This window comes from Trichomycterus rosablanca, chromosome 25 (assembly GCF_030014385.1).
Source record: "Trichomycterus rosablanca isolate fTriRos1 chromosome 25, fTriRos1.hap1, whole genome shotgun sequence".
Taxonomy (NCBI): Eukaryota; Metazoa; Chordata; class Actinopteri; order Siluriformes; family Trichomycteridae; genus Trichomycterus; species Trichomycterus rosablanca.
In genome coordinates this window covers 5,550,867-5,658,977 of record NC_086012.1, presented here as the reverse complement: position 1 = coordinate 5,658,977, position 108,111 = coordinate 5,550,867, and the positions used below count along the sequence as shown (strand labels likewise).

The window sequence follows — 108,111 nt, the reverse complement described above, 5'->3', positions numbered from 1 at the left end:
ACACTACTGTAACTACCTAGGGTGGCCACGTCTATGACCCCAAAAGAAGGACATGACAGTGGGTCACAAGACAGCACACAGCGAAATTAAAGCGTCGATTGATATAACTGTGATGCAACCGAATGAACTAGATAATTGTCATATTAATGGGCGTTCTCACCACATTTAGTCTACTTTCAATAATTTAGTACAAAAAGCATGAAATTCATTTTTCCTACTCTTCGAGATGAAAGGGTGGTTAGCTGAATTGGAGCTGTACGTTGCTTTCCATTTTGGCATGTTGACAGCATTAACATTTATTAAATATTAGTAATCAATTAGTACTTTAAGACAACATACATCATGGAAAGTGGTGGCTTTAAACCAGTGAAACACAAGTAATTTCTCTTGACCTGATCGTAAGCAAATGAATTATGATACAACAGTCCCGCATTGCCCCAGACTGTGGAAAGGCAGACGAAAAACGGTCCGTCCACTCTAAAACTGGACGTATGGACAACCTATCACTACCATGTATACACTGTTAGTTCTGGGAATAGGATATGGGTGAAAATTCTTACATATTTATTCATAGGCCATAGGTGGTGGCACATACAAATGACATGCACCAAAGTGTGCTGCTCTCCTTGTAGCTATTGAATCTGCCTTTTGGTGATTTATCTGAATTTCTGTGGGCAGGGTGTGCATTTTTAATGAATAGCAATCATTATCCAGGATAAATACGCAACAATGGTCAGGCAGTGTCCGTGGTCTAAATACACAAGAGAGCAAACTTACCAGATAGAGCAAACCTAAAACCAGCAAATAATTGCAGTGAAAGGTTTGTAAACCAATTGAAATCTCATGTACTTTTGCAATAATCACTACATCTATAAAATGACGTTTAATCTTTAATTAAGACATAACCCACAAACTCTTTATTCTGTAATTTTTTTACTTTCAGATTTACCTGTGATTTCCCTAATGTTTGGGCTGAGTAAAAGCCACCCCTCTAGACCCTGAACCACTCCACACTTCGTTGTTTAAGGTTATTTACATTTGAATTAGATTTTCTTTCTGTTACGAATGCTTTGGCAATATTTTACTCTATGCAGCCTGGCTAATAAAGCTTGCTGGTTAAGAGCACCAACTTTTCTTCGACAATTCCACATGCCATGATGTCAAAAGCCCAAGAAAAACAAACACCACAATTATTAACAATCACTTTTATTTCCACTAGCTGTCATGTCAACTCAAAGCTGACAACAGAACATCATATAAACCGGCTTGATGGTAACTGGTTGATCAGCGCTTCATCTTTACAGATGCACTCTGGAGAGAAAAAAAGAGAATTGTGTTATGACTGCAGCAAATGATAGAAAATGTATTTGCTACTAACTGTATATATTTCATATGCATCCTAATTCTATTTTAAATTGTAAATGTCAGCAAAGAGTAACCAGTACAAACTCTTAATATGGATTAAACAAACAAATAGCAAAAAAAAAAAAAAAAAAAAAAAAAAAAAAAAAAAAAAAGACAGGGACAAAAACGGGAGCTAATTGCAAATATTTTTTCCTTCAAACCCACACAAAATTGTTGGTGTAATTTAATATTTAACAGTCAACAAGCATAAAAATCTGTGTCTGCTTTAGAAGTGTTTGCTTACCTATCGAAGCCTCCTAGCTTCTCTTTCAGACTCCAGAAGTGTCAAAACATCACCCTCTCGCACTGGACCCTTCACATTTCTGATGATGGATCGGTTGCTGTCATCCATAAATTCAACACGGACCTGAAAAACAAGTGAGTTTGAGAGATCAACAGCAGAAACCATTTTTAAAGAAAAAGAGGCAGGTTTCTCAAAAGAACAAACGACCAGATTTTCAGACCAGGCTAAATAAGAGATGTACAGTCAAGAATGAATATCATGTCAAACAAACCATGAATATATAGTTCACCCTAATGTAAAACATTCATGGGCTAATTTTTTTTTTTTATAATTAAAACCTTAGTTTATTATAATGCTAATGTGACATTTTAAAAATGTAAACCCTCGGTGGTGTCAGAAATGTTGCACCTTCTCAGAATTATTATAAATCAGCACATATTACATGACTGGTATTCAATATTAGTTTGATATTTTAATAGTCAATCTATATTTATAAAACAACTCGAGTTAACAGAAGTTTTAAAGAGGTCATTACAATAATTATAACAAGAAGAGTTAAGGAATAATACTTAAAAAAGAAACACTTGTCAAGGGGGTGTGCAGACCCCAAGCATTTTGGAAGGATGAGTTAACTTAAGCTCTAAATATGTAATAACTGTGTAAATAACCCTTTAAATATTATTATTATTATTAATATAAAAATTTAAGGTACTGGACTGGAAGATTGCCAGTTCAAGTCCCATCACTTCCAGGTTGCCACTGTTGGGCCCCTGAGCAAGGCCCTTAACCCTCAATTGCTCAAAAATTGTCTTCACTCATTTTGAATAAAGGCGCCTATTAAAGCTGAAAATGTAAATGTAAAAGATGGCACAACTATGTATTCATTGTGACAGCAATTCATATGAACTTGTCACTGTATTGTATGTTAACCACAAATGCACATAAAGTACAGTAGACCCTTGACTGACAAACCGTTTACCATACTAACATTTTGGGTTACGAGCGATTTTCTTCAACTTACCGTACGAACAAATTTCGGATTACGAACCGAAAATCGGACGCAAGCGAAACGTGTGACATCACGAACAAGTTGACAGACGTTTTTTTTTTATTATTTATATTTTGTAAAATTCAATAACAAAATGACCCCAACGAAGGTGCAGAGAAAGCATAGTGGTGAGAAAATGAAAAAATCTATTACTGTTATTAGTACAGTATGAAAGTTATTGTTGTTTCTGGTAAATGCATTTTATATTTAAAAAAAAAAAAGGGAAAAAAAAGAAAAAAAAAGGACATTTATTATGGTGTGTGGTACAGCACACGTACGGTCCTGAAATGTGATGTGTGTTTTTATGTACAGTTCTACTGTGTATTGTTTATTACATGAATGTCTATTCTATAATTTAAGGAAAAATATTCTTGTATTTATAACAAAAAAAATGTTAGAAGGGTTAGGTAAGGGGGGGGTTTGGGAGGTCTGGCACGGATTAATTCTATTTACATTATTTCTTATGGGGAACTTGACTTAAGAACAGCCCTTCAGAACCAATTAAAGTCGTAAGTCAAGTGTCTACTGTATACTGTAGAGTTCTGCAGCTGTCTTGGACAACTTATGATGTAAATATGTTAAGCAGAAATACTATTTATTTAACTTGAACATTGAATGTTTTGCTGTGTATACCTCGGGCATTCAATTATTATTAGTAATTAAACAAACCTACATGGTTTATTCAGTCAAGATGGGCCAGAAGCTGTAAATATCATGATTTTATTTTCTCCATTGAGTTTTACTATTATTCCAATGACTTATCAAACATCAGTACATACAATTTGGTCTGATCTTGTTATTCTCTGGCTTGGAGATTAATGTAAGAAACGTATTTACATTTAAAACTATAAGATCACAAACTTACCTGGGTACACTGTCCCTGGGAGCCGGTTCTACCGAGCACTTTGGTTACCTAGAATAACAAAATCAAATATAAATATGTATTTAATGACATATTACTGTTTACACTAAATGTGAGGTGCTTAATAAAAGCTAAAGCACGACCACCAGTAATGTAATAAAGGGCTTCCAGTAAGCAAACCCAGCTCCACGCAGAGCTACCACGTTTTATAGCCAAAATCTACCCTTATACAGACATTTACCGAAATAAATAAGAAAGTAATAACTAATAAGACCTCGAATTTTTAATAATTCAAAATAATGTAGCTAAAGTTAGCAGCTAACTAACGTCTGAACAACATTAGCCACACACGCAGCCATGTTCTGCATGTCACCGCGCACTTAAAACATCGATGAAAAAAGCATTAAGTCTCATTAATTCTCAACAAACCCAAACATTAACGTTTCTAATACAAACCAGCCGCATTAAAATGTACATTTTGTTTAGTAATAATAAATATTTTAACATTTCTCACTCTTGCGAGCTTGATGGGTTGCACGCGGCTGGCGTCCATGATCACAGCGCAAAAGGAAAAGGAAGTCACGTGGTGTGCGCCGGATTTAAATACTACGTTTTTTTTTTTTGTTCGTTTGTTTTATATATTACATACGTGTATTGTGGTTTCTTAAATTATTTAAAATATTTGTACAATTATACAAAAATACTGCATAATGTGTAAATAATTTTACAGTGAATTCCTGATTTGTCTCCGGATCCGGTGTTATAAAAAAAAATCGACACTCATATATTACGCCTTTAGAGTGAATTCGCATGCGCAGAGACTTGATTCTGCAGCGACTCAAATAGCTAGGTGCAGCCTGGCGATGTTGGATGTGTTTTAAATCGCCTACTACTTACTACTCGCGTACTGATGGGGACCCAAATAAATATGCAGTATACACTGATCAGCCATAACATTAAAATCACCTCCTTGTTTCTACACTCCCTGTCCATTGTACCAGCTCCACTTACCATATAGAAGCACTTTGTAGTTCTACAATTACTGACTGTAGTCCATCTATTTCTTTACATACCTTTTTAGCCTGTTTTCACCCTGTTCTTCAATGGTCAGGACCCCCACAGGACCACTACAGAGCAGGTATTATTTAGGTGGTGGATCATTCCCAGCACTGCAATGACACTGACATGGTGGTGGTGTGTTAGTGTGTGTTGTGCTGGTATGAGTGGATCAGACACAGCAGCGCTGCTGGAGTTTTTAAATACCGTGTCCGCTCACTGTGCACTCCTACCTAGTTAGTCCACCTTGTAGATGTAAAGTCAGAGACGATCGCTCATCTATTGCTGCTGTTTGAGTTGGTCATCTTCTAGACCTTTATCAGTGGTCACAGGACGCTGCCCACGGGGCGCTGTTGGCTGGATATTTTTGGTTGGTGGACTATTCTCAGTCCTCTGTGTCTGATCCTCTGTGTCAGGCTTCTGTGTCTGATCCACTCATACCAGCACAACACACACTAACACACCACCACCATGTCAGTGTCACTGCAGTGCTGAGAATGATCCACCACCCAATTAATACCTGCTCTGTGGTGGTCCTGTGGGGGTCCTGACCATTGAAGAACAGAGTGAAAGCAGGCTAAAAAGTATGTAGAGAAACAGATGGACTACAGTAATTGTAGAACTACAAAGTGATTCTATATGGTAAGTAGAGCTGATAAAATGGACAGTGAGTGTAGAAACAAGGAGGTGGTCATGACAGCCCTAATGCACTAACCGAGACCCAGAGAACACAACATCCATTATTTAAAAAAAACTTTGCTTTGACTAGTAAATCATACCACAACATGTGTGTAAGTCAGATTCAGATGAGCTTGAGCACAAGGACATAGACTGTGTTTCTGGATGTTGTTGATTTATGGCTTTCACTTAACACAGAAAAGTCTTAATTGCATTTGTAAATGCAGCGCCCAGCCGTGCTTACTGATAAGGGTTTTATGAAGTATTCCCAAGCCTTTGTGGGTATTTATTACAGAAGCGTCACTTTTTTAATGCAGTGCTGTATGAGAAATCAAAGGTCAAGGGCATTCGAGATTGATTTTCTATTATTACTGCTATAGATGGGTTAAGACACTGACTAGTAAATTATGGCTCACTGAAAACTTCCAGTTCCTGCCTGGCTAATAAACATTCATGATTTTTATGTTTAATGTAATATAGTGACAGTAACGACACACTGAAAGTATCAGTGTCACATGCCCTCCTAACTCTTGAAGGCACTCGGGTGGCACTGTGGTCTATACACTAATGGTCTTTCTGCTCGCCCTCCACCTGGTTCGTATTTACATTTAAATTTTAGGCATTTAGCAGATGCTTTTATCCAAATAGTGTTACAGTCTAAGCAATTGAGGGTTAGGGGCCTTGCTCAAGGGCCCAAAAGTGGCAACCTGGAAGTGGTCCGGTTTGAACCAACGACCTTCTGCTTACTAGTCCAGTGCCTTAACCGCTTGGCTACAACTGCCCTATTTGAGTCCTAACTGGTGTACGAAGCAGTGTGATGCACTGGTGCCCAGTCCAGGGTATTCCTGCCTTGCACTCAATGTTTTAAAGCAGTTGATAAAAATTAAAATGCCAGGGTGTCCTCAGGGGTACAATATGAACTATCTAATCTAAGGTATCTCTACACCTGACCTTGAGCTTGTTTGGAAATCACATTTCAAAACCAAGGGCATTTATATAGAGTTGCCCCTCCTCTTTTTTTGCAGCTATAACAGCCTACAGCCTACATTCTGGGATTTCTACATAAATTTGGATCAAGCCTCCATTCAATCAAACTACTTTCGATATTAATATAATGGTGTTCAATATGAATGAGGTCAGTACTGTATTCAGGTCAATGAAGTTCCTTTATATAACTTTATAAAGCTTGCTTTGTTTACAGGAGCATAGTAATGCTGGAACAGGAAAGTGCCTTCACCTTACTATTCCTGCAAAACGTTAAAACCATATAATGATATGGTTATACACAACCCCAAATCAGAAAAAGTTGGGACAGTATGGAAAATGCAAATAAAATAAAATAAATGCAGTGTTCCTTACATTCGACTTCTCGGGGCTCGGAGGCATCTAGGATGGACCATCACACAGTGGAAACGTGTATTGTGAGGTATCAGGTGAATCAGCATTTCAGGACGGAAAAGGACCATCCAGACTGTTATCAGGAACAAGTTCAAAGGCCAGGGTCTGTCATGGTATGGGGCTGTGTCAGTGCCTTTGTCAAAGTTCATTTACACATCTGTTCATTTACACATTTTTCAACAAGACGATGCAAAACCACATGCTGCACATATTACAAAGGCATGGCTGCGTAAGAACAGGGTATGGGTACTGGACCGGCCTGCCTGCAGTCCTGACCTGTCCCCAATAGAGAATGTGTAGAGAATTTTGAAACCAAAAATGCGACAAAGACGACGCCGTACTGTTGCACATCTTAAGACGTGTTTGCAGGAAGAATGGGACAAAATAAAAGCTGAAACACTAAATCACTTGGTATCCTCGGTGCCAAAACGTCTTTTAAGTGTGGTGAAAAGGAATAGCAACATTACAAAGTGGTAAATGCTTTACCGTCCCAACTTTTTTTGGAATGTGTTGCAGGTCTGAAATGCAGGAATGGATGTTTATTAATAAATGAAATGAAAGTTGAGCAGATAAAACATGAAATATCTCAGGTTCATCCTGTCTGCAATCAAATAAAAGTCAAAGTAAACATTAGAAACTTGTACTTTTGGGGTTGTACTATTGCTTTTAAAATCCTCTTATCACTGGGTGTGGCTGAAATACCTGAAAAACTAGGCTGGATGTAGGCTGGACCACATCATTTCGGTCATATCACTTACCTTACTATGAAGCATGTTCAAAAAGAATGAGCGTTATTTATTTGCCTGTAAACCGATTTCTCTCAAATGTATTGTCCGACTCCCCCACCCCCAGTGAGTTTGCTCTGGGTGTGGTAAGGTATGCAACCCGGCGCACATGCGTTTGCTGTGAGCGTCACATTCACGTTTCAAAAATAGAGCCCTCTTTTTTGTTCCCCTCAAAAAGCCCCATTGCTCAACAATGTCCTCTTTGAAATCTGTCATTAGCGAAGTCACAATGCACTTTGGAATCACATTGAAGCACCTTTCACGTGTCCTCTTCAAAGAATCCGACTTATGACTTTCTGAGTCTGTTTATTTAAAGGTCAAATTTAGATTTTTATGTTTGATCTTGAAATGTGAAATGTATGTGATGTTTAATGCATTGTACACAAGTGTAACCTTGGAATTACGATGATTTACAGAGGGGGTATATAATGTTGTGTGTCCTACACAACATTCCAGTTAGATACAACACACACACACACACACACACAGCACATTTAGTCACGTCAGTATGACATAAATCCAATGGTGTCGTTATCATAAATTTTAATGATACTGCAAAGCTAATGACTCATTCTTCCTGTGGGTAATTGTCCTTTAAAACAAATGATGTTTTACACATGTTTTATATATAATGTACATACAGTATATGTACATTTTGTTTGTGAAATAATTTTTCGGTTTTTAAACCAGAAAATCCAGCACGTAGTTGTTTATGCCACAGTGATGTAAGAGATGGTCACTTGGAAATCTATTGACTCCAAGCAGAAGGGCTGTGAAAAGCAGGGTGTGGTAAGCGACTATATAAACGAGTGCCTGGAGTTTCATCAACCCTTAGAACGACAGGGCCAAAAAAAAAAAGAATTGGTCATGCATAGCTCAGTTGCTCACTGCTGTCTCATCTTTACCTGGATTCTTATCTTCAGCTCCGGTATGCACAAGTCCAAAGCTCTTCAGGATTACACAGGAGCTAACCTCACTCTACAGCTCGAGGCTCTTAAATCCGGAATGCTGGAGTATCTAGGGATGGACAGACCGCCAGACTTGAGAGGAAAGGCTTCCTACCGAGAACTGGTCGAAATGTCTCATGAGTATAGGACCAAGAGGTGGCAGACACAGTCCTTCTCAAGTTTGTTCCTTCATACGACAGGTAAATAACTCAAAGGCAGATTTACAAATCACGTCTACAACTGAAATTCATTCTAAATACATTTTCTGTGAGAAGACCCAGAGTTCGAAATAGTTTTATGCCTTAAAATAGCTGTTTAAGAATGAATAAATCGTAATGCTGTTTTAAAACTTGTTGTTCAGAACTAAACCAGGTATTAATGTGAATACCTGGTTCCTTTATAACCACTGAAAGGCATGTGTTTTCCTGCCAAACTGCCAGCAATTTTAGACTCATATCAATGACGCCTATACATAGCTCAGGTCTTGTGACTTACTATTGAAAGATCTCAAAAACAGGTCTTCTATTAATTAGATCCTGCTGTAACATGGCCAGGCATCAGTAAACAAGAGAACAAAAAGCCTCAGGTAGTTTCAGGTTAGTTTCTTTTGACGTGTGCAAAGAATAAGCAGAGGCCTTCTTTCTAGCACGAAAGCTTTTAAATCCATGGCGATGTGATAATAATAATATAATAATAATATTGTATTTATACAGCAGTATGAGGACTAAAACGGAAAGAATTAAATAATAAGAAATGCTTGATTAAAATTAAATGAATGAATAAAAGAATACACTATAAATCAGCAAGACATCCCCGGGATTTTAAGCTTATCATGCTGTTTGGGGAAATGTCTCCGTGTTTACTTTAAAATGTTCTGTTTCCTGTACTGCCAGATGTCAGTGAGACCCATTATTCTCACGGACGACCTGTATTTAAGTTATAATGGGGGATTTTGGGATTCCCATTCCAAAAACACCTCCGCAAGACCCTATATTCCATATTAATATTATTTTAGCATCTTTATGATCTGACACTTTGAGGTGACTCTTTATATTTTTCAAACCTTAACAAAAGACCACTGTTCCATGTACCTGGGTGCAGACAAATGTTTTCTATTTATACGGACACAAAAAAGTCTCAAGATATCGGGCTACCATTTTTTATATCATGAAATTATGAATCCAGGTTGCTGTATTTATATTTTTGACACAGCTTACTTGTTAAGAAAACCCACTATTAACTCAAATTATGAAAAGACTGTAAAAAACTGAAACCGTGTTACTATAAACCTACACACGTCAAAAATCAGGTGCTTGTTTAAGGATTTGACTAATTGTAAATATTTGTAAACAATTTTTTACAAAATTTTACAAAATGAACCCACTGCTCTATATTGTATATCCACACCCACACGACAGCTAAACTGTATTTAAATATGTATGTTTTTTTTGTTACTGCATTCTGTGTTGTAGCCAATGTAAGAGTGTTAAGCACTGGTTTACTCAGATTACTCAGCCAGGTAATAAAAGAACATCTAAGATACAACAGGTCTTGTTTACCTGAAATATAGTCAGTGTCTATAGTTAGGAAAAACGTTGGTATAAAAAAACAGATCCATGGCAAATCTGCAACGCAAAAACCAATTGGGACATACAGACTTATTTCACATTTATAATAATAATAATAATAATAATAATAATAATAATAATAATAATAATAATAATAATAATAATAATAATAATAATAATAATAAAAAGTACTACTACTACTACTAATAATAATAACTGGGACATAAAGGCTTATTTCACATTTATAATAATAATAATAATAATAATAATAATAATAAAAAGTACTACTACTACTACTAATAATAATAATAATAATAACTGGGACATAAAGGCTTATTTCACATTTATAATAATAATAATAATAATAATAATAATAATAATAATAATAATAAAAAGTACTACTACTAATAATAATAATAACTGGGACATAAAGGCTTATTTCACATTTATAATAATAATAATAATAATAAAAAGTACTACTACTACTACTAATAATAATAATAACTGGGACATAAAGGCTTATTTCACATTTATAATAATAATAATAATAATAATAATAATAATAATAATAATAATAATAATAATAAAAAGTACTACTACTAATAATAATAATAATAACTGGGACATAAAGGCTTATTTCACATTTATAATAATAATAATAATTATTATAATAATAATAATAATAATAAAAAGTACTACTACTACTACTACTACTACTAATAATAATAATAATAATAACTGGGACATAAAGGCTTATTTCACATTTATAATAATAATAATAATTATTATAATAATAATAATAATAATAAAAAGTACTACTACTACTACTACTACTAATAATAATAATAATAACTGGGACATAAAGGCTTATTTTATATTTATAATAATAATAATAATAATAATAATAACAACAACAACAACAACAATAATAATAATAATAATAATAATAATAATAATAACTGGGACATACATCACCATTTATTATTTATTTATGCTGCCACATTTTTGAGAGTTTAGTTCCTTTATGCATTACAGACACATGTAAGTGATCTTATTACTTTTGACTTTATTTAAAAATCATTTTGTTGTAAATAATTTATGTGCTTTTAAAAGCTCTCTCTCTATATAAGCACTACATATATGTATATTATACTGTATATACACTATAGCAAATGAACAAACATCATGACTGAAACAGTCATTAAAACCATTTGTCTGCATCTGATGTATCTGGCTAATTACACTTAATAAATATTGTAGTAATAGCAATTCTGATTTCTTCTCTTTCAGTACAGTCACTGGATTCTCAGCAGGGTCAGGAAGGCAATACAGAATCAACGACTCAGTGGTTTCGGGCTGTGTTCCAAAAAGAGTCTCTTCTTACAGAGGAGATCATCTTGGCTGAAGCACAACTTCACCTTCAGAGACAGCTTAAGGACAACTCTGACCACTCAGAACATTGTCAGAAGGTTTATGTTAAAATACAGGAAACATCAGGGTCTGACATTAATACGCTTTTTGATACAAACATTTTTACCATTGAAGGCCACAACGTTACGCTGGATGTGACGTTTGCAGTCGACAAATGGCTTATAAAAGACAGCCATACTTTACTCATTGTTGACATTGGGTTTATCAAAGGGAAGGATGAAGGACCTGAGCTCATACCCCAGCTCTGTTTGGAACTTAAACTGCCGGTTAATAAAGCGAGACAAACACGTTCCACCTACGGACAAGGTCTCGAGGACGACGGTCACTGCGGTCGCAGATCTCTGACTGTTTCCTTTGAAGAGATCGGCTGGTCAGACTGGATTGTTGCTCCTGCCGGCTACACAATGTATTTCTGTGACGGTACCTGCCCACACAATTACAAACCAGCCGGTCTGCACACTCAGGTAAAGTTTCGCCTACATCGCTTGACCAAGGGAGCGACGCCTCGCCCATGTTGCGTGCCAGCCGCCTATGATCCCATGATTCTCATGCATTACGACAGTCGGGGAAAGTTGAAGTTAACATCCTTCGATGATATGATAGTTACCGACTGCTACTGTGCTTAACATTATTAGCCTGGAGGACAGTGGGGTTATAATAAGAGATCTCTTTGGAGAACTATTACCTTGCATTCAGAAATAATATTGTGTAACAATGTTGTACATTGATTTGGTTATATTTCTGACATTTTAAAGGGTTTTTTTCTTCCTCAAGGGAGGAAGTACCACCTTTTTCATCAGCACTCAGTATTAAGAAGTAAAAGCTTTAGTTTATTTATTGTAATTTATTACTGACGTACATTTTATTGGTCGTTTGTGTTAAAATCAATGTTTTATTTTAATTAACAATACATATAACATTCATACCAGTGTCTCAAGGCAGTTTGATCTATTCATTTAGATACTGAAAAAACTGAATTGAGTGACATTCCAGGACTTCCTGGGAAAGGATTTAACCAGAAGAAAACACAGATATTTCAACTGGACACTCTTGGCACTCAAAGCCAGGAGATTTCAATAGTCATGTGTCTCTGGTCTCACTTATGGTTCTAAGAGCTGGATTTCACACAGCAGATTTATACATTTGCCGCAACAGCTGGGGTCAAACAGGGTCCCAAACGAGACACTTGATACAAACCGATCGGACAGCAGCCTCTCAGTGAGGTCACCCAACAGCGACAGATGCAATTCATTGTCCATAGTCTACGAAGAGACCCATCGGACCTCATCAATAAATGCACCCTGTATACTCTAAAACATGTAGGCAAAGACTTATAAACAACAACGTACCAACAACCGAGAACGAGATCAGAGACCTGCTTGCAAACCGTGAGATCAATGGGTCAAGACTGTTGACGCTTGCAGTTTCCCACATTTTGCACCCAACTGATGATGATGAACTGGACAACGACCCTAAACATGGACACCCTGGACGGGACGCCAGTCCATCACAGGGCAGACACACACACACACACCCATTCATCTATAGGGCAATTCAGTGTCTCCAATGAACTTAACTGCATGTTTTTGGACTGTCGGAGGAAACCCACGCAGACACGGGGAGAAGCACAGAAAGGACCCGTACCGCCTCGCCTGGAGATCAAACCCAGGACCTTCTTGCTGTGAGGTGACTGTGCTATTCACTGAGCCACCGTGCCACCCCTAAACATACAGCTAAAATTAATAAGTACTAAAAAAGAAGCTGAAGGTATTAAATGGCCTAAGATTGAAGCTTTTTAAATTGCCAGTCTGTCATCATAAACTGTGAAAATTAAAGAAATTTTTTTAATCAAAAGGAATGAAAGAATGGGCCGATACTTTTAAAGACAATAAAGAGAAATTTTTTTTTACTGTAGACTAGTATAAAAGCTATAATTTTCAACAACAGATTTGATGTGTTCATGTATTGTTTCTGCCTTTTTTAAATATAAACATAGGTGCTTTTTATTACATTTTCAAGTAAAATATGAAGGGTTTTTACAATAGTTAAATACTCATTTCCCCTCACTGTATGTGTTCATTTTGATTTACAATTTCCTGTAATTCATGGTGACTTTTTAACTCATATTAAGCACTTCTACATAAACACATCAAGGTGATTTTACAGTAAGCCATTCTTTACAATAACATTTCATTGTCAGGGCGTGTCAGACACGATGATAGGACAGAGATTTTTACAGTTTGATAACCTTGAACACATGTGTACCCTACATGACCTTGACTTACAAGTGAATGACCTGAAAAGTAAACAGAGAAATGAAGTCTGGTGTATATATATTGTTGTTATATATAAGCACAGTCTAAAGGTTCGGGTGAGTAACTGGACACATATAAGATCAAACTCTACAGATTTTATGTCTGTTTTGATAGATTATTTTGTTAACTGCTCATATTATACAGTTCTCTGCAGGATTATTGGCATATGTGTAAAAAAAAATCTGTGATTAATGAGCTTAATATAATAAGAACTGTTAATATTTTATTAAAATATTGTTTTTACAAGTATTAGAAATTTGTAGAAATAAAATAGATATTTTTATATATGTGCATTCATGGTTTCTGTTTTATTAGAGTTTTAAATACGAGGTGTCGAAAAGCCTAAATTCTCATTTATTCTCATGTATTCAGGAATTTGCATAAGATTAGAAAATATAATAATAAAATACAAGTGTGTATTAAATAGGTTTAGATCGTGGGTTGTGCTGGAGTCTATCCCAGCTATTCAATGGGCACAAGGCACACAGTAACACCCTGGACGGGGCGCCAGTCCATTGCAGGGCAGACACACATCCATTCCCCTAAAGGGCAATTCAGTGTCTCCAATTAACCTGTTCTCCCCGTGTCTTCGTGGGTTTACTCCGGGAGCTCCGGTTTCCTTCCACAGTCCAAAAACATGCAGTCAGATTAATTGGAGATTCTGAATCTCCTATAGGTGAATGTGTGTGTATGTGTGTGTGTGTGTGTGTGTGTGTCTGCCCGTGTCTGCCCTGCGATGGACTGGCGCCCCATTCAGGGTGTTACTGTGTGCCTTGCGCCCATTGAAAAGCTGGGATAAGCTCCAGCACCCCCCCCCGACCCTAATTGGATAAGCGGTTAAGATAGAGAGTGAGTGAGTGAGTGAGTGAGTGAGAACAATTAATCTGACTGCATGTTTTTGGACTGTGGGAGGGAAACCGGAGCTCCCAGAGGAAACCCACGCAGACACGGGGAGAACATGCAAACTCCACACAGAAAGGACCCGGACCTTCTTGCTGTGAGGCAACAGTGCTACCCACCGAGTCACCGTGCTGCTTTAGAACAATTGAATGAAAAATTATTATTATTACTATTATTATTATTATTTATTATTATTATTATTATTACTACTATTATTATTATTAGTAGTAGTAGTAATTTATTATTATTATTATTATTATTATTATTATTATTATATTCATTATTATTATTATTTTCATTATTATTATTATTACGATTATAATAATTATTATTCTTATTATTTTTATTATTAGTAGTAGTAGTGTTTTTATTATTGTTATTATTACTATTATTATTATTACTATTATTATTATTTGTATTATTATTGTTATTTTTATTTTATTATTATTACTATTATTATTATCATTATTATTTTTATTATTATTATAATTACTATTATTATTTTTTTATTATTATTATTATTATTACTATTATTATTATTACTATTATTATTATAATTACAGTTTGTTGCATATGAGGCAGGACCAACACAAGATTAGAAAGGTGGTCATAATGTTAATTAAAGAAATTTTTTAATCAAAAGGAATTAAAGAATGGGAATTAAAGAATTAAATCAGTGTAGATTTAATTTTGAGAGTCACACCCAGGCATGATTACTGCCAGTGGATATGGTCAGTTTTCTTAGATAGAAGCGCATTACAGTAGTCTTGTAGTAGTAATGTGTGTATAAGTTTTTACACCTACTAGGCTGAGGGATGACCGAGGACGAGCATCATTACGTACACGTAATGCTATACATACCGATGATGCCACCGTTTGAGAACAAAACCTCAATGCACAAGCTATTCAAAAACCTTTACAATGCTATTAAAAGCACTTAAAAGAGAAGGTCCTATTCACTCACCCCTGCCAGGGAAGCTGTAAATACTCAAAAGATAAATGCAAATACGCCAAGCCACAGAATATGTGAATCACTTTCATGAACAGAAACAGTAATTTGTCATTTGGCTTTAAAATACGTCATGAGACAAACTGACAAGAATTGACTGAGCAAATACTGTGGTACTGATCAAAATACCACAGTTTACAGGTAGCTGGCACTTGGAGGACCACACTATTAGTAAGAGAAACACTTTTAAAGGATTTCTTTACTAATATATACATTTTCAGCATTTGGCAGACGCTTTTATCCCAAATGACTTACAGTACTGTGACAGTATACAGTCTGAGCAATTAAGGGTTAAGGGCCTTGCTCAAGGGCCCAACAGTGGCAACCTGGCAGTGGAGGGGCTTTAACCAGCAATTTGATTACTAGTCCAGTACCTTAGTCCTAGTCCACTAGGCTACAACTGCCCTCAGAAAGATTCAGTGTCAAACACAAAATAAATACATTTATTGTTAATGATGCTGAATAGAATACAATACAATTTCTATTCTGTTCTATTCAGCATCGTAAACAACAAAGAAAGCAGCTCTAGTATTATTGTCAGAGTGTGCGTCAAAGGAGAGCTTTCAGAGGAATTCATTATGATGCTCGAGTATTTTACCACTGAGATAAAATGTTCACTTACACACACATACTGAATGTACTGTATACATACTATTCTGAATATAGATCATATTTAAAGATTCAATAATACCTTAGTCAAGGTTGTATCAGTGAAAAATGTGTTTATTTATCTACAAAAATGTTTAAAGTACAAAGTTTGACAATTACTTGTTAGTCAGCATTTCCTGATAGACACAAGAGAAAAGTATTTTTTATCCAGGTATTAACATGTTTTCTTCATTTGTCTCCCAAAACAGTGCTTACTATCACATTAAAAACAAAACTTAGCAATATTTAAATAGTAAAATCAAAATCATGACTGCAGTAAACAATTAAATAAATATGTAGATTTTTTTCTATTAAGTAATTAAGTGTTTGCTTATATAAGTAGTGGGCATCTTAAAACAGTATATCCGGCTCCCACCCTGTATGAACAACAAGCCAATCGTTTTCGAGTTTCAAACCGACGAGTTTTACATGTCAGCTCTGGTGCGCTAGCGTGTTTTACCGCTGCGCCACCTTAGCGGCCCACTTTTGTGGTACTATTACCGTATTGCTAGCCTAAGAAATCGTTCAACCAGTCATCTTTGCTACTCATACTTTCATTTGTCTGTGTTGGAGACACGGTAAAGTCCTCAAACAACAAAGTGTCTCCTTTTATCTCAACGTCTCCTATTTGAGTCTCCAACTTAGAGAAGTCGTTGAATATGTCTGAGGTATTTCTTGATGGTTCTAATGTCAGTGTGTCTGAGTCTGGTTTGCTTGGTTCTAATGTCAGTGTGTTGGGTTTGCTTGGCTCACACAGAGCAGAAGACGAATCTTCAAGCAAACTCAGAGAGTCTGTAACTTCAGACTGGACAAACTGTTTGTTTTCTGAGGCAGCTTTGCTTGTATCAACCACGTCTAGCACATGTGTTGATGACCCAGATTCAGAACTAAATATGTCAAAAAATTCATTATGAACAAGTTGGCTGTTTTCTTGTTTTGAATTGTTTTGATCAAAAACGTCTAGGTGTTCTGATATCTCATTATCTGAGCTAAATAGGTTGAAATGGTCGTGTCCTCCAGCTACAGGACTTTGGTTGTAATCTGCATTAAATAAGTCAGTGATGTCATTCTTTGTATATCCATCATCAGAGCTTGGAAGTCTTGGAGTGTTGTTGTTTTCTGTCAGCTCACCATCACTGAAGATGTCATATGTGGCTTTTGGTTTTACATTTGCGTCTTCTTGAATGATGGCTGATTGAGAATCTGCTGTTTCACCCTCACCACAAAATGCCAATTGGCTGTTTTCTTGTTTTGAATTGTTTTGGCTAAACACGTCTAGTGGTTCTGATATCTTGAAATGGCTGAACTGGTCATTCTGAGATGCAACAGAACTTGGGTTGTAATTGGCGTCAATTAAGTCTGAGATGTCGTTTTGATTGGATTTTTGGTCAGACGTCATAATTGTGACCTCACTCTCCAAAATAAAATTGGTGCCTTCAATAGATGCACTCTCTGTGTCAAAAACGTCATTAAAAGCATTTGTGGAGATATTACTGTTTACATCAACTCCAACTTCTGCAGCTGCTTCTGTTTCTAATCCTGAAGGACCACGAACATCAGCATGGTGGCTGAACTGGTCATTCTGAGGAGCAACAGGACTTTGGATATTATTGGTGTTAATTAAATCTGAGATGTCATTTTGATTGGATTTTTGGTCCTCACTCTCCAAGGTAAACTTGGTGCCTTCAATAGATGCACTCTCAATGTCAAAAATGTCATTAAACACATTTGTGGAGATATTACTGTTTACATCAACTCCAACTTCTGCAGCTGCTTCTGTTTCTAATCCTGAAGGATCAAGAATATCAGCATGGTGGCTGAACTGGTCATTCTGAGGAGCAACAGAACTGTGGTTGTAATTGGCGTCAATTAAATTTGAGATGTCGTTTTGATTGGATTTTTGGTCAGACGTCATAATTGTGACCTCACTCTCCAAGGTAAACTTGGTGCCTTCAAAAGATGCACTCTCCATGTCAAAAATGTCATTTATCGCATTTGTGGAGACATTACTGTTTACATCAACTCCAACTTCTGCAGCTGCTTCTGTTTCTAATCCTGAAGGACCAAAAATATCAGCATGGTGGGTGAAATGATCATTCTGAGGAGCAACAGGACTTGGGTTGTAATTGGCGTCAATTAAGTCAGAGATGTCGTTATGAGTGGATCTTTGGTCAGACGTCATAATTGTGACATCACTCTCCAAGGTAAATTTGGTGCCTTCAAAAGATGCACTCTCCATGTCAAAAACGTCATTAAACACATTTGTGGAGATATTACTGTTTACATCAACTCCAACTTCTGCAGCTACTTCTGTTTCTAATCCTGAAGGACCAAAAATATCAGCATGATGGGTGAAATGATCATTCTGAGGAGCAACAGGACTTGGGTTGTAATTGGCATCAATTAAATCTGACGTCATAATTGTGATCTCACTCTCTGTGTCAAAAATGTCATTAAGATCATTTGTGGAGACATTACTGTTCACATCAACTCCAACTTCTGCAGCTGCTTCTGTCTCTAATCCTGAAGGACCAAAAATATCAGCACGGTGGCTGAACTGGTCATTCTGAGAAGCAACAGGACTTGGGTTGTAATTGGTGTTAATTAAGTCTGAGATGTCATTTTGATTGGATTTTGGGTCAGACGTCATAATTGTGACCTCACTCTCCAAGGTAAACTTGGTGCCTTCAAAATATGCACTCTCCATGTCAAAAATTTCATTAAAAGCATTTGTGGAGATATTACTGTTCACATCAACTCCAACTTCTGCAGCTGCTTCTGTTTCTAATCCTGAAGGACCAAAAATATCAGCATGATGGCTGAACTGGTCATTCTGAGGAGCAACAGGACTTTGGTTATAATTGGCGTCAATTAAGTCAGAGATGTCGTTTTGATTGGATTTTTGGTCCTCACTCTCCAAGGTAAACTTGGTGCCTTCAATAGATGCACTCTCCATGTCAAAAATGTCATTAATCGCATTTGTGGAGACATTACTGTTAACATCAACTCCAACTTCTGCAGCTGCTTCTGTTTCTAATCCTGAAGGACCAAAAATATCAGCATGATGGGTGAAATGATCATTCTGAGGAGCAACAGGACTTGGGTTGTAATTGGCATCAATTAAATCTGACGTCATAATTGTGATCTCACTCTCTGTATCAAAAATGTCATTAAACACATTTGTGGAGACATTACTGTTCACATCAACTCCAACTTCTGCAGCTGCTTCTGTTTCTAATCCTGAAGGATCAAGAATATCAGCACGGTGGCTGAAATGGTCATTATGAGAAGCAACAGGACTTTGGATATCATTGGCGTCAATTAAGTCAGAGATGTCGTTTTGATTGGATTTTTGATCAGACGTCATAATTGTGACCTCACTCTCTGTATCAAAAACGTCATTAAACACATTTGTGGAGACATTACTGTTCACATCAACTCCGACTTCTGTAGCTGCTTCTGGTTCTAATCCTGAAGGACCAAAAATATCAGCATGGTGGCTGAACTGGTCATTCTGAGGAGCAACAGGACTTTGGATATCATGGGCGTCAATTAAGTCAGAGATGTCGTTTTGATTGGATATTTGATCAGACGTCATAATTGTGACCTCACTCTCTGTATCAAAAACGTCATTAAACACATTTGTGGAGATATTACTGTTCACATCAACTCCAACCTCTACAGCTGCTTCCGTTTCTAATCCTGAAGGAACAAGAATATCAGCACGGTGGCTGGTTTGAGCTCTGAATATTTCCTCTTGCACCGCGCCACCGTTTGAGCCATGCTCTGTAATTGACGCTGTTGGTTCTTCAATGGTTTTCTTGCCCGATGTCAAATTAAGATTCTTGTCAGGGGTTTGATCCAGTGTCCCAGGATCACCTTGGGGAGATGCTGCCACATCAGACATGTCAGGGTTTGAGAATGTAATAATATTCTCAGCTTGAATGGTGTTGCTGATACTCCCAATGACATTTGTAGAATCTTCTACACGCCCTTCTTTATCTTCTACGGTCCTGTTTCCTCTCTTTTCTTCAGTAGGTATTTCGTTTGGGGTTTCTTTTTTCGTGAAGGAGAGAAGACGTTTGGTCAGTCCATGCTCCGGCTTGTTTACCCTCTTTGGCACATTCTTAGTGCCTTGCTTGGCGTTCCTATTTTCATTTGGACCAGAAGTAAACAGCTTGCTGATTGGGTTTATCCCTTTAAACATGGTTTTATTAACTGCTTTTCTTGTGTTTTTTTCACCAGTGCTGGACGATTTATCCGGACGTGAAGAATCAGGACGTTCTTTGCTGCTGCTATTCTTAAGACTTGTGCTATCATGTGACGATAACATTTCCACACGTCTTTCTTGCGTCTCTGGGAAATGATCTGACTTGGGAATGGTACTCTTATAACTATATCCATTATCATGATCAGAGCTTGGAATGGTAGGAGTGTTCTTTTCCAGACCTTCACATACTTCATCAACGTTACGTTTGGTTTTAGTCTCCACATCTGTGTTTCCCTGCATGATGGATGATGGAGACGGTGGCATTACCATGAATCTGTCCTTGGATGGCAGAGTATCAACCTTTGGAGGTCCATCATCAGAGCATGGACGTGACACTTTTACTGTCAGCTCACCATCAAAAACATCACATGAGCTATTTATGGAGACCACATTACTCCTGATTTTGGTTTTTATCATGGGTTCATGTTTGCTAACATGGTCAACATTCTCCAGATCAGGATTCATCTTGGATGTCTGGTTATGGTGAAAAGTAGAACCAACTCTTCTACCCTTATCATAAATTGCTAATTTAGGTTCAGATGGTTTTCCAGTGTATTTACTTTTAATGCCATCTGAGGTTTGTTTTATCTTTTCTTTTACAACTGCAGTCTGCTGGACATGATATACCTTATTTTTAGAATTCACACTTTCACAGCAGGAATCTTCATACCTTTGCTTCATATACGGCACCTTTTTAGTCATTTCTAAACTGGATCCTTTCTTCTTTCCCTTGTTTTCTGGTGGCCAGGTGACATTTAGTTTCTTGACATTATCGGGGCGGCCTTTAGTGTTAACGTTTCCATCTCTTTTTGAGAGCCTGGTCTGTAACCCAGGAGAGTCGATACATGTTGATTCACATTTCGGTGCTGAACTAGACTTGGTTTCAGGGGTTGGGTTCGCTTTTTTTGGTAGCCACTGGTCTTTGTGCTGCTGGTATCCGAAACCCTCGTCGTAGTTTCCCTTCCGTTTGAAAAGCTGCTGGTAGTGAGACGTGCAGTAGAAATCTCCGTAAACAGCGGAGTATCTGTGCATGCTGCGAAAAAAAAATGACAATGTAGCTTTTTAAACAATATTGACACATTTTTAGAAGTCGTTTTGTCACGGATTCAGCCCTTTTGCCAACGCCCCCTTCATGATTGGTCTACTGCTAATTATCCACAGCTGCACCTTGTTTTAGGCGTAATGCTCAGTGCATTTAGGGAAGCAGCTGTGGATCCTTCAGAGGAGACTGTTTTGGTTTTTCCCCCCAGCTCATGGTTTTTGGGTAGTTTGCTTGGTTTGGTTTGGCTTGTTAGGATTGTCATGATTTATAGTCTGAGCACTTTTATTGCTCTTGTTTATACTCATGCTCATGTTCACAGTTTAGTGTTAGCATTAGTGTTTTAGTCTTGTTTATGTTTTGTGTTAGCATACACCGATCAGCCATAACATTAAAACCACCTTGTTTCTACACTCACTGTCTACAATTACTGACTGTAGTCCATCTGTTTCTCTGCATGCTTTGTTAGCCCCCTTCCATGCTGTTCTTCAATGGTCAGGACCACCACAGAGCAGGTATTATTTGGGTGGTGGATCATTCTCAGCACTGCAGTGGTGGTGGTGTGTTAGTGTGTGTTGTGCTGGTTTAAGTGCTGTCACTGCTAGACTGAGAATAGTCCAACAACCAAAAACATCCAGCCAACAGTGCCCTGTGGGCAGCGTCCTGTGACCACTGATGAAGGTCTAGAAGATGACTGACTCAAACAGTAGCAATAGATGATTGATCGTCTCTGACTTTACATCTACAAGATGGATCAACTAGGTAGGAGTGTCTAATAGAGTGGACAGTGAGTGGACACGGTATTTAAAAACTCCAGCAGCACTGCTGTGTCTTATTCACTCATACCAGCACAACACACACTAACACACCACCACCATGTCAGTGTCACTGCAGTGCTGAGAATGATCCACCACCTAAATAATACCTGGTCTGTGGTGGTCCTCAGAGAGTCCTGACCATTGAAGAACAGGGTGAAAGGGGGCTAACAAAGCAAGCAGAGAAACAGATGGACTACAGTCAGTAATTGTAGAACTACAAAGTGCTTCTATATGGTAAGTGGAGCTGATAAAATGGACAGTGAGTGTAGAAACAAGGAGGTGGTTTTAATGTTATGGCTGAGCTTAGGATGGGTCTTGTATAGTTTAGTCAACTTTCATGTGTGTTTAGTTTAGCATTAGCAGTTAGCTTAGCATTCAGCATAGGTCATGTGTTTGTGTGCCTTGTCTTGTGCAAACCTGTCTTGCGTCTTTTATCATTAAATGGTTTGTCTGTGTGTTTGTCCACCCCCTCTTGTCACGTTAGCCCATTTGTTACAAGTTTATGTTGCACTTAGCTCTTTAAGGATTGAATTTCATCTTAAATATAGTGAGGGGTTTGTTTTTACCTCAGTTTTGTCTTGCAGTGTTTACAGCAGAAACAGTTCATGTGTAGGATACGCTCGTCAGCCACAACTTTCTCCACGGGATAGACTTCTTTTAAACAGGCAGAGCAGACCTCTTTCACAGAAAGGTACTGTGGTAACAAAAAAAATCACACAGTACATACATGTGTAACGTATCATCTATAGTAACTTCATAATTGTTTTCACTTTATTTATTTGTTTTAATATAATTTATTAAGTAAAAACACCTCTGTTCAAGAAGTCCATGAACACATTTCAAACAAACATGCCTTTTAGTATATACAGTATTTTGCCATGGAGATTGGCAGGAGGGTTCGGTTACAAAATCCTGACCTTCTGTCTTGCCAAATATGGCCAGCAGAGGGGACACAGAGGCGCATATAATTCACCTGTCAGTTCCTCTTAACTGACAGTCACCTGCACCTTGTTGGAAGTGAAACTGCTTTTATTTATCACTTTTCCTCACAGATTTGCCAGCTCCTCTGTTGGGAAACCTGCCCGTCTGGTTTTCTGCTGCCACATTATTCTTGGAACTCAGCGAGCGTTATGGCATCATCCTGAATGAGTAAGGTGCAGGAGCAGGTCCCCCCTTTGGACCCATCTTGGGTGCAGTTGGTATGGTGGGATGCTGCTCATGCATTGCATTCCCTGATTCTCTTTTTCCAAGAACTGGGTTGTCGCAGGCGCTCTGAGCAGCCTTTCTGCGCTATCCCTTTTTATGTCCACTTTCTCCATTTGTTTGTGTTGTATTGGTCACATCTTTTATTTCCTTTACCCTTTTGTTTATGTTTTAGTCATAGAATTGTTCTACCTTGGTTAAGCATCAATTAAATTGGGATTGTTTACATTTCTTGCGGGTGCGGGGCTACACTTGGTGCCTCTGTGGCGATTAAATATCTTTTTTTCTACCTTGCCAATTAAGTAAATTCCAAGTATAAAGTATAAGCAATATTATTAGCATTGCATGTTGATCAGCCAAATGTCTGTGAGCTTTTAGCACATTGATCTGTCCTATAAAATTGTACGGACTACAGATTGTCAGGATTGGTGGTTGTTGTGTAACGTAGGAGATTAATGAAGCCCAGAAAAACATCGGAAATTAGGGCTAAAATAACTAAATTAAAAACACATTGTGTAATACATACATAAGTAGCTACGTAATTGTAATTGTAAATCATAAAATAGTTAGGCAAAACAGGGGACAAATGGCACGGAGGCAGAGATAACTGATAGTGACGGTTCCTAAAACAGCAGTCTCTGCGCCTCATTAGGGCCTAAATATTCCAGCTTGTGGTTGGTTCATTGTCTGTGTTTTCACCTGCACTTCTTTTATGAGGTCGAAATGCCAGGCTCGTCTCTGCCCATCTCTTTTTTGCTGACATTCTTTTGATCTTTTTTATGGAACACAGGTGAAGGCCTTTTATCTTTTGATAATCGGCCACCACAAACAAACTATCCATGACATCCACATTAGGCGGCTGCTTTCCCGTGTTTTTACTGACCTGATTAATTGTATTTAGTAAATATTAACAAATTTGGAAATTGAGTCAGATGTGGACTGCAGACTGTCTTGTTGAAATAGCCACAGACTTTCTGTAACAGGTCCAACTGCCATAAAGATCGGCAGTAGGTTCAGATTACAGAATCATGTCCATCTGCCTTGCACAGAGGTCGCCAACTTTCTGCAGAATCAATCAATACAGACCTCCAAACTTCATGTGGGCTTCAGATTAGCTCAAGAACAGTGCATAGAGAGCTTCATGGAATGGGTTTCAATGACCGAGCAGCTGCATCCAAGCCTTACATCACAGAGCGCAATGCAAAGCGTCGGATGCAGTGGTGTAAAGCACGCCGCCACTGGACTCTAGAGCAGTGGAGACGTGTTCTCTGGAGTGACTCTAGAGCAGTGGAGACGTGTTCTCTGAAGTGACGAATCACGCTTCTCCGTCTGGCAATTTAATGGACGAGTCTGGGTTTGGCGGTTGCCAGGAGAACGGTACTTGTCTGACTGCATTGTGCCAAGTATAAAGTTTGGTGGCAGGGGGATTATGGTGTGGGGTTGTCGGAGTCGGGCTCGGCCCCTTAGTTCCAGTGAAAGGAATTCTTAATGCTTCAGCATACCAAATGATTTTTTCCCAACTTTGTGGGAACAGTTTGGGGATGGCCCCTTCCATAAACACACTCCTAAACCTTGTGAAAAGCCTTCCCAAAAGAGTTAAAGCTGTTATAGCTGCAAAGGGTGGGTCAACATCATATTAAACCCTATGGATTAAGAACGGGACGTCACTCAAGTTCATATGCGTGTGAAGGCAAGAACGGGACGTCACTCAAGTTCATATGCGTGTGAAGGCAGAGCGAATACTTTTGTCAATATAGTGTAAGTGATGCACAGAAATCTTATCCTCATTAAAACATTAATTAATTAGATTCTGTATATTTAAACACACACACACACACACACACACACACACACACACACACACACACATAAATAACACTATAATAAGCACCTGATATCCTTTGTCTTTTCTGACTGAAGCGTTGTCCTTTCTCAGTGATGCTTTGGACTCGAACAAAGCCCGCAAAGCCTCTGTACCTTTTACAACCCTGCTAGACAGCGCATCTGTGGAGAGACTTCTGCTCAGCGGGGGTATATTTAACAACCCTGGGTAGCCCCCTGCCTGGACAGATGCGAATCCTTTCCATGAGTCGTTTCGGCTACTGTTTTGAGTCTTAAATAGCACAGTTGGCTGTGAATACAGACAAAGTCAACACATTACATACTTTTCTTCATGGTCCTGATGGGATTCATCAGTACAGACTAATTTGTGTCAACAACAGCAAAGATTCTCAACCTTGAAACGTATGTATTTATTTATAAATCTTACAGGTAATTACTTATCATTTCATCATACCTTTTTCACCTGGTCTTCTGAATCAATATCCCTGAGGTCTGATAAGCTCTGATACCTGTAAAATGATATATTGTTTAGCATGTATATCATCAAACATACACATATGGTAAGTAGGATATTTACAGCACCAGTATGCAGGATTTAAAGAGACTGTGTCAAAAAGCCTGTGTTAAAGAACCTGTGTCCAAGAGCCTGTGTCAAAGAGCCTGTGTCAAAGAGTCTGTGTCAGAGAGCCTGTGGTAAAAAGCCTGTGTCCAAGAGTTTGTGTCAAAGAGCCTGTGTCAAAGAGCTTGTGTCAAAGACCCTGTGTTAAAGAGTCTGTGTCAAAGAGCCTGTGTCAAAGAGCTTGTGTTAAAGAGTCTGTCAGAGAGCCTGTGGTAAAGAGTCTGTGTCAAAGAGTCTGTGTTAAAGAGCCTGTGTCCAAGAGCCTGTGTCAAAGAGTCTGTGTCAGAGAGCCTGTGGTAAAGAGTCTGTCAAAGAGTCTGTGTCAAAGAGCATATGTTAAAGAGCTTGTGTTAAAGAGCTTGTGTTAAAGAGCTTGTGTTAAAGAGCCTGTGTCAAAGAGCCTATGTTAAAGAGCCTGTGTCAAAGAGCCTGTGTCCAAGAGCCTGTGTCAAAGAGTCTGTGTCAAAGAGCCTGTGTCAAAGAGCTTGTGTTAAAGAGCCTGTGTCAAAGAGCCTGTGGTAAAGAGTCTGTGTCAAAGAGTCTGTCAAAGAGTCTGTTAAAGAGCCTGTGTCAAAGAGTCTGTGTCAGAGAGCCTTTGTCAAAGAGCTTGTGTTAAAGAGCCTGTGTCAAAGAGTCTGTGTCAAAGAGTCTGTGTCAGAAAGCCTGTGTCAAAGAGCCTGTGTCAAAGAGTCTGTGTTAAAAACCCACAGATGTGAATAAGTCTTGTACTTCCAACAGCAAAGGAACTTAAATAAAAGTTTTGTTATTTTATTTTTAGTTTTGGACTATTTTTAATAACATTGTCTTTTATCTTATGTTTATTTTTTTGATATACCAGTGATAGCTCAGTGGCCAAGGTACTGGACTAGTAAACAGAAGGTTGCCGGTTTAAGCCCCGCTACCACCAAGTTGCCACTGTTGGGTCCCTGAGCAAGGCCCTTAACCCTCAATTGCTCATCGTGTTCCGCTCTTTGGATAAAAGCGTCTGCTAAATGCTGAAAATGTAAATGTAAATGATATACGTGTGTTAAAGACCCTGTGTTAAAGAGCATATGTTGCATATCTGTAAAGATTCCAATAATGATATGGGTACATATGCCAAGACAATCCCAAGCCAAAGTCTGCATGCGTTAAAACATCATGACTTCAGAGTAAGACAAGTGCATGTGCTAGTCTAGCCTGTCTGCAGCCCTCATCTCTGTACTATTAAAAATGTGTGGTGCAATATAAAGAGGGAGCAATAAATACAATCGGTATCCTAAGTCAAATGTTTTGGTTAGCAGTACTGATTTACCTCGTAACTCTACCAGGGATGTAACCAAAGCTATAATCACAATACATATCGGCATGTCCCCTCCCATAAACTAATGTAAAACTGATAAATAAACATATTCACTCGCTAGCTTTGCATAATGATAGGATCCGTCATTGTTCCCATCCAGTTATTGAAGGCAGGAATGTTTTAGAATTACGGGTAACCACCAATCCCCCCACACTCAGGTAGGTTTCGTCCCCCCAATGTTCAGTTTATGGCTACTGCTTTTTACCAAGCTGCTTTCCAATGGTCTTTCCAATTATGAACACTGACCTTATGTAGGGTTAGTGAGGCCTGTTGGAAGATTAACCACTGTTTACATTGTCCGCATTTATACCACTTACAGGCTGATATATTCAACAAAATTTTCAAAAACAATAGGACAGACAGAATAGAGGATTATGTTTCTAACATTAATATAAAGCCTGGATTAGGAACTCTGTCCAGTGTGAATCAGTCTATATTTGTCTATAATTGTGGTCTAATACAAGTCAGATAACCCTACTGTGTGACCTGGGGAGGAAATGTAGAGTCAGACACTGATAACTCTATAAGTTCACTGTACTTACTTTTGGACAAGCTGAGACACTGTCTTCCTTTTGTCCACAAGGGGACCACATGGTGTAGCAAATGTTTTCTGAGCCCCAGGGAGGTTCTTTAGGGATTGACTTCTTCTCAAAGTGCTGCTCATTTTTAGAAATAATGGTCACATAACCACTAACCTGGTGTAAACTATACAAAAGAAGTAGAGTGTTACTTATGAAACATGATTTATTCATAATTTGTTTATACTTATGGTTTTTGAGAATATAATTTTGGACAAGTGGACCTATTTGCCACATCCCAAACCGCATAGTACTTATTAAATGTTTTATAACACTTTATGTAGTGAACTAACCTGATCTGGTTTACTACTACATTTACATGAAGATATGCCAATTATGCATCTCTAAAAACATTTAGCAGTATTATTGCTATGACTAACATGTTAATCATACAACAGTTACAGAAAGATTTTTGGTTTTGTATATAAGCAAGTTATTATATTATTAGAAGGAATTAAATAAATATAATACTGTAATATAACTTTACTTTAAATTACTTGACATTGTATTCCAACTGTTGGTGTGATGCCATCATGTAAAAGCTTCAATTAATATAATTACATCTCAAACAAAGATGTGATTAGATTATCTTCAACCTATTAAATAACCAATTATTGTAATGTCTACAACAGTGAAAATAAGTAACAATAATAATTTTATTTAAGTAAATGAAAGAAAAAGTAAAGATTAAAATTACCTTCAGTTCTGTGCAGTGATCCTCATCAGAATAATTGTCTTACAGACTTAAAACATCACCTAGAACAGCTTGATGTTCATAGTGATCAAAGTTCACTAAAAGGATTATAAAAGCTGCTGACAGTCATCTGCTTCTCAAAGGTTAATCCAGATGCTCTGGATCAAGTATTGTGTCGTTTAAATTTACAAGATATACAACCCCAAATAAGAATAAAGTCTTTCACATTTACTTTTATTTCACTTCAGATGGTATAAACCCATAAGCCATAAATTCCATGTTTAGTCTTCATTTCTGTGGTAATATACGCTCATTCCTGCATTTCAGCCTTCAACAAACGTTGTAATGGGGGCAATTTAGAGCTGTCCCAAGTAACGGTGCCAAGTTCGATCATTTATATATATTTTTATATTATATAAGGTTAAATCATATATATCTAATCATATATATATATATATAAACTGTGATATATAAATATGTATGATAAAGGGTTACAAATATTGCCTAGAGACTTGCACATTATATTTCTAAGAAGGAAAGTGTCTAGAGCTCTCATTGGCCAGTGCTGATTGTAAAGCCTGACAGCAAGATGGAGAACTTTGTGACTGAGGGAACTTTCTGTAGCTGTGACCGTCTAATGCAGTGGACGAGAGGTGTTCTCTCTTAAGAAACTTACATTGTAGACAAACTGGAGATCCTCTGCCCAAATTGTGATTATAATCACATGTTGACATATGTTTATTTAGTTTTTCTTTCCTCATTTCCAGCCCTATATTGTCCCTGTCCCAACTTTATGATGTGTGTTAACAAATGAAATGAAGCAGACCAGACAAAACATGAAATATCTTGGGTTCACCCTGTCTGCAACGAAATTATATGAAAGTTATATACAAGAAACACTGTATTTTTTAATGGTCATTTTTCTTCTTGGCATCCATATCTATCTATCTATCTATCTATCTATCTATCTATCTATCTATCTATCCATCTATCCATCCATCCATCCATCCATCCATCCATCCATCCATCCATCCATCCATCCATCCATCCATCCATCCATCCATCCATCCATCCATCCATCCATCTATCTATCTATCTATCTATCTATCTATCTATCTATCTATCTATCTATCTATCTATCTATCTATCTATCTATCTATCTATCTATCTATCTATCTATCTATCTATACTATCCATCCATCCATCCCTCCCTCCCTCCCTCCCTCCCTCTCTCTCTCTCTCTCTCTCTCTCTCTCTCTCTCTCTCTCTCTCTCTCTCTCTCTCTCTCTCTCTCTCTCTCTCTCTCTCTCTCTCTCTCTCTATCTATCTATCTATCTATCTATCTATCTATCTATCTATCTATCTATCTATATATATATACAGTGTATCACAAAAGTGAGTACACCCCTCACATTTTTGCAAATATTTCATTATATCTTTTCATGGGACAACACTATAGACATGAAACTTGGATATGACTTAGAGTAGTCAGTGTACAGCTTGTATAGCGGTGTAGATTTACTGTCTTCTGAAAATAACTCAACACACAGCCATTAATGTCTAAATAGCTGGCAACATAAGTGAGTACACCCCACAGTGAACATGTCCAAATTGTGCCCAAATGTGTCGTTGTCCCTCCCTGGTGTCATGTGTCAAGGTCCCAGGTGTAAATGGGGAGCAGGGCTGTTAAATTTGGTGTTTTGGGTACAATTCTCTCATACTGGCCACTGGATATTCAACATGGCACCTCATGGCAAAGAACTCTCTGAGGATGTGAGAAATAGAATTGTTGCTCTCCACAAAGATGGCCTGGGCTATGAGAAGATTGCTAACACCCTGAAACTGAGCTACAGCATGGTGGCCAAGGTCATACAGCGGTTTTCCAGGACAGGTTCCACTCGGAACAGGCTTCGCCAGGGTCGACCAAAGAAGTCGAGTCCACGTGTTCGGCGTCATATCCAGAGGTTGGCTTTAAAAAATAGACACATGAGTGCTGCCAGCATTGCTGCAGAGGTTGAAGACGTGGGAGGTCAGCCTGTCAGTGCTCAGACCATACGCCGCACACTGCATCAACTCGGTCTGCATGGTCGTCATCCCAGAAGGAAGCTGACGCACAAGAAAGCCCGCAAACAGTTTGCTGAAGACAAGCAGTCCAAGAACATGGATTACTGGAATGCCCTGTGGTCTGACGAGACCAAGATAAACTTGTTTGGCTCAGATGGTGTCCAGCATGTGTGGCGGCGCCCTGGTGAGAAGTACCAAGACAACTGTATCTTGCCTACAGTCAAGCATGGTGGTGGTAGCATCATGGTCTTGGGCTGCATGAGTGTTGCTGGCACTGGGGAGCTGCGGTTCATTGAGGGAAACATGAATTCCAACATGTACTGTGACATTCTGAAACAGAGCATGATCCCCTCCCTTCGAAAACTGGACCTCATGGCAGTTTTCCAACAGGATAACGACCCCAAACACAACCTCCAAGATGACAACTGCCTTGCTGAGGAAGCTGAAGGTAAAGGTGATGGACTAAACCCAATTGAGCACCTGTGGCGCATCCTCAAGTGGAAGGTGGAGGAGTTCAAGGTGTCTAACATCCACCAGCTCCGTGATGTCATCATGGAGGAGTGGAAGAGGATTCCAGTAGCAACCTGTGCAGCTCTGGTGAATTCCATGCCCAGGAGGGTTAAGGCAGTGCTGGATAATAATGGTGGTCACACAAAATATTGACACTTTGGGCACAATTTGGACATGTTCACTGTGGGGTGTACTCACTTATGTTGCCAGCCATTTAGACATTAATGGCTGTGTGTTGAGTTATTTTCAGAAGACAGTAAATCTACACCGCTATACAAGTTGTACACTGACTACTCTAAGTTATATCCAAGTTTCATGTCTATAGTGTTGTCCCATGAAAAGATATAATAAAATATTTGCAGAAATGTGAGGGGTGTACTCACTTTTGTGATACACTGTATATATATATAGGAGTGGGTCAAAATTATGTTAACACTTATTCACAATACTTTATACGTGTAAGATGATTTACAGGACAGTCTCAACCTGATTGTTTGCCATTGTGTTCAACACACAAAAACCAGCAAGCAACAGTTCCATTTAAAGCCTGGACACACATTTTGCAGGGAATAGATTAATTAGTGTTAGTGTCTCTCTTAGTGTTGACTTAGGTTTATAAGCCTGTTATATATTATTGCTATTATGTAGATAGTATGATGATACACTGATATATATAGAATGAAAACAGATATACAGTATATGGAATTAAAACTTTATATATATATATATATATACAGGGGTTGGACAATGAAACTGAAACACCTGGTTTTAGACCACAATAATTTATTAGTATGGTGTAGGGCCTCCTTTTGCGGCCAATACAGCGTCAATTCGTCTTGGTTGGTCAGAGGGATTTTAAGCCATTCTTCTTGCAGGATAGTGGCCAGGTCACTACGTGATGCTGGTGGAGGAAAACGTTTCCTGACTCGCTTCTCCAAAACACCCCAAAGTGGCTCAATAATATTTAGATCTGGTGACTGTGCAGGCCATGGGAGATGTTCAACTTCACTTTCATGTTCATCAAACCAATCTTTCACCAGTCTTGCTGTGTGTATTGGTGCATTGTCATCCTGATACACGGCACCGCCTTCAGGATACAATGTTTGAACCATTGGATGCACATGGTCTTCCAGAATGGTTTGGTAGTCCTTGGCAGTGACGCGCCCATCTAGCACAAGTATTGGGCCAAGGGAATGCCATGATATGGCAGCCCAAACCATCACTGATCCACCCCCATGCTTCACTCTGGGCATGCAACAGTCTGGGTGGTACGCTTCTTTGGGGCTTCTCCACACCGTAACTCTCCCGGATGTGGGGAAAACAGTAAAGGTGGACTCATCAGAGAACAATACATGTTTCACATTGTCCACAACCCAAGATTTGCGCTCCTTGCACCATTGAAACCGACGTTTGGCATTGGCACGAGTGATTAAAGGTTTGGCTATAGCAGCCCGGCCGTGTATATTGACCCTGTGGAGCTCCCGACGGACAGTTCTGGTGGAAACAGGAGAGTTGAGGTGCACATTTAATTCTGCTGTGATTTGGGCAGCCGTGGTTTTATGTTTTTTGGATACAATCCGGGTTAGCACCCGAACATCCCTTTCAGACAGCTTCCTCTTGCGTCCACAGTTAATCCTGTTGGATGTGGTTTGTCCTTCTTGGTGGTATGCTGACATTAACCTGGATACCGTGGCTCTTGATACATCACAAAGACTTGCTGTCTTGGTCACAGATGCGCCAGCAAGACGTGCACCAACAATTTGTCCTCTTTTGAACTCTCCTCTTTTGTCACCCATAATGTTGTGTGCATTGCAATATTTTGAGCAAAACTGTGCTCTTACCCTGCTAATTGAACCTTCACACTCTGCTCTTACTGGTGCAATGTGCAATTAATGAAGATTGGACACCAGACTGGTCCAATTTAGCCATGAAAACTCCCACACTAAAATGACAGGTGTTTCAGTTTCATTGTCCAACCCCTGTATATATATATATATATATATATATATATATATATATATATATATATATATATATATATATATATATATATATACAGTATATATAAATAATGAAACTCGATATATATATGGAATGAATATATATATATATACGTGTGTATATATATATATATATATATATATATATATATATATATATATATATATATATATAGCAGTTTTCATTTATCAGATTTCATGTTAGTTTGCAAGTTTATTTTATATATATCAAGTTTCATTTTATGTACATATCATTTTCATTTTATATACATCGAGTTTCATTATATATATTAGTTTTCATTTTATATACTGTATATCAAGTTTTATTTTATTTATATTAAGTTTCATTTTATATATATCAAGTTTCATTTTATATATATGGAGTTTCATTTTACATATATCGAGTTTCATTATATATATCAGTTTTCATCAAGTTTTATTTTATATATATCAAGTTTCATTTTATATGTACCGAGTTTCATTATATATATCAAGTTTAATGTTATATATATATTAAGTTTAATGTTATATATCGAGTTTCATTATATATATCAAGTTTCATTTTATATATATCGAGTTTCATTATATATATCTATATCAGTTTTCATTCCATATATATCAAGCTTCATTCCATATGTATCAGTGTTTGCTATATATTTCCTGTTTGGCTTGCCATAATATATCTTTTGAACTGGCACTCGGTTTGGGATTTTTAGGAGATTTTACATAAATTCGTTTACTTACAAAACTTTATACAACCTAATTTTACAATGTATGGCTTCAACCGACTGGGAAAACTGGAAAAATACAGAACAGTGATGTTATTCTGGTAAAACTGCGCCATCAAGTACATTTAACTGGTAGTCACATGACAATGAATAGTAGTATACAGAAGGATTATTCTCGCATACTGCGTACTGCGTACTGCATACTACTGCGCGCAGTGATCGCTGTACCGTTTAAACAATATCACGCAGACGCAGTGCGCACTACTTTCGGGCGGAGTGTAGTATACTGTGGGTTAGAATAGCACCGTGGCTGCGGTGCTGTGTAATGGGTGTTTCAGAAGTTGGCGTTTCCGGTTGAAATCACGGCACAGTGTAGGATGGACTGTACCGGCTGAGCGCTGTTGTGAAAGTGCACACGGAGGGCAGGGCCTGGACCTCAATACTGAAACCAGACCAAGCGATTTGATCTCTCTTCATTAATGGACAGCAGGTAGCGGATGAGCCGCTGTCACCTGTGAGCTTCTTTCAGGCTGTTCGAGTCATTATTGTCGGGCTTACAGGCCTGAGCCTAAAGGAAGCTGAATTATTTACAGTCTAACCGACGAACAAACTCCTTATTTCCGTGTAGAATCGTAGAGGAGTCGCGCTTCCGACAACCGGCCGCTACAGCAAGGTAAACATTAGTTCTCTCTCTCTCATGCTGATCTGATTAAACGCAAACTTTGCGTCAAAACACTGGACAGTTTGGGCTGTTTGACATGATTCGAGTTGATGTTTGTATTTATGCGTGTATTTATGCGCCGTTACTGGTCCCCTGCTGTTAACCAGCGTCAATTCTGTATCTCCAACCGAGCAAGTGTGGCAAACTTCATACAACCTAAGCAGGGAAGAGTATCAACAAAATGTGTTCTGTTTCTACCCCCACAAAACAAACCTCCTTTGTTTTAATGTGTTTTTAAATAATTTAAAGTATATATATATTTTCAGTTCACATTAAATAGTTCAGCCTAAATACCTCTGATGATAAAGTATCCATATTAAATATGGTCAGTGATGCTCATCAGAATGTTACTGTACAAAAATACTTAAAGTACTTGATATAAGAGATAAAAATAATAGCAAAAGGAACTAAAACTTACTTAATTATAGGTTAATATAGAGCATCAATTAAACGTGATCATACCAGAAGGAGCTTCGCTTATAAAGAATGTTTCTTTATTTTAAACTATTTGTAGTTCTACAATTACTGACTGTAGTCCATCTGTTTCTCTGCGTGCTTTGTTAGCCCCCTTTCACCCTGTTCTTTAATGGTCAGGAGTCTCCAAGGACCACCACAGATCAGGTATTATTTAGGTGGTGGTGTGTTAGTGTGTGTTGTGCTGGTATGAGTGGATCAGACACAGCAGCGCTGCTGGAGTTTTTAAACACCTCACCGTCACTGCTGGACCGAGAATAGTCCACCAACCAAAAATATCCAGCCAACAGCGCCCCGTGAGCAGCGTCCTGTGACCACTGATGAAGGTCTGGAAGATGACCGAGTCAAACAGCAGCAATAGATGAGCGATCGTCTCTGACTTGATCTGCAAGGTCCCCGTGTCCGCGTGGGTTTCCTCCGGGTGCTCCGGTTTCCCCCCACAGTCCAAAGACGTGCAAGTGAGGTGAATTGGAGACACTAAATTGTCCATGACTGTGTGTGATATAACCTTGTGTAACGAGTAACTACCGTTCCTGTCATTAATGTAACCAAAGTGTAAAACATGACGTTAAAATCCTAATAAACAAACAAACATCAGCAAGGTGGACCAACTAGGAAGGAGTGTCTAATAGAGTGGACAGTGAGTGGACACGGCATTTAAAAAACTCCAGCAGCGCTGCTGTGTCTTATTCACTCATACCAGCACAACACACACTGACACACCACCACCATGTCAGTGTCACCGCAGTGCTGAGAATGATCCACCACCTAAATAATACCTGCTCTGTAGTGGTCCTGTGGGGGTCCTGACCATTGAACTGGACGAAAGGGGGCTAACAAAGCATGTAGAGAAACAGATGGACTACAGTCAGTAATTGTAGAACTACAAAGTGCTTCTATATGGTAAGTGGAGCTGAAATGAAATGGACAGTGTGTGTAGAAACAAGGAGGTGGTTTTAATATTATGGCTGATCGTTCACAGGTTCATCAGTTCACAAGTTTAATATCAAACACAGTGATGGACAATTTTGTATCTCCAATTCACCTCACTTGCACGTCCTTGGACTGTGGGAGGAAACTGGAGCTTCCGTAGGAAACCCACGCAGACAGGGGGAGAACATGCAAACTCCACACATGAAGCTCCCAATTGATTTGTCAATTACCAATAGGAATTGAGCATTGAACAGAACGGTACATGCATTATTTCCACCATCGTGTAACGGTATGCTCTATTTGTAGTTCCTAGTTAATAGTTCCTACTAGATATGGAAGAAAAACACACCGTCAGGGTGAAAAACTTTTAGCAGCTTGTTCTTGTCAGGTTTTCTGTACAGACAGTGATGGACTATGTGATCCCTTCAGCATTTTTCCCCTCCAATTTTGTCCTCTAATCCAGTCTGAACATAGGGTCACTGTGTATAGACTATAACTGCACTCTCAACTGGAATCGAGCATCAGCTGTTGGAAATGGATTTGGAAGACTGTTTTTTACTAACAGCATTAACCAAACAATGACTTTTATGTCTGCTATCAGTTACCTGGTTAATCATTGACGTTCCTGCCATCAACAACAGTAAAGTAATCAACTCTAACCTGAGACAATGAGACTACTAAAATATTTCTCCCAGATAAATGAACACATGTATAGTAGCTGGTTTCTTCCATAACGTGACATTAAATATACTAACATAGAAGCACTTTGTAGTTCTACAATTACTGACTGTTGTCCATCTGTTTCTCTGCATGCTTTGTTAGGACTCTCCCAGGACCACTACAGAGCAGGTATGATTTAGGTGCTGGATCATTCCCAGCGCTGCAGTGACACTGACATGGTGGTGGTGTGTTAGTGTGTGTTGTGCTGGTATGAGTGGAGTTTTTAAATACCGTGTCCACTCACTGTCTACACACTCCTACCTAGTCGGTCCACCTTGTAGATGTAAAGTCAGAGACGATCGCTCATCTGTTGCTGCTGTTTGAGTCGGTCATCTTCTAGACCTTCATCAGTGGTCACAGGACGCTGCCCAAGAAGGTCCTGGGTTCGATCCCCAGGTGGGGCAGTCCGGGTCCTTTCTGTGTGGAGTTTGCATGTTCTCCCCATGTCTGCGTGGGTTTACTCCGGGAGCTCCGGTTTCCTCCCACAGTCCAAAAACATACAAGTGAGGTAAACTGGAGATACTAAATTGTCCATGACATATATATAGATATAACCTTGTGAACTGATGAAACTTGTGTAAAGATAAAACTACCGTTTCCTGTCATGAATGTAACCAAAAGTGTAAAACCTGACGTTAAAATCTTAATAAACAAACAAACAAACACAGGACGCTGCCCACTGGGCACTGTTGGCTGGATATTTTTGGTTGGTGGACTATTCTCAGTCCAGCAGGGACAGTGAGGAGTTTAAAAACTCCATCAGCATTGCTGTGTCTTATTCACTCATACCAGCACAACACACACTAACACACCACCAACCATGTCAGTGTCACTGCAGTGCCGAGAATGATCCACCACCTAAATAATACCTGCTCTGTGGTGGTCCTGTGGGGGTCCTGCCCATTGAAGAACAGCATGAAAGGGGGCTAACAAAGCATGCAGAGAAACAGATGGACTACAGTCAGTAATTGTAGAACTACAAAGTGCATCTATATGGTAAGTGGAGCTGATAAAATGGATAGTGAGTGGATAGTGATGCCCACACGACCATCATCATTCAGCCATCCACTAACACTGTTACACTTTAAATTTAAATGAGCAGAATAAGCGATAAATGATGCAGAACGAGCGAATAACACAATTAGCCATTAACATTCTATTAGAGAAAAGGATTTAACCCAGCTAATCAGAATCCTGGGACTGTACGGCACCAATTCTACCCGCCACCCCTAAAAGGATCTCATATGTCTCGTAATATGGGCTGTAAATCTGTTCGGCAGTAACGATGCTGAGCTATCGAGCCTGAAACGTTGTCATGCATGTTAATGAAGATTAAATCTGTCTTTCTGGTGGGCATTAAAAATGCATTATTTATTTATATTCCATTAGTGGTGAATGTGTATGGATCGTCGTGCATTACTGTGAATAGAGGTTCTCAGCCAGACTCTTTGCTGCTGTTCTTGGCCGGTCTGCATTTTTTGTGCAATTTCCCTTTACAACATAGCAGCGCAGGAAGGCCATGCATGGTAAAATCTTGATTGAGAGGTCAGTTTGGGTTCATGTTTTGTTTCATTGGGTAGATTTTTAGCTTTTAGGTTTATTTAAAGGCTTGTGCATTTATGGAGTTTACAATGCCTAGTATTCTAACAAGCTTAGAGCCTCTAGAGGAAAATCAAACGAAATTAGACAAACGTTTGTTGAGCTCTATAACTGGGGCAAGGGTGTAAATATAACTACACACAATAAAGACGTATAAAACAACTAGAGCTAGAATAATACTGCATTTTTTCCAAAGATAGTAACATTGGGAGCGACCAAATCTACAGGATTGGGTGTAGATGGGTATATACACCGATCAACCATAATATTAAAACCACCTCCTTGTTTCTACACTCACTGTTCATTTTATCAGTTCCACTTACCATATAGAAGCACTTTGTAGTTCTACAATTACTGACTGTAGTCCATCTAATTCTCTGCATGCTTTGTTAGCCCCCTTTCACCCTGTTCTTCAATGGTCAGGACCCCCACAGGACCACCACAGAGCAGGTATTATTTAGGTGGTGGATCATTCTCAGCACTGCAGTGTTGTGCTGGTATGAGTGGATCAGACACAGCAATGCTGCTGGAGTTTTTAAACACCTCACTGTCACTGCTGGACTGAGAATAGTCCACCATCCAAAAACATCCAGCCAACAGCACCCCGTGGGCAGCGTCCTGTGACCACCATCTCAAAGATAGCAAGAGATGAGCGATCGTCTCTGACTTTACATCTACAAGGTGGACCAACTAGGTAGGAGTGTCTAATGGAGTGGACGGTGAGTGGACACTGTATTTAAAAACTCCAGCAGCGCTGCTGTGTCTGATCCACTCGTAATAGCACAACACACACTAACACACCACCACCATGTCAGTGTCACTGCAGTGCTGAGAATGATCCACCACCTAAATAATACCCGCTCTGTAGTGGTCCTGCGGGGGTCCTGACCATTAAATAACAGGGTGAAAGCAGGCTAAAAAGTATGCAGAGGAACAGCTGGACTACAGTCAGTAATTGTAGAACTACAAAGTGCTTCTATATGGTAAAGCTGATAAAATGGACAGTGAGTGTAGAAACAAGGAGGTGGTTTTAATGTTCTGGCTGATAGACTCTTAACAGCAAAGCAGCACAACAGAACCACAATAGACTTTTATGAATAGATGAAATCTTTGAGCACCACATTTCCTGCCATAGAAATAGCCTGTTGGCTAACAGGGTGTCAAAAAATAGAGCAGTCTGAAAGGTCTCAGTCTAAGAATCCAGGACTCTACTTATGTACAATCAGAGCTATCATTTTAAATAAAGGACTCGATGTCTGGATGTTTGCCACAGGAGTACAAATTTGGCTATAAGAAATTAAATTAGGTTAAACAATGGCCAGACTGGATGGTGATGGTAGCCCAAATAACCATCTTCTGTAGCCATGGTGATCAGAAAAGCATCATACTGTGAACCTTTTGGGCAAAAGAGTCTACAACAGATCATCACATTGGCTTCTACTCTTGTCAGATGCAGGTGCTCCTAATAAAGTGGCCAGAGAGTGTCAGAACAAATGTTGCTATTGTAATTACATTTGCATGTATTCCTGTGCGTTCAGAGGTTCACATCCACATGTAAATGTCGCACCACTGAGAGGAACAGTAATTCGTACGAATGGCCGTCGTTATCGGTACCCTTTATTTGTTTGTTAGGGACGGTGGTAGCCTGGTGGGTCGAGCTTCGTGCTGTCAGCCAGAAGATTGTCGGTTCAAATCCAGGCTCTGCTGTGCAGCCACTGTTGGGCTCTTGAGCAAGGCCCTTGACCCTGTCTGTTCCAGGGGCGCCGTACGATGGCTGACCCTGCGCTCTGACCCCAGCTTCCAAACAAGCATCATTTTTTCATGGTCCGGAATCAAGGGAATGGCTGGCCCGAAATGCAGTGATCACTGGACGGGATGACATTCCATTGCATTAACGTCACAGCCCGGTAGCACCACTGGCGCACAGGAGATGCTTTTCTATTTTATTTATGCATTTTCTCCAAATTTCTCCCAATTTAGCGTACTCAATTTGTCTTCTCAAGTTACTGACTTTATTGAATCATAATAACTAATAGAAATAATCTTAAATGCCATTATAGAATGTATTTATGTTAAAGAACATTTAATTATTTTAAAAATAGAACAAATTAATCATACAAATCACTGAATGTATATTTTGTGTAATTTGTGAAAGTAGTTTGTGCACAGACTATAAGAAAGACCAAAGCTAAGTGAAATGAAGAATTCCAGGCGTACTTGTTAAGACCTGTAGAAGAATTCAGCATGGAGAGGGAATTCATGTACAGAGCAGAAAAACGTTGACGTTGAAGGCTAATAAAAGAAGGTTGATGTTTCAAGGCTTGAGTGTCGTGGGTGTTATACGGTTTATTTAGTGCCAAACGTATTAAGCATAAACTATAAAGTATCAGATGCAAATTTAAAGTAGGTGCAAACAACTAAATTTTTAAATAAAAAATAAAATAAAAAATAAAAACAAAATATATATATATAAACATATTTTTTATATATTTTAATTTAATAATAGTATATATATATATATATATATATATATATATATATATATATATATAATTAAATAAAAATATATAAAATATATATATATATATATATATATATATATATATAATATTATTAAAAAATATATATATATATAATATTATTAAATAATATTTACATATTATAATATAAATATTATATTTAAGATTTATATATTATAATTATAATTATATATTATAATATTACTATTATAAAAAAAAAAAAAAAAAAAAAAAAAAATATATATATATATATATATATATATATAAATAATTATATAAAAATATATAAAAATATAAATATATGTACTATTATTAAAAATTTTTTTTTTTATATATATATATATATATATAAATTGAATAATAAATAACTTAATTAAAAATAAACACATGGTGGAAAAAGCTTCCTTGTCTCATTCTAACATTCTTCCTTCAACTCAATTTCAATCCAAATGTAAATATTATATAAAACCTTAAGCATTTAAATGTATGTTGTGCTTAACATGGTTTTAAACACAGTTTATCAGGCTTAAAGAAAAGCCTCAGGCTAAAAAAGCTTGGACGGCTGGTTTGTTGAGGCTTCACGGCTCATTGAGTAGGTCTGGCTAAAGGTCAGATGACTTGTCAGTATTTTCTTGGTGACCAATAGCATTTAACAGCTCATGTTTTGTCCTAAATCCCGCCCATGCAAGAAACCTTTACTGTTTAGCAAATACAATACAGACGCATAAATGCCCAAAACAAAAGCAAACAAATTTTAAAGTACATTAAAAAAATTATTTTGTATGATTTGATTTATTATTTGACCTTTTATTTATTTATTTGATCTTGTTTTTCTAATTACTTTTAGCACTAAACTCTATACGATGCTATCTTTTTATTTTAGAGAAAGGACAAAAATGACCCCCTTGTAAAGCTGTTCCCTCCTTTTTAAATGAATAAAGATACACAGCTCAAGCAAACGCTGTACACAACCTGTGACGCAATCTGTGACGCTTACAATTTTTAGAACAGAGGGCAGACGTGTAGACGGGAAATGTGAAACGTAGTGTCACAGGCAGAAACATGACAGGACTCGATTATTAAGTACATTTTCACTATCACAGCATGACAACCAAGTAAACCAGAGTGAACCAGAACCACAAGTAAACCAGAGCTTGGGTTGAACCAGAGCTGTATTTTGTGGTCCATCCTTGTTCCCCACTATATAACCACCATACCTGATTCATTTCGGAATTTTACCACTTATGTTGGACCTATTGATAATTAATGTGTTCCATAATTTAAAGTTGCAGTTCTGTAGATTCCAGTCACTTATTAATTGCCGCTGCCATATTGCAATATTTAATATTTGACTTTGAATCTGTGTTTGTCTCTGTGTGTGTGTGTGTGTGTACTGTATGTGTGTGTATGTACAGTGTGTGTGCATGTGCAGTATGTGTGTGTACGTACTGTATATGTGTGTATGTACTGTGTGTGTGTATGTACTGTGTGTGTATGTACTGTGTGTGTATGTACAGTATGTGTGTGTATGTACTCTGTGTGTATGTACTCTGTATGTATGTACTGTATGTGTGTATGTATGTACTCTGTATGTATGTACTGTATGTGTGTATGTATGTACTCTGTGTGTATGTACTGTATGTGTGTATGTATGTACTCTATGTGTGTATGTACAGTATGAGTGTGTGTACAGTATGAGTGTGTACAGTATGTGTGTGTATGTACAGTATGGGTGGGTGTACAGTATGTGTGTGTATGTACTGTAAGGGTGGGTGTACAGTATGAGTGTGTGTACAGTATGAGTGTGTATGTACTGTATATGTGTGTATGTACAGTATGGGTGGGTGTACAGTATGTGTGTGTATGTACTGTATGTGTGTATGTATGTACTCTGTGTGTATGTACAGTATGAGTGTGTGTACAGTATGAGTGTGTACAGTATGTGTGTGTATGTACAGTATGGGTGGGTGTACAGTATGTGTGTGTATGTACTGTAAGGGTGGGTGTACAGTATGGGTGGGTGTACAGTATGAGTGTGTATGTACTGTATATGTGTGTATGTACAGTATGGGTGGGTGTACAGTATGTGTGTGTATGTACTGTATGTGTGTGTGTATGTACTGTATATGTGTGTACTGTATATGTGTGTATGTACTGTATATGTGTGTATGTACAGTATGTGTGTGTATGTACAGTATGTGTGTGTATGTACTCTGTGTGTATGTACTGTATGTGTGTATGTACTCTGTGTGTGTGTATGTACTGTGTGTGTATGTACTGTATGTGTGTGTGTATGTACTGTATGTGTGTGTGTATGTACTGTATGTGTGTGTGTATGTACTGTATGTGTGTGTGTATGCACTGTATGTGTGTGTGTATGTACTGTATGTGTGTATGTATGTACTCTGTGTGTATGTACAGTATGAGTGTGTGTACAGTATGAGTGTGTACAGTATGTGTGTGTATGTACAGTATGGGTGGGTGTACAGTATGTGTGTGTATGTACTGTAAGGGTGGGTGTACAGTATGAGTGTGTGTACAGTATGAGTGTGTATGTACTGTATATGTGTGTATGTACAGTATGGGTGGGTGTACAGTATGTGTGTGTATGTACTGTATGTGTGTGTGTATGTACTGTATATGTGTGTACTGTATATGTGTGTATGTACTGTATATGTGTGTATGTACAGTATGTGTGTGTATGTACAGTATGTGTGTGTATGTACTCTGTGTGTATGTACTGTATGTGTGTATGTACTCTGTGTGTGTATGTACTGTATGTGTGTGTGTATGTACTGTATGTGTGTGTGTATGTACTGTATGTGTGTGTGTATGTACTGTATGTGTGTGTGTATGCACTGTATGTGTGTGTGTATGTACTCTATGTGTGTATGTACAGTATGAGTGTGTGTACAGTATGAGTGTGTACAGTATGTGTGTGTATGTACAGTATGGGTGGGTGTACAGTATGTGTGTGTATGTACTGTAAGGGTGGGTGTACAGTATGAGTGTGTATGTACTGTATATGTGTGTATGTACAGTATGGGTGGGTGTACAGTATGTGTGTGTATGTACTGTATGTGTGTGTGTATGTACTGTATATGTGTGTACTGTATATGTGTGTATGTACTGTATATGTGTGTATGTACAGTATGTGTGTGTATGTACAGTATGTGTGTGTATGTACTCTGTGTGTATGTACTGTGTGTGTATGTACTGTATGTGTGTGTGTATGTACTGTATGTGTGTGTGTATGTACTGTATGTGTGTGTGTATGTACTGTATGTGTGTGTGTATGCACTGTATGTGTGTGTGTATGTACTGTATGTGTGTGTATGCACTGTATATGTGTGTATGTACTGTGTGTATGTACTGTATATGGGTGTATGTACTGTATGAGTATGCATGTACAGTATATGTGCATATGTTTGAGTGTGTATGTACAGTGTGTGTGTGCATGTACAGTATGTGTTAAATTGGCTGTTTGCTCACACAATCACACTACCACTGTACATTATATAATAACTACACGCCTGCCGTTATTAATGTCATAAAATCTGGATCTGTTGGTGGTGGTAGTGCTGAATTTGATCTTATATTGTGGTTTTGTATTCTGCAAACCATGCAAATAACTTTTTAAAGAGAAGTAGAGAATAGAATTCACACTGCTGAAGTGTGTTTGTTTACTGTGTAATGAGGACATGACTAAAGATTTACTCACTCACTGTGAAGGTAAAGATTGCTTCTGCTTTTAGTGGTTAGACATAATAACAGCTCATGATGTTTTAATGCCTTGACAGACAAACCATGTATTTCTCAGGGCCTACAGTATTATGTACAGCTTTAGACACTCAAGGTCAACATTTAACATACACTATTTGGGCAAAAGTATCAGGACACCTACATATTACACCAGCGATGTCCAGTCTATGGCCTGCATTACCATCTTTGACACGGCTCGCGAGGTATTTTACAAATCAGATTAAAGTTGGCCCGTAGCATTTACGTAGACTAGTTGGACGAGAGGGCCTGGCTCTCAGTCTATTGATTTCACGGCTCTGTGTGGGCCAGTCAAGTTCTTCCACACCAAACCTGCTATAAGCTCCAGGCCTTTTTTTTATTTTAATTTATTTTTTTATTTTTTTTAAGTGACCCACATTTTGTCCATGATTTTTACCACGACCCAGGCAAAACGAAATATACTTGGTGGTAATCTGGTCCCACTGTGGTTTACAAGTAACGTAAAGTAGGTCAGGGGGTGTTTGTGTACAAGTTAATTTTGTGTTTATGTGCCTGTTAAAATGTGTTTATTTCACAATTATTTTAATATGTTGTAATTAAAATAAATATTATTTCATAATTATTATTTTAATTATTATAAATAAAGTAATAATAATTAAAATAAATATAATTTTATAATATTTTTGTAATAATTATAATTAAAATAATAATTAAAATAAATATTATTTTATAATTATTATTTTAATTATTATAATTAAAATAATAATATATGTGTTGCCATCACAATTTGGCTCTAGTCAAGTGTATTTTAAATATTTGCTTACAGATAGTAAGATCGCAGCACGGCACGTGACTAAGTGGGTAGCACTGTCGCCTCACAGCAAGAAGGTCCTGGGTTCGATCCCCAGGTGGGGCTGTCCGGGTCCTTTCTGTGCGAGTTTGCATGTTCTCCTCGTGTCTGCGTGGGTTTCCTCCTGGTGCTCCGGTTTCCTCCCACAGTCCAAAAACATGCAGCCAGGCTAATTGGAGACACTGAATTGTCCTATAGGCACCTGGCCGCTAGGATGCACAAACCAGTGCATTGTAGTGCCGGTCCCAAGCCCGGATAAATAGGGAGGGTTGTATCAGGAAGGGCATCCGGCGTAAAAACTGTGCCAAATCAATAATGATTAGCCGCGGAAATTGAGAGTCTTTAAAATCCCAAACTGTCAAACTGAAAACCTTTGAATTCAGCTTTTATTTTTATTTAAATGTAACCCCTGCATATTTCTCTTTTTTTTTTCTGTAGATGAAGCATTCCTGCACATCCTTTTCAATTCCAGCTATGAAGCTGCCCTGTGAGTAACCTGTAGATGTAGCAGGTAAGTGCTGAAATACTGTATCTAATTACTGTTCGCATTCTGTTAGGCCTGGTCCAGCCCCTGAAAATCAACATTGTAGCATTCGTACCCTCCTTCACTATACTTTACAGCGTACAGTCGATTCGCCAAATCCAGACTCGTCAATCGTGCTGCCAGATAGAGAAGTATGATTCATGTTTCCTTTGCTCCAGAGTCCAGTGGCATTGTGCTTTAAATTGCTTTGCATTGAGCTTGGCTGCTCAGCCATGCAAAAGGTTCCTAAATGCATCCAGTTTTCCATTAATACCACCTGAATTCAGTGACTAAGAAGTGTGTATCAATAATTTTGTCCACATAATGTAAGTCTAGACTACAGACAGGCCAGTCTAGCACCTGCCCTCTCTCACTTTGAAGCCAGGTCAAGCTAAAACAAGCAGGAACGTCCCTGAAAACTGCACATGCCGCTTTAAAGTGGGTATGTTCCCCTAAGCAGTTGCCTTCAACGATGCCTTCACCTGTTGTTTTCACTTCTTTTTGGGCGGTCCAGGTATTAATCCGTAGGGTCAAACTCTCCCAATCCCATCTGTTATTCAAACCATGCTTGTACTGGAGAACATGTCATCTATTACTAAATATTGTTGGGTTACATTGTGCACTATGTCGTCTTTAGGGTCCCATGGTTTGGTTGCGGTGTGTCTCTTGCTATGCCACCCACCATGATGGATCAGCTGGACGTGTGGGCAGAACCAGGCCTGGACGGGCACGACCAAGTGACTGTCGATTTCTTGTTGCCCACCGGAATCTACATTCAGATGGATGTTTCCCGAGCAAGCACCATCCAACAAATCAAACAGGTGGGTAGATGGTCAGGGTGCTGAACGACCGTACACAGTGATTTGATAATGGCACAACCGAGCCTCGAGAAAGCCCCCAACAAGATCTCGGTGGCTTGGTAAGGAGGGCTTTACTCATTAAAGCAGCAAAAAGGTCAAATGTAACTCTGAAAGAGCTGCAGTGATCCTTGCTGCAGTGAACCATGCCCCAGTCACTCCAAATAAAACTGGGCTGTATGGAAGAGTCAGTGGAGGAGAGGTTAGGAGGCATAAAGTCATAATAGAGGCTTGCCAACATTGGGTTTGCGCCAACATAACTAATATAACGTGTGGTTTCCAGATTCAACACAAACTACCACAGTCTCAGAATTACTCAACCCATTCATGACAATGACTTTAGTACTAGCCAGACACCAGTTTCTGAGGAAATCTGAGCCCATTCCTTCACTAATATTCCTGGGTTTGTGTGCTGCAACCACCTTCTTCAGATCCCACCAAAGATTCTTTATAGGGTTCCAGTCTAGAATGTACCAGGACGTCTTTTAAAACCAAGCCTTGGTGGACTTTGAGGTATGCTCGGGATCACTGTCTTGTTGGAAGATCTGTTGACGCCCAAGCTTCAACTTCCTCACAGAAGGCATGATCCTTGATTCAATCCATCTCGCCCTCCACATGCTGCAGGTTTCCAGTGCCAAAGGAAGCCAAGCAGGTCCAGAGCATCACCACGCCATCACCATGTTACCGTAGGCAGGGTGTTCCTTTCAGCTTGTGCTTCATTCTTCCTCCTCCAGACATATCGCTGATCCATTGGCTTGAAAAGTTCCAGTTTTGGTTCATTGCTCCACAGGACAGACTGGCAAACCTTCACTTCGTGTGACGCAGTTGTGCTTTTAAGTCAGTAAAGGTGTACGTCTTGGGAGTTTGGGCACCATTGAGTTTGGGCTTAATGCAAGCGTTAAGCTGGACCTAACTGTAATGCGTTTTATTTCTTCAGATGCTATGGAAGCAGGCACAGGTGTATCCTCTCTTCTCCTTGCTGGGCGAGATGGACGGTCACATGTTCGAGTGCGTAAACCAGTCTGCGGTTCACGAGGAGCTGGAGGACGAGACCCGACGCCTGTGTGACGTCCGTCCGTTCTTGCCTGTGCTCAAACTCATAACTAGGAACCGTGGGCTGCTCGACTCCAAGATAGGCGTTCTCATCGGAAAAGGTGATGCAAATACCTTCGCTGTATCATATTCAGGATCACGGTGGGTAGGATTCATTGGGCGAAGGGTAGGAACACATACCTAGGGGTAATTTTGTATCTCTAATTAACCTGGCTGCATGTCATTGGACTGTGGAAGGAAGTTCTACATAAAAACACATTCACTTGGCTAAGAACTGTATAGTTGGACGTTCTTTCTTGCTGCTGAGGGAGATAAAGGGGCTTCTTTAATCTGTGTCACATTCCATAACCAATTGAATAGGCCAGTATGAAGGACTGTAACAAAATTAGAACTCAGATTCTATTATATTTATGTTTTTTTTTAAAGAATATCTTAGGCCATTAGTTCTCAACCAGTGGGCAGGTATTATTTAGGTGGTGGATCATTCTCAGCACTGCAGTGACACTGACATGATGGTGATGTGTTAGTGTGTGTTGTGCTGGTATGAGTGGATCAGACACAGCAGTGCTGCTGGAGTTTTTGAATACTGTGTCCACTCACTGTCCACTCTATTAGACACTCCTACCTAGTTGGTCCACCTTGTAGATGTAAAGTCAGAGACGATCGCACATCTGTTGCTGCTGTTTGAGTTGGTCATCTTCTAGACCAGTGTTTCTCAACCTTTTTTCAGTCACGGCACCCTTTAAAAGTATGCAAAATCTCAAGTCACCCCAGTCTAAAATGTATTACAAAACATACACTCTGCATCCCTCGGACTGCTAACACACACGCACACACACCATAAGGTGTCATTGAGGGAGGGAGGGGTAAACGTGACTTTTAATGGGAAACCTGAGCCTGGGATGATGCACACAATTGCCCTATTCTGGCAGGGATGGATGAGAGGCAGACGCGGAGCTCCTGGTCCAGAGCCCTCAGTCGCTCCCTGTACTTGTTCTTGATGTAAGTTAGGCTCGAAAAGCTCAGTTCGCGCCATGAACAAATCAGATTTAACATAATTAAACGAGTTTATAGTTTATTTCTCATTTATTTGTCAGTATACTATCAGCACTACTTCTTTTCTGCATGTTCTCTCTGTAGCTCGGTTACGGCTCTCTCAACTCAAAAGAAGCTTTATTGACATGAAAAATAAGGACATTCGTATTGCCAAAGCAAGTTAGAGAGAAATAATAAAAATAACAATAAGAAAGAACAAATATATACCAAACAGTTACATGTGCAAATATATAAAATAGAAAAAAATATTAATAAAAACAGTGCAAAATAATAACAATAAAATGTATAATATTTACAGTAATGAGGTAGTAATAACGATCAGTTTGTGTGTGTGTATCTCTCTCTCTCTCTCTCTCTCTCTCTCTCTCTCTCTCTCTATATATATATATATATATGTGTATAATTTTTATTGTTATTATTTTGCACTGTTTTTATTAATATTTTATTCTATTTTATATTTTTTGCACATGTAACTGTTTTGTATATATTTGTTTCTTCTTATTTTTATTTTTTCTCTGTTACTTGCTTTGGCAATACAAATGTCCTTATTTGTTATGCCAATAAAGCTTCTTTTGAGTTTGAGTTGAGTGTGTGTGTCTCTCTCTCTCTCTCTCTCAAACTCAAAAGAAGCGCAGTTTATTGACATGACAAATAAGGACATTCGTATTGCCAAAGCAAGTTAGAGAGAAATAAAAAATAACGATAAGAAAGAACAAATATATACCAAAGTTACATGTGCAAAAATATAAAATAGAATAAAATATTAATAAAAACAGTGCAAAATAACAATAAAAATTATAATATTTACAATAATGAGGTAGTAAAACAATCAGTTTGTGTGTGCGTGTGTGTGCGTGCGTGTGTGTGTGTTTGTCTCGCTCGCTCTCCGCTCTCCGTTTTCGCATTTGAATTTCGATAATAAACAGCTCTCATTATGACTGATTAATTCCCTGTACTGATGGAAGCGGAATGGGTGGATTACAGCCGAACTGCGCAGAAATAAACATATATGTAGCGGCTCCCAGAGGCGCGACTCGGTTCCTTTTGTTCATTTTAAAGAGCCGTTCAATAGAATCGGATCGTTCGCGAACGACTCATCACTATCAGAATATTTTTGACGGCACCCCTGACGAAGCCAGACGGCACCCCGGTTGAGAAAGGCTGTTCTAGACCTTCATCAGTGGTCACAGGACGCTGCCCACGGGGCGCTGTTGGCTGGATATTTTTGGTTGGTGGACTGTTCTCAGTCCAGCAGTGACAGTGCAGTGTGTAAAAACTCCAGCAGCGCTGCTGTGTCTTATACACTCATACCACCACCATGTCAGTGTCACTTCAGTGCTGAGAATGATCCTGCTCTGTGGTGGTCCTGACCATTAAAGAACAGGGTGAATGCAGGCTAAAAAGTATGCAGAGAAACAGATGGACTACAGTCAGTAATTGTAAAACTGTAAAACTTTTGTAAAAAAGTGCTTCTATATGGTAAGTGGAGCTGATAAAATGGACAGTCAGTGTAGAAACAAGGAGGTGGTTTTAATGTTATGCCTAATCGGTGTATACATTTTAATTATGGATTCATTCATATTTAGGGGGGTCTAAGAGAAAAAAAGATTGAGAACCCCCTGTCTTGGGTCCTTTCTGAGGACCTAGTGTGCCTTGTCATTTCACCTGTGTAAAACATTAAAACGTCATCTTGACATTCTTCTGCAGGACTCCACGAGCTGGACGCCCTCAAGGACCAGGAGGTGAAGGATTTTCGATCCAAGATGCAGAGAATCAGCGAGGAGAAGATGCAGTCCGTGCAGATGATGTCGTGGAGGGAATGGTTCCAGAGCTGCTTCGCTCCTCAGATAGAAGTGGGACCGGTCGATGGGTTTTGCGACAAGAACGAGGACAGAGTCAAAATCACCATGCACTACAACCAATCACAGGTACAGGCTTATGTGTCCGTGTACTCAAAAGAATGCATAAGTCATCCTGATCATTCATCTCATCCAATCTGTTTTGTTTACAGGACACGGCAAGTTTAATAGTACCGCTGGGCTACACCGTGTCTGAACTTATTGACCACGCCCTCAGAAAATGGCTGACTACTCACGGCTTGACCGAAGAGGAAGATAGCTTCGACTACATTTTGAGAGTCAGTGGAAAGCTGGAGTACTTGTTCGGAGAGCACCCACTAATGCACTACAAAGTAAGACTTGGTTTCAGATTATGGTAACATTTATTTAAGGACCTTTTATTGAAATCATCACTTGCAGGTACAGAGAAGAGCCTTGATGCTTCGTGTCTTCCTCAAGTTCTGGGTGGAGGATCAAGTCGAGCGAGACTAGTGGCTCGGAGGTTGCGTGGTACAGAGCGGGGTTTTATTAGACCTCTGAGGTAACTTGGGGCTGGTCCATTTTTGGCTTTGTAGGCGAGCATCAGTGTTGCCAGTGAAGAGAACGCAGCAGTGGGGTGATGTGGCAGCGTTTAGGTTGGTTGAAAACCAGACGAGCAGCTGCATTTTGAATGAGCTGCAAGGGTTTAATATTGGACATAGGACCACCTACCAGGAGGGAGTTGCAGTAGTCCAGCCGTGACATTACAAGTGACTGGACAAGAATCTGAGTGGCTTCCATGGAGAGAAATGGACGAATCTTCTTGATGTTGTAGAGGAGGAACCGACACGATCTCGTCATGTTGGCTACATGAGGAGAGAAGGTCGGCTGGTTATCCAGGACACCACCAAGGTTTTGTACATTATCAGATGGTCTGATCTGGGAGTCATCAAGACAGATGACTAAGTCTTGGGTTGGAGATAGTAAGGTCCTGTAAAGTCAAGTAAGGTTTAATAAGGTCTTGTAAGGTGTAGTAAGGTCTAATAGGGTCTAGTAAGGTCTAGTAGGGTCTATTATAGTCTAGTAGGGTTTACTAAGGTCTTGTAAGGTCTAGTAAGATCTAAAAGGGTCTAGTAGGGTGTAGTAAGATCTAGTAGGGTCTAGTCTAACCCTTACTAGACCTTACTAGACTTTACTAAACCCTATTAGTCCTTACTAGACCATATTAGACCATACTAGACCCTTTTAGACCTTACTAGACCATACTAGACCCTTTTAGACCTTACTAGACCTTACTACACCCTATTAGACCCTACTAGACATTACTAAACCTTACTAGACCTTACTAGACCCTACTAGACCTTACTAGACCCTACATGACCTTACTAGACATTACTATATCCTACTAGACCTTTCTAGACTTTAAAAGACCCTACTACACCCTTCTAAACTTTACTAGACCCTAATAGACCCTACTAGACCTGGACTGGACCTCCCCCAAATAATTCAAGGGTTTATAACTTAAATATAATTAGAGTTTGCTTAAACTGGGATGTGTTATATTAACACCATCCAGAGATGGTGTTCAAGATGTGTAGCAACCATGGTGAAAACTAAGGAGCAACCAACTGCTTACCTTACTAGCCCTTATAAGGCCTTACTAGACCTTACTAGACGTTACTAAACCTTACTAGACTTTACTAGACCTTACTAGCCCTTATAAGGCCTTACTAGACCTTACTAGACGTTACTAAACCTTACTAGACTTTACTAGACCTTACTAGCCCTTATAAGGCCTTACTAGACCTTACTAGACGTTACTAAACCTTACTAGACTTTACTAGACCTTACTAGACCCTAGTAGACCTTACTAGACCTTATTAGACCTTACTAGATGTCACTAAGCCTTACTAGACCTTACTAGCCCTTACTAGCCCTTATTAGACCTTACTAGATGTTACTAAACCTTACTAGACTTTACCAGACCTTACTAGACCTTATGAGTCCTTACTAGACCTTACTAGACGTCACTAAACCTTACTAGACTTTACTAGACCTTACTAGACCCTAGTAGACCTTACTAGACGTTACTAGACCTTACTAGATGTTACTAGACCCTACTAGACCTTACTAGCCCTTATAAGTCATTACTAGACCTTACTAGACTTTACTGAACCTTAGTAGACCTTACTTGACCTTACTAGACTCAACTAGACCTTACTAGACCTTACTAGACCCTACTAGACATGGACAAACCAAAAACCCCTGGTGGTGGTGGTGGTAGGGCTTGATTTGACAACCTTCTGATTACTAGTCCAGCACCTTAACCGCTTCAGTTCTGTCAGTGGGATCTTGCAAAGTAGTGGAAAAGCAGGAAAGTAATTTATGTTTGTGTGTGTGTGTGTGTGTGTGTGTGTGTGTGTGTGTGTGTGTGTGTGTGTGTGTGTGTGTGTGTGTGTAGTACATTAGATCGTGCTTGCTGTCGCAGGACATCCCACACTTGACCTTAGTGCATGCCAACGTAGTAAAGGACATGTTCGAACACGAGATCAAGACCATTGCAGCTGTGCTGACACGGAAGTCGTCGAATCCCCTGCCCCTTCCCCCGAAAAGGAGAGGACTATCAGTAAGTCAGATTTTACCCTTTGCAGCTTGACTAACTATATATATATATATACACACACCGGCATAACATTATGACCAGTGACAGGTGAAGTGAATAACACTGATTATCTCTTCATCACGGCACCTGTTAGTGGGGGGGATATATTAAGCACCAAGTGAACATTTTATCCTCAAAGTTGATGTATTAGAACCAGGAAAAATGGGCAAAGTCAGAGCATCTCCAAAACTGCAGCTCTTGTGGGGTGTTCCCGTTCTGCAGTGGTCAGTATCTATCAAAAGTGGTCCAAGGAAGGAACAGTGATAAACCGGGCGACAGGGTCATGGGCGGCCAAGGCTCATCGATGCACGTGGGGAGCGAAGGCTGGCCCGTGTGGTCCGATCCAACAGACGAGGATGCGCTATGGAAATAAGGCAAGCCGAAGCAGGCGGTGTGATGCTCTGGGCGACGTTCTCCTGGGAAACCTTGTGTCCTGCCATCCATGTGGATGTTACTTTGACCTGTACCACCTACCTAAGCATTGCTGCAGACCATGTCCACCCTTTCATGGAAACGGTATTCCCTGATGGCTGTGGCCAACGAGTTCGAGGTGTTGACCTGGCCCCCGAATTCGCCAGATCTCAATCCAATCGAGCATCTGTGGGACGTGCTGGACGAACAAGTCCGATCCACGGAGGCCACACGTCACAACCTAGAGGAGTTAAAGGATCTGCTGGTGACATCTTGGTGCCTGATACCACAGCGCACCTTCAGGGGTCTAGTGAAGTCCATGACTCGACGGGTCAGGACTGTTTCGGCAGCAAAAGGGGGACCAACACAATATTAGCCCTTAACACAGTGACCCTGAATTGGATAAATGGGTGATTAAACAGACAATGAATGAATGAATGAATGAATGTACGTGTGTTTTATTTTACCTCTATATCTCTTCACAGCAGGTACACACGTGTGTGTGGGAGGTTCAAAATCTGTTCAAAATCACCCTGATTAAAGGCATTAAGGTAAACACAGAAGAGACGGCAAAGGTAAGAACTAAGAACTTAAAATTTAGGTTTTACTTCAGAATTTAAAATCACTCCACATATCCGTGCACTGCTGTAATCCTCATAAGGCTAAAAGCACTGGTAGTGAGAGTACTAATACACATCTCGGTCACAAAATAGCTCTTGTTCGCCCCTCTTTTTTTTAGGTGCAAGTGCGTGCGGGGCTGTTCCATGGTACAGAGCTCTTGTGCAAGCCAGCTGTGAGCACCGAGAGCAGCGGCCGCTCCGAGCACATCTGGAACCAGACTCTGGAGTTCGACATAATCGTGTGCGACCTCCCGCGCATGGCTCGCCTGTGCTTCACTATTTACGCCGTCATGGACAAAGTGAAGAAGCAGAAGTCGACCAAGAACGCGCAGATGAACAAATGTCAGACCATCCGCAAGGCGGGGAAAGTGGTAAGGGGGGCGCGAAGAGCTCACGCCACATCTGTTGAGTAATCTGACGAAACAGGAAGCGCGGTCGGATGATTTGTGTTTTGTGTATTTTTAGCTTTATCCAATTGCGTGGGTGAACACAATGGTGTTCGATTACAAAGGACAGCTAAGGACCGGTGATATCATCCTACATACGTGGTCCTCCTTTCCTGGTGAGGAAGCATGTGCATAATCATATTGTATTTATCATACACATATACACCGATCAGCCATAACAATAAAACCACCTCTGTGTTTCTACACTCACTGTCCATGTTATCAGCTCCACTTACCATATAGAAGTACTTTGTAGTTCTACAACTACTGACTGTAGTCCATCTGTTTCTCTGTTTCTTCAATGGTCAGGACCCCCACAGGACCACCACAGAGGAGGTATTATTTAGGTGGTGGATCATTCTCAGCAATGCCGTGACACTGACATGCTGGAGGTTTAAAACACTGTGTCCACTCACTGTCCACTCTATTAGACACTCCTACCTAGTTGGTCCACCTTGCAGATATAAAGTCAGACGATCGCTCATCTATTGCTGTTGTTTGAGTTGGTCATCTTCTAGACCTTCATCAGTGGTCACAAGACGCTGCCCGCGGGGCACTGTTGGCTGGATATTTGTTGTTGGTGGACTATTCTTAGTCCAGCAGGGACAGTGAGCGCTGCTGTGTCTGATCCACTCATACCAGCACAACACACACTAACACACCAGCACCATGTCAGTGTCACTGCAGTGCTGCGAATGATCCACCACCTAAATAATACCTGCTCTGTGGGGGTCCTGTGGGGGTCCTGACCATTGAAGAAACAGAGAAACAGATGGACTACAGTCAGTAATTGTAGAACTACAAAGTGCTTCTATATGGTAAGTGGAGCTGATAAAATGGACAGTGAGTGTAGAAACAAGGAGGTGGTTTTAATGTTATGGCTGATCAGTAAATATATATACACAGTGGTACCTTAAAGCTCGACGTCATTTGGTTCTGGGAGATGTTGAGTTTCAAGTTATTTTTTTCCCATAAGGATGTATGAGATACATGTTAATGCGTTCCATGGTCCCGTAGAACTGCATGTATTTTAAACTGATGTAGAATAATAAGGTTGTTTTTTACACTTATACACTACAAATAATACAAATATAATATAAAAACAGTTAAAAGTTTATTGTTTCTTAATCATGAAGATGCTTTATCTTGAAGTAATAATTAAAAGAGGTTTAGTGTTCCTGTGTCATTCTTTTAATACATGAAGTCACATTAAGCACTTTTTTTTTTAACAATAAGTGATTTAGACTTGGAAAAGCTGATTCTTACAATTTCTCAGCACCTTGAGCTGTAACACAAGTTTAAAAGTGAAACAGTGAGGAAAATCCACCTAAACATAGATCACATAGATCAAACTCATCAGTTGGTTCTGGGAGTGGCAGCGATTTTAAAAGGTCTGACACTCAAATTTCCCCCATGGGGATCAATAGGAATCTTATTTTATACCACTGTTTATACAGTACAGTTTGTAGTTTACAGACTGTGTTAACCCTTAAACAAACACAATGGTGTATTAATAATAGTCGGTTTCTTCGGCAGATGAGTTGGAAGAGATGTTGAATCCCATCGGGACAGTCCAGACAAACCCGTACACGGAGAACGCCACAGCGCTGCACGTAAGCTTTTCCGAATACTCGGCACACCCCGTCATCTTTCCCCAGTTTGACAAGGTACGTACACGTAACACGAAGTCAATTCTAAAGCATCCAGTTCAGTTCAGCGATTCAAAGACAGACTTGTTGCTTGTTGTCTCACAGATTCTAGAAAAAGCTGCAGAGATCGCCGGGGCTACCGACTCAATGTCGATGGTGTGTATGTGCACATAAATAAGGTCAAATACTCACAAAATCAATTAACCTGAACAGTAACGAAACCGTGTCTTCATGGGTCTGTTCGAAAACCTAATGAGCTCTGTACATAGACGCGTGTTACGGCATCCTACGCGCACCACAGAAGAAGGCTGCTCGAATTCTTAGATACTTTTAAATGCTGCCTAGTAGGCCGCTCAGGTGGCGTAGCGGTAAAAACACACGATGTATTCGAGATCCCAGCTCTGCCTGCCGGCTGGGCTGGGCAACCGCATGAACAATGATTGGCCTGTTGTTCAGATAGGGGTGGGATTAAGCCGGATAGGGTCTCTCTCATAACTAATGCAATTACGACCTCTGCTGGCTGATTGATGGCGCCTGCACAGAGACGGGAAAAGAGTGCTGTCAGGGTGTGTCTCTCCGTGCACAGTGCTGAGCTGCACTGCACTCGTCAAAGTGTAGGTGACAAAATGCATACTGCTGGTGCCCACGTGTCAGAGGGGGCGTGGGTTAGCTTCGTTCTCCTCAATCAGAGCGGGGATCGGCATTGGTGGAGAGGAAGCATGACGCAATCGGGCAATTGGATGCGCTAAAAAAGGGAGAAAATGCAAACAAAATATATTTAAAAAATGCTGCCTAGTAAGGTACCTTACATTTGAACGCTATTTTGTTCTGAATTCAATTATCCTTTTGTACTGTAGGATACTGTGCAACCAAAAGGGCCCGAAGGTACAAAATATGTTACCCTTGAGGGTACCATCCCAGGAAAATCCAAATTTCTTGCACAACTCTCTTGCTGGTCGAGGAGAGCTGCAAACTAGCACCCACCCTCTCTGACGTGTGTCAGCTTGCAGTGAATTCTTACAGAGAGTCACATCGAAAACTCGAATCGATTCGACTTGAATCGACTCGAAATTCCATCCAACCTTCCATCCCGCAGGCATAGCCAATTGTGTCAGTTGAGCACCCGACCAGGCCTGGAGGTGGTGAGGAACTTTTGGTGAGTTAGCGCATTAGACCACTGTTCCACCTGAGCACTTGTACTTTCGTTTTGCAGATTGTGTGACCCATAACTTGCATAAACAATGGAACCTTTATCGTATTTCCTTATCGTTCTTCCAATTGAAATAAGTTATGTCTGGAAAAATTCAAAGAATGCCCCCAACCCATAAGATCTGCCCCTTGTACAGCTGAATAATGTTCATCCTAATAGTTGTTTTATTGCTAAACTAAAAACGGCATATTTTCTTATCAACTATATTTGCGTGCAGGGACGCGGGGGTAAAAAGTTCTTTATCGAATTAAAAGAGATCATGGAGCGAGACCCACTGTCACAGCTGTGTGAAAACGAGAAAGATCTGATATGGACCCTGCGCTACGATTGCCGAGAGAACTTCCCACAATCCCTCCCCAAACTGCTACTTTCTGTCAAATGGAGTAAACATGAGGACATGGCTCAGGTATTTCATCTACCTTTGTTTCATTCAATTACATAGATAGTTTTTCAGCCCTGACATCTCTCTACTGTTCTGTAGTTACAGGCTCTTTTGCAGATTTGGCCTAAATTAAGTCCTCGAGATGCTTTAGAGCTGCTGGATTTTAACTACCCGGATCAGTATGTCAGAATGTTTGCAGTCGGTTGTCTGCAGGACATGAGGTAAGTGTACGGCTCGTATCTAAGTGGTCATATTTTTATAACCCTTGATAACCTGAAAGTATGAGGCTTGTTATATCTGGATCCTTATCCTTAAACCTTACCATCAAACCTTATCCTTAAACCTTACACTTTAACCTTACCCTTAAACCTTACCCTTAAACCTTACCCTTAAACCTTACCCTCAAACCTTACCATCAAACCTTATCCTTAAACCTTACACTTTAACCTTACCCTTAAACCTTACCCTCAAACCTTACCATCAAACCTTACCATCAAACCTTACCATCAAACCTTACACTTTAACCTTATCCTTAAACCTTACCATCAAACCTTACCCTCAAACCTTACCCTCAAACCTTACCCTCAAACCTTACCCTCAAACCTTACCATCAAACCTTACCATCAAACCTTACCCTCAAACCTTACCCTCAAACCTTACCATCAAACCTTACCCTTAAACCTTACCCTTAAACCTTACCCTCAAACCTTACCATCAAACCTTATCCTTAAACCTTATCCTCAAAACCTTATCCTTAAATCTTACACTTTAACCTTACCCTTAAACCTTACCATCAAACCTTATCCTTAAATCTTACACTTTAACCTTACCCTTAAACCTTACCCTCAAACCTTACCATCAAACCTTACCATCAAACCTTACACTTTAACCTTATCCTTAAACCTTACCCTCAAACCTTACCCTCAAACCTTACCCTCAAACCTTACCCTCAAACCTTACCCTCAAACCTTACCATCAAACCTTACCCTTAAACCTTACCCTTAAACCTTACCCTCAAACCTTACCATCAAACCTTATCCTTAAACCTTATCCTCAAAACTTATCCTTAAATCTTACACTTTAACCTTACCCTTAAACCTTACCCTTAAACCTTACCATCAAACCTTATCCTTAAATCTTACACTTTAACCTTACCCTTAAACCTTACCATCAAACCTTACCCGCCAACCTTATCCTTAAACCTTACACTTTAACCTTACCCTTAAACCTTACCCTTAAACCTTACCATCAAACCTTACCATCAAACTTTATCCTTAAACCTTACACTTTAACCTTACCCTTAAACCTTACCATCAAACCTTACCATCAAACTTTATCCTTAAACCTTACACTTTAACCTTACCATCAAACCTTATCCTTAAACCTTACCCTTAAACCTTACCATCAAACCTTACCATCAAACCTTACCATCAAACCTTATCCTTAAACCTTACCCTTAAACCTTACCATCAAACCTTATCCTTAAACCTTACCATCAAACCTTACCATCAAACCTTACCCTTAAACCTTACCCTCAAACCTTATCCTTAAACCTTACCATCAAACCTTACCATCAAACCTTACCATCAAACCTTACCCTCAAACCTTACCCTCAAACCTTATCCTTAAACCTTACCATCAAACCTTACCATCAAACCTTACCCTTAAACCTTACCATCAAACCTTACCATCAAACCTTATCCTTAAACCTTACACTTTAACCTTACCATCAAACCTTACCATCAAACCTTATCCTTAAACCTTACACTTTAACCTTACCATCAAACCTTACCCTCAAACCTTACCATCAAACCTTATCCTTAAACCTTACACTTTAACCTTACCATCAAACCTTACCATCAAACCTTATCCTTAAACCTTACACTTTAACCTTACCATCAAACCTTACCCTCAAACCTTACCATCAATCTTTATCCCTTATGCCTTACCATCAAACCTTACCATCAAACCTTATCCTTAAACCTTACCATCAATCCTTATCCTTAATCCTTACCATCAAACCTTACCCTTAATCCTTATCCTTAAACTTTACCCTTAAACCTCACTATCAACATTACTATCAACCGTTATACCAACGTGTCAATGTTTTATCACTTTTCCTATTAATTAACTACATTTTTTAATAATTTGGGAACTAAGGATACTCGTTGTTGCAAGTGGAATCTCAGACCCTCAGACAAATGGCCCAATTTACCTTCATTCTTCTTCTAAGATCGTGATGAGTGATATTTTTGAAGGTTTGTAGTTTAATCTGTCGCGTTGTATGTTTTGTGGCAGTGACGAGGAGCTTTCGCAGTATTTGCTACAGCTGGTGCAGGTGTTACGCTACGAACCCTACTACGACTGCGCCCTCACCCAGTTTCTGCTTGAGCGCGCTCAGAATAACCGGAGCATCGGACATTTTCTCTTCTGGCACCTCAGGCAAGTCGGTTGCTTCTGTCTATCCATAGATCCACAGATTTGTAAATACATTATCAGCCACTGTATGTAGGGATTCCTTATTTTTTTGTGTGTATGCGTGTGTGTCTAATTTCAGGTCTGAGATTCACATGCCTGCCGTATGTGTGCAGTTTGCTCTGATTTTGGAGGCTTACTGCCGAGGCAGCATCCCACACATCGAAGTGCTTAAGAAGCAGGTAAAAGTTTAAAACATCATTTGATCCATTTAAACTGTATTAAATGCAGATAAGTACAAGTTAAGTCAAGGTTTAGCCACGCCCCCCTCCAAAATGTGTCCAGTACTGACTGCTTTTTTTCACCTGCATGATGTGGGTTCATATGGAGATCTGTATCGCGCACGGAGAATCGCACACGGATCTGCAATATCCACAGTCTCTGTTTAGCCAGCAGAGGTCGTAATTGCAGCAGCTATAAGGAATCTCTCCGACACTCCTACCCTCAGGCGAGCCAATCGTTGTCCGTATAGGCGCCCAGCCTGCCGGTAGCAGAGCTGAGATTCGAATTCGTGATTTCGACATGTCAGCTCTAGTGTGCTAGCTTGTTTTACCGCTGCGCCACCTCCGGACCACTTCTTTTCACCTGCATGATGTGGGTTCATATGAAGATTTGTTCCACACACCAATCTCCAATATCCACAGTCTCTGTTTAGACAGCAGAGGTCGTAACTGCAGCAGTCTTCTTCCCTTAGACGAGCCAATCGTTGTCCGTATAGGCGCCCAGCCTGCCGGTAGCAGCGCTTAGATTCAACCTTGTGAATTTAAGATGTCAGCTCTAGTGTGCTAGCTTGCTTTACCGCTGCGCCACATGCAGACCGCTTCTTTTCACCTGCACAAAAGGTTCATATGGGGATCTGTATCACGTATTGAGAATCGCACACCGATCTCCAATATCCACAGTCTCTGTGTAGCCAGCCGTTATGAGGAATCCCTCCTGCACTCTTACCCTCAGACGAGCCAATCAATGTCCATGTAGGCGCCCAGCCTGCCGGTAGCAGAGCTTATATTCGAACTTAATTCCTAACCCTAACCCTATTCGAACTAACCCTAACCCTAAATCTAGATTTTGAGATGTCAGCTCTGGTGTGCCACCTAAGAAAATTAGGACCGCAAATTAGGGCTGTCGCGCTAACCGCAATTTTGAAATATCGCGGTATAGACCAGCCAACCGCAGGGCATGCTGGACAACCGCAACACCGCGATATTCACGTTTTTTTCTTTCTTTCTTCTCCTTTTTTTTATTGTTGCAGGTCCATCTTGTTTTATACGCTTACATTCGTGCGTAATAAATGTTAAATAAATTCATAATGAAAATGAGCTAGGAGCGACATTTTCCCGCAACCTGTTCTCATGCGTTGCTGCTGAGTGTCAGGCTTTGTGTTTTAAAATGTAAACAATCGCAACAGGAATTATAGGCAAGTTTATTAATGATTAAATTGAGTTCACACTCAATAAATACTTGTAATTTAGACTATATTTAAACAGCCTCGGCGTACTAAAGCACTTAATGACGGTTAATATGGCATTGCAGCCTGCAGATTCTCTCTTGCTGGCTTGCTGGAATGATTTAAATGCATTTTTTCGTTGAATAAAAATGTATTGAAACGAATAATAACTTGAAACGTAGTATATATTGTTATGTTAATTATACCTACTAAATAGATGGTTAATAGTGGCGCAATAACCAGGCTAGACTTTCTCTGATCTCTAAAGTCGCATGCAGGTTCAGTACATCTACAGTGTATTAATGCAACGAGCACCATCAGAGAGAGTTTTAGTACCGAGGGGAACATCGCTACCCCACTCAGATCCTCTCTAAAACACATCAGGTGAACATGTTGGTTTTCTTTATTCTTTATTCTATTTCTATTTCTATTTATTCTATTTTTTTACCATATTTTGATTAGATGTGCATTTAAAATATTTAGCCTAAACACTTTTTTTTTGTTTCACAGTGTATATCTAACCTAGGCTAGAAGCTTATTTAAACCTTTTTTTAATAGAGAAAAGACGCGCATCCCTGCTCTGTTCTGTATTTAACAATAGCCTAAACACGCATTTCATTGGTCTTAAAGCTGTCTCATCTTTGTCATTATAAAGCAATAATATATCGAATCATAGCCTAACAATAAAACTTGTTTATATAGCTCTAAAATCCAGATCAATTAAGTAATTTTCAAAAACAACAAAAAAATGGCGATATAACCGCATACCGCGATATTGAGACAGGCTGAATACCGCAAGGGGAAATTCTGTCACCGCGACAGCCCTACCGCAAATACTCTTTGACAACTCGATAGCCAACAAACTTATAATTAAACTTGTACGACTTTTATTAATTGTGTGTGTGTGTGTCTGTCTGTCTGTGTGGGTGTGAATGCAGGTTGAGGCCCTCAGTAAGTTCAAAGCAGTAAACGAGCTGATCAAACTCGGCACCATAAAATCGAAGAATAAGACCAAGGAGGCTCAGTTAAAAGAGGCCATGACGAAGTGTCTCAGACAGACCGGGTTCATCGAGACGTTGTCTGACCTGCACTCACCGCTGAACCCAAAAGTCCTGCTGGCGGATGTGAAGTAAGATCGCTCAGCTGTACACTTTTTACAAGTTTTACAGACAGACAGACAGACAGAAACCGTGCTAATTATAATCGCGTGCTGATTCCTTTCTCTTCTTCTAGCGTGGAGAAGTGCAGGTACATGGACTCTAAAATGAAGCCTCTGTGGATCGTTTACCATAACAAGCTGTTGACTGGAGACACGCTGGAGATCATCTTCAAGAATGGAGATGGTAAGAGGGATACAGTCAGAAGAACCAGTACCAGAAATAATGCTAATTTATGTGCACAAATAATCAATAGTAGAAACTGTGGAGATAATTTGTCTCTTATTTTCAGATCTAAGACAGGACATGCTGACCTTGCAGATCTTAAGACTGATGGATATGATGTGGAAGGAAGCAAACCTGGATCTCAGGTAGCGTCTGTTTGTCACTAATGTCCGTACCCTAGCAATTTACGGAGCTGTTTACTTTTCATTTCATATCTTTAGCCTAAAACCATGTTAGGAGTGTGTTGGAAAAACCCTTAAAGAAATACCTCAGAGACCCTATGAGTAGAAATGCGTTTTATTCTTGTCTGCAGAGAAGGATCGCACTGACAGTCTCACATGAAGACATGTGAATGTGATAAGAAGGGAAGAAAATAATCACCCTTCATACTCCCATCAGAGTCCTTGTTGGACAGTGGAAAATTCCACTGTTATTAGTTTCATAGAACATAGAAACTAGTCTAAACCAGATAGAACTGGGGTTTGGAGGTCATACAATGCAATTGACGAACTTCTTGTCACGTATACCACAAGAAAAACTAAATCATCACTTTTCTACACAGTCACCTTCCGATGCATTTTCCCAGCGTCGTTGGGTCGAGCGCGTAGCCGCTGATGCGCCGCTGCTTTCACATCATCACCACATGAAAATCTTCTTCCACTTAAAGCTTCTTTGAGAGTCCAAAAAGGTGGCGCTCAATCCAGACTATAAGCGTCTCTTTGTCTGTCTCTTAGACACGCCCAATTACTACTCCTCCCTCACACCCTCACCGTTTCCAACCAAAATATAAGTGCGGATACTTTTTGAAGATCCCTTGTAGCAGTATTATTGGAATATTGGACTATTGGACTATTAGCGCTTTTCCACCAAAAGAACTCTGGTTCTTGAACCGGTTCTGTTCAGGTTTCTTCGAACCTTGGTGTTTTGTAGAGAACCGACCCGCGTTTCCACCAGTTTTTGGGAACCCGCCCTGCGCCAAGAGTAGTATCATGATGGCGGAGCGTGTAGATTATGTGCGAGCATTTGTGCTGTCGTTACAGATGTTCGTTTTTATGCAAAATCCACGGTGGTGGACAAGGTGTATATAAGTACTAGCAATCATGCCCTAAGCGTATCTACACAAGTAGTAATTGATTATGTATTAATGGCGGGATATTCCGCTAGCACACCAGCGTTGGGATTCTAAACTCTCCAAGTTCCAATCTTAGCTCTGCTACAGGTCGGCTGGGCTTACTGTGTAAGGACCTGGTTAGTAGTATGATGCGCCTATGAAGAATTGGAGGAACGCAGAGATGTGTGTGTGTGTGAGTCTCCATGTGTGAGACTGGTATGAGCGAATAAGTAGGGGTCAGTGGACTGCACACGTGTCAGGCAAATATACCCTCCCCAGACGTGATCCAGGTCCCAGCAGCAGAACACTTGTAGGCTACGCTGAATTGGAGGGAAAGGGAGAAAATGCACTAAAACACAGATGAACAGATTGTTCTACTTTCAGGATTGTGCCGTACGGTTGCCTGGCGACAGGAGATCGGACAGGACTGATCGAGGTTGTGTCGTCCGCCGACACCATCGCTAACATCCAAAAAAACAGCAGCAACATGGCGGCGGCTGCTGCGTTCAACAAAGACGCTCTGCTCAACTGGCTCAAAGACAAAAACCCTGGGTAGGACGGCACTGTTCCTCGTATTTTAATATGTCTGCACTACACAGGACCTGATGCTTATTTAATGTTATGTACTGAGTGGATTACGCCCAATGACACAGCATTAGCCATTATGTAGGGGGGGGGTTCATTTCTGGTACTTTGACTTCAAATAAGACATTATTAGATTGAGAGCCCAACAGTGTTAGGGGCCTTGTTTAAGAGCCCAACAGTGTTAGGGGCCTTGTTTAAGAGCCCAACAGTGTTAGGGGCCTTGTTTAAGAGCCCAACAGTATTAAGGGCCTTGTTAAAGAGCCCAATTGTGTTAAGGGCCTTGTTTAAGAGCCCAACAGTCCCCCTTTTGCTGCCAAAACACCCCTGCAAGTGCGATTCACTGTGTATCCTGACACCTTTCTATCAGAACCAGCATTGACTTCTTCAGCAATTTGAGCTACAGTAGCTCGTCTGTTGGATCGGACCACACGTGCATCAATGAGCCTTGGCCGCCCATGATCCTGTCACCAGTTTACCACTATTCCTTCGTTGGACCACTTTTGATAGATACTGACCACTGCAGACCGGAAACAACCCCACAAGAGCTGCAGTTTTGGAGATGCTCTGACCCAGTCGTCTAGCCATCACAATTTGGACCTCTCAACTTCGAGGATAAAATGTTCACTTGCTGCCTAATATATCCACCCACTAACAGGTGCCGTGATCAAGAGATAATCAGTGTTATTCACTTCACCTGTCAGTGGTCATAATGTTATGCGTGGTCGGTGTACAGTATAGTAAGAATTACATTTACTGGGAAATCCAGAATGCCTTATTCTTCTTAATTGATTCATTGATTCAGTTCTTCAGCCACTGTACGGCACCCCTGGACTCGAGAGGGTTAAGGACCTTGCTTATGAGTCCAACAGTGGCTGCCTGGCAGAACCAAGATTCAATCCCACAATCTTCCACTGCCCAAAGTAATCAAGACTTATAACACAGAAGGTCATTTTATTGCAAATCCAGCACCCGCTGTAAACTGGGTGTAAACGAATATATATTTTTTATTAAGCTGCACCTAATCTTCATGGTCAACCAGACGTATATTATAACAAACAAAGTAAACAATAACCCAGGGACAGTGTGAACTAAGCAAACAGCAACAGGCTTTGTAATTTAATATTCCATAATCTCTTTATTTTGGGTTGCCTGGTGCTGTGAATTTGCTACATATTTCCTGTCTGTTACTCGACCATGTAAAGCAAATATTTGCCAGCTTTTCCAATCCGCCTGTATTTTTCCAAACTGTCACCTTAAAGTTAAAAGGATGTAATGTATTTTATATGACTGGTTTTATAGACCTGTTAGCAATATGTGTGGATGAAACACCTGAGCTTCATAAGTAGGAGTGATGAGATTTTGGCCATATACTGATCAGCCATACAATTACTGACTGTAGTCCATCTGTTTCTCTGCATGCTTTGTTAGCCCCCTGTCATGCTGTTCTTCAATGGTTCAGGCCCCCCACAGGACCACCACAAAGCAGGTATTATTTAGGTGGTGGATCATTCTCAGCACTGCAGTGAGACTGACATGGTGGTGGTGTGTTAGTGTGTGTTGTGCTGGTATGAGTGGATCAGACACAGCAGCGCTGCTGGAGTTTCTAAACACCTCACTGTCACCGCTGGACTGAGAATAGTCCACCAACCAAAAATATCCAGCCAACAGACCACTGATGAAGGTCTAGAAGATGACCGACTCAAACAGATAGATAGATAAGCGATCGTCTCTGACTTTACATCTACAAGGTGGACCAACTAGCTAGGAGTGTCTAATAGAGTGGACAGTGAGTGCACACGGTATTTAAAAACTCCAGCAGTGCTGCTGTGTCTGATCCACTCGTACCAGCACAACACACACTAACACACCACCACCATGTCAGTGTCACTGCAGTGCTGAGAATGATCCACCACCTAAATAATACCTGCTCTGTAGTGGCTCTGTGGGGGTCCTGACCATTGAAGAACAGCATGACAGGGGGCTAACACAGCATGCAGAGAAACAGATGGACTACAGACAGTAATTGTAGAACTACAAAGTGCTTCTATATGGTAAGTAGAGCTGATGTGTGTGTGTGCTGATTTATTATCTGTTGTTTGTGTAGGGATTCTCTGGAGAAAGCTATTGAGGAGTTCACGCTGTCTTGTGCCGGATACTGCGTCGCCACTTATGTTCTGGGCATTGGTGATCGCCATAGTGACAACATCATGATTCGGAGCACAGGGCAGGTCAGTATCAGAACCAGCTCAAGGTGAGGCATGACAGATGGTCCCTTTTTAATCGCCTCAGTAAGTGTAACATTGTGTGTGTGTGTGTGTGTGTGTCAGCTTTTCCACATAGACTTTGGTCACATCTTGGGGAACTTCAAGTCAAAGTTTGGGATCAAGAGAGAGCGTGTTCCGTTCATCCTCACACATGACTTCATCCACGTCATTCAACAGGGCAAAACCGGCAACACTGAGAAATTTGGCAGGTAATCCATACATACACACTCAGTTTACCCCACTCCTCATTCTAACTCAGATCAAGGTCAGGTTTAGTCATAACCACGTCTCTTATTTTCTTGTGTGTGTTTAGTTTTAGGCAGTACTGTGAGGAAGCTTATTTAATTCTGAGGAAGAATGGAAACCTGTTCATCACACTCTTTGCTCTGATGCTCACAGCTGGACTACCAGAACTCACATCTGTCAGGGATATACAGTATTTAAAGGTACACACACTCTCTCACACCTCAGCTAGAGTGACTCTGTATTGGAAAAGAACAATTTGAACATTACTATCAAATGAGCGACACGGTGCACCTTACAGCAAGAAGGTTTTGGGTTTGATTCCCAGGTGGAGCGGTCCAGGTCCTTTCTGTGTGGAGTTTGCATGTTCTTCCCGTGTTTGTGTGAGTTTCCTTTGGGAGCTCCGGTTTCCTCCTACAGTTAATTTCCAATAATTTCCTTCGGGATGAATAAAGTATCCATCCATCCATCCATCCATCCATCCATCCATCCATCCATCCATCCATCCATCCATCCATCCATCCATCCATCCATCCATCCATCCATCCATCCATCCATCCATCCATCCATCCATCCATCCATCCATCCATCCATCCATCCATCCATCCATCCATCCATCCATCCATCCATCCATCCATCCATCCATCCATCCATCCATCCATCCATCCATCCATCCATCCATCCATCCATCCATCCATCCATCCATCCATCCATCCATCCATCCATCCATCCATCCATCCATCCATCCATCCATCCATCCATCCATCGTCCAAAAACATGCAGTGAGGTGAACTGGAGACATTAAATTGTCCATGACTGTGTTTGACATTAAACCTGTGAACTGATGAAACTACCTGTTCTGTCATGAATGTAACCAACGTGTGTAAAACATGATGTTAAAATCCTAATAAATAAATACATTTGTATTTAAATGTACATCATATGGAGTCTCAGCGACTGGCCTGTTGTTCAGATAGGGGTATGATATTAAAAAAAAAGCCAAATAGGGACTCTCTCATAACTGATGCAATTGCCTGCACAGAGATGAGGAAAGAGTGCTGTCAGGGTGTGTCTCTCTGTACACAGTGCTGATGTGCATTGCACTCGTCAAAGTGCAGGTGACAAGATGCATACATTTACATTTTTAGCATTTGAGGGTTAAGGGCCTTGCTCAAGGGCCCAACAGCAGCAAACCTGGCAGTGGTGGGGTTTGAACCAGCGACCTTCTGGTTACTAGTCCAGTACCCTAACCACTAGGTTACAGCTACTGCCCATGTGTCGGAGGGGGCGTGGGCTAGATTCGTTCTCCTCAGTCAGAGCGGGGATCGGCATTGGTGGAGAGGAAGCATGACGCAATCGGGCAATTGGACCCAATAAAGGGAGAAAAAGCATAAACTGTATACAGTACCAGTCAAAAGTTTGGACACACCTTCTCTTCAGTGGTTTTTCTTGATTATTTTTATTTTCTACATTGTAGATTAATACTGAAGACATCCACACTATGAAGGAACACACATGGAATTATGTAGTGAACAAACAAAATGTTAAACAAACCAGAATATGTTTAATATTTTACCAACTCTACCTCTGCACAGCACAACTGATGGTCTCAAACACATTAAAAAAGCAAGAAATTCCAGAAATTAACTCTAGACAAGGCACAAACATTAATTGAAAACCATTCCAGGTGGATACCTCATGAAGCTGATTGGGAAAATGCCAAAAAGTGTGCAAAGCTGTCATCAAAGCAAAATATGGCTACTTTATAAAGAATATAAAATATAAAACATTTTTTTGTTCACTACATAATTCCATATGTGTTCCTTCATAGTTTGGATGTCTTCATTATTAATCTACAATGTTGAAAATAAAAAAAAAAATCAAGAAAAACCACAGGAATGAGAAAGTGTGTCCAAACTTTTGACTGGTACTGTATATCGTTCACAATGTAAATAAGTCACATGTAAATAAGAATACGTATTGAATTTTTTGGATTAGAGAAAACTAATTAAAAGCTAAAATTAAAAACTGGACACGTGACATTTGCTTAACTTTTAAAGTGAGATCAGATTGACGTTAAATTAATAAAAAGACAGATGTATTTAATACATTTTATACATACGTGTGTGTGTGTGTTACAGGACTCTCTTGCTTTGGGTAAGACAGACGAGGAAGCTCTGAAACAGTTCCGTCAGAAGTTTGACGAGGCTCTTAGGGAGAGCTGGACAACCAAAGTCAACTGGATGGCTCACAACGTCGCCCATCCCTCCTAAAGCACCGATACACTCACGAGCACACAAGTGAACACTTTAAAACTCTACATTCCTTTAAAAAAACTACAAGGTTGGACGGACCATCAGATGGTCGACTGCAACCTGTTCAGTATGACTGCAGACGATAATAAGCTGCTGATCTGAGTAATTTAATGAATGGAAATTTTAAGTGCAATGTGGAACAGACCTTAAGAAGGGAAACTGGGACACGGCACGGAATATGAACCCGTCTCCGTTCTGAATAACGTCTAACACTGAGTAGAGCACGGACTGTCGCACACGGTAGAAACACTGAAGCTCTAACAGCACTGTTTGCTTTGGATGGTTTGAATGAGTCTTTATGTCGCCCTGCTGTCCATCCTGCTGCTGAAAGAATTCCTTGTAATCGGGAAACGCGAGCGAACCGTCAAGGGACCCAGAAACTAGAAACCAGAAACGGCTCAGGGAGTAAAACTGAACTTTTAATGGGAGTGATTATACACCGATCAGCCATAACATTAAAACCACCTCCTTGTTTCTACACACATTGTCCATTTTATCAGCTCCAATAATCATATAGAAGCACTTTGTAGTTCTACAATTACTGACTGTACTCCATCTGTTTCTCTGCATGCTTTGTTAGCCCCCTTTCATTCTGTTCTTCAATGGTCAGGACTCTCCCAGGACCACTACAGAGCAGGTATTATTTAGGTAGTGGGTCATTCTCAGCACTGCAGTGACACTGACATGGTGGTGGTGTGTTAGTGTGTGTTGTGCTGGTATGAGTGGATCAGACACAGCTGTGCTGTCACTGCTGGACTGAGAATATTCCACCAACCAAAAACACTCAGCCACTGATGAAGTTCTAGAAGATGACCGACTCAAACTGCAGCAATAGATGAGCGATCGTCTCTGATTTTACATCTACAAGGTGGACCAACTAGCTAGGAGTGTCTAATAGAGTGGACAGTGAGTGGACAAAATATTTAAAAACTCCAGCAGCGCTGCTGTGTCTGATCCACTCATACCAGCACAACACACACTAACACACCACCACCATGTCAGTGTCACTGCAGTGCTGAGAATGATCCACCACCTAAATAATACCTGCTCTGTGGTGGTCCTGTGGGGGTCCTGACCATTGAAGAACAGGGTGAAAGCAGGCTAAAAAAGGTATGTAGAGAAACAGATGGACTACAGTCAGTAATTGTAGAACTACAAAGTGCTTCTATATGATAAATTGGACAGTGAGTATAATGTTATGGCTGATCGGTGTAAATGCTGTGTAAGAAATACTATTAAAGTATAATATCTTTATTGTTTTAACTATATAAACACTGATAAAACAGTCACATGCCTTCTATTCTCAGTTTGTTCAATGTCTGCCAGCTATGTTATATTGCCAAAAGTATATGGACACCTGAAAACAATTGACAATAATATAGAATCTTTTTTAAATTTCTGTAAAGGGTTTCCACTAGATTTTGGATTTGTGCCTTTTTAGTCAGAGCATTTGTCAGATTGTGCTTGAAATTGTAAGTGGCCTTCCTCAAACTGTTGCTACAAATTTTAAAGCATGTAATATATGGTATATATTTGTGTAATGTTGCAATAAGTGAACTCATAATGACCAAATTACCTACGTATAATTACGTCTTGTTGTCTAAATGTTAGCTGGAAAATGTATTAAAGTACTAGGATATTGTTTCTTTACCCCCTGCAGCACACGATCAAAAAAATGGGACCCAATTGTACCTATTTTTTATTGTTAATATTACAAGTACAGTCTTACAGTCTGTAGGACTGTATTTATTTAATTTGGCTGCATTTGGCGCCCAGGCGGTACGGCTGGATATTCCGACACCACACAAGTTCTGGGATTCCGAACTCCCTGAGAATGTGCACGTGAGACCAGTCTTGCACACGAAGAGTCATGCCTTCATCTCCACATTCCTCTACTTCTATACTGTCGCCTAGGGTTAATAACCAGGATCTTGTCCTGGTCTTTTCCCACCCAGCAGACTAGTGGCCAATTGTGTCTGCTACCGGTTGGCAGCAAAATTGGCTTGAAAAGACCAGACTAAAAAAAAAAACGGGGTGGGGTCTTTGACGCTGTGTAAGGACCCTGGTTAGAATCCTTAGGTGCCTGTACAGAAGCGGAGGAACGCGGAGATCGGTGCATGACTCTCCATATGCGAGACTGATCTCAAGCGTCAATAAGAAGGGGTCGGTGGACCCTCCCCAGGCGCAATCAGGGTCCCCAGCAGCGAAAGACAAATTGGCTACGCTAAATTGGGAGGAAAAGGGAGAAACGCATAAATAAAAGTGGCCGTATTTGCTGTTAAATAATCCACGCTGCCACCCACAAGCTCACAGCTTGAGCTTAATACTGCCTGTATAGAACTGTTTCACCTATATGAGGTTTAGCGCTTTGTTAATGTTATGATGTTATGGACTTCTATGCAATAATTCATCAGCAGTATAATTTATTAATACATAATACGCTGCATTTGGACGGTGATTCTATGTACAGTTTCTGTCAGAAAGCATTGCTGGATATTTAAAAACCATTAATAATGATATACAGTGTTCAGACAGGTGGATACTGGTTGCATTTAACATACACAACAGGCTTCAGCTATAGTGATAACTGATGTTGTACAGGAAAGGTCAACACTAAGACTACTGAAATATTTGTGATGTCATTTAAATATCCGGTATGAGTTTGTTCATGCTGTATTTTCATTATTTATGAGAGGAATTATTGATAACTGATAAGTGATAAATGCTGTGTATACACCGATCAGCCATAACATTAAAACCACCTTCTTGTTTCTACACTCACTGTCCATTTTATTAGCTCCACTTACCACATAGAAGCACTTTGTAGTTCTACAACTACTAACTGTAGTCCATCTGTTTCTCTGCATGCTTTGTTAGCCCCCTTTCATGCTGTTCTTCAATGGTCAGGACCCCCACAGGACCACCACAGAGCAGGTATTATTTAGGTGCTGGATCATTCTCAGCACTGCAGTGACACTGACATGGTGGTGGTGTGTTAGTGTGTGTTGTGCTGGTATGAGTGGATCAGACACAGCAGCGCTTTTTTTTGAGTTTTTAAACACCTCACCGTCACTGCTGGACTGAGAATAGTCCACCAACTAAAAATATATCCAGCCAACAGCACCCCGTAGGCAGCGCCCTGTGACCACTGATCAAGGTCTAGAAGATGACCAACATCTACAAGGTGGACCAACTAGGTAGGAGTGTCTAATAGAGTGGACAGTGAGTGGACACACACTACCACCATGTCATTGTCACTGCAGTGCTGAGAATGATCCACCACCTAAATAATACCTGCTCTGTAGTGGTCCTGTGGAGGTCCTGACCATTGAAGAACAGCATGAAAGGGGGCTAACAAAGCATGCAGAGAAACAGATGGACTACAGTCAGTAATTGTAGAACTACAAAGTGCTTCTATATGGTAAGTGGAGCTGATAAAATGGACAGTGAGTAGAAACAAGGAGGTGGTTTTAATGTTATGACTGATCAGTTTACATCTTGGGGGGTGTTCCAGTTACAACAGCAACAATGCTACAGTGTTAAAGCTGGACTACAAACAAAGTGCCAACTACTATGTGTAGTTTGTGTGTATTGTTCCGTGTATGATATAATCCAGAAAAACTAATTACAACATGCAGTTACATTCTCAGTACATGTTTCTTGTTGTGAAGTGAACACAAATGCTGTCTGTAATTCAACCTTCATGTCAGTGGGACTCAAGAACACAGGTTTATTAAAATTTGCAGTTACAGAAGGTCGGTACTATTGTCAATAAATATATTTACTCATAAATTGAGGTCATGAGTACAAACCGTCATCAATTATTAAATCGTTATTAAATAATTGTTGTCTGTCAGATATATTGGACAAAGTTGACGTGTTAGAAGAAGGAAAAATGGGCGAGCGTGAGGATTTGAGCGAGTTTGACAAGGACCAAACTGTGATGGCTAGACGACTGGGTCAGAGCATCTCCAAAACTGCAGCTCTTGTGGGGTGTTCCCGGTCTGCAGTGGTCAGTGTCTATCAAAAGTGCTCCAAGGAAGGAACAGTGGTAAACCGGCGACAGGGTCATGGGCAGCCAAGGCTCATTGATTAACGTGGGGAGCGAAGGCTGATTCTGATAGAAAGGTGTCAGAATACACAGTGCGTCGCAGTTTGTTGCATATGGGGCTGCGTATCCGCAGACCAGTCAGGGTGCCCATGCTGGCCCCTGTTCACCGCCGAAAGTCCCAACAATGAGTAAGCATCAGAACTGGACCACGGAGCAATGGAAGAAGGTGAATCACGTTCACTTTTACATCACGTGGATGGCCGGGTGCGTGTGCGTGGCTTACCTAGGGAACACGTGGCACCAGGATGCACTATGGGAAGAAGGCAAGCCGGTGGAGGCAGTGTGATGCTTTGCGCAACGTTCTGCTGGGAAACCTTGGGTCCTGCCATCCATGTGGATGTTACTTTGACCTGTACCACCTACCTAAGCATTGCTGCAGACCATGTCCACCCTTTCATGGAAACGGTATTCCCTGATGGCTGTGGCGCCCTGCCACAAAGTAAAAGTGGTTCAGGAACGGTTTGAGGAGCACAACAACCAGTTTGAGGTGTTGACTTGGCCTCCAAATTGCCCAGATCTCAATCCAATCGATCGTCTGTGGGACGTGCTGGACAAACAAGTCCGATCCATGGAGGCCCAGCAGTTAAAGGATCTGCTGCTGACATCTTGGTGCCAGATTCCACAGCACACATTCAGGGGTCTAGTGGAGTCCATGCCTCGATGGGTCAAGGCTGTTTTGGTAGCAAAAAGGGGGACCAACACAAAAATAGGAAGGTGGTCATAATGTTATGCCTATTTGGTGTATAAATTATATTGTATACTTTACTGTAATACTTGAACTGTTAAATATTTGATTAAATAGTAAAATGGATGGATTATTACATTACGTTTAGACCAGTGTGCCCTTACCAAAGTGCCCTTAAAACTCCACATGGATAAGCCCACGCGTGTGTCTTTAAAGTTATGAAGTACAAGAAACTGACACCTGTATGAATGCAATGTGAGTTTATTTATTTAATAAGGCAGGAACGTTTCGGTGAGATTACAGCGCTGAGAAATTCACAAAGAAGGTCCAGAGCTTCACTCTTCATCAAACACTTTCTGTATCAAGAGAAGATAGAAAACAAACCCAGTAATGAAACATCAAACAGATCAGAAACTTGGTTTAAAAAACACTGTATACCAGAGATGTTCACAAGTCACAAAATACGAGTCTGAGTCAAGTCATAAGTCTTTGGGCTAGAGTCAAAGTCAAGTCACGAGTCTTAAGGCTAGAGTCCGAGTCAAGTCACGACTCTTTAGGCTAGAGTCCGAGTCAAGTCACGAGTCTTTAGGCTAGAGTCCGAGTCAAGTCAGGAGTCTTTAGGCTAGAGTCCGAGACAAGTCACGAGTCTTTAGGCTAGAGTCCGAGTCAAGTCACGAGTCTTTAGGCTAGAGTCCGAGTCAAGTCACGAGTCTTTAGGCTAGAGTCCAAGTCAGGTCACGAGTCTTTAGGCTAGAGTCCGAGTCAAGTCACGAGTCAATATAATATACACAAAACATATATTGGAAATGTAGCGTAGAAACAAACAAATAATATGTAAGTTCAGATAAAAAACAACAGATAAACGACTATTTTGCCGTTTTACTTAATGTTTTTACTTTCCTAGTCATTATGCAAATGAATGTAATTTCCGTAACAAGAAGGTACCAGTTAAAAGCTTAAATTGATACGTTTTGTCTTCATTGCAAAATAAAAGCAAGCGATAAATCACAGCACAGCGGCCAAAATCCAAAACACAGCAAAAAAAATCATAACCACTGCTTACCTTAGCTTATGTTCTTCCAGATGCTATAAAATTTATAACCGTGTGTCCCATTAGGAATATAATCCATTATTTTGTAAATGTGCTTATAATTAAAAACCTCCAAACTTTTCCCGTTAAAAAGCCAATCAAGCGTTTCATTAACAATCATCTGTGTGACGCAAACTGAATAAACGCAAATAACAGCATTTCTTACTAAAAATTAAAATCTGAAGGTCTGATTGGTTCAGAAAGCGGCTCTTACAATCATTAGCGCCAATTCTGTAGGAGCATTTCATTCACCCCAGTTGTTCATGTGAAGTGCACTACGTAGGGTATTCCACCATTTAAGTGAGATTCCAATCCAAAGGAGGGAGTAGGGAGCGACACTTCATCACTACGCCTGAAGCTGACTGGAACATTTACTCGTTGCTTGTGTTGTGGGTTAAGACGGCCGGAGCGTAATTAGAGAGCAGAAAATGACACGATCAGAATGATGTCGGATCATATATGTATATAATTGTCACACGTAACTAATGTTAACACATGCTGACTTTTGTTGTCTACAATTAATTTTTTGCGAGTCACGTGTCGAGTCAGAGTCATTTGAAACGAGTCCGAGTCGAGTCTGAAGTCGCTGTGTGTTCCCATCTCTGCCCTACACCTACCTTTGGCCCGGTGTCGCGGCTCTTTGCACGGAGCTTGTTGACCTGGGACTCGGCAATGTCAGCCCTCTCCACAGCTTCATCCAGCTCATGCTGAACTTTGCGGAATTTTCCCAGATGAACGTTGGCCTGTTCTTCCTACGATACACAACACACATTAAGACATTTAGTAATTAAAAATATATATAATTCAGAATTACGTATGTCGTATCTGGAAGCAGACTCACAGAATCCTCTGCAGCTCTCTTGTAGGCTTTAACTTTAAGCTGAAGCTTGTCCACTAGGTCTTGAAGGCGGGCGACGTTCTTACGATCCTCCTCAGTCTGGAGGAAAGAATATTTGAGTCATTTTATGATATTAAAACTTTAACGATGGAAGTGGACGATGGAAAAATGGAAAGGTGAGAATGACCTGGTAGGAAAGCTCTTTAATGCGACGTTCATATTTGCGAATTCCCTTCACAGATTCGCTGCTTCTCTTCTGCTCGACCTCCAGTTCATTCTCCAGCTCTCTGACCTGACAGAAAATACATTTTGTTACATTTACTGGACATTATATGCACATTTTTAAGATCTAAATGAATTATAAGTGGGCAGCTTGCTGTAGGTTGGCCTACATGTTAAGTAATACAATAGAATAGTAATTATAATGCGGTAATTTAGTCATTGTTTCAGTGCAATGCTATTACCCAAAGTAAGATGTAGTAAGTGAGAAATGAGATGGAAAGAAGTAAGGTAGCCTAGTGGGTACAGATTTGGGCTATGAATTAAAAGGCTGAGGGTTTGAATCCCAGCTCTGCCATTCAGCTGTACAATGACTGACCCTGTGCTCTGGGGTATGCAGAAAAAGAATTGTGTACGCCTGTATATGTATACAGTATATGACAAAGGCATTCTATGCATCATTTCAGCAGAACTACATTGTTGTTTTTGAGGTAATAACCCTAATATTATATAATAATTATAATAATAATAATAATAGTTTTTAAGAGTAAGAGTTGGACACCTAGGGTTAGGGTTACATTTCTATAAATGTAAAAATAAATAACTAAAAAAGATAAAATAACTGACTGATTAGTACAACTAATTTATAAATTTTTACATTTTGCTCCAATTATTTGTCCATTTTTAATATAACTTGTTTTTTGTTTTGTTTATGCATTTTCTCCCCTTTTTCTCCCCCTTTAGTGCGTCCAATTGCCCGATTGCATCGTGCTTCCTCTCCGCCTATGCCGATCTCTGCACTGACCGAGGAGATCGAAGCTAACCCACGCCCCCTCCGACACGTGGGCAGCAAGCCGTATGCATCTCATCACCCAAGCATTGACGAGTGTTGCGCCACCTAGCGTTGTGTACGGACAGACACACCCTAAGAGCACTCCTTCCTCATCTCTGTGCAGGCGCCTCTAATCAGCCAGCAGAGGTCGTAATTGCACCAGTCTGACAGAGAGAGACCCGTATCCGGCTTAGTCCCGCCCACCTGAACAACCGGCCAATCGTTGTTCATGTGGCCGCTCGGCCTTCAGCCGGCAAGGCAGAGCTGAGATTCGATACGATGTGGTTCCAGCGTGTGTTTTTACCGCTGCACCACCTGAGCGGCCTAACATCTTTAGTTTTTCAATTTAAATCTTTAGTTTAAGGGACAAATAAATCAATAGCATCATCATTAGCATCAGTAGCTAGCTCACATTATATACTACTTAACGTTCTCACCCTGGCCTCCAGCTTTTGCATCTGTTTCTTGCCCCCCTTCATGGCAATTTGCTCCGCTTCATTCAGCCGTTGCTGTAAGTCCTTGATGGTCTGTTCCATGTTCTTCTTCATACGCTCCAGGTGAGCGCTGGTGTCCTGTTCCTTTTTCAGCTCCTCTGCCATCATGGCCGCGTCGGTGATGGCTTTCTTCGCCTTTTCCTCGGCGTTCCGGCTCTCCTGCACCGCGTCTTCCACCTCGGTCTGGAGCTGGGTGGCGTCAGCTTCTAGTTTCTTCTTTTGATTCAGGAGGCTGGTGTTCTGTGGGTTAAAAGGTCGTTGGTGTAACTTGTACATTTTAAAATTACACTGAGGTTCATAGAAAAGTCATATTTAATAAAAAATAAACGCTAATGGTATTGGTGAATATGGACACTCTTCCAGGAACACTCCATTGGAACATTGTACACACCTCTTAATCTTTGGCTTCCGGCGTTTCATCTGGCGTCCCATTGCCACAGGTATATAAATATAAGACCCTAACCATGCAGTCTGCCTTACAAACATTTGTGAAAGAACTGGTCACTCTGTACTAGTACTGTAGTGGTACAACATTTCCTCCTTCCTAGATATTCCACAATCAACTGTGAGTGGTATTGAAAATTGGACGCGTTTAGGAACCACTGAGACTCAGCCATGAAGACTTCCAAACCTCCTTAAGCACCTAACCGTGTACCAGGATCTCCATGGCATTGATTTCCAATGCCGAGCAGCTGTATTTAAGCCTTACATTACCAATCATTAAGCCAAATGTAGGCTGGAGTGGTATAAAGCATGCCACCACTAGACTCTGGAGCAATGGAAACGTGTTTTGTGGAGTGGACGGTTGGCGAATGCCTGGAGATCGCTGTAAAGCCAACTGTGAAGTCTGGTGGAGGAAGGATAATCAAGATTGGCCTAGACCTCTTAGTTCCAGTAAAGGAAAATCCTAATGCTTCAGCCTACCAGGACATTTTGGACAATTGTATGTTTGGAGAAGGTCCACAAAGACATGGTTGGGTGAGTTTGGTGCAGAAGATCAAGAATAAGCAGTCTGATTTATAAGAGTTATAATGTTTGGAATCACCTGTGAATGCAGGAGCTGTACTCTCTCACTGACGTCGAGAAGCTCTTGCTCTGCAAGCTTACGTCCTCTCTCGGTCTGCTCGAGTAAACTCCGGAGTTCCTCAAGTTCTGCCTGGAGCAGAAAGTTCCTCCTCTCCACGATAGCCATGTTCTCCTTCAGGTCTTCGTTGCCGTGGAGAGAGTCATCCAGTTGAAGCTGGCAGTCCTAAATAAGAGCATAGATGTTAGATCTTTACTTTAGTGTGTGTTTATTTAAACACATCATATGTCTTGCCTTGAGATTAGCGTGCAGGATCTTGAGCTGTTTTTGAGCCTCGGCCGCCTGCCTGTTAGCCTGACTCAGCTGGATCTCCATCTCATTGAGATCCCCTTCCATCTTCTTCTTCACCCGAAGTGCCTCGTTCCTGCTGCGAGTCTCTGCCTCCAGAGAGCTCTGCAGGGTGTCAATGGTTCTCTGTAAGTTTCTCTTGGACTGTTCCAGTTCTTCATCTTTCTCAGCCAGCTTGCGGTCATTTTCAGCCTTTATCTGGTTGAGTTCCAGCTGAGATCTGAGGATTTTACCTTCTTCGTGCTCTAAGGAGCCCTGTCAGATAAAAAATAATTGATTTTTTTTTTTTAATTAAAACAAGGCGGATTTGAAATCAGTGATTAATTATTAAGTCTTAATTCTTTCGTATTTACTTCTGCTTCCTCTAGAGCAGCTTGGATCTCTGATTTTTCCTGCTCCAGCTGTTTGCGAGTCTTCTCTAGTTCGTGAACCGTCTTTCCACTTTCACCAAGTTGTTCGGTTAAATCCGATATTTCCTCTGGAAAAAAAGTCATTAAATGAAATAGGATTCTAAAGAACGGTCTAAAAATTAAGGTTACTCATGTGTACCTTGGAGATTTTTGTTCTCTCTCTTAATTGTCTCCAGTTGATCCAAAGATTCCTCGTAGGAGTTCTTTAATTTAAAGAGCTCGGTACTTAAGGATCTGGCTTCCTTCTGGGAATTTTCCAGCTCGCACTGAGACTCTTCGTATTTTTGCTTCCACTCGGCGAGGATCTTAGGAGATAAGAAATAAATCCAGTGACATTTCAGCAGCATGACAAGTATAACTGAAATATGGTAGATTGTTTATGCATTTTTCCAATTGCCACCAATGCCGATGCATCTTGTCACCTACACTTTGACGAGTGCAATGCAGATCAGCCCTGTGTACGGAGAGACACACCCTGACAGCACTCTTTTCCCATCTCTGTGCAGGCACCATCAATCAGCCAGCAGAGGTCGCGATTGCATTAGTTATGAGAAAGTCCCTATCCGGCTTAATCCCACCCCTATCTGAACAACAGGCCAATCGTCATTCGTGTGGCTGCTCAGCCTTAGCCGGCAGGCACGATACGATGTATTCGAGATCCCAGCTCTGGTTCCAGCGTGTGTTTTTACCGCTGCGCCACCTGAGCGGCCGATTAGATTCAATTATTAATACAACAATGATATTATAACTGTTGGACATACTTTATCAAAATTCCTTTGCTTTTTGTCCAGCGCTGCAGCAGCTGCATTGGAGCGCTCCATATCCACCATGAGGTCTTCGATCTCATTCTGCAACCTGTGTTTGGTCTTCTCAAGAGAGGAACATTTAGCGTTTACAGCCTCCACAGCCTCTTCTGCATCCTGCAATCGCTGAGCCAACTTCTTCCTGTTCGATACATACAGTACATTTCATTTAATAATGGGATGAATCCTCTAACCCAGCACTAGACTGGACTCCGTTAACCTATTAGCACTTACTTTGCTTCTTCTAGTTCCTCTGTCCTCTGAATGGCATCGGTCTCATATTTAGTTCTCCACTGGGCCACCTCTGCGTTAGTCTTCGTAAGACTACGTTGCAGCTCTGCTTTGGCCTCCTGCTCCTCCTCGTATTGCTCTCTTAGCAGGTCCGCATCATGCCGAGCAGACTGCACCGCGTGGGCAAGAGCGTTCTTGGCCTAAATAAAAGGAAGACGCTTGTAATCTGTAAATTATGTAAAAATCATGTTATTATTTTCCAAAGTAAAATGAAATATACACTGTGGGTAAAAAAAGGGAGCTTTGCCCAACTTTGGCAAATGTTGATCAATTTTCAAAATGCATTTTCAAAATGCTTTCATGACCTAGTGGCTTACTCGCGACTCATTATGAACAACTTTTAATTGTAAAAACAGATAATCAATGTTAAATCTGGTCATAAATTGGAATTTTATTGTTAAAGTTGTCATGTATTGTTGATATGTAAATATTATTGGTTTTGCAGCTACATGCTTAAGCTGTAGTGGCCAATATAATATTCACTTTGTTTCAAATTTAATTCTAAAAGCAACAGTAAATGAATTTTGAAAATCGATCACCATTTGCCATTATTTGTTACCATTAGTTTATAATATTATATAACAAATAAAAAATGTTATTTTATTAAGTAATGGTTATATTTATTTATTATTACTCCGACTGCACTGAGGAACCTTGTTCATGACATAAAAACTAAATAAAAATTGCCGTTGGGAGCATATAACAGGTCTAGTTAAATAAAAGTGGTAAAATTAGGTCTATCTATCCATCCATCCATCCATCTATCTACAACCCCAAATCAAAAACAGTTGGGACAGGAGGATGTAAATAAAATAAAATACTAAATAAAATAATACATTTACTTTGACTTTTATTTGATTGCAGACAGTTTGAACCCAAAATACTTTATATATGTTTTATCTGTTCAACCTCATTACATGTATTAATAAACATCCATTCCTGCATTTCAGGCCTGCATCACATTCCAAAAAAAGTTGGAACGGAGGCAATTTAGGGCTAGTAATGAGGAAAAAACTAAATAATTATATGATTCCAAACAGGTGATTGTAATCATGGTTTCACAATGAACCTCAAAGACAGATTGGACGAAGCGATCCCGTACTTGCACATCTTAAGACGTGTTTGCAGAAAGAATGGGACAAAATAAAAGCTGAAACACTAAATCACTTGGTATCCTCGGTGCCAAAACGTCTTTTAAGTGTGGTGAAAAGGAACGACAACATTACAATGTGGTAAATGCTTTACTGTCCCAACTTTTTTTGGAATGTGTTGCAGGTCTTAAATGCAGGAATGGATGTTTATTAATAAATGAAATGAAGTTGAGCAGATAAAACATGAAATAGCTCAGGTTCATCCTGTATGTAATCAAAGTAAATGTAATTTTTATTATTTGCATTTTCCATGCTGTCCCAAATGTTTCTGATTTGGGGTTGTATATCTTTTTTTTACAAATGCCACTTTATGTTACATTAAATAAATATGAAATTAGTAATACTTTACCCTTTAATAATTTGATAATAATAATACTTTACCTTGACTTCTTCTTCAAGCTGCCTCTTCAGATCCTCCAGTTGTTGAGAGTAGGACTGTTTGCCCCTTGTAAGTTGAAAGACCAGAGATTCCTTTTCTTCTAACTGCCTTGATAGATCATCTAAGATATTGAAACCATTCATATTAGCGTTCCATTTTTGCAGTACTGTGGTTAATGTGTAATGATGAATGTAGCATTTTTTAGCTCACCGTTCTCAGCTTGAAGCTTGGCTCTTTGAGTGGTGAAATCGTTGAGGGATCTCTGGTTTTCATCACATTTGTTTCGGAATTCGTTCAGCTGATCCTCCAAGGTTCTAGTCATTTTCTCCAGGTTAGTCTAGCAAAAGTGAATTAAGTAAAAAATTGTTAGACTGTGTATAGTATTTACTAATGAGCTCTTATTATTATTACTATTATTATTATTATTATTAAACACCGATCAGGCATAACATTATGACCATTTTCCTAACTGACTGGTCTGCCGCTATGGAGCCCCACATGCAACAAACTGTGATGCACTGTGTATTCAGACACCTTTCTATCAGAACCAGCATTAACTTCTTTAGCGATTAGCTAATGAATCTATGCTATAGATCTGAGGGGTAAGGAGGGCGAGGGAGGGTATTTAAAGCCCTGCCAGGGTATTTCTGCCCGGTGTTTCCCGGTGAAACTGGACCTGCCATGTGTTTGAAATGAAAGGAAAATGAAATGTGCTGTATCTAAAAGACTCACTCACTCACTTTCTTAACCGCTTATCCAATCAGGGTTGTGCATGGGGTGCTGGAGCCTATCCCAACTTTTCAATGGGCGCAAGGCACAGGGTAAGACCCTGGACGGGGCGCCAGTCCATCGCAGGGCAGACACACATACACACCCATTCACCTATAGGGCAATTCAGTGTCTCCAATTAACCCGACTGCATGTCTTTGGACTGTGAGAGGAAACCGGAGCTCCCGGAGGAAACCCACGCAGACACAGGGAGAACATGCAAACTCCGCACAGAAAGGACCCGGACCTTCTTGCTGTGAGGCCGCCCTAGTAGACTAGTAGACCCAATGTGATAACATTACCCTAAATGTATTATTAATTATTAGTATTCATGAGAACTTACCTTGGATTTGACGATATGTTCCATGTTAGAAACCACATCATCCAGCTCCAGTTTCAGCTCACTTTTTTCCTTCTCCAGTTTCTGTTTGATCCTCTGCAGATTATCGATCTGCTCGCCCAGCTCCGCCACGCTGTCGGCCTGTTTCTTTCTCAAGGTGGCAGCCGTGGCCTCGTGGTGTAAGGTGGCCTCCTCCAGGTCTCGGCGCAGTTTCTGGAACTCGGCCTCTCGTTTTTTGTTCATTTCGATCTGGGCGGTGGTGGCTCCTCCGGCTTCTTCCAGTCTCTCGCTTATCTCCTCCAGTTCTCGGGCCAGGTCGGCTCTCTGTTTCTCCACCTTGGCTCTGGCGGCTCGTTCTGCCTCGAGCTCTTCCTCCAGTTCTTCTACTCGAGCCTGAAATGAAACATACCTTCAAGCGGTGCCACTAGAATTGATTTACATTTTATTTAAAATATATATAAGATATACCTGCAACTCCTTGATTTTCTTTTGTAGTTGCATGATCGTGGCTTGTTCGTTTTCAATTTTACCAACAAGCTGGCTGATTTCAAAGTCTTTCCTGGAGAAAAAGAAAGGTTTTAGGTTGTTAATACTTCAAAATGGTAAAAATTACATTTAAATTTGTTGTCTTTTTATCTCACTTCTTAAGACGTTCCTCTAGCTGTTGTTTATCATTCTCAAGATCCATGACGCTTTCCTGGCTCAACTTTAAGTCTCCCTCTAGCTTTCTCTTTGCCCTTTCCAGATCCATACGCAGCTTTTTCTCTTGCTCTAGAGATCCCTCCAACTGTAAAATAAACATAAAATACATATAACGACTTGGAAAAGTATCTTTTAAAACATAAATTAAGAAAGAAAAGTCACGTACATCATCTACTTGCTGCTCTAGTTTGATTTTGGCTTTGGTAAGGGTGTTGACTTTGTCCTCTTCGCTTTGGAGGTCATCCAGAGTTTGTTGATGCGCCTCTTGGAGGGCTTTCTTCTCCTTGGTTAGCTTGGCTATTATTTCATCCAAACCGGCCATTTCCTCAGTCAGATTCTTGACCTACAACATACCCGAGATTTTGAGAAATCCGTGTACATTATTAGCATCTCAATTGACAAAAAAACGCATGTACGAGGTCTGGAACCTTATTCTCTGTGGCGTGCTTCTCCTTCTCCACTTTAGCCAGCGTCAGCTCAAGATCATCGATGTCTTTCTTGAGCTCGGAGCACTCGTCCTCCAGCTTTCTCTTCTTGGCCGTCAGCTCTGCGTTCATCTCCTCTTCGTCCTCCAGTCTCTCGTTCAGCTCCTTGACTTTGGCTTCCATTTGGATTTTGTTTTTAATCAAGCCTTCACATCTTTCCTCGGCATCGCAGAGATTATCCTGCTCCTGTTCTCAGTAAAACACATACAATTATGAATACTTTTACAACCCCAAATCAGAAAAAGTTGGGACAGTATGGAAAATGCAAGATATCTCATGATATTTTATGTTTCCATTTCATTTTTTAATATACCTCCATTCCTGCATTTCAGGCCTGCAACACATTCCAAAAAAGTTGGGACGGGGGCAATTTAAGGCCAGTAATGAGGTGAAAATACTAAATAATTATGTGATTCCAAACAGGTGATTGTAATCATGGTTTGGTACAAAATCAGCATACAGGAAAGGCTGAGTCTTTGATGAGCAAAGATGATCAGAGGATCTACAATTTGTCCACAAATTTGTGAAAAAATGTTTGAAATATTTAAAACAATGAACCTCAAATAAACATTAGAAGGGATTTGCATATTTCTCCCTCTACAGTGCACAATATCATGAAACGATTCAAGGAATCGGGAGGAATTTCAGTGCGCAAAGGCCAAGAGCGCAGGCTTAAGCTGAACGTCCGTGATCTTCAACCCTCAGACGGCACTGCATCAAGAACCACCACTCAACAATAGCTGATATGACCACATGGGTGAGGGATTACTTTGGCAAACCTTTGTCGAGCTCTACAATACAGAGTTACATGCACAAATACCACTTAAAACTTTACTGTGCAAAAAAAAGAAGCCTTATGTTAACCATATCCAAAAGCGGCGTCGACTTCTCTGGGCTGGGAGGCATCTAGGATGGACCATCACACAGTGGAAACGTGTATTGTGGTCAGATGAATCAACAGGTCCAAAAGCCAGGGTCTGTCATGGTATGGGGCTGTGTCAGTGCCCTTGGCAAAGGTCATTTACACTTCTGTGATTGCAGCATTAATGCAGAAAAGTACATTGAGATCTTTGAGCAACACGTGCTGCCTTCAAGACATCAATGCTTTACTGTCCAAACTTTTTTTGGAATGTGTTGCAAGCCTGAAATGCATGAATTGATGTTTATTAATAAACGGAATATGAAAAATCTCAGGATCATCTTGTCTGCAATGAAATAAAAGTCAAAGTAAATGTTTGCATTTTCCATGCTGTCCCAACTTTTTCTGATCTGGGGTTGTAATTCGTTGACTATTCCAACAGTGTCGAAGTGCATTTCACACATACAGCCTGCACTTGAAGCTGAAGATCATTCTTCTCCTGTAGAAGTGAGACCATTTTCTCCTCAAGCTCTTTCCTCCGAGCCTCAGACTTGGCGTAAGCCTCCTTGAGTTTCAAGAACTCCTCTTTCATGTTGGCCATCTCCTTCTCGGCTTCGGCGGACCTCAGTAACGGTTTGATCTTGAAAAATAGCTTCATCCAGGGCCAATTCTTGACACTCATGAATGCGCGGACGTTCCACTGAATGACGAGCAGGGCGTCCCTTTGGGTTCAAACAAACGAGTAATAAACGTACATAGAAAATTTTTTAATAAAACATGAGAACTAAGATTGATGGACTCACCTGCGTTCTACCATCTTCTGATACTCGTTTCTTGAAAGCCTGCCACGAGATCTAGCTTGAATTCCAGTGATGATTTTGGACAGTCGCTCATCTCTCATTTCTTCTAACTGACCCAACAGACCAGCTTTGAAAAACACCTAAAACAGTTCCGACAGTCATGATAGAAATATAATCATAAAATAATAAAACACATAAAAACACTGTCGTGTCACATTATGTCACATGATTAATATCCAGAGTAACCGCCATGTGACTCAATAAGGTCCTGGTAGGTTGTCACAGGATGTCACTTTGGGTCTGGAGCCATTGAAAGCCATTGAAAGTAGAAAGTGATCAACATTAAAACCACCTCCTTATTTCTACACTCACTGTCCATTTTATCAGCTCCACTTACCCTATAGAAGCACTTTGTAGTTCTACAATTACTGACTGTAGTCCATCTGTATTTCTGCATGCTTTGTTAGCCCTCTTTCATCCTGTTCTTTAATGGTCAGGACCCCCACAGAGCAGGTATTATTTAGGTGGTGGATCATTCTCAGCACTGCACTGACACTGACATGGTGGTGGTGTGTTAGTGTGTGTTGTGCTGGTATGAGTGGATCAGACACAGCAGTGCTGCTGGAGTTTTTAAACACTTCACTGTCCTTGCTGGACTGAGGATAGTCCACCAACCAAAAATATCCAGCCAACAGCGCCCCGTGGGCAGCGTCCTATGACCACTGATGAAGGTCTAGAAGATGACCGACTCAAACAGCAGCAATAGTTGAGCGATCATCTCTGACTTTACATCTACAAGGTGGACCAACTAGGTAGGAGTGTCTAATAGAGTGGACACCACCATGTCAGTGTCACTGCAGTGCTGAGAATGATCCACCACCACCTGACCATTGAAGAACAGGGTGAAAACAGGCTAAAACAATATGTAGAGAAACAGATGGACTACAGTCAGTAATTGTAGGACTACAATGTGCTCCTATGTGGTAAGTGGAGCTGAAATGGACAGTGAGTGTAGAAACAAGGAGGTGGTTTTAATGTTATGGCTGATCAGTGTATTACTAAAACTAACAGAAAACTAACCTTAGTGTGTCCGAACCGGTACTGTTGGAAATCTATATCTAGTGAAGCTAATAACTTCTCAGCTCCTTTCTTGCTGTCTATGAACTGGCCTTCTGGAATTGCAGATGGGTTGAGAATGCGATATCTGTTAAATAAAAAAAAATACTAAGAAATTGTCCAAGTACAGGACATCCAGTTATTATATTTTTATTAAGTAAACATCAGTACCTCTGCTTGAAATCACCATAGAGGATTCTGTTGGGGAAACCCTTCCTGCAGATCCTGATCCCTTCTAGCACACCGTTGCAGCGTAGCTGATGCATTACCAGTGCATTATCCATCGCACCAGGAGTCTTGGTCTCATTGGGAATGATGCAGCGCACAAAGTGTGGATGAGTCGACCTCAGGTTTGTCATCAGCTTATTAAGATTTTCCTGTCGGTAAACATCAGCAGTGATGTTTATCACGACGTAAATCATAATTCTGCACACAAGGTCATAACTTTTGGACTTGAGAATGGTACATACCCTGTGAAGTGCTGACACGGTTTGGAAAGACGAGCCTTTCCTCTTCTTTTCCTTTTTGCCCCCCTCAGCCATAGCTGAAAAAATATCAGCAGTAATAAGAGTTCTGACAAGTAGAAAGGTCCTTGATGAGAAATAAACCTCAACAGCTCTTAAAGGTGGCTATAAAATACTGACGCCAATGGAAACCGCACCCACAAATCGTCTGACGTTAATATTAAGACATCAAGCTGGAAATAACCCAACTGTGCTGTATTTTAGTCCTTTAGAATGACATTTTACTCTTTACTTGTTTACCCACCCGAGGTTGAAACCTGCAACTCGAGACTGCTGTGCTAACAATGCTGCTCCTGTTAGATACACTATATTGCCCAAGTGACTCCCATTCTTATTCCATAGGGTTTAATATGATGTCGGCTATAACAGCTTCAACTCTTCTGGGAAAGCTTTCCACAAGGTTTAGGAGTGTGTTTATGGGAATTTTGGACCATTCTTCCAGAAGCGCATTTGTGAGGTCAGACACTGATGTTGGACGAGAAGGCCTGGCTCGCAGTCTCCGCTCTAATTCATCCCAAAGGCGTTCTATCAGGTTGAGGTCAGGACTAGTCAAGATCTTCCACACCAAACTGGCTCATCCATGTCTTTATGGGCCTGGTGTGCAGTCATGTTGGAACAGGTAGGGGCCATCCCCAAACTGTTCCCACAAAGTTGGGAGCATAAAATTGTCCAAAAAAGCCAGATAAGTACCGTTCTCCTGGCAACCGCCAAACCCAGACTCGTCCATCGGATTGCCAGACGGAGAAGCGTAATTCGTCACTCCAGAGAACACGTCTTCACTGTCTAGAGTCCAGTAGTGGCGTGCTTTACACCACTGCATCTGACGCTTTGCATCGCACTTGGTGATGTAAGGCTTGGATGCAGCAGCTCGGCCATGGAAACACATTCCATGAAGCTCTCTACGCACTGTTCTTGAGCTAATCTGAAGGCCACATGAAGTTTGGAGGTCTGTAGCGATCGACTCTGCAGAAAGTTGGCGACCTCTGCGCACTATGCACCTCAGCATCCGCTGACCCCGCCCTGTCATTTTACGTGGCTACCACTTTGTGGCCGAGTTCCCAGTCGCTTCAACTTTGTTATAATACCACTGACAGTTGACTGTGGAATATTTAGTAGTAGTGAGGAAATTTCACGACTAGACTTGTTGCACAGGTGGCATCCTATCAAGGTACCACGCTGGAATTCACAAATGTTTGTAGAAGCAGTCTGCATACCTAGGTGCTTGGTTTTATACACCTGTGGCCATGGAAGGGATTGGAACACCTGAATTCAATTATTTGGATGGGTGAGTGAATACTTTTGGCAATATAGTGTATGACGGGTACCTGTACCTGGTACGTTATTACAGACTGGACTGAATAATGAAGAACTCTAATTGTTTACATTATTATTATTATTATTTTGTTTGCTATTAATTCAAAGTATCCTCCAGGCCTACCAAGGAGGATGGGGGTCTCTGCTGAGTTTGGTTCCTTTTATGGTTTCTTCTTGTAATTTTTAAGGGAGTTTTTTCTTGCCACTGGCGCCCTCGGCTTGCTCAAAGGGGTTTTTTGGTCTGTCGGTTCTGGATTCTGTAAAGTTGCTTTGAGGCAATGATCACTGACTTGACTAGAACCCAAACCAGAAGGTGAGATCAAGTTAAGAAATCACCAAACTGCGCTGAGCACCAGTCCCTGTTGTGCACCCTTGATGCCATATTTATTACATATTTATTATATCTCATTAAAGACAGAACCAGCTGATTCCAGCCGATCCAAAGAACTATCCTGAGGTTTACCTGAGTCTGCACCAGCGTAGTTAACAAACAGGTAAGAGAGCAGTTTGAGTGAAGATTTTTGGTAGAGTCCGACTACAGTTTCGTTCAGTGGATCCTTGTTCTTCACCAGCCAGTTGTTGATGTTGTAATCCACGGTGCCAGCATAGTGAACCAGGGCGAAGTGAGCCTCCGGCTTCCCCTTCACGATCCTCGGTTTCTGGAAGTTGTTGGACTTCCCCAGGTGGTTGTCGTATAGCTTTGCTTTAAATGTGGAATCCGTGGCTTTGGGGAACATGCACTCCTCTTCAAGGATAGACATGATACCCATGGGCTACAGACAAGAATAGAATCACATTGAATACAATGGAACGGAATAAGCCAATAATAACCAATGGACCAAGACTCACCTTTTCAATCAAATCAATGCAGGCCTGCAGGTCCATGCCAAAGTCAATGAACTCCCATTCGATGCCCTCCTTCTTGTACTCCTCTTGTTCCAGCACAAACATGTGATGATTAAAAAACTGTTGCAGCTTCTCGTTTGTGAAGTTGATGCAGAGTTGTTCAAAACTGTTGAACTGTAAATACATAATATAAAGAAGTTAAAAATTGACAATAATTGTATAATTTTACTGTACGGTGGCTAAGTGGGTGGCACTGTCGCCTCACAGCATGAAGGTCCTGGGTTCGATCCCCAGGAGGGGCGGTCCGGGTCCTTTCTGTGTGGAGTTTGTATGTTCTCCTCGTGTCCGCGTGGGTTTCCTCCGGGAGCTCCGGTTTCCTCCCACAGACACTGCATTGCCATTGCCCAACTCGTAAGCATAGTAAAGTCATTTGTTTTGAATTATACTGTACAACCGCAAATCAGAAAAAGTTGGGACAGTGTGGAAAATGCAAATAAAATAAAAATGCAGTGTTCCTTACATTTACTTTGACTTTTATTTTAATGCAGACTGTTTGAACCTGAGATGTTTCATGTTTTATCTGCTCAACTTCATTTCATTCGTTAATAAACACCCATTCCTGCATTTCAGACCTGCAACACGTTCCAAAAGAGTAAGGACGGGGCAATTTAGGGCTAGTAATGAGGTGAAAAAACTAAATAAAAGCAGCTTACAGGAAAGGCTGAGTCCTTGATGAGCAAAGATGATCAGAGGATCTCCAGTTTGTGCGAGGTCGAAATATAACCTGGATTTGGGAATTTATTGCAGTTTATCAAACACCAATTGAGGTAATTTAAAGTAACCAATCCATATTTGTTCATGTTAAAGTGGGAGAAAATCCACACAAACCCCTTTATTTACAACACTAGCAGACCTGTTCTAGTAAGAATGACATTTAAAATGCTTGAATCATATAAAATACTCATTAAAACACATTACAGCTATAAATATACCTGTTTTAGATGGTTCTGTAATTAAAATGCATTCGAATACTCACATCAAAAATTTCAAACCCAGCAATATCCAGCACACCGATGAAATACTGGCGAGGCTGCTTTGTTTCGAGTGATTGGTTGATTCTGACGACCATCCAGAGGAACATTTTCTCATAAACTGCTTTAGAAAGGGCTCCGATAGTGTAATTCACCTGAGAGAAACAGTATAAATGGTATAAAACTCTGAAATGATTCTTTAATTCTGATTAAATGTTAGTAAATAAATGTTAAAAGACATTTCTTAACCTGTTGAATGTTTTGTCCCTTGGTCACCCATTCATTCCCTACTTTAACTCGAGGGTGGCACAACCCCTTGATGAGGTCAGCTGAGTTGAGGCCCATCAAATAAGACACTTTGTCAGCATCTATTCAAATGTATAAAAATAAAACAACATTAATGGATGCTTGGTTTGGTTACTTTTTGGTTTTACATGTTTCCTGACGATGCGAGTTCTAAATACCTTCAGTGCCGTCTGCTTCTGCCTGCTCTTCGCGCTGCTTTTGCTTGAATTTCATGTTCCCGTGGTGCATGATCGCTCCGGTCAGCTTGTACACCGAGTTTTTTTCTTCTTGAGTGAAACCCAGCACGTCAAAAGCATTCTGTTAATAAAAGGTTTAAAGAAAAGGCTACTGATATGGCACACACATGGCATTTAAACTAACAAGTGTACAGCTATATAACAGTCAAAGAAAGTTCCATCCCAAGTCGACTTATCAGTCTAGTGGGTTAAGCTTTAGGGTATCGACTGAAAGGTTGAGAGTTCCAATCCGAGCTCTGCCATGCAGTCACTGTTGGGTCCTTGAGCAAAGTCCTTAACCCTGTCTGCTCCAGGGGTGCCGTACAATAGCTGACCCTGCCTCTGACCCCAGCTTTCAAACAAGCTGGGATATGTGACAAATAGAGGCATTCATTCTTCATTCTATTATTCTAAAAGCCTTGGCGTCTAGACGTTTCTTGGCAAAGTAGAGACGAGTCTTTGTTTTATTTTTGGTCAGCACTGGTTTGCACCTTGCAACTCCCCCATGGATGCCGTTGTACATTGACCTTGAGGCTTGCAGTTCTGTTTAGCAAATGCACGGTCATCACTTGCCAAAATTACCTCCTGGGTCAGACTTTCACTCTCTGTTCGGACCGTGCACGAAGGGTACCAATGATATTGCAGTTCAGTCAGTCAATGGCTCCTTGTCAATGGCCTAAGTCATGCAGTAGAGGTAGGTGGCAACCAGGGTGAGAAATTGGGGGTTAAATTTAAGGGTACTAAACCAGAGTCCTTCTTCTCTCTGGGCCGCCCCTTGTGTGTCTGTGTCTAGCAATGGTGGAGGGGTGATCAAAGAAAACTAAAAAGCCAAGACCCTTGTTTTTGATCAGTGAGATTAGAAATAAGCAACCAAGGCGCTCAGGTGGTGCAGCAGTCTTGAGCTCCCAGGTTTGAATCTCAGATACCGTCTGACTATCCACTGGCCGGCCCTAACGCAGACAAAATTTACTGTGTCTGAGGGAGGGAATGGTCTAAGGGTTTGCTCATCGTTGCTGCAATTGCAGCCTCTGAGGATGGCTGAGGCATCTGCACAAGAGATACTGCACACATCGAGCGTAATTTTCTCATCTATGATACTTATCTCTAGTCTTTGGTAGGTTAAAACAGCACACTAATTTTTGTGGAGACTTACGTCTGTTGCCATTAACTCCTCAGCATCATCAATAGAAGCCACTGTGGTTTCACCCTGAGAGATGAACGAGTAGTCATAGGGATTTTGTGTAACCAGTAGCATCTCTGTTGGACAAACGAATGTGAAGTAAATGTACATGAATAATCACCAAGTGTGTATTTAACTTTGTTTACATTACATTATTTTAAAATGATTTACTTACCCAGTAGTTCTGGTTTCTTGTTTGACAGTATTTGATAGAAGATGTGATAGTCTCTCTCGGCCCTAAGCTGAAAGACCACGCGAGACTTCTCTAGAAGATCTTAATGGAGAAAAAAAAGTCATATTTGAGAAATATATCTTATATATGAGCTTTACCAATATGATGTAATTTCCAGTAAAATTGTACATTAATAAATAAACCTTTACATTTACTGGTAACAATATACATGTATATTTCATATTACATTTAATAACATAACATGAATTATATTCCATAGACCAGGCCCTCTGATTTTCCACTACAGTGTATAACAGCCCACAGACAAGCCTTACTTTTTGGATTCAATCAGTTTTAAAAAATACAATAAATACAGTATATTAATAATAAGTTAAAATATAGGTTAAATATCAGTGGAGTCAGTGGTAGCCTAGTGGGTTGAGCTTTGGGCTCACTCGGAAGATTGTCGGTTCAAATCTGGGCTCTGCTATGCAGCCATCGTTGGGCCCTTGAGCAAGGCCCTTAACCCTGTCTGCTTCAGGGGTGCCATACAATGACTGACCCTGCGCTCTGACCTCAGCTTCCACTTGTAGTTGTATAAACAGTATGACAGATAAAGCCATTCTTCTTCTTCTTATGCTCGCATCAATGAGTATTGGCCGCCCAACAACCTGACGGCGGTTTGGGGCCATGCCCATTTTGGGAAGGGGGGTGGTCTTAATGTTTTGGCTCATCGTTGTATAAGTATGTTTTTTTTTTTTTTTAACCCCCCCTCCTCAATTTTCTCCCCTAATCTAGTCGTGTCCAATTACCCTGATTGCGTCCTCTATACTGATTCGACCCTTCACCGCCGACTGTGGACGCCTCTCAACTGACATGCGCCCCCTCCGGCACGTACAGTCAGTACAGACTGCATTTTTCACCTGCACGAGTCGAGTTCATACACTGACGGGCACTGTGTACGGAGGGCCACACCCCCATCAGGATTATTCCTCAGCCCTGTGCAGGCGCCATCAGTCAGCCAGCAGGGGCCGCAGTCGCACCAGTTATGAGTTTTGACTTTTTATCCCTATGAACAACAGCCAATCGTTGTTCATGCAGCCGCCCAGCCCTGTCGGAAAGGCAGAGCTGAGATTCGATACGATGTATTCGAAACCCCAACTCTGGTGTGCTGGCGTACTTTTTACCGCTGCGCCACCTGAGCGGCTATAAGTATGTATATTTGGTTTTCAGTTGCAAATTAATTTTCCAGTACATTTTAACCCCGTACTAAAGAAGCTGACTGTAAATATAAATACGAAGCTTATCATGTTAAAACTACTTCATTTTAAACATAAATAAATACATTTCTTGTCAGAGTGACATTGTGTGCTTTACCCTTTATCCTTAAACGTGTCTCTGAGTCTCCAATGTGGGATTTTTGTTGGTGTAATCTTTTATATAAAATGTAATTTTGATTAAAGAAAGGTAAAAGAAAGGTAAGGAATAACTCACATGTCTCAATGTCAGCAGACGCCAGCTTTCCTCTGGTATCAAAATGAATTCTGATGAATTTACCCTGTTAAAATAAAAGCATTGTTTTTTTTATTGAATTCTTTTAACGTTGAGTGAAAGTGATTATGATTTCACTTACGAATCTGGAGGAGTTATCATTTCTGATAGTCTTGGCATTGCCGAAAGCCTCCAGAGCAGGGTTAGCTTGGATGATTTGATCCTCCAGAGTTCCCTAATAAGATTATGTAATAATAAATCTATTTTAATATAATGTAACAACATCTCAAAAAGAAATTTGTACCATAAATATTCTTATGTGATTATGTAAATAACAACCTTATTTTGAACGGTCTCCTTTTTTGCACCACTTGCTGCAATACTGGCGAAGTACTGAATGACTCTCTTGGTGTTAACAGTTTTTCCTGCACCGGATTCTCCACTGTATGCAAAGGTTATTGGGTAAAGTAAAAAAAAACATGGTATATTCTATACTCTTTGTAGTGTAATTAACACATACAGCAAATATATATTATGTATTATATTACATTATTACTATTCAGTACATTCAAACAGTTTCGCTTATTATAAGCTTGTTAATGCACAAATATTGTCCCACATTGCTATTAGAAAACGTAATTAAACAACTGTGCCATGCTTTGCCTTTACTATACTCATACTGGCGACTTGACTAGACAGCATTTTGCAGTACCGGTGAGGAGAAACCCTAGCTTCATTTCCTCCCATAGACACAGCCAATGGCTAGACCAGTATCACCACTGACATTATGAGATCTTGGACTCTCTGCAGTGGCACAACACCACCCGAGTGCCAAATAGCCCAGCAAATAGTTTAGAACTACAGTATGAATACCAGTATAATACTGTAGAATAGAACGCCTTTATTTGTCATATGTATATATATATATTGTATATATATATATATATATATATATATATATATATATATATATATATATATATATACAGTATATATATATATGGGATTTTAAACTTTGAACCTGTCAGTTGAGAGCCCAAACCCCTACCACTGTCTCATAGTGTATTTATACAGTAATCTATGTTAATTTAATTGAATAAAATGTATTTTGGCCAGTAAAACAATTTTATTATAATTATACTTCAATAAATTCAAAAGTAACAGTTCTACTATACTAAAAAATGAAGATTTTTACAAATGGTTGGAAAACTCAGACTTCATTTAATTTATCACCTATATCCATTTATCACATATAACTCACGTAATCAGGATCGACTGGTTTTCACGATCTACACAAAGAAAGAAACAGAATCATACGTAAAACACATTTGTTGTTTTAAAACACTGAAATTAAAAATAGTTAATAAAGTCTAATATAACATAACTAATAATGCAAGTATAAACATAGTGTTACCAAATATAGTGATTTAATTTGATCTATTAATCCATTAGCAGCACCACTAAATGCTTATTGGTCTAAGCTCCAGATATTTGGGTGATTCTTCAATTGGGGGCTCTTTTGACCATCTTAACTTTTGAAAAATAAAATTAGGAATAATTTAGTTTTAATTATGTCAAGATAATGCTAGAGCAAAGACTTAATGATGGCTACAATTGAGCTTATATAGAATTTTAATATTTCATATTTATTTGCGAAGTGGCATAGCAAAATGTCATTATGTGTTGGTAATGACGTGTTGCGGTAATGACAATTTTTTACTTTTTTTAAGAAAATAAACTAGCTAGGCCATGGATTTGCTAAAGCTAGTCAACAGCTAGTACAAGATGCACTTTAAATACATATAAATAATGTGTAAATTTCTTTGTTTTTGATAAAGTACTGCCATACTGATGTAAATGGTAATGACCTGGAATAAATATACTCTATGATCAGGAGGAATACATGATTAAATTACTCACATTTCCAGACATTAAAATGTTAATCTTCTCTCATGGCTGGCATGTGCTTCCTTGCGAGTCTTTGTTTCCATGGTTACAACATAAACAACTGTTACCTTCAAATGATTCCCTACAGAAACCATACACTGTTGCGGTAATGAAGATAATACTGGGGACAGTAATATATTGCTCAAAAACATGCATAGGTTGTACAAATATGAAAAAAAAATTACATTTTGTTTCTTTTTAAGTTATAATAAAACTCATATTGTGATTTTTATAATGAATTGATCACTTTTTAGCATTTTATTAGAGCAGAGAAGTTTTAAAGTCTGGGTTGGGGACAAGGCCAAAGTAGCAAAATATTGATGTTTAAATCATCATAAAAAATGGAAATCATAATTATTTTGGTATGTAATTTTTTTTAGTGATGCAATGAATGATCTTTTTAATACCTAAAATATTTGTTTTGTAATAAAGTATTTTTAACACAAATTTATAACCTAGGGACGTAAAAGTTCCCCAATTGAAGAATCATCCATTTACTGAAGTTTGCTGAACTTTGTGTAAGATTTGTCAAATACTTAAAACTTGTTTTACAATCTACCACGCATAATACTGTAAAAAGATTCAGGGAATCCAGCGACATTTCACTTGCAAAACTGCACACAAAATGGGTCTGTCCAAAATCCTGGTGATCTCTCTACATAGACACATTTTATGTCATCCTACGCTCTCCTGAGAAGAAGGCATGTCTAAATTCTTAGATGCCTTAAAATGCTGCCTACTGAGGTGCCCTATTTTGAAGCTATAATCTGACTGAATGACAAGGGAGCGCCTGATGCTTACTCCCAGCATTCAATGCGGCACAATTTTTCTCACAAAAAATGAGAAATACGGACCAACGAACGAGTCCTTTTCAATTGTAAATACATTCTCATTTGTTTTTAATTTGTATAAAGATGTACAAGTGTAATTCAGTTGCAAATTCGGGAGGGAGATGTTAGCTGGCATGCTAGCGAGTTGTGCTGCTTCATTCTATTGGTTTGAATGGCCTGAGGCTGTTATGCCTATTATGGCTGTTATTGCTTTGTGTAAATTTTGTAAAATGCAATAAAACTATTATTTGTGATTAGTTCATTGTCTTAAACTTTTATTTAACTGACAAAAGTACAAAGAATGACTCTTGCAAATACTGCTTTTGCTGACCAACTTGATTGTATTTTGAACAAATATAGAATAAACTAATTTTTTAAAGTAATGCTTACAACACAATTAAGAAAAATTGGTACTAAGAGGGTACCACTTCGTGCCAAACTTTGTGTAAGATTTGTCAATTAGTTAAAAATAAAATGTACCATCTACCATGCATAATATTGTAAAAAGATTCAGGGAAGATTTAAGTAAATGAACAACTGCATTTTACAAAATGTCCCAACTTTTCCAGAAATATGCATTAGCTTAATATTAATCACTGTAATAGACATGGCTGTTATTGCTTTGTTTAAAACGTACCTGCTAACATGTACTGGTAGGCGTTATCGGAAATGGAGAATATGTGAGGAGGTGCTTCACTCCTCTTCTTTCCTCTATAAGCTATAACCACCTCCTGATTATACACTGGCAGCGACTTGTAGGGGTTGACAGTGACGCAGAACAGGCCTGAATAGGTCTTAAAAAGAAAGAGTTGCCCACATGTCCAAGGTTAGAGTATTTATATAGTAATAAAGAGGTTAAAATAACGTACATTACATTAGCGTACTCACATAGATCATCCAGGCTGCGTAACGCTCTTTGAGGTTAAACAGCACAGCTGGTTCGTGGAGGAATGTCAGCATGGCCATGTCTTCAATTTTGTCGAACTTTGGAGGATTCTGTTGCAGAAGCTGACTCTCCTTGAAAGTAAGTGACTAAAAGAAATAGATCAGGGGTTTTCAAACGTCTTTAAGCGACCCAGGCTACACAAACAATGCATCTTACTCTCTCTGCTCTTCTTTGCTCTGTACAATCTGGTCCCACTGTGGTTTACAAGATGTAACAAAGCCTCCACAAGGTGGAGTTCACATAAAAGTTTATTTCATTATTATTTTCTTGCTCTTTGACCCATTTTTCGGCTCCAGGGTTTGAAAAAAGGAAATAATTTGCAATTAATTGTATTGCTACCCCCAACACATACACACACACATACACACACACACACACACACACTGACCTGTCCTTTTTCTGTATCCACAGTCACTCGATCTCCATCGCGACTGGTGACGGTGGCCTTAATGAACTCCTCCACAGCATCAGGCACAAAGCATTCCTTCTTCATGTCAAAAGGGCGGGTTTGTGCTTCCAAACGCTCTCTATCTGACTTTCGCAGGTAAGAAACTGCAGCCCCATAAACAGACATTTCTGCGTCCCCCATATTTACTCTAAAAGAAAGAAATTATAAAATAAAATAATAAAGTGTTTTTTACATTTTATATATGACTACAAGCTATCAGTGGTAAATTCATACTTGAGTGATGCAGAATCCTGAAAAAGTGTTTAATTATTATATAATTAATTTTAAGTTAAGATAATAATAAATAATAGCGAAAATGTTATTATTATTAATTATTATTATTATTTTCTTAGCTTAAAAATAATTCTGTAATAATTAAACATTTTTTTTCAATCATCATTATTATTAATATTATTATTATTATTATTAAACACATTAGACAACCAGTCCTTCACACCCAAGGGTTCTTACATTCCTTGTTTTTGGTAGGTAGGAGGATAATGAGTTATTCTGCAGTACCCGTCCCATGCCATTAATGGTAAAATAGCCATAGAATATTTCAGTGTGTGCCTTGCACCTATTGAAAAGCTGGGATAGGCTCCAACACTTTTGCACTTCTGGTAGATGCTAACTGCATTTTGTCATTTCTATCATTTATCCATTCATTTATCCATCCATCCATGCATCTATCCATTCATTTATCCATCCATCCATCCATCTATCTATCCATTCATTTATCCATCCACCCATCCATCCATCCATCTATCCATTCATTTATCCATCCACCCATCCATCCATCCATCTATCCATTCATTTATCCATCCATCCATCCATCCATCTATCCATTCATTTATCCATCCACCCATCCACCCATCCATCCATCCATCTATCCATTCATTTCTCCATCCATCCATCCATCCATCCATCCATCCATCCATCCATCCATCCATCCATCTATCTATCTATCTATCTATCTATCTATCTATCTATCTATCTATCTATCTATCTATCTATCTATCTATCTATCTATCTATCTATCTATCTATCTATTCATCCATCTATCTATCTGTCTGTCTATCTGTCTGGCTGTCTATCTATCTATCTGTCGATCCATCTATCCATCTATCCTTCCATCCATCCATCTATCTATTCATCCATCTATCTATCCATCCATCCATACATACATCTATCTATCCATCCATCTATAATTGAATTACAGTGGTAAACTTCAGCACAAAAATGCATTTTGTAATACATATATTTTTAAATGAAAATAAGGATTAGTGAGGTAAAAGTTGAAGATTTGGACATAATAAAAGAAAAGCATTATTACTATACAGTACAATACAAGTGCATGCATGTATTTTTTAAATCAGGTTTAATATTTAAGACTGTACATACTGGTAGATCGCTTGTCTGGATACAGAGAAATATACAGAAGTTCCAGCTGTTTGCTACTAGACCTGAGACTGGACGAAAAGGTGAAATTACAAATCAATCCACTAACACATGATAAACATGTATACACACTGTAAAGTTAGAAAAAGAAAGTGAAGTGTGAAACTTACAGAACTGCAGATCGAATCCAGCTGTGCTTTGCTGTGCTGCAGTAAGAACTTCTGCTTGAACGTGAAATATATAGCCTCCACCACTCCAAAATTATAAGGTCACCCACACGTGTCACACACACACTAAAACACTCCACACATCAGCATTGGAGTGGAAGCCAAGCCAAGAATGTTACATTATCTGCCACATTAGCACATGGTCTCCATCTCCTGCCCTCTGGTCCTTCACCTGTCACTCAAATATTCCTTATAAGTGCGGCTGTTTTTAACAAGTTACATTTAGAAACATACATGTTAAATTCATTCCTTACAAATACAAACATCATTAGTAAGACGTTGACATTATGGCACCTGAAATCCCAATTATACCCCCGTACGTTAGTGGTACCATTGCACGTATGCCAGCCAGCCATGCCTGGGGCACAGCTGCACCCCCATACTATGACAGATATTGGCTGCATGTGGCACTCTTACTGAGAACAGTCTGGATGTTTTGACTTTTTGACTTTGGCACTGAGAACTTGACGTACATGTTTTCCACAGCACCACAGCACACGTTTCTACTGTCTTTTGGTCCATATAGGATGAGCTCAAGCCCAGAAAACTTAATGCTGTTAGTTCATGGAACTAATGTTTGGCTTTCTCTTTGCATATTAGAGTAACAGGTTGCATTTTCTGGATTTTTTTTCCATGGATACACTCAGCTGTATGTTACCTTGTATGTCCACAGTGTGAGGTATGCACTGACTAGGTTGCACTTTGGTGTGTTGAAGGTTGTCATCGCTTTATACATAAGAGGTCTCCACACTGACCCCAATGCCCATATTAGCTGCTTATCATATCGGCCCTTTCAACACATTATGTGTCTCTATTGGCTTATCCACTACACCATGACCATCTTATTTAATTATATTGGATTAGTAATATTAGTGTTGTGTTTACTGGGCCATGTCCATATTATATACATTCATTATAGCAAGTGCTGACAGATGTATACAAATGGTACCATAATCATAAATGGTAAATCAGGTTCAAGCCAGGAAACAGTATAAACTGGAAGGCAACATATCATTATATAATGGTGAATCAGTGGCTACAGCATTGGCTCCTTGCATACATGTGAAGGTACCATTGACGCAGAGGCTTATATTGGGATGATAGAGTCTATAGAGACTTGTGCTGCCGTCACTGTGACATATTTTATGTGCTATATAAAATGCTACAACAGCGTGTCTTCGTAGACACAAGGTGCGAGTGCTAGACTGGCCTGGCCGCGGTCCAGATCTGTCTCCTATTAAAGAGGAGAATCTGAGAACGGTGACCTCGGACTGTTTAGAATGGTGTGTTAACACAGTGTATTGCAGGCATCAAATTCGAAATGTGTTTATTAATCAGAAATATACTGTATGTATTGGTCAAAGAAAACAATGTAAATCATTTTGTGTACTTTTGGCTGTTAAATAAAAATGTATAATAAAACTAAATGCAAATATTTGTTTAGTAAATAAAAATAATAATACAAAATTAATAAAAACAAATTACATTTGCAACATTAAGTAGCATTATATTTGTCAGGTGTACAGATGTTACAGTCTGGGAACTATCTACATAGGGCTACATTAAAATATATATTTACATTTATTCTGAAAAAAAAAACACTTTCTATTTAATAATAAATAAAAATAATAATATATATAAATAATAAATAATAATATATATTAATAATAAATAATAAACAATAATATATATTAATAATAAATAATATATATATTAATAATAAATGACTAAATTATTCAACAGAAAATAAAGGGTAAATTACGAACAAATGAAACCTCCCTAAACAGTTAAAATAAATGCATGAAACCACAACATTTTCAGCATTTAGCAGATGCTTTAATCCAAAGCGACTTACAGTACACATTCTGAGCAATCAAGGTTTTAGGGCTTTGCTCAAGGGCCAACAGTGTCAACCAGCGACCTTCTGCTTACTTCTCCAGTACCTTAACCGCTAGGCTACACTTGCCCTATAATAATTGGCTTATAATGATGTGCCTAGAATTTCATAATGTTCTTTAAGACTAATTATAAGTAACCAGAGTAAAAGTTAATAGTTTAAATTGAGTTAAAAACATTACAGGAACATTAGTTAAGCTTTGGCCAAAGGAAACGCAACAAGAAATATTTGCCACTAATCCAGCATATCAGCATTGTGAAGGACCCTTCACTCCCCTCTTACACACTCGTCACTCTGCTGCTGTCTGGTAGAAAGTACCGGAGCATTCGGTGATTCACTGCTAGACTCTGTGACAGCTTTTTTCCATGAGCCACCCGACTACTCAACTCAAATCTGAACTGATGGACACCCCCTACACACACACACACACACACACATTCAGCTACATACTCCATGTTTAACACTACATTATCTTTTAGTCCCAACCCTGGAGTTATATAAGTCCATTTTTTACATGTCGTTTCATTTTATTATATACTTCTATATATATACTTCCACTTGAACCTGGAATATCCATCAGAGAGACACATAACCTTGGGAAATGAACAATGGTGCTGCAAAAACATATCTTACCATTCATTATTGCATGGACATTTTGTTTAAATAAAATGTGGATATAGAGTTCACTCCACAAATGTTGTAACATCTGAACACCTCAGATTGTGCTGTAATGTGCTGTAAAAACACTATTTATTGCTTATACTTTTGACTTAAAATTGTATTCAGAATATTTAAAACACACCTCATATTAGATGCACGATGAATAAAAAAAAAACTAATGTATATTCCTGTTTATATTTGATGTTGTAATGTTTGGGAGCTTCTACGTATTAAAATATTGTTTAGGATTTTAGTGATTTTGTCCATCCAGTTTTAAAATACTGTCATAAACATGGGATGTTCTTTTAGAACAGAATACAATATTGTCAGTAAAATATATAAACTGATGTTTTTCCTTATTCTAAGTAAATACCAGTAGCTGCATGTTACCTTAAAAGTCCACAGTATGAGGCGTTCAGTGATGCGGCTGCACTTTGGTGTGTTAACAGTTGTCACCACTTTATCACAAAAATGACTTGACTTTAGTGGACTCAGTATTCTGGAGCCAATATTAGCAGCTTATCAGAGAATGTTTCCACACTCACACTGTGTCTGTTTTACTGTGTAATTATACACTGGTGATTTATCTGCTCGACGTTGGCTGTGACGTGTATAAATGTCTGGGAGATTTTTAATTATGGCTGATGAGCTGATTTTTTTATCTGCTTACATCATAGTTCAAATGATCCACAATAAATTCTACACATTAGGCTTAACCTAATAACATACTAGACACAGTAGGAAGTAGGACAATGGTCATATTAATTCAAAATAAAATACTTAAACTTAGGGTGTCAGTGGTATTACTAAGAAAATACATTATGATAAAATGAATTGAAAAAGGAAGGAAAATATTATAATAATCATTTATAAAAGCTGAAATGCAATAGAAAATATCAAGTGTAGTAGTATTTAAAGCCCTTTAATATGAATACAAGAAATAATATTTCACACTATTGTGCATATGTGCATACAGAGGTGCGGTACAATGTAATGAACTGATGTTCCATCAAGGTGTATATCTGCTCTTCAGTGTTTTTTAAAATATGCTCCAAATTAAACTTAGACCAGGCTTGAAAGAAATGATTATAATAATGATAATAATAAAATAAATAAATAAATGATTAATAATAACAATATGTATTATTATTATTATCATTATTATTTTTATTTTTATTATTATTATTATTATTTGCCAGCAGTTACCAGATATGTCTAATGTAAATCATTCTAAAAATACATTTATATAAATAAATAAGTAAATAATAACAACAATAAATACTACTACTACTACTAATAATAAATAAATCAATTAATAATTATTATAACAATCATATTTATTATTATTAATATTAGCCATCAGTTACCAAATATGTCAAATAACTGTAAATGAGTCTATAAATACATTTATATTAATTAATAAATAATAACAATAAAAACTACTACTACTACTACTAATAATAATAACATTTTGTTATTATTATTGTTATTATTATTATTATTATTATTATTATTATTATTATTATTAGCAGCCAGCAGTTACCAGATATGTCTAATCACTGTAAATCAGTCTATAAATACATTTATATAAATAAATAAATAATAACAATAAATACTACTACCAATAATAATAAAATAAATAAATTAATTAATAATTATAACAGTCATATTTATTATTAATTTATTATTATTAGCCATCGGTTACCAAATATGTCAAATAACTGTAAATCAGTCTATAAATACATTTATACAAATAAATAAATAAATAAATAAATACATAATAACAATAAATACTACTACTACTACTTATAATAATAATAATAATAATAAAAAAAAAATTAAGTAATTAAAATTATAACAGTCATATAATTATTATTACTATTATTGTTATTATTATTATTATTATTATTATTAACAGCAGCAGTTACCAAATATGTGTAATAACTGGAAATCAGTTAATGTATATAAATAAATAAATTATGAAATAAAAAAATAAATACCAACAATTACTACTACTACTACTAATAATAGTCATAATAATAATATTGTTTTTGAAATCAAATAAATGAGCTTCAACTCTGTGACTGTCCATGCTTTTTGCTGACTTTTATTTTTATTAACGGACTTTTATTTTGGTATTGTATTCAACACACTAGCATTAGAGCTTTCTTCACCTAAACTGACTGATTAAACGCTGAAGCTGAGCGTGCACGTTTTATAGTTAAATTCTGTTAATCATGAACATCATTCTGTCGTCCTGTTTGCGCAGTTTGGGGACCAGAATTCGGTAAGTATGATGTTAATGTCTCATATTTACTACATGTGCACAATCAGATCTATCCCTTTATATTTATGTTCAAACCAAGTGTCCACAATTAAAATGTTCTTCTGGTAACTTAAACCAAAATATAACTCTCACAAAATCTTCTAACGTTATTAAACTATTAAGCTTTTAAATCTTATAATTATATAATAACATAAACTTCTGCAATTGCGCATGTTGTTCGGTTATTTAGCTAACATGCTAATGGAAAGTCATTGGTGTCAAAACGCGCTTATGTTTACAAACATACAAATAATTGTGTATTAATTTAATATAGCAAATATTACTTATAAAAATTTAGATTCATTTTTTAAAACCTCATATTTACCTCATAGTTCTGTTACCTCAGGCTGACTTACTTTATTAAGCCAATTAATACATTTGCAGGTAATTAACCCCCCCTAAACCCCCCCCCCCCCCCCCCCCCCCAATATATATATATTTTATTTATATTTTTAGCATTTAGCAGATGCTTTTATCCAAAGCGACTTACAGTTATGACTGAACACAATTTTTTTGAGCAATTGAGGGTTAAGGGCCTTGCTCAGGGGCCCAACAGTGGCAGTGGTGGGGCTTGAACCGGCAACCTTTAGATTACTAGTCCAGTACCTACTGAGCTATCACTGCTATCACAATCAAATTTTATTTAATTCTACTAGGCAAGCCGTAGCCTAGTGGTTAAGGTACTGGACTAGTAATCAGAAGGTCGCTGGTTCAAGCCCCACCACTGCCAGGTTGCTGTTGTTGGGCCCTTGAGCAAGGCCCTTAACCCTCAACTTCTCAGATTGTATACTGTAACTGTACTGTAAGTCGCTTTGGATAAAGGCGTCTGCTAATTGCTGAAAATGTTAATGTACTAATTTTATAGTAGGATTTAATAAATCACACATTTAGGCTGGTAGCTCAGTAGTTAAGTTACTTTATTATTAATCAGAAGGTTGCTGGTTCAAGACTCAGAACCCACAATTGCTTGGATTTCTGTCAGAATGATGAAATCGCAGATTCTTGACTTTACTAGTGAGGAAATACTCTATAATATTTTACATAGCCTTAAAATAACCAAAATCAAGAAAAACCTGTGCTGTTGGGTGGTCTAGACCAGGGGTGTCAAACTCATTTTCACAGAGGGCCACATGTGCATTACGGTGGCCCTCAAAGGGCTGATTGTAACGTATCCTGATGTGATTGCAGTCTGCCTTTTAAGTCTTGGACAATTTGTTGTTTTTCTTGGAGGTTAAATTCTGTGTTTGGTGACAAAATGCCAAATGTATCTTGTATATTTATAATGTATATCTACATTTATATTGTACTCCTTTACCACAGACACGGCCCCATAACACAAGAGACGTACCGGTTTTTCTTCTTAAAGCACAAACTTGTATTCACTTTATTATCTTTCATTAAATTTCCTCCTTCTGCTTCAATTTTCTCTTCTTGTACATTTTGGGATTATTTGTAAATATTTCTCAACATCACTTGTTGGAAAACCGCCTCAGTTAAACGCTGATGTGGAAACGCTGCCATCTAGTGGCGGGATGCGGTCACTTTGCGGGGCACGAAATCGGCATGCGTTGTGGGAGATGCAGTTCATGTATGGGCTCTCGTGGGCCACATAAAAGGACGTGGCGGGCAGACAAGTTTAATTCATGCCCAGATATCCAAGTAGATCTTAAATTGTTCGACTGATACTTTGTTCGTTCATTATGTCTTAATTATTATTTCCACAGTGTTGACAGCGCAGCTTCCAGTTGGACTCAGCTGCGGTCTGTCAGCTCTTTGGTTTTCAAATGGACCGGGGAAGAACAAAGAACTCTAACCTCCAAGGGATCCTGGATTTCCCAGTCACCGCCCTGGCATTATCAACAGGTCCGCTGGGGCAAAAGAGGCACCGAATATCAACCTAAAAATCTGAAGAGGAAGAGGACACACGGCTGGATCAAAAGGATCAGCACACAGGGAGGCATCGAGGTGATTCTGCGCAGGATGCTTAAAGGACGCAAATCTCTCTCACACTGAGACTCGGCAGCCGAGCACCCGAAATCGATGGATTAAAAAAAAAATGCAAACGTTTGTTTAACATTGTTCCAAATAAAAAGCTATTTAATTACTAAATGTGAACCCAGTTGTGTTTTAAATGTTGGTGTGAATTTGGTGGAAAATAACAAAAAGCTCACGTGGTCATGTGGAGGTTACTAAAGCGATTGCTTTTCTGTCTTTAAGATTATTAGCAGACAGATCATTTTCAGGATCACATAATGCTTTTATTACTGACACGCCTGGTCAAATCCTATGTTTTGTCATTGCTTAGTGAAAAGTTAAGGACAGCATGAAAAATGCAAATAATTGAACCTGAGATATTTCATGTTTTGTCTGCTCAACTTCATTTCATTAGTTAATACACCTCCATTCCTGCATTTCCGAGCCCAGAGGAGTCGACGCCGCTGCTGGACGTGGTTAACATAAGCCTTCTGTTTTGCACGGTAAAGTTTTAAGTGGCATTAGTGCATGTAACTCTGTATTGTAGTGCTTGAGAAAGGTTTGCCCTC

At 39.5% G+C, this 108,111-nt stretch overlaps 5 protein-coding genes across 5 annotated transcripts; 3 read left to right on the top strand and 2 right to left on the bottom strand.

The window, feature by feature from the left end:
• Window positions 1-1,190: 1,190 nt before the first annotated feature.
• rps28 (ribosomal protein S28) lies at window positions 1,191-4,147 on the bottom strand. The gene is made up of 4 exons (XM_062987753.1): window positions 4,073-4,147; window positions 3,562-3,609; window positions 1,649-1,771; window positions 1,191-1,311 (listed from the first exon to the last, which is right to left on the bottom strand). The coding sequence occupies exons 1-3, from the start codon at window positions 4,109-4,111 to the stop codon at window positions 1,649-1,651; spliced, it is 210 nt and encodes a 69-aa protein (XP_062843823.1). The 5' UTR covers window positions 4,112-4,147; the 3' UTR covers window positions 1,191-1,311.
• A 4,060-nt stretch (window positions 4,148-8,207) lies between these two features.
• On the top strand, window positions 8,208-12,232 carry LOC134302199 (bone morphogenetic protein 4). Its single transcript, XM_062987232.1, has 2 exons — window positions 8,208-8,622; window positions 11,281-12,232. Exons 1-2 carry the CDS (start codon window positions 8,208-8,210, stop codon window positions 12,045-12,047), a joined length of 1,182 nt encoding a protein of 393 aa, XP_062843302.1. The 3' UTR covers window positions 12,048-12,232.
• Window positions 12,233-34,411: 22,179 nt separating this feature from the next.
• pik3cb (phosphatidylinositol-4,5-bisphosphate 3-kinase, catalytic subunit beta) lies at window positions 34,412-70,614 on the top strand. Its single transcript, XM_062987326.1, has 24 exons — window positions 34,412-34,673; window positions 45,996-46,068; window positions 46,718-46,901; window positions 47,875-48,091; window positions 50,754-50,974; window positions 51,058-51,237; window positions 53,325-53,489; window positions 54,422-54,511; window positions 54,676-54,927; window positions 55,022-55,118; window positions 56,539-56,669; window positions 56,757-56,807; window positions 58,079-58,267; window positions 58,343-58,464; window positions 60,542-60,685; window positions 60,801-60,900; window positions 63,104-63,294; window positions 63,399-63,508; window positions 63,615-63,693; window positions 65,043-65,210; window positions 67,348-67,471; window positions 67,571-67,716; window positions 67,821-67,953; window positions 69,892-70,614. Exons 3-24 carry the CDS (start codon window positions 46,752-46,754, stop codon window positions 70,021-70,023), a joined length of 3,192 nt encoding a protein of 1,063 aa, XP_062843396.1. The 5' UTR covers window positions 34,412-34,673; window positions 45,996-46,068; window positions 46,718-46,751; the 3' UTR covers window positions 70,024-70,614.
• Window positions 70,615-75,106: 4,492 nt separating this feature from the next.
• Window positions 75,107-99,201, bottom strand: LOC134302839 (myosin-7-like). The gene is made up of 37 exons (XM_062988055.1): window positions 99,001-99,201; window positions 98,555-98,698; window positions 98,304-98,460; window positions 96,151-96,178; window positions 95,229-95,331; window positions 95,032-95,124; window positions 94,893-94,956; window positions 93,402-93,500; window positions 93,200-93,303; window positions 91,990-92,128; window positions 91,775-91,893; window positions 91,531-91,680; window positions 90,498-90,668; window positions 90,112-90,421; window positions 88,281-88,354; window positions 87,982-88,187; window positions 87,775-87,898; window positions 86,698-86,834; window positions 86,361-86,616; window positions 84,979-85,221; window positions 84,717-84,893; window positions 84,490-84,635; window positions 84,317-84,407; window positions 83,852-84,241; window positions 82,951-83,077; window positions 82,743-82,861; window positions 81,154-81,350; window positions 80,878-81,061; window positions 80,256-80,421; window positions 80,060-80,184; window positions 79,653-79,961; window positions 79,380-79,583; window positions 78,278-78,574; window positions 76,977-77,081; window positions 76,793-76,888; window positions 76,569-76,703; window positions 75,107-75,217 (listed from the first exon to the last, which is right to left on the bottom strand). Exons 1-37 carry the CDS (start codon window positions 99,199-99,201, stop codon window positions 75,197-75,199), a joined length of 5,811 nt encoding a protein of 1,936 aa, XP_062844125.1. The 3' UTR covers window positions 75,107-75,196.
• Window positions 99,202-105,406: 6,205 nt separating this feature from the next.
• Window positions 105,407-107,677, top strand: mrpl34 (mitochondrial ribosomal protein L34). Its single transcript, XM_062987882.1, has 2 exons — window positions 105,407-105,529; window positions 107,293-107,677. The coding sequence occupies exons 1-2, from the start codon at window positions 105,480-105,482 to the stop codon at window positions 107,579-107,581; spliced, it is 339 nt and encodes a 112-aa protein (XP_062843952.1). The 5' UTR covers window positions 105,407-105,479; the 3' UTR covers window positions 107,582-107,677.
• The last annotated feature ends 434 nt before the right edge of the window (window positions 107,678-108,111 follow it).

Excerpts from the sequence above, each read along its gene's own strand:
- rps28 (XM_062987753.1), bottom strand. The coding sequence starts at position 4,111 with ATGGACGCCAGCCGCGTGCAACCCATCAAGCTCGCAAGA. Across the intron at positions 3,610-4,072 it reads AACCCATCAAGCTCGCAAGA|GTAACCAAAGTGCTCGGTAG; the intron begins GTGAGAAATGTT and ends TTGTTATTCTAG. Across the intron at positions 1,772-3,561 it reads CCCAGGGACAGTGTACCCAG|GTCCGTGTTGAATTTATGGA; the intron begins GTAAGTTTGTGA and ends CTTGTTTTTCAG.
- LOC134302199 (XM_062987232.1), top strand. The coding sequence starts at position 8,208 with ATGGTCACTTGGAAATCTATTGACTCCAAGCAGAAGGGCTGTGAAAAG. Across the intron at positions 8,623-11,280 it reads TTTGTTCCTTCATACGACAG|TACAGTCACTGGATTCTCAG; the intron begins GTAAATAACTCA and ends CTTCTCTTTCAG.
- pik3cb (XM_062987326.1), top strand. The coding sequence starts at position 46,752 with ATGCCACCCACCATGATGGATCAGCTGGACGTGTGGGCAGAACCAGGC. Across the intron at positions 63,509-63,614 it reads CATCTTCAAGAATGGAGATG|ATCTAAGACAGGACATGCTG; the intron begins GTAAGAGGGATA and ends TCTTATTTTCAG. Across the intron at positions 65,211-67,347 it reads CTCAAAGACAAAAACCCTGG|GGATTCTCTGGAGAAAGCTA; the intron begins GTAGGACGGCAC and ends TTGTTTGTGTAG.
- LOC134302839 (XM_062988055.1), bottom strand. The coding sequence starts at position 99,201 with ATGGGGGACGCAGAAATGTCTGTTTATGGGGCTGCAGTTTCTTACCTG. Across the intron at positions 95,125-95,228 it reads AGGAGACCGTTCAAAATAAG|GGAACTCTGGAGGATCAAAT; the intron begins GTTGTTATTTAC and ends TAATCTTATTAG. Across the intron at positions 84,636-84,716 it reads TAGAGCAGCAAGTAGATGAT|TTGGAGGGATCTCTAGAGCA; the intron begins GTACGTGACTTT and ends TTTATTTTACAG.
- mrpl34 (XM_062987882.1), top strand. The coding sequence starts at position 105,480 with ATGAACATCATTCTGTCGTCCTGTTTGCGCAGTTTGGGGACCAGAATT. Across the intron at positions 105,530-107,292 it reads AGTTTGGGGACCAGAATTCG|TGTTGACAGCGCAGCTTCCA; the intron begins GTAAGTATGATG and ends TTATTTCCACAG.